This window comes from Tenrec ecaudatus, chromosome 7 (genome assembly GCF_050624435.1).
Source record: "Tenrec ecaudatus isolate mTenEca1 chromosome 7, mTenEca1.hap1, whole genome shotgun sequence".
NCBI classification, from domain to species: domain Eukaryota; kingdom Metazoa; phylum Chordata; class Mammalia; order Afrosoricida; family Tenrecidae; genus Tenrec; species Tenrec ecaudatus.
In genome coordinates this window covers 158,906,019-159,018,450 of record NC_134536.1, presented here as the reverse complement: position 1 = coordinate 159,018,450, position 112,432 = coordinate 158,906,019, and the positions used below count along the sequence as shown (strand labels likewise).

Genomic DNA, 112,432 nt, shown 5'->3' with positions numbered 1-112,432 from the left:
GCTCCGCTATGGATTGCAAGTTTAATACAACTATTCTACTTTTGATATAATAAACATAAATCACAATTATGCCAAGGCATCAGGTACATTTTTCACCACTGGTGGGCAGGGTTAGTTACTTAGATCGAGCACACATTGAGTAGAGCATCCCAAACTTATCTTTTACACGAAATCTATGAGACTTATTCATGTCGGACTTGAATACTTAGCCCCTATGATGAGGAAACTTTAATCACCAATCAACCCTAGAGCTGAAGCCGTGTGGTAAGAAAACAGTTCTCATTTATATCACATAATGGATATTACTAGAATAGTAATATGTACAGAATAATATGTAATAGAATAATATGTTAGCTTGGGGGTAACAATGAAAGCTACACTAAAACTAAAAAAAGGATGGATTTAAAAGTTTATCAGAATTCTCAACTACGGAGACTTGGTTTAAAAAATAACCTTTCACATAAAACAGAGACTAATAGAAATCTGATTAGAGGTTCATCTAATAAGAGAGACATTTTCATTTTTATCCGTTGTGAGAATTCCATTAGTTAAAAAATGTTACCACTGCTACGATATGGTCCCGATGAGGCACTGTCGGAAAGGATTGTGCCACCGTAGACTTATTTTCATCAAAGACTATTTCCTAATGTTTTGTTGGGGCATGGAAACGTGTTTCTTCAGATGGTAACATGAGGATAAGGGAGTGGAATTCCCTCGGCTGGTGGCATACTGATTATGGACTAGACGCCGGGACTGACAGTGGTCACCGGGCATCCCAGCCTATCAACTCAGCGATGGCCCTACGTACCCTCAACTATCGGCTCCGAGTCGGTACCATCAGTAGGTGCACTGATACCGCAAGACCAAAGTACCCTGAAGGGCACTTCCAACCAAGGTGGCTGTGTCTGGTTCACCGTACTCACTGCCACTGCACTCCTTCTTCCACTTAGTGTTCCAAGATTGGCTGCCAGGTGAACATGGTTCTTAAATCCAAATCCAGAACTAACAGTAGCTTCCTAGTTTCTCCAAATATGGACCCCAGACTTGATTCCTTGAACCGTGCCTTGAGTCTTGTCTTCTGTCTTCACAGAAATTGAACACCTGGTGAGCACAACACCTGTTCATGTCTCCTTTTGGACCTTGGCTACCCTACAATTCTAAAGAGTAGACCGTGTCTGGAATCAACTTTCTGCCTCTGAACCGTAGCCAGACCTGAAGATCAGGCACGTGCTATCTTCTGCTAGATACATGATCTACTTTTCTTCAGCACACATGATCCTTAAAAACCCTCGATTTTGCTATCCGGTTGCTGATAAGGTGCCCTGGTGGCACAGTGATTAAAATGCTAGGCTGCTAGTGGAAAGGGTGGCATTTCTAACCCCCACCACCACCCCCGGACACTCTGCCGGAGAAAAAGGTGGCTGGCTGATTCCAGAGTTACAGCTTTGAAAATCCTACGTGTGGTTATGTTTTACAGGGTCACTATCAGTTGAATTGACTTGATAGCTATGGGTTTTGGTTTGATGGTTGGTTGGACGGACTGTACTGGTCTCTTCCCATTTTTCTTACTAGCCTACCACAAACATCAGTCCCTTTGCAGCTCTAGGTTACGGTGACCCTTGGAGACTTGGCTGATTGTTTAGGATAAATGGAAACTACTTTGCCGGAACCAGTGCATTGGTATACTTGACTATTCTCAATGTGTCGCTCCCTGGCTGTATTCAGTGGCCCAGCCTGGGTTTTACATCCGCCTACTGTAAACCTTAGGGACCAACTTTTCTGGAATTAATTTATGTTAACCCAACTTACAAAATACCACCAGTTTTTCTGACTGAGAGACCAGGACACCCACTTATCTACAGTTAACAGCCTGCGAAGGAAAACCACATGGAATATTAGCATTAAGCCAAAATGTTGTTTCGGTGAATGCTGACTCTCCTCTGATCAGAAGGCGCTAGGTGGTTAATTTTAATTGATTAACGGCATCAATCTATGAAAGCCCGTCATACTGTCAAGACACTAGGATTCCTTTTATATTGGGGGGGTCCTGTCTGCACTAGACATGTTTCTGGGTTTTTTAAAAATCATTTTATTGGGGGCTCATACAGTTCTAATCACAATCTAGACATGTTTCTGTTAACCATTCCACTTCGGTTCACTCTTTCACTGGGACACATTTTCCACTGCACACTAGCTATGATGCAGTTGGGCTGTCTTCTCCTCTCTAAGTCATGTGATGGCGGGTGTTTTTGGTCTGTGTCATTCGTTGTCAAGGTTGCAGATCTTGGGGTCATGGTCAAATCCTGTTCTGGGAGGGTCTGCTTTTTCTCTCTTTATTTTTAGGTCACTTCTTGTACTTCTATTGTCTAGCTGTTTTACAAGTTTAATACGCATGTGCTTAATCTTGACCAGATAGCCAACTTTTAGAGAAAAGAGTCCTCATGGAATGAAAAAGGAAATTAGGATTTTAAAGAAACAGTGCCAACTCATTTCTGGGGGCCAAGACGTGAAAAAGAAGGCCTGAATCCTGGTTCTTTGTCCTAGCCCGTTGGGGCACTGGCAAACAGGCGATTACTTACACAGCAAGGAGTAAAACATAGAAATTGAGCAGGTAACGCAGTAAGAGAATAATGCTGAATTAAATGGACAAAAGTGAAACCCTGGAGAACCTTAAGTTATAGCAGTTTTAAAATCTCAAAACAAAGCCGCGAGTGGAATTGGTACAGATTAAATGAATAAATAAAAGGGCCTGCAGAATGAGCAGGCCGACACCCTAGAAGTTACAAGATCAACAGCTGAGTTAATAACGTGGCTCTGGTCCTGCTGGCTGCACCAGTAAGTGATCCAGGAAAACAGCTCAGCTACAGAGCTAAATACGTGGGTGGGTGTGGGTGTGAGAGCTTTGGTATGTTCAATGCATCCTCTCCAACTAGGGAAAGAGGAGATGTTCAGTAAGTGATATTGGAGCAGTTGCGTTTTTCAGGTGAAAAGCAAATGGGGTTAGATCCCTCACGGAGTCTACTAAAAAATAGAGCATCCCTAGAAATCTCTAAGATCAATAATGCGATAGAACAGTGGGCAACAGATCTGAACACTCGAGAATAATGCACATAACCCTTAAGTCTTGGTGCTCCACGCTGTAGAGGGGGAAAAGTCTACCGAGATCGACTGTTCGTCCGTCCATCAGCATGGCAAACCCTCAGTGTGAGATCTATGATGTGGACAGACAGGAAGGTAAGCTCAGGTGGGTGGATGAACGAGGAACCATGCAGGCAACCTGGCAGTCTCTCCACATGACAAGTGCAAATGGCATCCGACCCAACCATTCCATTTTTGCAGATTCATCATCCTACAGGGACATGTGAAACAACTTGTACACTGGTTAATGAGAGAGCAACACCCACACGATGGAATACTAAGCAGCCCTGAACCAAACGAGGAAGATTACCACGAAAGGTTAAGAGAAAGTGTGACGGATAGGATGTACACTATGCCGTTCTTTGGGTAAAATGAGAGAAACACCCAGACTTTATATATCTGTCTTAGCTTGTATAAAAGTGTTGGGTGGAAGTAAAAGGAACTATGAACAGTCACTCGATGGCAGTGGGTGGGTGGGAGTTGGTACTGAGCTAGGAGGGCAAAGATGAAGGAATACATATATATATATATTTAATAAATCATTTTATTGGGGGCTCTAACAGCTCTTATTTTTTTTAAAAATCACTTTATCATTTTATACGTCCATTGTGTCAAGCACATTTGTTGCCATCATCATTCTCAAAACATTTGCTTTCTACTTGAACTCTTAATATCAGCTCCTTGTTTTCCCCCTCCCTCATGAATCCTTGATAATTTATAAATTATTATTTTGTCACATCTTACACTGTCCGATGGTCTCCCTTCACCCACTTTTCTGTTGTCCATCCCCTGGGGAGGTTATATGTAGGTCCTTGTAATCAGTTCCCCCTTTCTACCTCACCTTCCCTCTACCTTCTAGGTATCGCCACTCTCACCACTGGTCCTGGAGGGATCATCTGTCCTGGATTCCCTGTGTTCCCAGTTCCCATCTGTACCAATGTGCATCCTCTGGTCTAGCCAGATTTGTAAGGTAGAATTGAGATCATGATAGTGGGGGGTGAAGAGGGGGAGGAAGCATTTAGGAACTAGAAGAAAGTTGTATGTTTGCTACCCTGCATCCTGACTGGCTTGTCTCCTCTTCCACGAACCTTCAGTAAGGGGGTGTCCATTTGCCTGCAGATGGGCTTTGGGTCTCCACTCTGCACTCACCCTCCTTTACAATGATATGTTTTGTTCTTTGATGCCTAATACCTGATCTCTCCGACACCTCGTGGTCACACAGGCTTGTGTGCTTCTTCCATGTGGGCTTTGATGCTTCTGAGCTAGATGGCTGCTTGTTTACCTGCAAGCCTTTAAGACCCCAGACACTACATCTTTTGATAGCCGGGCACCAACAGCTTTCTTCGCCACATTTGCTTATGCAAACATTTGTCTTCAGTGATCATATCAGGAAGGTGGGCACCCACTGATACGACTTTTTTTGTTCTTTGATGTCTGATACCTGATCCCTTGTATACCTTGTGGTCATACAGGCTGGTGTGCTTCTTCCATGTGGGCTTTGATGCTTCTGAGCTAGATGGCCGCTTGTTTACCTGCAAGCCTTTAAGACCCCAGACACTACCTTTTAATAGCCAGGCACTATCAGCTTTCTTCACCACATTTGCTTATGCACCCATTTGTCTTCAGCCACCATCCTATATAAATATATTTACATATGTACATGCCTGTATTTAGATCTCTATGAATACCCATTGTCTCCTAGTTCTTTCCTCTATTTGAAGGAATATATTTTGTTGTATCTCTTTTTCTTTTTCATTTTGAACCATATGGATGTACTACCTATTAAAAAATGAAATTAAAATAAGCATATTAAAAGCCTCCTGAGTCAATACGAATAAAGAGATGTTGAACAATCCAATTTTAATTCTGTTATACACAGGGTCCCTGAGTCAGAACTGACAACGACAGCATCTAACAACAAGCCATTTTTATGAAACCACACGAGTACACCAGCCTCGTTCTCAGCAGAGGTTTGGGAGTCAATTCTAACGTTGCAAACGTACAATTTGTGCCTGCGGACTAGTTTGGAGCTGCTCTTTTTCATATTTTTAAAATGAGGAAATTCTACCTAACTCCTACTAGTGCTATTTGAGAGAAAAATGAGGCTTTCTACTCCCGTCAAGCTTTAGTCTCAGAAACTCACAGGCAGTTCTGCTCCATCCTAGAGGGCCACTCTGGAGGCAGTGACTCTGTGGTAACGGGGTTGTGACCAGTGCTATTGAGAAGGTTAACCAGGAGAATGCACGGGGAAGCCCTCAGTATGGGGCCTGCAAATGCTGGCTAGTGGGGTGTCAGCCTCCTTCTACATTTATTTTTTCCCCTTCTCCACAATCTGTAATCAAATCCACAGAAAAGGAGCTCTTTCGAGAGGAGGCAAAAAAGACCACAAGAAAAGACTGTAGAAACATTTATTTTAATTCACGCTTTCTAGAATCTGGTGGGCACATTAGCAAGTAATTTGGACTTCTGTTTGGAATAAACATTCCTTAGAGTCCACATGAATTGGAATTTGCATTTTTGTCTCTAACAAATAATTTTCATGGTAGCACGCACCCAATCTGCTTAGTTGGGTAAGAAGCTAAGGTTTCTGCAGGCGTTGCCCTTTGTGAACAGAGGTTCATTTTCCTCGATTTCCAGCTGAAGGCAGTGCTGATGAAGATCGACCCGCTGTCCTTTCTTACATACAGTAACGCCTGGCAGAGCTGGAAGGCATGGCACAATGTCTCATATACATCACGACGTGACAAACACGGAATAAATTCACAATGACAAAATATTTTCACACGTGGCGAATGTCAAAAGTGAATTCTGTTACTCTTTGCCTCATCCTGTTCATCATCTAAGAAGGGAACCAGAAGACACGTTCATGGCTTTTCTGTTGCACGTTGTTGTTCGCGGTCAGGAGGTGCCCTCCAGCTGATTCTGACTCCTAGTGACTAAAAGAAGGCCGGTTTCCCTTGTGGTCATTTTCATTCTCACCAGCTGGGGTACAATCATTTTGGTCAGTTATATTGTTAGGTGCTGGGTGTTTAAACTAGGCGCCGGGGCAGTGACGCACATGCCGCGAGGCAGTCTGCCAGTCAAACGTTGTCACAGTGTAATCAGTACTGTCACTGGGAATTGGAAACACAGTTTATCACCAGGACCTTAAAATATCAGCAGCCACACAAAACAAAGATGCCTACAGTTTATACAATCATTAAAAAATACATACACAAAAATGCATGTAGTCCCCTACCCACATGACATTTGTGAGAAAAATGAATGAATTTCAGTTCAAAAACATTGACGAGGAATGAGATAATGTATCGGAACTTTGAAAATAATTTTTTACCTGATGTCGACCTTCTGCTTTCCAAAAACTGACTCTACTATACACAGTTTCCTACACTTGCAATAAACCACAGTTAAGACAAACAGCCACCAATGGAAATCCAAGGATTTTCTCAAGCAGAGTTTAGATAGTAAGTCTTTTACGTTCACTTAAGAAAGGTAATGTAACACTACCAGATGGTCTTTAAGCACACAGTAATGACAATAAGACAAATATTAATAAGTTTTAATTTAATTTAAAATAAGATAATAAGTGCAAAACCTTCACATTTCTTAAATGCTAATCACTACTTTAGGAATAAATCTTAATTAACCAGCAAGCTAATTTAGATATTTGCTCTCTAGAAACTAAATAGTCCTTAGGGACTCCTCCCCCGCCATACAACATTTGCATCCCTACAGAAAGAGCAGGAAAAATGGGAGGCCTCAGTGGAGTCGGCCATTTTATTCGCAAACAAAACACATTGCTATTAACAACAAATTATGAACATTAGAAAACTGGACAGAATTGGAAAATTAGAAAAGTATTAGTTGGAGTAGTCCAACTAATTACAATTTAAATGAACTTACTCCATTAAATCACCAATGCACGCATTTCAGACTTTGGCAAGACAAGGGTGTAAGAGCACTTGTTAGTTTGCAAAAGGAAGTAGAGTCTAATGTGAGAGACTCTCCCGGACCCGCAATACTTCCACACAGACGCACCCTTCCAACCCAGTTCCGACATATCCACTGACACCAGGAAAAGGAACCACTGTTGTCTGAGGATATCGAAGTCACGGGTTTAGAAAGCGACGAGGGCGTACTGAGAAGTCATCTGTTGGCAAGTCACACAAGGTTCCGTTTTCCTCTAGTGAACAGAAGTGAAAGGAAGGTGGAGCTGGGTGGACAGGAGGCCAGTCTGCTTGCTTGGCTGGCCTCCCGAGGGAAGTAAGAGCTAAAGGATTGCATAGCTTGTAGTCCACACGAAACCCTTCCAATGCTTGGTTTAAAATAGAAAAAGACACTCAACAGCAACGTTGTGTATCACATTCTAAATGCGTGTGTGAGGAATGCATGAAAACCCGTCCACATTCTACTGAGAGGTAATCTTAAATGTTTGCTGGCTGGTCTTTCGTCTGAAAAGAAACTGGGTTTATGGTTCGGGCAGAGAACCAAGATCAAACAGAGTCTACAGAAACTGCTGGGTGCGTTCTGGCCGGGCAGCGCAAAGACAAGCACTTATTCTGTGTTGCTATTATTTTCTCTTTTTAAGATGAAAACAAAACAGCAACAATAGCAGCAACTAAAAATCGTAACGATCGATGAAACTGATTGAAGTGTTGGGAAACTGTAAGGCGCATCTGGAACTATACCGTGAAAGGCCCGTTCATCACATGCGATACAAAGTGACGCAAACAGTGCTGGGAAGGGCTCTTAAAATATATTAAAAAGTTATCGATGTTTTCCTTACTGATAATCAGCCCCAAGCAACATTTGTTCCCTGGGTTTCCGTCTCCACCTCCGATGGTTAACGATGTAATCAGAAAGGAGACACGGCCATGTAAGGCTTGACAACTGGAAGTCAGAGATAATACAAGGCGAACAAACGAATCCAAAACAAATGGACCATTCAACGGGCAGAAACAAAAGCAAACACAGAATTGGTATAACTTACAAGTTTTAAAAGTAGATACTTCATTTGATAAATATTTCCAATCTGTAATAACCTATTCGGGATCATAAATATTCAAGTGAAAATCTGAATTTCTCTCATTGAAGAGTCCAACATTCTTGCAGTCTTAGGAGATTACTCTGCTGAAGGTGGAAGACAAAGGCTTCCCGTAGTCCCTTTAGGATTCTAAAGAGACGTGTGAAAGCCTTTATTACCTACTGTGCTGTAATAAGACTTTGAAGTTCTGTAATTCCCTTATGCTCGTGGAAAGCCTGCAAGAGAGGGGAGAAGAGCATGTCAGGACAGGAGCTGAGCTGACATGAGGGATGCACACCACCTCAGAGGAACAAAGGCCTAGCCAGTTGAGAAGGTGGTGTTTCTAACCCTCCCCCCACTCTCCCCAAGCAGTCCATGCTCCTGGATGTGCCAATGCACATGGCTACTGGCACCCCTCGAGTGACTCAAAACAGGCTCGTGGGAAAGGTCATCTTGAGTTTCCGGAGCAAGAACAAGCTGGAAGGGGCCGAGATCACAGCTGCAGGGGTGAGGCGCGCATGCCGACCTCATTGTCCTAGGAGGGCCCTGGCTGCGCTGGCGCCCAGAAGGAGCAGGGGCGCGGCTGGATGGCAAGGAATTCCTTGGTGCCAGTGCCCTGGGCCTCTTCTCACGGTGACCCTTTTCAGTTCTCATACACGTACGCATAACCAGCCGTGGTGCTCTGCCTATGTCCCTGGGGAAAACCAACCTATAATCTGGGGGTCCCATGAAAAGAGTTTCCCCCAGCCTAAGTTGACCTCTGCTTTGAAGTTCACTGGCCCGGTGGAACCCTTTGCTGTCGCTCTGCAGGCTGGACGTACACGGAAGGTGCCCTAAGAGACTGAGCTAAGTGTATTATCGAGGGAACTTGCCTGCAGCCACCTACCAAACCCGGACACATGCTTAAACACTTTCATTTGGAATGGCCCAGGCGTGTATGGATTGGGACCCTAGCAGAGGTAGTTTTTAAACTCACCCTCATACAGATAACCAGTTATCGATATTTTCACATAGACTATCATTTGAAAGCAAAATTTTAAAAAAAGTATCGCAACACATTTAAAATGAGGATCGCTGTCATTTCTCAATAAAGATCAGCCAAAATACAGAACACTGTGGTTTGGTTCTTTAGTTTTTGCATTGATAAGCTGCAAGGAAGTTATTCCCTACTATCAAAAGATTCTAGATGAATTATGCAAACAGTGTATGATTAATTCATAATAAGGAAAGCTAAATAATTTACAATTGGTCTTATAAATTCATTTTCCACACGCCTCTCTAAGTTCCTACTCTTTTCTTGCTCCCCAGATACATTGCTTTGTTTTATAACATTCCATTAATTCCATAGGGGTGACGGCTCTTCTTTCGCCTGTTTTCAAATCCCCGAGCCCAGAATCCACTGATTTCTTTATAGCATTTAGAAACTGTGTCTTACCTTCCGAAGGCATTTAAAAGAGCAACTATTTCCTGTCGAGTGAGTTGGAAGCCTTTAGACGGGCTGTTCTCCGGAAGCTTTTGAATTTCTTTTTCAGAGAATAGTATTTTCAAAGCAGTTCCTAAACCCTGAGTCTGAAGAAAATAAACTTACAATTAAATTTCTGTACCTATTATTATGGTTTAAAGGAATAATCAATACTGTGATGACAGCCAAGATATTAATATAAACCAAGCTTTTCATTAACGTGTCAAACTATTTAAAATATCATGTTTAAATAGTGAGTCTACTTTAAAAGTAGACAAAGGTTTAAGAGCTGGCTGTTACTGTCAGTTGCTGTCAAGTTCATTCCCACGAATGGACACCCCAGAAGCCTCGAGGATTTCCAGTGACCATGACCTTTAGGTAGCAGATCACCAGCCTTGTCTTGTGGGGCATCTTTGGGTGTGTTCAAACCATGGCTAGAGTCGTCATCACCCAGGGACTCTTCTTAAAAGCTTAACTAAGTAGCTTAACTCACTGCCATGGAGTCAACACGGGCTCATAGCGACCAAACAGGACAGGGTACAGCTGCCCCTTTGCATGCCCAAGACTAAATCTTTACAGGAGTAGAGAGCCCCAGTTTTTTCCCTTGGAGCTGCTGGTGGTTTCAAACTGCTGACCTCGCAGATTGCTGCCTAACTCGCAACCATTACGCCACCAGGGCTTCTCAAACAGTTCAAATTCATTTTAAAAATAAAAAGTATGAGGGGGAAATTGGGGAACTGACTAGAGTAATCAACGTATAACACACATACACACACACACGGGAAGGAACAATGGAAACGTGGGTGAAGAGAGACACAGACCTCAATAACAATGACGTTTTCCTTCAACACAATGGAAAGAGCACACTCTGGGCTCCCTCACTTCCAAACTCTAATTTAGAGAGTAATGAGGATTTTTACAATGAACAGAGTTTAACTCTGTCGTGACAAAGGTCAAGGTTCGTAGTGGTTTCAAAGCAGACAACAGGGCACGCACCTGTAACTTCCCCCATAACCTGCACTTGTCACAGCCGACGCAGTCCATGATGCGGGAGATGTTCTTGAAGTGCAGCCGGAATTCCTCCTAGTAGGCACAAAATCGTTTCATTCTAGTCAGACTTTTAAAATTAAACTACACTTGGAGAAACGATAAGAAATGAAAAAGATACATGTACTATTGAATTGTTTTTTATGTCACTTATGAAAAAGTACTTTGTCTCGTGTAACCAAGCACATGTAGGGTGTAACTGACATTGATGGAGATTTTTTCATTGAGATTTTGAATTGTTTATTGAGGAATTACTCTGCGAAGCGCTATGAGGCAGTCTGGTGGCGTGGTGAGGTACATGCTGGGCTGATAACCGCAAGGTCAACAGTTCGAAATCACCAGCTGCTCCAAGGAGAAAGATGAGGCTCTCTCTCTACTTCTGGAAAGAGTTACAGTCTCCCAAACCCACAGGGGCAGTTCTGCCCTTCCCTATAAGGTTGTGATAAGTTTTGGTTTTATGTTTTGCTTGTTTACTCGATGAAATCCACCAAGATATGAACTGTGGGAGGCCCCAAAGCAAATAGTACATGGTCTTTATATTTTAGGAACTTAATTGATGCTTCTATTTGACACCTGCAATATAACTAACGATGAATACATCTATTTTATGCTTTAAAAAACGTTTTGCCGTATGTGGGTCTAAACAAAACAGCTGGTTCTAAAAGAAAGCAAATCAAGTATTGGATCCATTCTCGGTCCCACACTTTGCTTGCAAAGGACCCTCCGTCCACCCTGATGACTGGCTGCTCTTGCAGCTGCAGCTTCTACCGGGTTGCTTACTGACTGGATTCCAGTAGACTGCCCGTGGGCATCTGTGCATGGTTTCCTATGCTCTCAGGTAAGTTTAATAGAGTCTTAAAATGAGTTTCCTGGAGGTTTGGTAGGGCGTGATCAAGAGCAATGTAACCGAGAGAAATTACTGAAACCCAAATGAAGGCTGAGCATGACAGTGGGACAAGATGAAAGTCAAAGGAAATAGAGGAAAGAACTAGGAGTACAGGGGCATTTATAGAGGTCTAAATACAGGCATGTACATATGTAAATGTATTTATATATGACGATGAGGAAATAGATCTATGTGCATATATTTATAGGTTTAGCATTAAGGTAGCAGATGGCCATTGGGCCGCCACTCAAGTACTCCCTCAATGCAAGAACACTTGGCTCTATTAAACTGGCATTCCATGATGCTCACCTTCCTGACACAATCGCTGAAGACAAAGCAGGTGCATAAGGAAATGTGAAGAAAGCTACCAAAAGATATAGCATCTGGGGGTCTTAAAGGCTTGAAAATAAACAAGCGGCCATCTAGATCAGAAGTAACAAAGCCCACATGGAAGAAGCACACCAACCTGTGTGATTGTGAGTTGTCGAAGGGATCAGGTATCAGGCATCAAAGAACAAAAAAAATCTTATTGTGAATGAGGGAGAGTGGGTACCCAAAGCACATCTGTAGGCAACTGGACACCCCCTTACAAAAGGGTTGTGGGGAGAAGATGAGCCAGTCAGGGAGCAATGTGGCAATGATGAAACATATAACTCCTCTAGTTCTTTAATGCTTCCTCCCCCACCCCACTATCATGATCTCAATTCTATCTTACAAATTCAGTTAGACCAGAGGATGTACACTCTTACAGATAAGAACTGGAAACACAGGGAATCCAGGACAGATGAACCCCTCGGGACCAGGAGGGTGGAGGGAAGGTGAGAGAGAAAGGGGGAACCGATCACAAGGATCTCCATATAACCCCCTCTGGGGGATGGACAACAGAAAAGCGGGTGAAGGGAGACATCGGACAGTGTAAGACATGACAAAGTAATAATAATTTATAAATTATCAAGGGTTCATGAGGGAGGGAGGGTGGGGAAGGGAAGGGGAAAATGAGAAACCGATACCAAGGGCTCAAGTAGAAGGGAAATGTTTTGAGAATGATGATGGCAACAAATGTACAAATGTGCTTGACAAAATGGATGGATTGTGATAAGAGTTGTAGGAGCCCTCAATAAAATCATTAAAAAAAAAAAGAGTTTCCTGGTCTTTTTTACATGATTGGAAAAAAAATTACTGTCCTGAGGTAAATATTCTATTGCATAAAGTTGGTGATAAGCACTCTGAATAATCTGGACACCGGAAGCCTCTCCCAGCTGCCTAGAGGGTTTAGAGGCTTCAACACGTTGGCCAAAAGGAATACATGTCCTGTGCTTTCCTCAATCTCCTGTGAGTCCCTCCCTTCGGAGCTCATGGGAAAATGCACTTAGGTTCTCCTTTATGCTCTCGAAAAACAGCAAACAGCACATCCAGCGTTGTGCAGCTGAAAGCGAACACGGAGACCCTTGGCCTTCCTTTCTCAGTCTCCCTTTCTTCAGTTTCCAAAACACACACACTTATGACACAAAGGAGTTGTGAAGATCAAAAATATAATACTTATGCAAGCGCTTATAAAAGAGAAGCGAACTAGAAGGCACCATCATGCTGTACTGCCGATGGCATACACATTAAACTCCAAGTAGTATAAGCCTCTAAACAACCAGAGGGCCAAACCGCCTCCTACAATGAAGTACGCTGGTGTGAGTTGCCATCGAGCCAATTCGTTCTCACTGTGACCCTATGGGTGTCGAGTCGAACTGCCCCACAGCGTGTCAGATGGATGCGAGTCCAACTGCCCCACAGCCTGGCAGAAGCATCCTGTCTTCCCGTGCACCCTGACGGGGTCAAACTGCCAACCTTTACAGGCTAGGAGTCGCACATGTAGCCATTTGCACCACTCAGGGACTCTAAAAACAACACATTTACTTGTCACAAGTAGGGACTATTCTGAAATCACGATTTTACATTTATGGCAATAGGGGGAAAAAATCGGATGCTTTTGCACAGTAATGAGGACCTGAGGTGAGACAGGGAGAAGTAGGAACACTGGGTTTGTGGAGGGGGGCTGTTTGGGGCACGAGTGCTTCATGTTTCTTGGGTGGGATGGAGGAGCTGGGCAGGCAATGGACAGGAAGTGGCTCACCAGGCTGTGAGCAGGCAGTGGAGCTGAAGCTATAAGAACCAGGGAGGAGCTGAGAACTCTCTTCTTCCAACAAGGCCTACTCTAGGCCCAAGGGTCTGGGTCTCACCTGTCCACAAGTCAGGGGGCCACCTGCCCTGGAGACCCTTCTCTGGGAAAAGTGGGAAGGAGCAGGGCTAGGGGCTAACCTCCACCTCCACCACCACCACCACCACCACCACCACCACGATCACCTCCAATTTCGGTGGCTCCCACCGCGGTGGTGAAGGCTTGGTGAAGGGGGGGGGAGGTGCTCAATGTGCCGAGGGTATCCCAAAGAGTGAGCAAATAAAGGGACATCAAAACTAGAGAGGGGTTGACCCTGACTCTTGTGTAACCCGATTTTCACATAATGACCTGGCCTTTGGAAACTAAGATGTCAGAGTAAGGATGGCTGTATGGTTGAACTAAATTACTATTTCATTTCATTGAGCTAAATTATATATTTCATTTCAGTGCCACCAAGAAACTCTCATCAATGGAGAATAACTCATTAACTAAGCAACTCTGTAGTACAGTCACATCGGCAACACCTTGCCAGGAGTGTTCGGAATACAGGTTTTTCCGATGTTTAGAACAGTAATACAGAACATACATTATGTGTTATAAAACACCTCAGGTGAGAGTGTGGCAATCCCTGAAATAAAACAGAATCGTGTTTCTGTACCACGATGGAAGAACAGTCATACAAATCAGCATTAAAAGACACACACACAAAAAAGACTATAAATAGTCTCATGTCACTTCAGGTCAGGTCTTGTGCCAAATTTCAGTTTTTCGAGCTTTTTGAACTTTCGAAGCTCAATATATAAGATTATGGACCTATACTAGAAGAACATCTGCCAAGTTCAAATACTTTCATGATTTTTTTCTATTATTCTGTCACTCTGCATATTTGCTTTGTAAATTTTGTGTCCTGAATTTTGTTGTTACTGCCCATGTTGGCGTGGCTGTTGCACTGTCCTGCTGACTCACGGAGAGCCCATGGGTGCCAGTAGAAAGCCAGAGGGTCTTCAAGAAGCAGATTGGTAGGTCTGTCTGCTTTCTGAGGTGTTTCTGGGAAGAGTCAAACCTTCGATCATCAGCGGAACACTTAATGGTTTACACTATCCAGAGACTCCTTAATTTGCTATAAGCAAGTACATAAAGTTTGTTACTATTCCTAAAACATACTCTCATATATCACAGGTTAATAGGTAGATTTTTTTACCTTGAGTCCATAAAGATGATTTATAATTTTTCAAAATTTGTAACATTCCATAAAATAAACTCTAGAGAAAGAAACTAGTCACTATCAAGGATGGCAGTGTTCAATATGGATGACAACTCAGTATAAAGAAGACCAAAATCCCTACAACTGGGCTGATAAGTGACCTCATGACAAATGGAGAAAAGGCTGAAGTTGTCGAGGATTTTTGCCTTGCTTGGATCCACAACCAATGCTCATGGAAGCAGTAGTCAAGAGCTCAAAAGACATATGCATTGTGTAAATCTGCTGCACAAAACTTCTTAAGAGTGCTGAGGAGCAAGGCTGGTACTTTGGGAGTCCCCAAAGTGCACCTGGTCCTAACCATGGCATTTTTCATGGCCGCATCTGCATGTGAAAGTTGTGCACTGAATAAGAAAGACCAAAGAAGAATCAGTGCGTTTGAAGTGTGGTGCTGGAGAAGAATGTTGAGAATGCCATGCACTGGACCTGTACTGGAGGAACTAAGGCCAGAGTGGTCTTTAGAGGCAAGGATGGCGAGACTTCATTCATCAAGAGACAACAGTAGCTCATCGTCAGGAGGGATCTGTCCCGGGTGAAGGACGTGGAGGGGGAGTGCGGGAGGGGAACGTCTTCAAGGAGATGGACTGACGCGGCGGCTGCCACCAAGGACTCAAGAATGAAGCTATTGTGTGGCTGATGCAGGACTGTGACAGGGTCACGGGACACTGGAACGGACTAGACGGCACCTGACAACAAGCACATCCTCAAAGGGGCTAACAGCTGATGATCTCGGGAAAACTGAGTTTCAACAGTAAGACACACTGGGATTTGTAAGGCAAGAACACTAAAACTGTACCCTAAACTATTACCTTTAAGGACATTTACCAAGGTGTCATACTCATGGTACAGAGTCATGATTGATGATTCACTAACCAATTGGTGACAAAAGAAAGGTCAATGGAATTAAGAAGGAATTTTAGAGAGGGCTTGCTTGTATCCTTTACAGTAAAATCCAATCGAACTAATTTCAACAAGTTGGAGAACTAAGAAGGAAGATGGTGTGGACAAACAGGATTAAAATAAAACCCATAAACTCCCCCGGTGGTAGCTTTTGTGATTTTGTGTCAACTAGACACACCTAGTCCTGGCTAGGGGTGGAGTCCCATCTGTCCATCCAGTCGCAGTCCAGGGACCTCTCCTCAATGTTCTGAGCCTTTTGGTAAGAGAGTGAGGCACTGGGAACTGGGTCTCTGCCCTGTGCCTGCCTCCTCTCTGGGACTTCATTGGGACTCTGCCTCCAGGTGTGGTCCCATGGGGGCCACCTGACCCTGAGAGCTATCAGTGCCCAGAAATGCTTCGACCAGCCTTGGGTCACGAGACTGCCAGTGATCCTCCTGCTCCCAGCTTCAGTGGTCCGTGTCACCGGCATGTGGCTATGCGAGTTTGAAGAGGGACTTAGGAACTAGTGCTGGATTTAGAGACTTGAGCTGTACTGGGCTAGGATGCTTCCTTCATGATAGAAAGCTCATATATATATAATATATATAATATATCTATAATATATTATATATATATAAATAATATGCCACTGGATTTGTTTCTTCAGAGAATTTAACTGAACACACCCCCTATCTTGTCCCCTAGTTAATTTTTTTTACCTTTAATGACTTGGCTCCCTTTTTTTCACCTGCAAACATGGATTTCTCATCAAAGTGCATGGGAAAGGACCTGATGAAATGACAACAAGCTAGACGTTAGAAATAAAAGTGATAAATTATAAGTCATAGATCATAGATGAAAATCTCCACGTTAAGCTGTCAGACTTTTCTATCCCTATAAATACTTAAAATTCATTATTTACTCATGTGTTTACTGATGTAGGGAAGTTTACATGCCAACAATTCAATCAAAGACTAAACAAAATCATAGATAACTTGCATTGATAGAATTGTAATACTTTAGTGAAAAATTACTTGTTTAAATTGGTAGCAGGAACACTGACAATGTCACTTGATGTTGATTCTGATAAACATTTTAATGTAAATTAAAAAATACCCTATTCCAGGCAAATGCACAGCCTCCGATGTTTGACTGGCGGCTGCCAGGAAGAAAGAGCGGGTGGAAAGGGAGCGGCACTGTCTGCACAGCAGTGCGTTTCTGTTGCTGGAAACACTGGCAATGGACGTGGCTGATGGCTGCACAACACGATGCTTGTGGCCGGTGTCCTTACATTGTGCATGTGAAAGGCATCCAACTGTTCTTCTATGTGCCTTTCAATAACAAAAATCCTTAATCTTCAGGAAAGCCTGATAGAAACTCTTTACGTCAGGATTTAAAAGCACTTGAGAATAGTGTTCAGATCTTTTTTCTTCTCAGTCCAATTTTTCCCTTTTCACAACTTTCGTCTGTTTACAACAGATCGTTATTGATGATCTGAATTAGCATAGAGTCGCATCACCCCTGTCAGTTTCTATTCTGTCTCAGAAAACCACAGGCGCAGTTCTGCTCTGTCCTCTAGGGCCCATGCGTCAGTTTGTGCGTTGCTGTGTGGACCGAGGCGACAGTAGTGGCATTTCAGATACCTGTAGGGCCACGCACGGTTGACTGATTGCAGAGAGGGGAGCTTGCAGAGGAAGTAAAAACTAGGAGGAGACACGACCTACTTCTGAAGACCAGTCAATGAAAACCTCATGGGTTCCAATAGAACTCATTTCCAACCACAGATTGAAGTTGACGGTGCCAGTCTCAGTCATGTTTTATTCTGCTATCTATAGGGGGCCACCATGGGCCGGTGCCGACTAACGAGAACCTGCAATAGCTGGATGGTGGAGTGGTGATCAGGTGGGTAGCTCATGCCGTGGTCGGCTGCCATCAGGTCGGTGCTGACTCAGAGACCCGGTGCCCAACAGAAGCAAACACTGCTGGGCCCTGCACCATCCTCACCACCACTCTCGTATCGGAGCTCACCGTTTCAGCCGCTGTGCCAACCCACCCTTTGAGGGCCTTCCTTTTGTTGGCTGCCCTGTGGTTTACCAAGCAGACAACAACAACAGTGCACAGTGGACACTGCAACTAGATTGGGGGGTGGGGTCTGGAAAGACACAGCGGAGACTTAGAAGTGCTTCTGCAGATCTGATTCTCCTCTCCTTCTTGGAAGATGACAGGTTCCAACACTGCGAGGCGAGGCCTGGCTGTGCCACAAAGCCCAGCCAATGATCTGTGGACAGAGCTAAAGCTTTTTAAAATTGGCGCATCGTCTCCAAATCGTTATTGCTTTGTTATGGTGATCTGGAAGCCCATGTTAAGATGGGAGACTCACAAAAGGATGGGCCTGTCAGTCACCGTTTCAGGGAGGAGCTATGCAGAGATGCCAAGCCTGCACTGGACTTGGAATAAGCGAGGAGGAAAACTGTTGGTGTACACCCCTGAAATGTGGGGGGTAAGTTGCTGCCTGATCATTGCCTACTTGCTTTTGATCGGGAAAAATGACAAGGGAGCCTCTGAACTGAGTTTTAAGGGACCAGGAACCACAACAGAGGGAAGTCTGTTTGTCCAGGGCTTCTCATTTCTTTCCCACCAAGGGAGAACCTGAGCCCCGAGCCAACCACAGGACCACACTTGAAGATAAAAACAACTTAAGCAGGTAAGAGAATGACTAAGTGAGCAACAACTATCGGCAACAAACAAACAAAAACCTATCCCTATGCGCAGGGACCCTGGAGAGCAGAAGAGAACTAGGTTTCCACAGCTGGAATAGATGGTTTGTAGTAGACCGTTTTATTGGGTCATAATCCACCTACCGTTCAATTCAATAGTTCGATGGTATCAAGAAGTGTGCAATCATTACCACAGTCAGTATCAGTCCCTACCTTGCAGGGATCAGCTTATGGCCTAGTTCGAGAGCCACCGCAGTCAAACACAGAAACAGAACACCCGAGAACGCCACTATTCAAGTCTTACTTTGTGTCTTGAAAGATATTCAGCAGAAGGCTTTTGGTGACCGCATCTTTGTCTACATTTCCAGTGTAAAGATCAACAACCGAGCGTTCGAAATACGGGGCCACCTTGGACAGAGCCCGGAGCTCAATCAGGTATAAAAAGTACAAATTCTTTAGTCGCCTTGGACCTTCCCCGTTGGTTTCCACAGGGTCAAAGCGGCGCTTAAACTCCTGGACATTAGGTCCCCAACCAGGTTTGCCCCAGGTTTCTAAAGAGAACAGAGAAACACTAGATTTACTCAGGATGGCATGTACATTTCCTCCAACAATTTTCACGCACATAGGGGGTAAATACTTGTATTTGAAAGTCTAATTACCTTCCAAAAGATAATGTGCACACAGATGTAAATTGATACTAGCATGAAGTCCGGAAATCAGCTTGTAGAAGACCCTTTTCTCCAGGCATAAACCTATTTGGAAAAATATTGAAAAAGAAATACCAAATCAAGGAGATCCAGTACCTAGGCTTTATTTTTGGAGATAAGATTAACTAGTAAAGACACATTTTAAAACAAGGTTTTCTCACTAGACTGTATCACTATGACCCTGGCTCCAGGAAGGAGTTAGGTGACTGGGCTAATGGAATGCAGAGTAAGACCAGAAGGTTTGGGTGCTGGATTTCCCATCAACATGCAAGGCATACCTGGCAGTAGGATGTATTCTTTAGTTTTTTGAATAGAGAAAAATTCGGAAAAGTAAATGTTAGGAATCACTGGATGCAGACTAATTCTTTTTTTTTTAATTCTCCCTCACCACTCAGCAGTTTTTGTTTGTTTCCCAAAGCAGGGACACAGTGTCTCATAGGACTCAAAAGAGCTCAAACTCCCTGTCAACGGGGTCACTGCTGACTCTTAGCGATCCCCCGGGACAGGGAGAGCTGCCCTTGTGGGTTTCCGAGCCTCTATCTCTTTATGGGAGTAGAAAGCCTTGTTTGTCTCCCACAGAGAAAGACACTCCCACAGCTTCTCCCTAAACTTGTGGTTTTGAACTGCTGGCCTTGTGTGTAGCGCCCCAATGTGTAACCGCTATGCTATCAGGGCTCCACCTCACAGTAGGAAATAAGAGATAATCTCATTTACATGCTGAGGGAAGGAAAACACTTTAAGAATTAAAAAAATTCTTTTTGCACCTTTTCAAGTTTCTTGTTTTAGATGTTTATTTTACTAAGTCCTGCCACAGATGTGAAGCAAGTGGCTGCTGACGGGCACACTAATTCCTCTGCAGTCTCATTTGAGAACGCCTGCCAGCATGTTCTGATTGTCACGGGAGGAGAACGGAGGACAGGATTTAAATTCTGTTTGTAGCTTCTTCCTCAAATCATGTCGCCAAACAATATGAATCAATTTAATAAGACATTAAGTACAACTTCTCCCCTAGAACAATTTCTAGTCAGATTTGCTATCAAGTAGCTAAGCAATGAGATTTGAAGTGTACTTTCTTTTGCTTCCAAACTACCGCTCTAAGTAGGAGCACCGATGTCATAGTGTTTTAGTACTGAGCTGTGGCTGACTCCACAAGTTCAGCAGTCCGAGACCACCAGCTACTCCCGGGAGAAAGGTAGGGCTTTGTGCTCCCAAAAAGAATTACAGTCCTAGAACTGCCCAGCGGGGCAGTTTCCCCCTGGACTATGGGGTCGCTATGAGTCAGCATCGACTCGATGGCAGTGAGTTCTTGTTGTTGTATGCAGTGCTTATATCCGGCAACATAGCGAACGGCTGGAGAAAGGGTAACAGTGGTGAAAGTTCTTATGCTTAAAAACCTAAACTTGAAAAATCAAGTAGCAATTCTAATTGGCAAAACCTACAAAGGCCCTTAAACAAAGCAGATAGGAGTGGTCAATGAGCGAAGGGCAGATATGCATCTCTAGAAACGGCATAATCTAGACAACTTCAAACAAAATCTAACAATGAGAGATGTGCTGAGTGTAACAAGACACACGCCCCTCTGAGCCGTCAATGGCTGGAGAGCTTCTCCTCCTAGCACCCAATGCGCTCAGTAGCTGACTCCTTTACCAGCTGCTGTGGAGTTAATTCTGACTTATGGTGCCCCATCTGTTTCAGAGAGGAACTGTAGTCCATGGGGTTTTCATAGTTTCATTTGGTTTTTCTTCTGGGGGGGCGGGGGTAGGGGTGGGACAGACGATATATTTCCAGCACTTTCTCTCAAGGCAACACTGAGTGGACCCCAACCTCCACCCTCTGCGTTAGCACCGAGTGTGTGGACCACGTGGACCACCCAGGGATCTCCTGGGGCCCCTCTGCAAACTGTTATCTCCAAAGGCAAAATCCCCTGATTTCTCCTTCCCACAATACAGAGCAAATTCAATCACCCAATTGATTAGGTGGTTCTTTCCTTCTTTTGGATTTACGTTCATTACATTCCTCCCAGATGTAATTTTCGGCTCTCATCTAAGGGCTAGCTAGATCTACTATAATGATCTTCTGATTGCTTAGGGATTTTCAGAGAAATTCTTTACGGTGTAGGCAGTTGTGATTTTCAGGTCCCAGATAAGGAAACTAAAATCTTGGAAAGGTTGAATGAAGTGCCTATAAATGAGAGGGACCTAGGGAACAATCTACCAATGTGCAGGGACACCCAAGAACAAGGTTATTGACGACTGTGGTATAAAACCAGTACTGATTAAGGTAGCACTCTATACTGACCTTGACCTTCATTCTCATCTTTGATGATCAATATTTAGAGACTCTAGCTCCTTTAAGCTAAAAGCGATTTTTCACAATTTGTAGTTTGAGTAAAGTTAACAAAGGCAACATCTGTCATACCCAACCCAACCCAACCCAACCCAACTGCTATTAAGTTGATTCCGACTTATATACAACCCGATCTATGGAATTTCTAAGACTGTAAAATCTTTATGGGAGCAGACGGCCTCATCTTTCTTCCATGGAGTGGCTGGTGGATTTGAACTGCTGACCTTGAGTTTAGCAGCCCTACACTTAAACCACAACGCCTCTGGGGCTCCTTGTTGTGGCTGCTGTTCGGTGCCATCGACTGAGTTCTAATTCACAGTGACCCTGTGTACAACAGAGCAAGACACAGCCCAGCCCTGGGCCACCCTCACAATTGTTCTGAAGTTTGAGCCCATTGTTGCAGCCACTGTGTCACTCCGTCTTGTCAAGAGCCCTCCACTCTTTCCCTAACCCTCCACTTACAAGAGACCAGGGCCCAGTTTCTCCTGATACCAAGTTCTAAGTAGATGAGGTGAAGTCTCGCCATCGTTGCCTCTAAGGAGCCTTCTGTCCATATTTATTTCAAGACCAATTTGTGAGTTCTTTTGGATCCACAGTACTGTCAATATTCTTTGCCAACACCATAGTCTAAATGCACAACTTTTCCTTCAACATCCAACTTTCACATCCATAGGAGGTCACGGAAATGATCACGGCTTAGGTCAGGTGTGCCCTAGTCTTCAAAGTACTATTTTTGGTTTTCAACCCTTTTAAGAGGTCTTGTGCCCCCAGTGCAATGTATCCCCTCATCCCGTGACTGCTGCTTTAATGAGCACTGATTGTAGACCCAAGCCTTCTCTGTTTACCATGATGTTGCTTACTGGTCCAACTGTGAAGATTTCTGTCTTTATCATACTGAGTTGTAATCCACACTGAAGGCTGCAGTACCAGATCTTCATCAGCAAGTGCTCCAAGTCCTCCTCACCTGTGAGAAGCACAGCTGTGTCATCTGTGTATCGCAGGTTGTTAACAAGCCTTCCTCTTATCTTGATACCACACTCTTCTTTATATAACCAAGCTTCTCTGGTTATCTGCTCAGCATACAGATTGAATTAGTATGGGGACAAGATCCAACCCTGACGCACACCTTCCCTGATGTTAAACCATGCAGTGTTCTGTTGGAAAGACTACCTCCAGATCCATGTGCAGCTTACATATGAGCACAATAACAGTGCTGTGGAATTACCATGTTTTCTCAAAGGTATCCATGGTTTATTATGATCCACACAGTTGAGGGCCTTTGCGGAGTCCATGTAAAACAAGTAAACACCTTTCCGGTATTTTCTGCGTTCAGCCAAGATCCACCTGACTTCGTTCTCTTCTGAATGTGGCCTGAACGTCTGACAGCTCCATGGTCAATGTACTGCTGTAAATGTCGTTGGATGATCTTCAGCAAAATTTTACTTGCAGGTGCATCAATGATATTGTTTTATAAGTTTCACATTCTATTGAGTCACCTTTCTTTGGAATGAGTACAAATATGAATCTCTTCCAGTCAGTTGGCCAAGTAGCTGTCTTCCAAAATCTCTTGGCATAGATGGGTGAATGCTTTCAGTGTTTCATCAGATTCTTCACACATTTCCATTGGTATTCCAGCAATTCCTGAAGCCTTAATTTTGGCTAATGCTTTCTTTCAGTGCAGCTTGGACTTCTTCCTTCAGCAGCATTGGTTCTTGCTCATATGCTACCTCTCGAAATGGTTAAATATAGACTAGTTCTTTTGGGTGCAGGGACTGCATATTTTTTCATCTCCTTTGATGCTTCCTCCATCGTTCAACATTTTGCCCATAGAATGCTTCTTTATTGCAATGCAAGGCTTGAGTAAAGGCCTGGTGGCACAGTGTTGAAGCATTGGGCTGCTAACTACAAGGTCAGTGCTTGAAACCCACCAGCTGCTCCGCAGAAAAGTCAAGCCTATTTTGGAGAAAGGCAGGCCTCTCTCTCTACAACTTTCTGCTCCTGTAACGAGTCTCACCCTCGGAAAGTCACAGGAGCAGTTCTACTTTGTCCTATAGGGTTGCGACCAGTCAGAATCGACTCGATGGCAGTTGAAGTTGGTTTGGTTTTTGTTTTCTTTCATAAAAGGCAATTATCAATACAACTCAAAAAAGGTTTAGGCACATAAAAAATGCACATCTTGTGGCCAATGTATAAACAAAGTTCATTAAAAATGAGAAGATTATGTTTATAAATAACATGATGGGTTAACAAACATGAAATAGGATGAATTACTTGCAGTTTAATTTGGTTGATTTGCTATTGTTACCTATCAATTTTACTGTGTCATTCAACTTGCTTGTCTCCACTGATATATTTAAAATTTTAATTTCATGAACTAATGGTAATTTGTGAAAATTAAAATTGAAAAAGTATATATCCAGTTACTAATCAAAGTTGTAAGATTCTAGAACATTTCAGCTTTCTATAATTATTATTTACATTTGTAGCATCGGAATAAATAAGTAAACAGAAGTATATACTTAATATATTAGGATTTCAGATAGCTTTGCCCTTTAGCTCAGCGGTTCTCAACCTATGAGTCGTGACCCCTTTGGGGGTTGAAGGAGCCTTTCACAGCGGTACCCAAGTCATAACAGTAGCAAAATTTCAGTGATGAAGTAGCAACGAAAATAGTTTTAAGGTGGGGGGGGTCACCACAACATGGGGAACTGTATTAAAGGGTGGTGGCATTACGAAGGTTGCGAACCATTGCTTTGGTTAAACAAATTTATATTGTTAGCATGTACAAACATGTTTAAACCTTCTGAAATTAAAATCACAGCGACACACCTGCTCATTCTTTGAGGGTAGCGAGGGCTGCCCTACAAGAATCTTGCTGGGAAGCCTTACGCCATCCGCCTGACCTCGCTCCTTCAGACTTCTTATTGTCCCCATTCAAAAGGAGAACGACTTAACTCCTCACAGGGTGCTAGAAATTGTGGTTGGCACGGTGTACATCAAAGAGTGCAGAGTTCTTTCGGGAAGGATTATAATGAACACACGGCCTTCATCAGTGTATAGCTGTAGATGGAGGTGGTTGAGAAACAATAGCTTCACATGGTGGCGGGTTTGTTTAATAGAGAGTTTTACTGTTTTACCCAAGTGGCTGTGCCTAATGGAGCAAGCATAGAAGATGGAGAGAATGTTTCATTCTGTGGTACCCAGTGTCGATATGAAATGTAACCATGGCATCGACCAACCACCACTTTATTTTATAGCGACACTTCCTGATCTACCCTGTTACAGAATGGAACGGAGGCTGGAAAGCAGGTGGGGAACACCTGAAGCCAGTACCTGGCCTGTGTAGTCTTATGCACTGGGTTTTGGCTAGTTAATATTCTCGAAATCTTCAAACAATGATCCCCTTAAGTATGACAACCTTAAATGTTATTTCCATCTAAACACTGCCCCAGCTAGCTAAGTACTGAAATTCTAGACTTTATAAGAATAATCTTGATAAATTATCACTTAAAAAAAAGAGAAAGAAACCAATATATTTAAAATGTTGATATTAAGCTTACCTTCTAGCCAGGTGTAAAATGACTCTCCTAAAACACAGAGAAAGAATTGGGTTAAAATATTTTAAATGTTCATCTACAAAATAAATTGTGACATATTAAAATATCTCTGGACATTTCTACTGGTTTATGTAAAGTGGAAAAATAGCATATGGTTTTAGAAAATGTTACCCACAATTAATTTAATATTGGAAGTTCTTATAAATGATATTCCACTACTAATATAGTTTTGAATATACTGCATTTCCATTAATAAATTAAGTAAACTTATCCATTAAAAGGATTAAGTATTTAAAAATATTACTCTTAATAATAATCACAACACTAAATTTTTTTTCTTAAAACAGATGATTTTTGAATTAAAAATCAATGCAAAATTCTTATTATTGATTTAATTATCTCATTTTCCCTGAGCAAAGTAAGCTGGGTATGTATCTTTCATTATCCAGCACTACTAAGTTTCTCATGATCGTAAGAAATCCCTTCATCGTCAAGACAATCCACTAGAAAAGGGAAAAAGGCGGGGTCAAAAGAATTATCGCTGGCCTGACACTGCCCGTGGAGTTGGGTTTGTTTTGAGGCGGCAATCAGTAAGAGTCACACTCTTCACGGCTTTCCTAACGTACGTAATCCTCTCTTAGCCACGCTTGTCTTAATGAAGGAAGCAGGGGAGAAAAGCCACGCCGATGAACTGAGTAGGCGTCTAGACCACAAATGACATGGCGAGGAATTTATTTCCCGCCGGGGAGTTTTCACACTTGAACATGATATCACCGTCTTCATTCATTCAACATGCTTACTAAAGGTTATGCCTCATCATTGAACGCATTTACTCCAAAAACCCCAAATGCCAAAAGGGTAAGTCTAACTCCCAAGGTCTCCAACAGTTTGCCTCTTTCCCTATTTTGAATTTTAATTATTTTCGGATAAAAGCGGAAGGTTCCTGGGTGGTAGAAACCACTTGCTCTCAGCTCCCAAGCTAAAGGGTGGCAGTTAGAAATCGCCCAGAAGTTAGAAATGGTGGCAGTTAGAAATCGCCGCAAAAGAAAGGCCGGGGACCTGCTTTCCAGGAGACCCCGAGACATTCCCCGAGCAACACATCCTTCTGTCATGAGTAGAAGCAGGCTGGGCAGAGACAGGTCCCCTCCCTCTTTCGTAAACAGGGAGGTCTTCTTCTTGTGAGCCCGTGCCCACTCACTGCGACCCCACAGGACGGCACAGAGCGGCTCCTGCGAGCTTCTCAGGAGGAAACTCTGTAGAACAGAAAGCAGCAGAGAGCCCTGCCTTGCTGGACTTTTCTGCCGAGCAGCTGGTGGTTTTGAAGCACTGACCTTGTAGTTAGCAGCTCAGTGCTTAACCACTGCGCCACCAGGGCTCCTTTACTCAACTACAGTGCTCGTTATTTCTGTAATATACGGTCAGCTCCTAGAAGGCAGGCATCATATTTTATATTTCTTCCCATCCTTCATAAATCCTATTACAGTGCTCTTAAATAAGAGGTAAATGAACACCCATTGGAAATAATCATTTTGACTGTTCTGGGGGGTGCCTTATAAACCATAGTCATTCAGTAAAATTGCCCAATTTTTCTAATTCCTTTTAAAATAGAAAAAAATCACATATACTAAAGTTTAAAGATTTTTTAAAATATCATTTTATTGGGAGCGCATAGAGTTCCTATCACAATCCATACATCCATCCATTGTGTCAAGCACATCTGTACATATGAATGCAAAAATTTTTATAACTAACATTTTATTTTAAAGAACAGACAGAAGGGATGATTCAACCAAGGTGCAGTATAGCTCCGAGGAAACACACATCATTCCTCTAGTTCCTGAATGCCCCCGCCCCCCTTCTGCCCCGCCTCTGCCCCCCACTACCACGACCCAGTTCTACCTTACAAATCTGGCTAGACAGGAGAGCACACACTGGTACAGTTAAGAGTTCTCGGCACATGGGATTCAGGACAGATAAACCCTCAGAAGCAGTAGGGGGAGTAGTGGTATCAGGAGGGTAGAGGGGTGGTTGGGGAAGGGGTAGGGGGAGAAAAAGAGAACCTATCACAAGGTTGGATTTATAGCCCCCCACCATCGAAGGAGATGAATCACAGAAATGTGGGTGAAGGGAGACAACGGACAGCATGAGATGCAAAATAACAACAACAACAATATATAATTGATCAAGGATTCACGGATATGGGAGGGTGCTGGAGGGAGGGGCTAAACGAGAAACTTACATCAAGGGCTCAAGTAGGAAATGTTTTGGAAATGATGGCAACATATGTACAAATATGCTTGATACAATTGATGTATGGAATGCTATAAGAGCTGTAAGAGCCCCCAATAAAACGATTAAAAAAATAGAGAGCCCATAACTTCATTTATGTGAAACACAGTATACATATAGAATAATAGTCACATATAACTAACATATAAAAGTTATAACTGAATGTATAAATTTCAAGCCAGTAAGAAAATGAGGAGGTCATAAGGTAAATTATCTGGTAAAACTATCGTTATTAATATATCTTCCTTTCCTCAGGATGGATCAAGTAGATTGTAAAAATCAGAAAAGAGAGAGCCTTGTATACAAACCTGGTTTATCGACTAATGACTTAGGAAAAAATGGAGTTTAATTTTTTTAAAACATCAAATGACTTCCTATTGTTAAAAGAAGTGTTCTTAACTTTCAAATTGTTACCAAAAATTAATAGCTATTATCTGGGGGTAAGAAATAGGAAAAACACTTTCCTTTGAGACAAATGGAAGAAAACTCAATTGTTGATCATAGAAACACTTTCTACACTTGAAGCAACAGAAACACAGTTTTAACTCACCATCATCTTCTCCTGAAAGAGAGAGTAATAGAAAGAGTTTAGAAAATGTCCCAAACAGTTCAGATTCCAACTCTACTCAATATGTGATTAAAATGTACTGCTTGGTAACCTATTAATTTTTACTATGGAAAGCCAATGTAGAGTCATGCTGAAAATGAGACTTCTTAATAAGAATATGGGTCAAAGAGCATCAGATTTCATTTTTCTACAATTAGTAAAAAAAATATATAAAAGCAATAAAAAATAGTCACAAAGACCACTGGGTTTTACTACATAATTACTACTCTTAACATTGTCTTGAACTGGTACGTTTCTTTTTTGAACGACTGCTTCTAAGTTCCTATCCATTGAGGATATTTGCCTCGTGAAAACTGATGACGCCTGGCCTGCGGTTCTTCCACATGGCCTGGACGGGAGGGAGAGGCTCGCGAGCCGGGATGTGGGGCATTAATACGAAAGTTCAGATATATGATTTCATTGTTAGAAAAAAGGTCTTGTTATTAAAAAAATTTGGGAGTGGGGTGGTGGTGGTGGTGGTGGTATGTGTGTGGCGAATAACTCTAGAAGCCTCGCTGATACAAAATCTCTAGAAGAAACACAGCTAAGAAGACTGCAGAGCTGTCACTTGACAACAATAATGCACTATTTAATTGATTCATGAAACATTCTGTCTCCATGATCTCATCTTGTCCCCTCGTTCGTTTCTTCTCTTCTTTCCCTCTTTTTCTATGCAAGCTCTCCTTCCTTCCTTCATCTCTCCGGCACTGACACCTCTAATTCACCTATGGCTCACGGCTTCCTAGCTTATTGGAGCGGACAATTGGTGTCTGCTTTAAAGCAAGTGACCCGAGTGGCAGGCCCACACTATGGAGAAGGAAGTCCGTGATTTTCCAGGGGCTGCTGCCCACGGAAGCTGCTTTCCTATTGGCATTGTTGTTCCAGAAGATGTTTTTGTTTTATTTTTTTGGGGGGGGGGCAGATTAAAACATCTAAGCTGAAATTAGAAAAAAATATTATCTAAGATGTAAACAACCTTTCTCTGATCTTTTATTAGAGAAGAGACTGCAGAACAACATAAGCCAATTTGTGTGAAACACAGAGTGCACACAGATTACAGAGACACACAAACAGTCCCCCTCTAAGTATCTGAAAGCACACGACGCAAATGTTCCCCATGGACGATTGACTGCCTACAGATTTCATTCTGTTTGACTTGATATAGCAGAAATGTACTCTTTTGAGAAGGAGACCTTAGTAAGATGAAGCTGAACATTAAGTTTCCTTTTGTACTTATTCCATTCCATTTTTCTCCTATGAGTTAATGGATCAGCATAAAAAATAATTTCCTAACCCCGATTTGTATAGAGGGGAAAAAAGCGTAAAAAAGAAGACTCATTGGAAGTATTTATATGAGTCAAGAGTGATGATGAAGATAGATGTGTGCAATAATAAAAACTACAGGCCTAATGTTCTCTACAATCTGAAACAGTTTCAATGTTTACCAATAGGCTCCTTCTTAAAGAAGTTAGGACACATCATGTGATGGAGAGAAAGGACATGCTGGAAAGAAGATCTGATGGCCTGGGAAATGGGTATGATATATAGATGTGTGTGTATAATTATATACATATTATATATAAATAATTACAGTATATATTTAAAGAAGTAATTATAAAAATTGTGTTTCTATTTTTATAAGAAGACTCTTCATATATTTATATGTAAAGATGTTTGTATATATTAGATACACAGACCCATTCCCAGAAAAAAGTGATGTAATTCCCGATAAACAAAAAGAACATAAATATTATAAAATTATTTCAGTACAATTAACTACTTAAGAAGGCATTGTGAGGCCAATGTCACAGAAAAGATATAAAATCATGTACACCTTTTCCATAACCCAATGCTCTTCTCCAAGTACTGTCAGCATGAGTTTGAATAATATTTGCCACACTGTGATACAGTCAGTATCAGAGTGTAGTCTACCCAAAATTTCTAAGTCTGTCTTAGAAAAGCCTCAAAAATATAACTCTTGACCAGAAAATTCAAATTTTAAAACTAATCTTGGCCCAAAGAAACCATAGGCAAGGCAGGTCAATTTGAGGCCTCACTGAGGAGAGATTGAGGATGTGCCCATATTAAATAACCTCCAATTGTTTGTAACAATGCTGTCCAATTGGAATTCAGTGGGAGTCTCAGATATCACTATGACTTCCTAATAGCCATAATTAGAAAAACAGAGTGCACATGGACAGTGTACCATAGGTGAGCAATACATGCATTAATACACATAACAATAAAAGTACAATACAACAATCAGATCTGAGGGACACAAGCATTCATTAATGAAAATAACTGCTTTAGTTTTTAAGCTTAAATCGACTAAAATAAAAGTTAAAATAAAAAGACAGTGTCACACGAACTGTATTTCAAGTGTCCCTTACGCTTGTTGCAACCCTGGGTGACCCCAGTGGATGGCAGGGCCTATGATATCGCTGCAGGTGATCTAAACTTCTCTATAACCTTAACCGGTTCAAAGGATGGTGCATGCATCAGCCTCCTAGGCGTACCTAAACCAATAAACCAAACTCACCGCCATCAATTCTGACTCAGAGTGACTCTAGGACAGAGCAGACCTAACCCGGGGTGTCCGAGACTGGCAATCTTGATGGGAGTAGAAAACCTCATCGTTCTCCCTCAGAGCAAATGAAGGTTTTGAATAGCTCACCTTGTGGTTAGCAGCTCGATGTATAACCCTCCATGCTACCAGGACTCCTAGCTAAAGGTTGTTAGAACCCTGGGCCCCACCCAAGACCTACAGAATCAGAATTGCTTTTAATCACCTTCAGTGATTTGTAGGCTAGCAGCCATTAATGCCCAAAATTAGGCACATACTGGAAAATAGTGACACCTGGGTCCTAGCCCTAGAGATTCTCCATAAACATGTATGGAGTAAGCCTTGCACCATCCAGATGGTAAGAGTTTCTCAGATATCTTTGGATAGCTATTTTAATTTATTTTATCTAGAGCTCTGAGTTTATCGTCTGGCACATAGAAGGCACTCATGACGGTGATCTGGAACATATAATGGCAGTAATTACATAAATCATCTACAGTTCTTAAGATCTATGGTATGAGATTTAATTTATGATCCTATGCTAAATTTAAGGCTGAGATTAAGCAAAATGAAAATAGCAATTGCTAAAAGATAAGAGTTTGTTATACATATATTTTGCAAACCATCTCGCAAAGTGTGAAAACGTATGGAAAACCCACCTCGGCTGGGTGCCAGAGGATTTAAAGGACGATAAACAGATCGAGGCCTAAAAATAAAGCACAAACGGTAACCCCAAACGTGAACGGTTGACTTTTATCATTTTTTTTTCCAACAGACAAAATATTCTCTCCCCCGCTCCCCCCTCCCCAGCGTCACTCCTCTCCCCCTTGGGCTGGGCAGTTACTTGAAGCAGTTTTCTTCGTAGATGCTGTTCCACACTCTCCACGCCGAGGGCCCTTTATAGCCCGTGTATCGCTCTGGGTTCAGCAAGAGGTCGACGTATTGAGCAGCTGGCGATCGCTCATCTGATGAGAAAGAGTTCATTAAGATCATCTACACCAACGCTCTCGAATTCAGCAGTATAAGCTTCAACGTTAGAGAAATGCTATGCTTTTAAAGTTGGCTTCAACAAAAAAGGGTGAAATACTCAGCCTATCTGTCACTGTATGTGGCAGTTACAGAATTTTATGTCAACTTGACAATGTAAAAGGGTGGAGTCTAGCCTGTCAGTCAGGTCACAGGCTGACAGTGCCTCTCTGTGGGGGCGGCCCTCGGAAGATCCCCTTTCTCTCTGCCCTCACCCCCTTGTTGATGAGCCACACGGAGACAAGCGCGAGCCCCCGCACACAACTCTGCACCCACTGACTGTGATCTTCCTGCAGGCTGCATCACTGTAGGTGGCTGCGTGGTCTGAAGAGGGACTGACGGACTAGTTTCGGACTGAAGGACTCGGGTTAAGATTGGGCTGGGATGTTTGACTGATGCACAATTACGTCTTGAAATAAAGTTCTTTCTTACCCAGATATGAGGGTCACTGGGTTTGTGTCTCTAGTCAACGAGGCCTAACACATTGTACTTGATTGACCTAGGATTCACAGTAATGTGGACAAACGATGTACAAGAGGGGAAAATAATTCCTGTTTCCTTTGACTCTGCGGCAGTCTGTTAAGTAATGCCAACATGCCTCCCCTGATGAGAGCACGTCATTTAACATTTCCTAAGTTTTAACTACCTGTGTTGAAAAGATCTAACATCATACCTTATGTTAATATGTTTATCTTACCTGAGAACATGCTTAGAAACATTTACTTTGTTAATATATGTTGTATTACAAATAGATATTTCCCTAGTACTCTCTTTAGAATTATGAAGCAAATTTAAAATGAACTGACTCAATGGTTTTGTGATTCAAATCTGACCCTTCCCAGAGTTACATATGCTCTATTAAAAAACCACATGTCAATTTAGGTCTATCTCTTAAAAACATGCTAAAATATTTCAAATTAAATAATCATTTTCTATATCAAAATGAAGTAAGAATCATATTTCTACTATCTGCACAGCATCATAACAGAGATCTCTGAAGAACGGATAACAAAATTAGTCTTCATTATGGAAGCTCCCATCTTGAGGCTTAATTATTGAAGGAAACACAAACGACAACGTTGCACATACATCTGACCATAATGTATGTAAGATCAGCCATCTGTGTGACAGTTGGCAGAGATACACTCCTTTTACATGTGCTCACTGCCTTTCGGTGTCATGAGAGTAAATACAGGCACCTGGTTAAAACAGGGGCCTAATACTCAACAGTCCTCTTCCCTTCATATCGGACAGGACATTTTCCTGCCCGTGAACAATGTTAATTGGACATTCAATGACATATCAGAAATGTCCATAATCATAAGGGTGAAACTATAGTGCTGATTTATGCCTTCCATGAATTATCTAGTATTTTCATGACATAAGAAGAGTCCAAAGAAATGCCTAATGATCATTATTCAATTTAGTTATAGATAACTTGTACATAATGGAAACATAATTTCTCAGACTATAGAATCACACTATTTCCAGCCTAGATAGTCTAAAGTTAAGTCACAGAAAACATTTATAGAGAGGAAGAAACTGTGTAAAGACAGACTAATTCAAGTAGTAACAATGAAAAGTATTTTAATTTAAAATGATAAAATTAACAAATTATAGCTTTGAGTAAAAACGGAGAAAATATTTTAAAGTTCAGTATTTAATTTTTTTGAGTTTTTCTTGACTAAATTGTCAATAATTATATGTATAGAAACATAAATATTATTAAATACAATATAAATATATACTTGTGCATATATATGTATGCACAGGAATAAAAAAATTTATGTGTGTGTACATGTTGGATCATCTATGACTGTTCAGACTGTACTAATATCAACTCTTTGTTGCAACACAATCAAGTAGCCAATCAAATAGACAAAAAACATTAAATATATTTACATGTTTTAATATATATTTCGGGGAAAATGATTTAAAATATATTTTAGGGGAGCTGAAAAAATCACAAGAGTAAAATCATTGTATTAGTTTTTATAACTACTTCCTTAATTTTAAGTATTCTCAGAGTTTTAATATTTATTTCCTTACTCGAATCCAAAGTTCTGTTTCAAACAAATGTTAAAAATCTTTTAATATCTTACCTTTTGAATGAGAATAGAGTGGGTTTGGGTTAACCTATACAAAAGGCTGGCAACCTAGGAGGCAAATCTGGCTCACCCATTTCTATGCAGTTACTGCAACCCAGGCAAGCTCAATCGCATATGTGCTGCTCTCCAGCTGCAGAATCAGAGTTGAATAGCTACATGGTCTAAAACGCCTAACAGCCTAACTATTTGTCCATTTACAGAAACCTCTGGCAAACCCTGACCTATACAAAGAAGGATTTCAGGGCCTCCTGAGTGAGGAGGTGAGGAGAAGGGGCGGGTGGGAGAGGAGGTATTGGTGAAAAAGCAAGCACAGGTTGAACTGTCGCTAGAAACAGCAGTGGTGGTGCCCATACTTAGCCACGTGGTTCTGTGACACTGGGCTAATTCATTTGCTCCTGAACTATCACCTCCTTTTATATAGCTACATCACTTATTCAGGTAAGTCTGGACCCTACTATGTCTCCCAACTCTCATTCTTCTGTAAAGTGTCCTTTCCTCTCTACAGTGCTCCGGAGTGGCTCTCTCTAGCTGACCAGACTAGCCATAATCTACGGAGTCAAATAATTCCCATTAGAGGAAAATCTCTAATTCCGCAAACTCTTCAAATGGAACTACTCTTGCCCTCAGGCTTTCCAAATGGAGTTTTCTTTTCAATTTCACAATTTAATATTAATGGTATGAGCTACACTGTATCCTCCAGATTGATGGAGACTCCTCCCAGCCTCCTACCCCATATGTGGATCCCGTTCATGCAGAGGCCAACTTAATGTACACAATTCCCGCTTATTGTCATAGGTAAAATGCTATACACTCAGTACTGATATCACAGACCTCCACATTCAACTCCCCCCACCCCCTCCATCTCCAACTTTATCTCAAATTGCTACTAATTCACTGGGGAAATGGGTTTAATGAGTATAAGGCCGGAGAATCTAGTTTTTAAAGTTCCGAAGTAAATTTGATATACTAGGTTTAAAAAAATGTTGCTTTCATATCTCACACCGATCGCTGTCTCGCTTTCCCCCATGTTTTCTGTTGTTCTTCCTCTCGGAGAGGGGTACATGGTTATGTGTCGATCCTTGTGATCTGTTCCCACTTACTCCCTTCCTCTCCCCCACTTCCCGCTACCCTTCTGGTATCGCTATTCCCACTCCTATTTCTGGATTCCGTGTGTCATGAGCTCCCATCTCTTATCTATAAATGTGTACATGCCCTGGGGCTACGAAGATGGGTTGTGGGGGAGCAAGGGGAAAAAAAAGAGGAGCTGATACCAAGGGTTCAGTAGAAAGTAACTGACTAGAAAAGAATGAAGGCAACACATGTATAAATTCGCCTGATGCAATTGATGTATGGATTGTGACAAGAGTTCTAAGACTGCCCAATAAAATGATCTTTTAACAACAATAGCAACAAAAATGAACAAGATTTAAGTTTAAAAAAGCTGCTTTATGAAATGCCTTTAGTTTTTAACAAAAACATTTTAAGGGGAAACCTAAAAGTAAAAAAAAATCTATCGTGCTATTTAGTAACTAATTACTTTATTCAGGAAACATTGATGGAATATTTGCCATGTCCAGATAGTGTTTAGTCACTAGGGATACAGGAGTGAACTAAGCAGTCAAAGTTCTTGACCTTGAGCAGCTCACAGAATTATAGTTGGAGAAGTAGACAAATGAAATAAGATGCCACACACTCACACACTATCAGGGCACTTAGTGCTCTGGTAAACCCCCTACCCCTACCCCAGCAATATAAAGGGAGAAGGCAGGCTTCTCAGACGAGGTGATACCTGAGTAGAATCTGAAGGGCAAAAGCAAGCTATGTGTAAAGACAGTAACAAGACACGCTGAGGCAGGGGAAGCAGAGCAACTGCAAGGATATTAAAGTCCTTTTAATGGTTTAAAATGCAAACAGCAGGAAGCAGGGGAGTGTAAGTATATTCCCTAATAACCTGAAGTGAATCATCTCTAGATTTTTTCCCCTTTAATCCTTTAATTCAGATAACAGAAAGAAGTAATCGATTACTCTAAAGCTCTCTTGGTAGCTTTACATTTAAAGTACCTTCGGGCATGTATGATCTTTAGTACTCAGAAGGACAGTGGTAGCCCAATTCGTCATGGCTACAAACCAAACTGAACCCACAGCCATTAGGTGTATTCCAACTCATGATGACCCTGGATGACACAGGAGAACTGCTCCCCAGGAGTTACAAGCCTGTAAGTCTTGATGTGACCAGATTGCCCCAGGAGCACCTGTTGAATTAGAACTGCTGACCTGCACTTGGCAGCCCAACGCGTGACCCACTACACTGCAGGTTATACATGTACAATTATGATGTAAAATATTACATGTATTAATCATGTCATTAGGCAAGTCTTACCACATTTTACACAAATTCCCGTAAGACAACTCTTCCACTTTGGCAATTTAAGAAGCTGATGTTAAAATAATTGTTACCGGTCTTTATATAAATGGCGAGCCCTTGACTTCAATTTATTTATAGCAAGGGATCCCTTGCAAGTGAGTAATATTTAGTATAAAATATCTATTTCCTAAAAGAGTAGTATGTTCAAAGAAACACTTTCTAATCTGAAAATTAAATAAGCACTACTTTAAAAAAATAAAATAAACTGTCAAAAAGTAACTGAAGGTTTTTTTTATATATGAGAATCTCATTGTTTTATAATGAGAATGACAGCCACTGATCCAATGACAGAATCTAAGAAGTAATGTGAATACTTAAAGGTTTATTTGGGAAAACCTCTGTCAGTTCTAAAATATCACAGTGGGATAGTTTATTAATTGTCCACTGTTTTATCTAGGTATCAGAGGACATTTTAAATGTCTCTTAAGTGGCCCACAGACGTATATAAACCACAAGTATATGAGCAGATTCTGGGCTTGCACTCCATTCTAGCCCCGGTCTAAGAACCATTAGTTCTCACGGCATGAGGCTACTCAGTATGCACCTTCATGAAGAGACAGATCACTGAAGACATGGGTGCTATAGCGAAGTGTGGCCAAGAAACCAGAGGCTGCCCGGCTAGCAGAAAGAACAGCGTCTGGGGTCTTAAAGGTTTTTCTTCAAACAAGGAGCCATCTAAGTGAGGTGTGATTCAGACCACATGAAAGAAGCACACCAGGGTCCAAGGATTTCAAGTAATAAAATCCACAGGAAAGACAGTCTCCGAGCTTAACTTGTGACCTGCTTTGCAGGAGGCTCTGGATGACAGAGGAAGCCCCAAACTCATGTGCAGGGTGCCCCCCTTGGATGAGGCCTCAGACTGGAGTCCCGGGGCAGTAACAGCCTTGCTGTCAGGCAGAGAGCACTGAAAAGTTTATTAGAATAAATGCAAACTCAAACCGCAATCAAGTTGATGCTGACTCACAGCAACCCTACAGGGTGAAATGGAACACCCTATCATGTGATCTCTGTTTTCACCCATTTTAAAGAGCTCTTTCAGTGCTTAACATTTTCTGCTTTTATTTTTTCCTGGTAGGGGTTTTTCTGTTTTGTAATTGTTGTCAGGTAGTTTGTTCTTGTTGTTAGCTGCCTGTTTTGTTTGCGGTGATTGTCTGTATGTGAAATCCAGCACAGGCAAATCTAAAGAGACAGCAAGTGGATTAACAATTTTCCAGGGCATGGCAGGCGCGCTGGTGACTTAGTGGTTACGCGTTGGGCTGCTAACCATCAGGGCAGCAGTTTGAAACCACTCCCCGATCCTGAGAGAAGATGGGGCTTGCTATTCCCATACACCCGCAGGGGCAGTTCTACCGTGTCCTATAGGGCCACTTTGAGTCGGCAGGTTGGTGGGGAATGGGGAGCTAACAATAAGCATGAGAAGAAAATGTTCTGAAATTGATAATGGTGATGATTTCACAATTCTACTTTCTACGATTCAACATTGAAATTGGATGATATGTGAATTATCTGCCAATAAAATTGTTTTTAAAAGACCTTTATAAAGCTTGTTTGCTGAAGCCATTCAAGCAAAGTAATATTTCCAATTCCTGCAGTCTTCGTCAATTTACCATATGTCAACGATCACTGTAACGTCCTCCGTTATAGCCTAAATTAAAGGCAGAGCTCTACGTAGGACTATTTTCTGAGCCGTTAAAAGGCACTCTGATCACTGTAGAGACACTAAGTGTCTGGAGAGGTTCCGCTATTTCCAACTATGCGTTCTTGAACCCACAACGCTTCCCACTCCCAAAGATGGAACTGCAGCACAGGAAGAGTCGAGGGCAGTTCAAGTAAGTGGTTTCAATCTAAGTGGCACAATTAGTTGGGATCATTCTCCTACAGATCAAGGTTTTGAGCCACTATCAGTGCCTCCAGCGAAGAGTAATAGTTACTCCGCTGAACAGTGTCTGCGGACCCTACCAGAAGACTCTTGGAAAACAGACGGTGGAGACATTTTGTTTTGATGAAATTAACTTAAAGGCAAAAACCAGCTTAGGAGATAAGGAAAGACATTGTAAAATCACTAAAAGGTCAATCAATTAAACAAGAACATATAGCTAGTGGGTCTCTAAGAAGCTTAAATCAGAGTTCTTCCCAATGCTGCCAGGCATCTTTAGGTTAATTAAGAGCCCCCAGCCAGCTGTCCAGTGAACACATTTTATAATATGGTCACAGGCTGATAACTAAGTGGCTTGAATTGAAGGCCCACAGGAAATAGTGTGTCACGGTGGAAAAGAATACAGATCCTTGATTTAGTTAGACCTGGAACTGAATCTTGGTTCTACTTCTTTCTACTGTGTGATCCTAGGCAAAGTACTGAGTCATTTTGACACATGGTTTTCTCAGATAGCAATTAATATCATAGTTAATATAAGTTATTATGCAACAGTAAAGTTTAGAAATAATATGGATGAGGCAGTTAGGAGTGTAGGGTCGAGAGCCTAAGCTCTCAATACATTATTGATAATGAGATCCACATAGCAAAATCTTGTCTGTAAAGCTATGAATGATTATATATACAGCGACTGAACTGTCTTATAAAAGGGTTATAAGTAATATAATTAGAATAGTTTGTTTTATTACCATCAAGTTCACAAAAGTGATCCTGTGAATCATCATATCTTGCCCAGTCAATGAAAGCTTCTTTGCTTTGATTACTATAGGAAGGAGGAACAAAAAAGAAAAATGATTAAATTTGGGGTTGAAATTTAACATTGTAATCTGGAGTAATTTTAAGAGATAACCTGAGAAAATTTATTAATTAGATATAGATAGTATCAAAAATTCAATAGTTGGTGGTTATATGAAATAATAAAATTAATATTCTCTTAATGCCAATTAATGCTGTTTAATGAAATTAAACATTAGTATCCCAATAATAATTATTATCCCAAGTACTTTGATTAGAAAATTAACTATAAATATATATAACATATGAGCAAAAATCAAACTTTGTCATTTGAATTCACTTAGAAATTATAGTAAATATTTGTACTTTTCCCTGAAATGGGACCAAAATTTATTTTCAGATTTTGATGAAAATTGCTTCAAATACTTTTAGGATCCCAAATGCAGAATCCCAGTTTTGTAACATCAAAGTCACTTTCATCATGGCACATAACATTATTTTACATACTGATATTTTATATTTAACACAATCTATGTTCAAAAGCACTAATTTGGAGAACTGGTAAGAAAGAACCTCAACGAGTCAAGTAACGTTGGCCTACAATCACTACAACTCCCAGGCAGTCTTTCTCTGTCGTAAGTATATGCTGGCAGCCTCTATCAAACATGGTCATTTTGCTTATGCACCATTCCTTTTCCACCACACAAAAGGAAATAAACCAAGCTGAAACACAAAGTTGTTTGCATACTAAGTATAAACCACATAACTTAAATAATAACTTATTTTGTACTTGAAGATCACTATGTAATATTTTCAAATTTATAAGGCTGACTACTGGATTTTATCAGTAAGTTTTTCTAATTCAATTTACTATAGAATTTTTTTCTCCTATGGGAACATATAATTAACTTAATAAAAGATAACTGGGAAAATATGGATAGCAGTTGGCTCAGCTAAAATATGTCATTAAACAAGAATTCCTAAGTTCTACTAGCAGTTAAAATTATTAGCTATAGTTATTCAATATAATCAGCTACGTCTATGTTGGAAAACACACCAATTTTGACATAAACTACAAGCTCATCACGTTACTAACAAAAGAGAAGCTAGAGAGACTTGGTGGACTTTTTAATAAAACATTCTAAAGCCATTGTAGCGAACAAGGTCTCAAATGCTAACATAGCTGCCTCAGTTTGTTTTTACTCATGAGGTAAAGGGACCTCAGAGGTCATCGAGTTCAGCTTTTCTAAAAGCCGGTTTGAAGATGGATATCACGTTACTTCCATGAGGATGTGTGGGGCTTATGTAGTATCTTCTTTCAAGATCGTGTTGTAAGCTAAAGCTATCAGCTCAAGCTCTGACATACACTTCAAGGAAGGTGTGCTATCTGTCCAGGTGCATTTAGGTACGCTAACACGCGATACCATCATTTACAGAGGATGACTTTCTTTAATCACACAGGAATTAAAAGCTCCCAGCCAATAACGATCTTGTCTTTTTTCCACTCTTGCATTCTGCACAGCATTCACAGAAAAACTGACACCAATTCTCCTTCAGCTTCTCCAGAATAGAGAAGCGCATGGAATACTTCTCAAATTATTCTATGAAGCAAGCACAACCTTCATACCAAACAGGCAAACACCAATAAGAAGGAAAATCAGAGGCCAATAGTTCTCAAAAAATAGAAACATTATCAAGAAAATCCTAACCAATAGATAGATGTCAACTGTGTATACAAAAATAACACTTCATGACTGAGTGGGATGGACACCATGTAGGCACAGAACGGTTCAACATGAAAACAGTCTGTGAGTAAAACGTCGTTCTTGTGGGTGCCACCCAGTCCGTGCTGACTCATAGCAACTCCATGTGCAGTGGAGTAACACACACACTGCGCAGTCCCGGGACACGCTTGCAGCTGTCATGGTGGAGCCGATTGTTGCAGCCCGAGTCAACCCATGGCCAAGGGTTTACCTCTTTTTGCTGACCTTCTATTTGACTAAGCATGATGTTCTCTTCCAGGACTGTCTTCTCTTAATTACGTGCCCAAAGTACATGAGACAAAGTCTTGCTATAGGATGCTTGCTTCTAAAAAGTACTCTGGGGGGTAGGGGCGGGGGAGGGAGGGTGAAAAAGAGGAGCTGATACTAAGGGCTCAAACAAAGAGTAAATGTTTAGAAAATAATGATGGCAGCATATGTACAGACATGCTTGATACAAATGATGGAATGGATTAATATAAGAGCTGTAAGAACCATCAATAAGATAATCTTTTAATAAAAATTTTAAAAAGCATTCGGCCTGTACCTTTTCCAAGACAGATTTGTTTATTCTTTTGACACTACTTTCAATCTTCGTCCCAGCATTATAGTTAAAATGCATTGATTCTTCTGAGATCTCCTGTATTTAATGTCCAACTTATACAAGTATATGAGGCAAATGAAAATGTCACAGTTTGGGTCAGGTGTAACTTAGGCCTCAAAGCAACATCCTTGCTCCTCAACACTTGAAAGAGATTTTAAGCAGCAGATATGCCCAATGTAATCCGTGGTTTGGTCTCTGGACTGCTGCTTCTATGAGCACTGATAGTGGATCCAAGGAAGATGAAATCCTTGTCAACTTTATTCTTCTCTGTTAATCATGATGTTACCTCCTGGTCCAGTTGTAAGGAGTTTGGCTTTCTTTACCCAGAGTTGCAATCCCTATGGAAGGCTGCGATCCTTGATCGTCATCAGCAAGTGCTTCACGTTCACGTGACTTTCATCTGCATTTTGGTAGGGTTGTTCATCAGCCTGCCTCTGGTCCAGATGCTGTGTTTTTATACATGCAGGCCATGTTCTCTGATTACTTGCTCAGCATACAGATTGAACAATTGTGCGCAAAGGACACTCCTGATGCACACCTTTCTTTACTTTAAACCAGGCAGTATTTCCTTGCTCTGTTTGAAATACTTGCCTCTTGATTCACGCATAGGTTCCATGTGAACCTAATAGTGCTATGGAATTCCCATTCTTCTCAACGCTATCCATAGTTGGTTATGACCGCATCGTTGACTGCCTTTGCATAATCAATAAAACACAGGTAGGCATTTTTCTGGTATTCCTTTATCTGAAGACAAGATCTGACAACTGCAATGACATCTCTTTAAAATATTTTTGAAAAATCATTTTATTGGGGGCTCATACAGCTCTTATCACCATCCATCCATGTGTCAAGCACATTTGGACATTTGTGGCCACCATCATTCTCAAAACATTTTCGTTCTACCTGTGCCCTTGGTGCAATGATCCCTTTCGGAATCCGGCTTAAATTTCTGGAAGCTCCCTATCAACATGCTGCTCTAACTATTGTTGAACGATTTCCAGGCAAATTTTACTTGCATGTGCTATCAATGGTATTGTTGAATAATTTCCACAGGTGGCAGAATGTGATATCACTGTGCAGTGATCTTTCTTTGGAATGTGTACCAGTCGGTTGGCATGGACTGGTGAATGATTCCATTGTTTTATCGGCATGTGGAAGCACTTCCGTCAGCATGCCGCTCATTGCCGGAGCCTTGCTTTTGCCGAATGCAGTCAGTGCACCTTGGACTCCTTCCTTCGGTACTACTGGTTCTTGATTGTATGCCGTCTCTTGAAATGGGTGAATGCTGACTAGTTCTTTTTAATATGGTGAGTCCATGTGCTCCTTCCATCTTCTTCTGATACTTCCTGCCTTGTGCAATATTTTTCCCACTGAATCTTTTAGGACTGCAATCTGAGGCTTGAATTATTATTTTTCTTTTAGTTTTTATTCCACTTGATAGATGCAGAGTGTGTCCTTCCATTTTGGTTTTCTAACTCCAAGTCTTTGTAATTAAAATACTTTTTATATTATATTTTTGTTTCATAATTTTATAATTTTAATTACAATACTTCATTCTTCTCTTTTAAGAAGATTTATTTATTTTCTTTAATAGGGCATTTATTAAAATACAGCTTGGTTTAGTTCCTCATCTATTTCTTCTTAATATTTCTTATGTTTTTCTCCATCTCTATAGCTGCAACCTTACTGAAACCCTTATTAGATTATTTGATATACCACTTTTAAAATAATTATTTTATTGGGAGCTTGTACAACTCTTAGTGGGTACATAAGCAAATGTGGTAAAAAAAAAAAAGCTGATGGTGCCCGGCTATCATCTGGGGTCCTATAGGCTTGAAGATAAACAAGCAGCCATCTAACTGAGAAACAACAAAGACCACATGGAAGAAGCACACCAGCCTGTGCGATCACGAGGTGTAGAAGGGATCAGGTTCCAGGCATTAAAGAACAAAAAATCATATCATTGTGTGCTCACCTCCTTGATACAATCGCTGAAGACAAATGGGTGCATAAACCAATGTGGTGAAGAAAGCTGATGGTGCCCAGCTATCAAAAGATATAGGGCCTAGGGTTTTAAAGGCTTGAAGGTTAACAAGCAGTCACCTAGCTCAGGAGCAATAAAGCCCACATGGAAGAAGCATACCAGCCTGTGCGATTACGAGGTGTCGAAGGGATCAGGTATCAGGCAACATCAGAACAAAAAAATCATATCATTGTGAATGAGGGGGAGTGTGGAGTGGAGACGCAAAGCCCACCTCTAGGGAATTGGACAATTCCTTAAGGAACGGCCGCGGAGAGGAGATGAGCCAGTCAGGGTGCATTGTAGGAACGATGAAACATCAAACTTTCCTCTAGTTCCTAAATGCTTCCACCACCCCACCCCCCCCCCACTATCATGATCCCAATTCTACCCTACAAATCTGGGTAGACCAGAGAATGTACACTGGTAGAGATAGGAACTGGAAACACAGGTTGTCCAGGACAGATGATCCCTTCAGGACCAGTGGTGAGAGTAGAGATACCAGGAGGGTGGAGGAAGGGTGGATTGGAAAGGGGTAACTGATTACAAGCATGTACATATAACCTCCTCCCTGGTGGACAGACAACAGAAAAGTGGGCGAAGGGAGACATCAGACAGTACAAGATATGACAAAATAATAATTTATAAATTATCAAGTGTTCATGAGGAAAAGGGTAGCGGGGAGGGAGGTAAAAAATGAGGAACTGATGCCAGAGGCTTAAGTGGAGAGCAAATGTTCTGAGAATGATGAAGGCAATGAAGGTACAAATGTGTATAGATTATGATAAGAGTTGTATGAGCCCCTAATAAAATGATTAAAAATACCCCCAAAAAAACCCACTTAGCAAAATAGGAATAGAAGGGAAATCCTCAATATTATTAAAGGCTAATAAAAAAACAACAACAGCCAACATTCTTCTCAACAGTATGATACTGAAAATATTCCTCGGGCTATCAGGATCCAGATAAGGCTGCACTTGATCACCACTACTATTCAGTATTGTACTGGAAGTCCTTAAACTCAAAAAGTCACTGCCATCAAACCAACATCAACTTACTGTCCCTAACGGACAGAGTAGAACTGCCCCTTTAGGCTTCCAGGACTTTAAGTCTTTACAGTAGTAGACAGTCTCCACTTCCTCCCATGGAGCTATTAGTGGGGCTGCACCATTGACCTTGTGGTTAGCAGCTGAATTCGTAGTCCACTGAGACACTGGGGTTCCTTCACAGACAGTCCTAGCCAGAGCAATAGGCAAGAAGGGGAAATTAAAAGCATTCCAAGTGCACAAAAGAAAAAAGTAAGACTATCTAACTTTGCAAATCATGTGTCGCATACATAGATAATCCCGAGACTCAACAAGAAAACTTTTGGAACTAAAGGATTCAGGAAAGTAGCAAGTACAAGATCAACATTCACAAATCAGTCAAAGTCCTCTACATGAACCAAGAGAACCCTGGAAACAAATCAGGAAGACAATACCATTTACAAAAGCCACCCCAAAGATACCAGAGACACAAAATACCCATACAAAGGAAATGACAAACGACGATTCCAAGAAAACAACATAAATGGCAGAGGGTACCATGTTCATGGATAGGAAGACTTAACATTGAGAAATGGCAATGCTAACCAAAGTAATCATCAGATCTACTTCAATCTTGATCTAAAGCCCAACATCATTCTTTCAAGAGCTAGGAAAAGAAATCACCTAGTTCATATGGAAAGGAAATCGACCCAAGATAAACCAAACAAATACCACAAAAGATGGGGGGGGGGGGGAATAGCAAGTCTTGAACTCCTGGGTCTCAAAACCTATTACATAACCACAGAAATCAAAACCGCTTGTATTGGTACAGTGCCAGACACGTAGACCTAAGGAACCGAATTGAGCACTCAGAAGTAAATCCACTCTCCTAAGGGAACAAATGACTACTCCATGGGTCAAAACTGGGTATCTACGTGCAGAATTACTCAAAAGAATGTATGCCTCTGACCACATACTAAACCAAACTCAATACGGATCAAAGACCTAAGTGCAATATCAAACACTAGAGAAATCATTGAAGGGAAAATAGAAGCAACTACTGGGCCCTAGCATGTAAACTCCATGTCTGATAATGTCCTATTTTGAATTACACATTTTGGTGACACATTGGACAGGGGGGTAATCTTTATTTTTAATAAACAAAACTTCACTCCCTCAACAATAAAGACAAGCAATCCAATTTTTAAATGTGTGGGCAAATGACACAAAAAGAAGCAAAGATCCATGTAGAATCCACTCTGGCCTAGATGAAATAAAGGGGACTAGGATTTATTCCAATATCTGAACCAACCGAAAACTGTGCAGAACATGTGAAACCCTGGTTTACAAGATACTACATTTAGATAATGAAGGACAGTGATCCCTGAGAGACGGGAGGGAAAAGTGAGCCAGGGGCAGTGTTCCAGCGTACTGCCTTGAGAGAATTCACGGGCCATAGCACAGGGAGGAAGGCCCAGGCAGTCCCTAACCTCAGCAGACAGAGCTGTGAATACCAGGGTGGAGGTGTGGCAAAACAGGTGAAGTTTAAAATGAAGACGACCAGAGAGTACAGGGTTTCACAGGAAAGTACTCTAGAGGCCGGCAGAAGGTTCCTCTAACGCAGTAGGAGAGTGCTTATGGGCAGTGGTGGACTGCTAAGGCTGAGAAAACCACAGACAAGGACAAGAACTGTTTCAGAGCTAAGAGCTACTTAGCCTTAGCACTGCTCCAGGCTATCTAAAACTTCTTAAAATGAGGACTCAGAAGGACCGCACTGTTCAGAAGTACGTTAACGTCATCTTGAAACAGAGCTTTATAGCATAATGCCACTACCTCAAAAGGTCAAATTCCTATCTGGCATCCAATGAAACGTTACCAAGAAGGCCGAAAAGCCTGAAAACATGACCCCTAATGAAGTAACAACAACGAAAAGGAACATAGAGTTAGCAGAGCTAGGACATTATGCTTACAGAGTACTAATCAGCAGATGTGTGCATGTACTTCAAATCTGAACATCGCCCATATCTTAAATCAAGTAGAGACATAAAAATAGTAAAAAATAAAAAGATAAAAAAGGAAAATACTGGGTTTAAGAGATTAAATATTTTAAAAAGATTAATGAACTCAAAGACAGAGCAAAAGAAACTTTACAAAATGAAAGAAAGAAAATACAATTAATAAACCATCAGTAAGCTATGGATCAAAGTCAAGTAGCCTAATGTGAAGGGGTTTTACAAAGACAATGGAAAAACTCCATTATCTTTTCATCCCATTTTCCACCCATTTTTTGAAGTCCCCTTTGTATATGGCCTGGAGTTCTTGAAAAGAAGGAAACAGACAAAAATATTTGAAGGAATAATGGCCAGAAATGTCCACATTTGATAACTAGATTTCCACAGATTTAAGAAATTCAAGAATCTCCAAGCAGGAAATAAATAAAATAAAATGAAGGGGGAAAAAACTACACCACAACGTATCAAAATCAAATTGTATAAAACCATTGATAAAGAGAAAAATCTTTAAATTATCCAGAAGGTGGGAAATATATAAAGTACATAACAAATGTGCTTTACACAGTGGATGGATGTATGGCTTGTGATGAGAGCTGTAAGAGCCCCAATAAAACGATCTTAAGTACACAGAAAAATGAAGATAAGGATGGCAACACATTTCTCACTAGAAAAATGTAAGCAGTAAGTGAGTGCCATCAATGAAAAAATAGGGACACACTCAATGACCCTAATACAAGCTACAAACACACTACAGAGCATCAGGGAAATATCCACATTATAGAAGACAAAATAAAGAACTACGACCTACTAAAATGATTACATTTATGCACATCAAGAGGCTTCATCAAAAGAGTTTACACAGAACCCTCAAATTGGGGAAAATATTCAGTAATAATATATCAGGTAAAGGGCCGATATCCAAATCTATAGAAAACTACAACCTCTTCACAAGAAAAACACTAATAACCCAATTAGAAAAGAGACAATTGATCAAAGAGGACACCCAGATGGCCAGCCACCAATTAGCAGTAGGAGAAATACAACTTAAAACGAGGTATCACCTCCTACTGACACTTTTACCAAAATTCAATGAATGAGAAAATGATGAAAGCTGGAGAAGATGCTGAGAGATCAGAATGTTTTCCCCAGCTGGTGAGACTGCAGAATTGTACAACCGCTATGGAAATCAGCGTGGCACCTTCCTTAAGCAATAAATATAAGTACAAGTACCTTATGGCTCAGCAATTTCCCTACTGGGTATCATACCCTAAACAAATAACTATAGCATGAACAGACATGTACACACCTATGTTCATAGTAGCAATTTCCATGACAGAAAACAAATCCCATTACAAGGGATGAATAACAGAACTCTGGTACATCCATACAATGGAGCACTTAGGCATCAATGGAAAACAGTGAGAACTCTCTTAAGCACTGCAAGAAACGGACAAAACCAGAGAAAATGATGCTTAGCAAACTCAGGCAGTCTTACAAAGATAGATATTTTCTAACACTTTATAAGGGAAAACAAGAAAGAAAAAGGACCGCGGTTTATATACCAAGACGAGACTTTGATGACTACCAGGAGGCCAGGAACGGGCAGGAACAGGGAAAGAGGCGGTGGGGAGGAAGGTAAGGTAGTGGGGTGGAGAGAGAGAGCCACATACACGGTGCATTTAAAGGGATTTGTTGTTGTTATTTTATTGTTAAATTTATTGTTATGTAGTAGGGTTTATTGTTGTTGATTTCGTTTCTTGAAATGGGCTGTGTAAATATATACGGTGTCTTTCTTTCAAAATAAAAACAAATATCCCTATTCCGTATCCCGCTAACCTAAATCTCGGTCTGAGTAGCTAAAAAGAAGGAGAAATAGTAAAACTGAAAGAGTCTTTAGTGGCAAGTAAGTTCATTCCAAACAAACGAAAAAAAAAACAATATAAGCAAGAAGATAGTGAAACAAGCCTGTCTACAATAGCTGTCACATGATATACACATTATCTAAATATGAAGGGGTACCCCACCCCCAAAAATGGGAATTTCCACCCCCAAAGCTATTTATTTACTTTTTTTAAAACAAATACCCCTATCACCTTCAAAGGTGATACACTTAACACAGGTGTCAAATCTACGATTCCATTCCTACAGACATTTTTCAAACTCATCTGTTTGGATGGCTGACAAGCACCTCCCTCATTTTTCTCTTCACCTCTTCTATGTCATCAAATCGTTATCCTTTCATGTGCCTCTTCATTTACGAAAACAAAAAGATGTCGCATGGAGTGAGGTCAGGTGAGTAAGGTGTATGGGGCAAACGCGGCATGCTGTTTTATTTTTTGCCCCAAAATGGTGCACGGGGAGGGCTGCGTGGGCAGACGCATTTGCCGAGGCAGTAAAACCAGCCCCCCTCGGCCTTAATACAAAAGGGCTCAAGCAATATAAAGCAGTTTTTCCTCACAACAACGAAATTAAAGTAGAATTCAATGGGAGCACTTATGAACATTTTCAATATTCTGAAACAACACAGTTCCAAATAATGCATGGGTTAAAGAAAAAAACTAAAGAAAAAGTGGGTGAAGGGAGATGTTGGACAGTGTCAGACGTGACAAGATAATAATAATTTATAAATTATCAAGGGTTTGTGAGGGATGGGGAACAGGGAGGGGGGAAAGGAGGAGCTGATACCAAGGGCTGAAGTAGAAAGCAAATATTTTGAGAATGATGATGGCAACAAATGCACAAATGTGCCTGACACAATGGATCGATGGGTGGATTGTGATAAGAGTTGTATGAGCCCCCAGTAAAATGCTTTTTTCAAAAAAGAAAAAGATTTAAATTATTTTGAAATGTTTTAGATTTAAACTATTTCTTCAGTTAAATAATACATGACTACTGTGATAAGTAGGTTTATTGTGCCAACCTGGCCAATAGGAACATGTGGGATTAATTAGGTTGCAGTTTGATTGGAGGGAAAAGAGATAAATGGCTCAGCAAGCCCCGCCTATCTCTCTCTTGCTCTCTGGTGATTGGATCAGTGGGCGGCTGCTTTAGCGAGTTCTTTGCCTCAACTTGTGAGCTACACTACCTGTGGGACACCCAACCTGTGGATCATGTCACTAGAGCTTGAGGTTCCTTCGAGACCTGTTTCCCCACGCTGCTGCTGTGTACATCGCCTGAGGTTGGGACTGCTGGATTCTGTCCTCTGGCTGACTGTTGGTGACCAGCCCTGCTGTTTGCTGCCTCTGGCCAGACTGCCTGCATTTCTCTATAGGAGACTCAGCTGTCTGCTTCCTTGACCTTGGACCAAGCAGCCCTCGTGAGTTGAAGGACTTTACCAGTATATTAACTGTTTCACAGAAGTGTGTTAAACTGAGCCCTTTGTACCGCTGTGTGGGCCGAATAGCTGTTATACTCCTTCGTGATATACATATCTAAGAAATCATAAGTGTCCTGGTTCTGTTTTTCTAGAGAACCCTATGTAACATAAGTACTAACTTTAATAACTGAAGACATTAACACTTATAATAACATGAATGTGAATCTAAAGAAACAGGGAAATTTGAAAAGAATCTTTGCATTTGAAATTTCAAGTTCAACATCCTAGAATGTGTGGGATCCGAAACAAAACAGAATCCTTAGGATTCTGTGTTCATACTACTGGTCTCCTAAACTGTGAGTTAATAAATTTGTTCGTTAAATGCTATCTACTTGTGGTATTTCTGAGACAACTATATATCAATGAAAAAAGAATTAAATGATAAATAAAGTGACTCTCACAGACATAATACTGGAATAAAATGAAGCCAGATATAAAAAAGTACCTTCTCTATTATTCTATTTAAGTAAATAAGTGCCTTTTATTTTTCTGTCAATGTCACTTAGAATCATAGTCTTCTGGGTTACAGGTACATTTTCCAGGATGGTGGTAATCCGGGGGGGTGGGGGGATTCATTTTGGTTGGCATTTCCTAATTACATGTATGCTATACTTACATTTAATCATAATAATAACTCCAGGTCAAGAAAAGAAGGTATAAACAAAATTCAGTTTTAACCTCTAACAACCATGTGCTGCCCTGGTGGTACAGTGGGTTGTGCATTGGGCTGCTAACCATAAAGTTAGCAGTTCAAAACCACCAGCGAACTCTGTGGGATAAAAAGGAGGTTTTTCTATTCCCGTAAAGATTTCCAGCCTTAGAAACCACAGAAGCAGCTCTACTCTGTCCTACAGTCACTGGGAGTCGGAATTGAGTCCATCGCAACGAGGAACAACCCATATCGCAAATAGGAACTTGTATAAATATTGCTTAAAATCAGTAATTAGAATTTAAAAAGCAACCCTTCAATAAAGAAACAATGGCAAATGGTATGAACAGGTAACTTCAAACCAACTCTTGTAATGACTATTATAGGGACTATTTATACACTTTCCTGGTTTATGATTTTACATACTGTCTATTCATTGAATGACTTCCATATGTTATCTCCAGTCCGTATCTCTCCCCTGAACTTCTGACTTATACAGTAAGACTTATGGAAGGTGGTACTTGTTTAATGTGGAAACTTGTGAAAGAAATTTTTTTTCTTTTCCCACTAAAAGAAATTGTTAAGACTGCATCCCGTCAAAGGTAGAAAACTTGCAGGACCTAGAAAAGCAAAGCACTTTCATTGAGTTCCAGCTCCCACGGGGTTCACTGTCCATCCCAATGCCTACTCATTGTTTCCGACTGGATCTCATAAACCAAAACCCCGAACTTTGCCACTGAGTTGGCAGGACTGCTCTAAGGTTCTAAGACTGTATCTCATGGGAGCTGACTGAGTCTGTTTGCCTCGGAGTGGCTTGTATTTTCGAACTGCCAGCATTTCATTCGCCGCACCTCAGGGTTCCTTGGATCTTATATGGTTAGGTGCCACCAAGTTGGTTCCAGCTCCTAGTGACAATATAATGAAACACAGCCTAGTCCGGCACCACCTTCACAACTCTTGTTTGAGTCCACAGTTACAGCCACTGTGTCAATCTGTCTCACTGAGATGTCTCCTCTTTTCCTCTGACCTTCCAATTTACCAAGCACAACGTCTCACGGGAAGCTCAAATTTAGTAAGTTCGAATGTCCCTTCTGCAATTGTCCCTAGTTCATCAAATGGCAATTCCATTATTCAGCTTTCAGGTACAAATCTTGTCGTAACCCCATAGTGAGCCACTTTAGATCTACTCTTTCAGCCCTCCTGCCACATCGGACCACTTCTCATTGCTTTCACTCCTGGCATCCTGATCTAAACCACCTCGTGTCCTACCTGGATTACTATAATTACATGAGCAAACTTTCACAACATACCCTATTCTTCTACTCAAAATCCCCCAACAACTTTTAATCTCACTCAGGTTACAAGCAACATGCATTCTAATTGCTTTCAAGATTCTACAAGACTTCTATTCCGCCTCCTTCGCTAGCATGTTCTAAGTTGCTGACCCAAATCACTGCACCCCAGCCACAATGGCCTTCTGATGGCTCCTCGAACTGTCTAGGCGTGCTTCGGCCTCAGGGGCTTTTCGCTAATAATTACCTGTATCCCCCGAACAGTCACATAACTCACGTCTTCATCCTCAATACTTGTCCAAATGTGTAATTATTGTGTAGGCCTTCCCTGGCCACACTCTTTATGATACTGCCACACAGATCATTCTTGCTCTCTCTCTATCCTATTTTTTTTCTGCCTTACTTGTCTCCTAAATACAGTCTGGTAAGATTTATATAAAAGAAAAAGAAAACCAGATCAACAAAATAAAACTACATGCTATTTATAGATCTACGTATGAGTATGTAGTATTTAAAAATGGAGCCCTGGCGGTGCAGTGGTTAAGTAGTTCAGCATGTGTCTGCTAGCCCAACGATCACAACTTTAAGTCCACCTGCTCCTCTGCAGTAAAGTAGCAGCCTACTTCCATTAAGATGGCAGCCGTGGAAACCCTGTCTGCCTGTAGGGTTTCTATTAGTTCGAAATTACTTGAAGGCAATGCATTTGGTTAGTATAAGAGAAAACAAACAAAAAACAGACTGGGGAAGAAGAGATGAAAATGCAGGAATAGGTCATAGGAGACTGCAGGTTTATTTCATATTTCTCATTTCTTAGAAAGCTGGTAGACCATGTTATTGTTCATTTTGAATAGAGGGTATGTGAGTGCATATTACATTATTCATTGTACTTTTGTGTTAAAATATTTCTTCAATTAAATAATACATGACTACTAACTTTAACAACTGAAGATTTTAACACTTAGAATACACCAATATAAATCTAAAGGAACAGTGAAATTTTAAAAGAATGTTAGCATTATTATATTCCGAGCTATAGACATGTTAAGCTATTTTATACTGTATGATCTAAGACCATTTACAAATTATTTATGCTGAGCTTCAAAAGCAAGTTTTTGCTTAGTACTAAAGAGAAGAAGCTAATAGGAAACAAATGCTATGCAACATCATGGTACATTACGCTATGCAACTTAATGCTACATTAACAAATGCTATGCAACTTAATGCTATATTAAGAGTTAACTTTTATCATTCAAAATGTAACATATAGATGGAATTAAAAGTTATAAAAGACATTGAGGTCCAAGCCTGATATCCCATAATATCTTGGGAAAGATGTCAGTAAGACCAATTAATGGCACAATTCCTACAATTTTATCTTACTTTTTTTCACAAACCATATGACATTATTATACAAAGCGACTACAAACACTTACTGGATGCAAATCACTGTTATTACCGTGATTGAAAGTCAAGCTATTCCCATTTAGGTATACCACAGCTTAAAAGTCCGTGAATTAGCCCTTCCTGCCAAGCTGAATTCTAGTCATCACAGGCGTGTCTGATCCAAAGAGGACAGTTACAAAATTCAAAAAGAGTGAAGAGAAGGCATCAGAGCTAAAACTCTGAACACCCAGTTTGGAGAAGGCCATAGAGGACAGTGGGTGCCCCAACCCCATCTGCAGAGTCTCTAGTCAGACGGAGCCGCTGGCAGATCCATTCTAGCCACAGGCAAAAGTCTGAAACAGAGACCACTGTGATCTTGATGATGCTGGATCGAACTCGATCCTTGGCCAGTTGGCCTCCCTGGAGACACAACCTGAGTTTGTTCTGGGTGCAAGTATCTCTTACTTGTTCCATGACAGAAATTTCCTCCCTGGCCTTTTCAGTGTTGACGGGGATCTTTTCCTCTTTAGGTTTTTTTTTTTTTTTTTGGTAATTCTGTCTTTATCCTGCTATGGTTTTATCCTTACCACCTTCGTGTGATTTTGTGTTTTTTTAAATATCATTTTCTGTTGGGTTTCGAAGCTGTGAAGCACAGGAGTGGATGCATAATGAAAATAACTGATACAAGGAGTTATAGGGAATGAATGCAGGGGTGGGAGGGAAAGGGGATTTGGGAGTCAATAATGAAGGTGGGGGGGGAGGGGACACTAGAACTGATTGTGATTGCACAACTCATTTTAAGGGAGATTTAACCATGGGGGGGGGTGTGATACTCTAAGACGGATGTGATGGTGATTGTACTGAAGTGATATGACTGAATGGTTGAATTATACGATATGTAAATTATATGCCAACGAAACTGTTGGGGGGGCGGGGCGGCTACTGTGGGCACTAGAAAAATCCATAAAACTGATTTGAGTCTATGAATAGGAAAGATTTGCCTGTGATAAACTTTTATTATTTTAATAGATTTGCTACATTCTAGAAATTCAAGGACAAGAAGGAACAATGGTATTATACCAACAAAACAAGCAAACTCACTGCCACTGAGTCAGTTCCGACTCATGGAGACCCTGTGGAGCAGGGTAGAACTGCCCCTGTAAGTGTCCAAGACGGAAACTTTTCAGGGGAGTAGAAAGCCCAGTCTTGCTCCCCGAGAGCTGGCTAGTAGTTTTGAACTATTGACCTTGTGGTTAGCAGCTCAATGTGTAACCACTATGCCACCAGGGCTCCTCAAAGTTATTATGGATTTTGAATAAAGAATGACTTTTTCTTTTCGTTTAACTGTTTTTTTTAGCCCGTGAATTGGTTCAAGGTTAACAGAGCACATCAGTTTTCTGTTCAATAATCCACATACCGTACTTTTTGTTTCATGTTATTGACTGAACCCCCCACAACAAAACTTCACTCTCGCCCCGTGTTTCTTGTTTCTACTCCTTCTTCTTTAGCTCTGCTGAACTTGGTCCTTGGGGAAAGGCTGTCCTTTTGATCTCAAATGGTTGCTTATTCTACAGTGGGCATGTTCTTTTCAGGAGTTCCACCAATCTCTGTCTGACCAGAAAGCCTGGTAGTATTATTTTTTTAATTGTTTTTATGATTTTGAGTTTTGTTTCATCCATTTTTCTCCCACTCTATCCAGGATCTTCTAATGTAATCTCTTTCAGGGCAGTTAGTAGCTGTAGCTGGGCACTATGTAGTTCTAGTTTCAGGGACATGCAGACTAATATTCCTGAGGCCCATGAGCCCACTGGGCAAAGTGAAACTATATACTGAAGGTCTTACATTTTCATAATTTTTTTTTTTGCTCCTCTGGATTGGGAGAAACCTTGGATGGCTGTCCATGATGGCATTTAAGATCCCAGTCACTACTCACCAAAGTAGGATTTAAAAATGTTTTCATGTCAATTGACCTCGGTCCTTGGTCCTTAGCCCCCAGGCCCAGTGACTCATTCCTTCAAAGTGTTTGGTTATGTCTAAGTGTGAAAAGTATGAATACCATACTTTTGTCCCTCCATGCTCCACCACATACTGAGTACACATGGACAAATATCCAGTCAAATCTATATATTCGTGGGTACATTCCCCTTCGCTCTCCCACACCTGTTCAGCCTGCATGCCTATCCATGCATCAGAAGAGAAATGTTTTCCTCCTTTCAAAAATTAGTTGAAAATTCAATGGTTAGAAAACGTTTTAACAGAATCATTAGAAAAGTTTCAAAATAAATTATAAGAAAATAAGATTTTTGATATAAATGCACAAAAGATTATTTTCTTAATATGATGAAAATAAAAATTACCTAAGTGTGCTGTTAATTGCTCCCAGTTTATTAGCTTGCTCACAATCTTCTAATTCTTTGGTATCATTCACCATTTTCAAGTACTGCAAGAACATTAATAAGTAAGCTTAAAATAATTATTACTATTTTCATCTTTGTCTCATGTTCCACTGTCAGGATAATCAATCTGTCAGTGATGATATATATTAAATACAGATACATCCTATTATCAAAATCCTTTATATATGTAAGAAATACAAACTGAAATGTGGCACAAAGTTTTACCCAATAAATAAAGACATTAACTTTATAACAAGTAGTTACCAGTGTGCTGGTAATGCTGAAAAGAGATAAAAGTCTCTTGGGAAAGTAATTTGAATATATATATATATATATATGTAGAGTTACAAAATTCCTAAACCTTTGAACCAACAATTCCCCTAGAGAGACCATACCTCAATACAGCAATTAAAAAGCAAAAAAAGGCATACCTACATCATTAAGTTATTTGGTATGATCTTACCATATTGAGATACTTAAATGAGCCTGTGATCCAGCAATTCTAGACACACACCTAAAGAAACTCTTACAGGTCACTGTGCACAAGACCCATGGGACAAAGCTGCTGGTGCAGCATGGTCTGGACTAGCGGACACTGGAGATTGCGAGTCCACTGGTAGAGGAATTGCTGAGCTGTGATATGGTCCTACAGTTAAATGCTATGTAGCTGTTAAGAGGGACAAACAAGATCTATCTGTGTTCACAGATTTAACAATCTCCAAGCATAATGTTGAGTGAAAATTCAAACTTTAAAAAAAACCAAAGCACTTTAAACTGAAGAATGAAAAGATACAATGTCATTTTTTTAAATGTTAAGATTTCACAGGAAACCATTTATTTCTATGTTGCTGTGGATACCACACACAACAAATTCAGAAAAGTGGTTGGCTCTGGCGGGAGAAAGTACAAAAGAATTAGGCAGAGACTCAGAGGAAGGTGCCAGCTGCCGTCATGCTATTGCCCTCCTTTACGGAAGAGCTGAAGCAAAAGCAGAAGGCCACAGGCAAGAGAGCAAGGAGGTGGCGAGAGGACGCACAGAACGGCAGAGACGGTGCAGTGCTCTTTACGAAACAGGAACAATCGTGAAATACTAGGACCAAACTGTTCTCTAAAAATACATTAAAGGCAAAGTAAATCAGACCACATTCAGAAGAGGAAGGAGTAGTCTCGAATAAAGACATAAAGTCTTAGTTTGAACGAGTAGCTTGAATGTCATCTGAAATGACTCTGCTGAAAATATCCTGATAATTATTTACGTGCTATAAATTATGCTCATGAAAATGACGGGTTGCCTCGTCGAAACAGAAAACTAAAAGTGCCCGGGTGATAAAACACCTGCTGGTCTGACACTATGATTACACTTTCTACTTCTCTTAGAGGCTCCAAAAGCAGAGTGAAAATAATTTTAAAGGAATTATGTAATTTTAATGTAAAAAGCAAAAATGTATAGCTTCTCCACCTGCTTCAAGAATTAGGGATTTGAGACTGTCAGTCAACCTGAACTTAGAGTTCTCTACTACAACAACAACTGTTAAGTAGTTACAGTCGTACTGCAATATAAGATAAAGCAGAGTACAGATTTAAGATACAAAGCAATATAAAACAGAAATGAATATTCAAGAAAGAAAAAGCCACTCACCTTATTAGAATGCCCAGCTTTAATTCCAACTGGAATTTCACTCTTAAAAGAAAAACAATGCAAAAGTTTATAAAATTGAGTTTTTAAAATATTTCTTCCCAAATTAGTAATGCCGTTGTCATAACTCCCAGGGTATTTTAGTCCATGGGGAACAAATGGCCCTTCATCCCATTTCTATTTTTACATCATCTCTTGAGGTAAAGAGAAATCATTATCCCGTTGGAAATCACAGTAGGAAATACAATTATGCATACAAAATCACAGAGTAAAAATCAGGTCAAGTAATTCCCAATGCAATGTTTTTTAAAGTTGATATCACTTTTAGTTTAAAAAAGGTTAATTTTTTTCCCCATGAATCTTCTTAGCACAGAGGAGGAGGCTTTTTACAAATGCAAAACAATTTATGTTAAAGTTAAGGAATCCTGGTACAGCAGTGGTGGAGGGCTTAGAACCTTACCAGAAGGTTGACAGTTCAAATCCACCAGTGGCTCTGAAGAAGAGCCATGTGGCAGTCTGCTACCGTAAAGTTCCTAGCCCGTAAGCTCTATGAGGCAATTCTATTTTATGCAACAGGGTTGGTATGAATTAGAAATGGCTCGGAGTCAGTGGGCCTGGTTTTTCGTTTATATTTAATTTTTGCTCTAAGGTGAGATTTAAAGTTCAGGCATGTGGTAGAAAGCAACAGTTTTTTGACACATATAATTAATCTGAAAACTATCCACTTTACTAGGAGAAGAACTGCATGTAGGCCCAAGTTTATTTTCCACAAAGTCATTTAGGGCTAAGCTTCAAAAAGCACAATATGAAGTATGACAAGTGGCTAATCAAATAGGCCTGCTGGACTCGTGACTACTCGCTGGGCAGCTACTTGCAAGGCCAGCAAGTTGAAGCCGCCAGCAGCTCCTTGGGAGAGAGATGGGGAGTTCTACTCCCACACAGAGTTACAGTCTCAGAATCTCCCAGCATTCTCTCCGTCCTACGGTCACTATGCATCAGAGTCGACTTGATGGCAGTGAGACTGAGACTCAAACACCATTTTAAACAAAGGTCATACCGAACGCAGACAATCACAGGTTGGTCCTCGAACCAAACGCAGGAAGTGATTTCCAATATTTGAATTTGTGAACTCTAAAACAAGCATACAAACAGAACATACACATAAACTAACTGCCACTGAGTTGATTCTGAGTCTTAGCAACCTTATGTGCCAGAGTCGAACTACCTCTTCATGGGGGCAAGATACCCCATTTTGTCCTCTCAAAGCATGTGGTGGCTTTGAACTGTTCACATTCTGGTTAACAGCCCACCATGTCACCAGGGCTATAAGATTAATAGCAGGGTTAAGATGCAACTATTGATCTTTTCTAAAGGCCTAGAGTGAAGAAGAGCGAAAAAAAAAATCAAAGGAGCATGGAATCAACTGGTGCAAAGGACTACAGAACCATGTGAAGCTCTGCCTCCACCACCTTGAGATCAGAGGAACTAGATGGTTCTACAGCCAACACCACTGACCTCTCTGACCAGGATCACAATCAAGACAAATTAGGAAAAGAATGTATAAAATGATAAAGTTCCGAATTATAAAAAAAGACTAGACGTATGGATCTGATCCTTACACCCTTCAAGCCTGGAACCGAACCCATCACTGGGCACCGCCTGTCAATCAAACAGGCAGGCCTAAAACCATGAGGTGCGTGATTCTCAAAATAATTAACCCTATCAGACCCACAGGGAAGCATGTACTCAAACACACAGAGAAGTACGAAAGCCACGCATACACTGCTGTTGCTGCGTGCCATGAAGGGGGTTCCAACCCACAGTAACCACGGTACAAAACATTGCCCGGCCCGGAGTCATCCGCACACTCGTCATGTGTTAGGCCACTTTGTAGCCACCGGGTCAATCCCGGTCATTGGGGGAGGGAGGTTCCTCTTTTTTGCTGACCCTCTACTTTACCAAGTACGATACCCTCTCCCAGGAACTAGAGGCAGCATTCTAGAAGCACTCTTCCCGAGGCAGACTAGTCTGTCATCTGGGGTGCTTTCAGTATTCTTCACCAGCATCTTCAGCCAAATGCATTCATGCTTCGCTGGCTCTCCTTATCCGTTGTACCGTTTTCACGTGTACCGGAAGCAGCTGGAAATGACCCTGGCTGGGGTCAGGTGAACCCGAGTCTGAAAAGCAATATTTTGCTGTTTACCAGTTGAAGAGGGCTTGTATAGAAGACTGGCCCAATGCAGGGCGTCGTTTGATTCCTTGGCTGCTGCTTCCAAGAGCCTGACCATGAAGCCAGCCACTATGAAATCCTTGACAACTTCAGTTTATTTTCTTTGCTTAACATAATGTTGTCGTTGGTGTAGTTGGAATATTTTGGTTTGCTTTACATTGGGCTGTAGTCCATTCTAGTTACATGATCTGTTAGCAATTAGCGACTGAAGAGTGAAGGGGTGGAGTTCAGCCTGTCAGTCAGGTAGCAGCTTGAAGACTTCATGTGGAGGCGCTAAGGAGATAAACAGCTTGCTTCAGGTAGGACACACATTCACTCCCTGCGAGACATGCTTGCTGACAAGACACATGGAGCTACGCTAGAGCCCTGGAGCTGGAAGAGCCACGTGGAAATCCTTGCCAGCCCTGAGTTGCCTCTACTGCCACTGGATCCAGATGACTTGCCACCCACTGGCCTGTGATCTTCCTGTATTTGGCATCATTGCATGTGTTTCGTGAGTCTGCAGAGGAATTTATAGATTGGTATCAGACATATGGGCTAATATCGTACTTATGGACTTGATCTGGACTGAGCGGGGATGTTTTCTCAACATTCAATTGCTCTTGTATATAAAGCTCTTTCTTGTTCACATATGAGTGTCCCTGGATTTGTTTCTCTAGTTGACCCAGACTAATACAGCTGCCGTCTTGGATTTTCATTAACAAGTATTTCAAAAGTCTTCTTTGGTTCCAACCGACAAGGTTGTGTATATTATAGGTTGTTAATAAGCCTTCCTCCAATCCTGATGCCAAGTTCTTTTTCATATCGTCTAGCTACTTGGATAATCTGTACACAGGCTGAATAAGCATGATGATAGGATATAACTCTGATACACACCTTTTGGAGATTTTAAATCACTCAGTATTCTCTGGTTCTATTTAAATAACTCTGTAGATCTTGGTCCACGGACAGGTTCTTCATGAGCACAATTAAGTGTTCTGGAATTACTATTTTTCTTCAATGTTATCCACAGTTTCTTATGGCTGACATAGGTGAATGACTTTAAACACAATCAAACATCTGATATTCTCTGGTTTCAACTAAGATCCAACCAATGTCAGTAATGATATATCTTGCGCCACATCATCTTTGGAATCCAGCCTGAATTTCTGGCAGTTCACTGTCAATGTGTTGCTTCAACTGGTTTTTTTTGTGTTTGTTTGTTTTCAAATTTTTACTTGCATATGACATTGTGTAATATTGATGATACAGTAGAACCTTGGACCTTGACACTAATCCATTCTAGGAGTGCCGAGATGTGACGCAGTCGAGTTTTGAATCCATTTTTCCCATAAGAAATAACAGAAAACGGATTAATCCGTTCTTGACCACCAAGATTTTACCCTAACCTTGCCTGTTTATACAAAGCATCACACAGAATTTTCAAAGTAAATAAGTTCGGAGTTAACTATTATCATTTAAATAAGAAACACAACATTTAAAAAGTTTTTAACAACTACAGTATGACCCACACCTTGAGACTGATGAGGATCTATATCTGTGGACATGGATGTGGGGTGGAGGTATGGATATATATATATATATATATATATATATAGAAAGAGAGAGAGAGAGAGATTGGAAGGGGCATAAAATCAACTGGTAGCTAGCTGCTTTTCAGGAGTTTTTCCCTTCTTTGCCTTATTTTCTAGTAGGACCTGGCTGGCTTTCTCTAATGTGGTCTGCTAGTGGTGTTTCCTTACTGTTTCCTAAAAGGGTTTATTAAATTATTTTCAACAGTATCAATAACACAGTTAACAAGTTCCTTATCATGATGATTCTTTAAAAAAAAAACTTTCTCAGGACTCACGTTTTTTATCAAAAACAGTACAAAACGCCACAAAAAAAACTAAGAAAATTATAGCAAAACGCCTGCAACACAGCTGCAAAAGGTTTAAACAACATGTACCAACAACACCAACTGAGGCAGAGTGACCAAAATACGGACTGCTTTTGTTTACAAAAATCATGTGTGTCGGGTCAGATTCTGATGTTTTGTTTGAGCTCTGATGCAAACTTTTCTCAGCGTTTTGTGTCGAAATCCAATTATGCTGAGTACTGGTGCGGCCCGGGTACCGGGGTTCTACCGCGGTGTTCAGTAAGTTCTGCATTTGGTTCCTTTCTTTGGAAACTGGGACACAGATCTCTTCCAAGTGGTTGACCAAGTAGCTGTCTTCCAAATTTCTTGGCACAGATTAGTGAGTGCTCCCAGTGCTTCCTCATCTTGAAACATTTCCACTGTCCTCCACCAGCTCCTGGAGCCTTGTTTTCGGTTACTGAATCCAGCACAGCGTGGACTCCGCCCTTGAGTACCATCACTTCTTGACCACAGGCGGCTTCTTGCTATGGCTGGATGTGCATCGATTCCTTTCGGTACAGTGATGGTTTCTTTCTTTCTTTTTTGATTGTTGATTTCTTACATCTTCTTTGGACACTTCCTGTCTAATATTTTACCAAATAATCCTTCGATAAGATCTGGCATCACGATAGTATAAAGCTAAATGTACTGAATGAAATTCTGTCCCTTCGAGCCAGTCAAAGTGTGATGAAGCAATGATGAAAAATACAACTTTCCTCTAGTTTCTAAATGCTTCCTATTCCCCCATAATCCCGACCCCGAATTCATGATCCGAATTCTACCTTGAAAGTCTGGCTAGACCAGAGGATGCACACTGGTACAGATAGGAATTGGAAACACAGGGAATCCAGGACAGATGATCCCTCCAGGACCAGTGGTGAGAGTGGCGATACTGGGAGAGTAGAGGGAGAGTAGGTTGGAAAGAGGGAACCGATTACAAGGATCTACATATAACCTCCTCCCTTGGGAACGGACAACAGAAATGGGGATGAAGGGAGACGTCGGACAGGGCAAGATATGACAAAAGAATAATTTATAAATTATCAAGGGCTCATGAGGGAGGGGAGAGTAGGAAGGGAGGGGAAAAATGAGGACCTGATGCCAGGGGCTTAAGTGGAGAGCAGATGTTTTGAGAATGATGAGGGCAATGAATGTACAAATGTGCTTTACACAATTGATGTATGTATGGATTGTGATAACAGTTGTATGAGTCCCTAATAAAATGATTTTTAAAAAAAGAAAATATTTTGAAATTGACTGTGGTAGCAATTGTACAATACTGCTTGATGTGATTAAACTATGTTATGATTAAAAATAAGAATGAAGAAAATGTTCTAAAATTGATGGTGGTAATAATTGTACAACTCTTCTTAATATGACTAAACTTAAATTGCAGTTTGTAGACTATATGCCAATAAAATTGTTTTTAAAAAATTCTGTCTCTTACCTGGAAAACCACAGGTCTGACAACATGTAGGTAATTACTCCAAATAAGCAGATACGAATAAAAGCACTTTATTTTTTTAAGTAAGCACAAAAAGTATGCTTTTAAATGATTCCATATTGGATAATTTGTTTAGAATGTATACAAGTTTGTTTCCCAATGGAAAACTAGTTACTAGTAAGGTAAGTGAATGCTAAAAATTTGTATCATTTTCAGTAATTCAAATTTCACTATATAAAACCTTAGAGAGACTAGTAATACCCAACAGCTACAAAAGATAAGCTAAAGATCCTTTGAAGTAAGTAACATCGCCAATGTGTGTCCATGTCTGTTTAATAGACACAAGGGAAATTACACTTGCTCTATAATGTCTTATAAAATAACAGTAAGAAGAGATGTAGAAGGGGAAAGAGAATTCAAAAAGTCTCTTCAGTGACTTTTACTTTGGAATCATCGAAAAGCAACCACTTCCCTTCAAATCTTTCATGCTTCGCACTACCTAGGACATTTTATTCCAGCACCCACTACCACTAGTGCCGGTTTGGTCACTGGATTGCTTGCTGTCAGATCCATGGGTCCCATGTGTAGTAGCAGTCTCAGAATTTCTACTTTCAGTAGATGCTGTCTCAGGATTGGCTGCTTTGTTATGTAATTCATAATCTGCTTTGTTCTGTTGTCCTCCAGAAGTCCAACAGCTGCTACATCTTTGTGTTTAAAAATCAATTTGGCTGCTTGGCTGTGTTTCCCGTGACTCCTTCATTGTCATAATTTTCAACCACACCTCTTGCTTATTCCACATTTACTGGCTATGGCTTACCTATCTCACACAGTTGGTCTACCATCAGATTTCCCTTATCTAGCGCTTCATAGCTAAGGTCAGTGACTCTAACAGACTCATTACAATACCCAGTACTAATTGTAAGGCCACTGTCACAACTACGAATAATCCACAGCTACCATCGGTTGGCTTTGGGCTCCGTTCTGGGAGTGACAATTTAATAAGTATGAACAGAGGAGTGGTGATCTTGGGGAGTCTACCATCACAGCAAACAAGCGCTGAGCACTGGCTGCAAAGCCCTTCCACGGCCTAGTTACAACTTCAGGCATTTTGTCCTTACCAGCCTTACATTGTCCATCTCTCTGTTGTTACTACCATCTGTTTCCTCTCTCGAATGAGAGTTCTCTCCTGCCTTAGCAGGTGGTTCTGCCACATTTCTCACACCTTCTCTTTGTAAGAGTTGGCATGCACACGGTCATACTTCCTGTGCACGCTGTAAATATCCTTCATACATAGGGTATCGTTCCCTGAGCAGGTTAAGCAGTCGCCTTGGCTGCGTAGCAAGCTCATCAGTATATTTCTCTGGAGTTAAGAGAAAAGTAGCTTGAAGCTATTTAACGGAAATGATTCAGGACAGACTGTAAACTAGATAACTTGTGAAGAATCTTCTTTGCAATTTCCCTTATCTTTTTTTAAAAAACATTTTATTGAGGGCTCTTACAAGTCCCGTAACAATCCGTACATCAATCGTGTCCAGCACATTTGTACATATGCTGCCATCATTCTTTTCCAACATTTATTTTCTATTGAGCCCTTGGGGTCAGCTCCTCTTCCCCCATTTCCCTCCCCCACACCCTCATGGCCCCTTGATAAATTATACAGTATTATTATTTTCATATCGTACACCAACCACTGTCTCCCTCCCCTTATCTTTTTGCCTGGCTTCATCTAATAGGGCTTCTTTCTTCCTTGCAATAATATTAAGTGCTGGTGGCACAGTGGTTACAAGCTGGCCTGCCATCTGCAGGGTCCCCAGTTTGAACACACCAGCTGCTCTGGGGAGAAAGAAGGGGCGTTCTATTCAGAAATCCTCAGGGCAGTTCTACTCTCCCACAGGGTCCCTATGAGTCAGCATCGACTTGATGGCGCTGTCGGACGTTTTGTCTTGTTGCTGGTCTCCCTTGAGATTTAAAAGCAGGACAGAAATAGAAGCCTTGAAGTACCTGGTTTAGATAACGAGTATTGCCAGGGGGGTTCAGTGCCACGAACGGCAGCACGCTTTCTCGCTCCTCACGGTCCACAGGTGAAGACTTAGCTGCAGGAACAATTTGGTCAAATTCAGATCCACTGTATTCTCAAACTTTCTCCGTTTTCTTGAGACTCCCTGGAATCCAAGGCTCTCTTAGTTCCCTTATTTTGAAGATCCTTCAAAGACAGTCTGCTTGATGGACTCCTTCTCGCGAGCCCATTATTTCCACTAGGCATGGCACCAAGCTTTTTCTCTTCAATTCCAAGGAGCTCTAAGAAGCAAACTGGAATCACCAAGGATATATTTCACCAGGTGCCACATGATGCTGTACCACTGGTGCGGTACGGTCCTGTCGTTGAGTCAGGACCAACTTGACAGCACATGGTCACAGCCCAAGCACGGTCCACTGTGATGATGCCGAGAGGCCATCCAGGATGTGTGTGGGTGCACCAGGTGAGCCTCTTCTCTGAGGCGGAGTCCCTGAGCCAGGACAAAGAGGCCCGGTGGCCTTCCCTACAGGAGAGTGACCACCCGACCTCAAGAGCTGGAACCCGGCTGCCACTTGGTTCTGCTTCATGCAGCCACCAACGGCACCGCCACGCGAAAACCACGGGCACCTGCACCAGGAAAGGGGTCCCTCTCGCGACAAGGCTGGACGGCTCAGGGCTCGTCACTCCAGCACCGAGGAGAACTTGGTGTGTTTTCCTCCGTGTCTCGAGGATTAAAAGGTGACTTCAGATTATCGAATGCAAACTCTAATTCTGCATCAGCAAAACGTGCATTACAACATAAAGTGTCCGATAATGTCCTCCTCAAAGACCAAATAGTGTAAAACTCTTCACGTTCCTTAAGGAATCAACATGAAAGGATAGTTTTTATCTCTGGGCGAAAAGAAAAGGGGGTGGGATTAGAAATCAATAAATAACGGGTATACCGTTTGAGTCATTATGTAAATTGTTCCTGAAATTGGGTAAAGAGTTAGAGGGTTCATATTAATCTTTATATTTTTATATACCATTTAAAAAGTTCAACAAATAAGAATTCTTATCAGAAATTTAAGATGAAAGACTAATCCACTGTAAATACATATTTTTTAATTTTAATAAATCATTTTACTGGGGACTCTTATCACAATCCATACATCCATTGTGTCAAGTGCAATTGGACATATGTTGCCATCATCCTTTTCACAGTATTTTCTTTCTACTTGAGCCCTTGATATCAGGTCCTCATTTGTTTTCCTCCCTCAACCACCCTCCCACTCTCATGAGTGCTTGATAAATTATAATTATTTTCATATCTTACATCATCTGGTGTCTCCCTTCACCCATGTTTCTGTTGTTCGTCACCCTGGGGGATGGGGTAGGGTAGTTAATATGCCGATCATTGCGATCAGTTCCCTCTTTCTCCCCCAATCCACTATAAACATTAAATAACATTTTAACATTAAGGGGAAAAAAGCAATTCAGAAAGCTATACATCATCGAACTCATTAATGAACTCTTACAAGTCAACAATTAAAAAGGAAATTAAAATAGGGACAAGTATGTGATTAGACATTTCTCTGAAGAAGATCTGAAAAATGCCTTTTAAAAGTTTTGGGGTTGCAAGAATACCTTGTTCTAACAACCTGGCATTCTGTGATGCCCACCCTCCCTGCACAACCGCTGAAGACAAACGGGTGCACAAGCAAATGTGGTGAAGAAAGCTGATGGTGCCCAGCTACCAAAAGATACAGTGTCTGGGGTCTTAAATACTTGATGTTAAACAAGTCATCTAGCAGAGAAGCAACTAGCCCACATGGAAGAAGCACACCAGCCTGTGTGATCATGAGGTGCCCAAGGGATCAGGTAACAGACATCAGAAGGCTCAAAACAACCAAACAAGAAAACATATTGTTGAGTACAAGGTGGGGCTGGAGCAGACCCCAAACCAACTGTAGATAATGGGACATCCCTTCATAGAAGGGTCACAGGAAGGGATGAGTCAACCAGGGCGCAGTATAGCTCCAATGAACCACACAATATTCTTCTGGTTCCTTGAGGCTTCCTCACACCCCACTACCATGACCCCAGTTCTGCCTTTCGGTTCTAGTTAGACTGGATCTTGTACACTGGTACAGACAGAGCTCACGACACACAGAATTCAGGTCAGATAAACCCCTGAGACACAGAAATGGGAGTAGCGATACCAGGAGGGAAGGGAGAAGGTGGGGAGGAAAGGAGGGGGGAACCAATCACAATGTTCAACACATAACCATACACCCGCGCACACACACCCCTCACATGCCTTAGGGGGATGACTCAGAGTGACTCCCTTGTGGGTTTCCGAGACTGTAACTGTTTACTGGAGTAGAAAACCCCACCTTTCTCCCTTGGAGTGGCTGGTGGTTTTGAACTGCTGACCATGAGGATTGTAGCCCAACGCTTAACAACCGCACCACCAGGGCTCCTTACTAGGATACTAGAGTGGCTAAATAAAAAGACAGACAACATGTGTTGGCAAAGATCTCTAGAAATTCCCGGTGGGTATGTAAACTGTTTGTCATTACAGTGGTCTAGTCATGTCGCAGAGAAACCGAGTTAGCATATGATCAATCACCAATTCCATTTTGGAATTCAACACACAGGTTCATAAAAAAAAAAAACCTAGTACTCCAATGTTCACAGTAATATCATTCATAATAGCCCCAAAGCAGAAAGAATCCAAATGTCTATCAAGCGTTGAATGAGTAAAGGAATGTAGCATATTCCTACTATCAGACAGCATTCAGCCCAAAATAGAAATGACGTAACCTCACAATGCAACGGACTCTGAAAACATAATGTCGAGTAAATAAAGCAAGTAACAAGAGGCCACATATTTACCTCATGAAGTGTCGACATTGGGCAAGAACATGCAGGCAGGAAGTAGGTGAGTGGGTTTGGGGTTTAAGGGGGAGCAGTAACTGCTAATGGAAAATGCAGACTTTCTGTGGGTGGGGGAGGGGGAGGCCAGCGACAAAAAGGTCCTAACATTAGACAGTGGTTTCAGTGACACAACTCTTTGACTCCACATGGAATCACTGAACTGTATTCTTTAGAAAGGATTAATTTTTTAATGTTATTCAATGATAGTAACATAATAAAAAGAAACCACTAAGTAAAATAACTGAAGTTCATATTGATGTAAGTGCATAATGAAATAACTGAATTAGTGCGAAGCCAAAGTAAAGCTCTTGCTTCCAGGAGATTGTAGTAGAACACCAACTACTAGATGCAGCAGCAATGAAATGAGAAAATCACGCCAGGTACTCCCCAAATTATGACGTACTCAAGTAAGAACCAATCACAGCTGTGACCTGTCCATTTTCCTGCTTGGGATTTTGTAAATCTTTAGTAGAACGCACTACACACAAAGCTGCAGCACATAATTGGCTGATGTTCTCATCCACCGGGATGTTCACTTTCAATGTTTAATGTTAAGATCTACGGATCAAAGCACAGGCAGATGGCTGATTACGCCCTGGGTCATGGTGAAATCTGTGTTGGTACTGGTACAGGGAGTTGGAAAGGATAAAAAGTTTAAAAAAAAAGAAATCACTTTATTGGGGGCTCGTACAACTCTTTATCACAATCCTTACATCTATCGTGTTGAGCACATTTGTACATTTGTTGCCATCATCATTTTCAAAACATTTTTTTTCTACTTGAAACCTTGGTATCAGCTCCTCATTTTTTTCCTCCCTCCCCCATGAACCCTTGATAATTTATAAATCATTATTTTTTCATACCTTCACTGACCGATATTTCCCTTTACCCACTCTGTGGTCCATCCCCCTGGGAGGCGGTTATAGGTAGATCATTCTTCCCCCACCTTCTTCCCCCACCTTCCCCTTTCTTCCCCCACCTTCCCCTCACCCTCCTAGTAATGGCCACTCTCCATATTGGTCCCAAGGGGTTTATCTGTCCTGGATTCCCTGTGTTTCCAGCTCTCATCTGTACACGTGTACATGCTCTGGTCTAGCTAGATTTGTGAGGCAGAACTGGGGTGATGATAGTGGGGGTGGGGAAGCATTAAAGAACTAGAAGAAAGCTGTATATGTCATTGGTGCTACACTGCACCCTGGCTGGCCCTTCTCCTCCTGTAAGGGGATATCCAATTGCCCACAGATGGGCTTTGGGTCTCCACTCCGCACTCCCCACCCCTCCAATTCACAATGACATGAATTTTTGTTCTGGGTCTTTGATGCCTGATACCCGATCCCATCGACACTTCATGATCACTCAGGTTGGTGTGCTTCTTCCAAGTGGGCTTTTTACTTCTCAACTAGATGGCTGTTTGTTTATCTTCAAGCCTTTAAGACCCCAGACGCTATATCTTATGATAGCCAAGCATCATTAACTTTCTTCACCACATTTGCTTACGTACCCATTTTGTCTTCAGCGATCATGTCGGGAAGGTGAGCATCTCAGAATGCTGGATTATTAAAACAAAGTGTTCTTGTGTTGAGGGAGTACTTTAGTAGAGGCCCAATGTCCATCTGCTTCCTTAATAGTAAACCAATAAATATATGCACATAGATCTATTTCTCCATCATCATACATAAATATATTTACATATGTACAAGCCTGTATTTAGACCTCTATAAATAGCTTTTGCCTCCTAGTTATTTCCTCTATTTCCTTTGTCTTTTCTTTTGTCCCACTATCATGTTCAGCCTTCATTTGGGTTTCAGTAACTCCCCTCGGCTACATTGCCCTTGACCAAGCCCCACCAGGCCTCCTACATCCTCCTCACCATCAATTTTAGGTTACTTGTAGTTCCTTTGTCCCTAGGTTTGCTAACACCCACTTCCTTTCCCCCATTTCCCCCTTCCATGACCCCTTGGAAACATCGGACCTATTGTTTCCTTCTCCGGATTGTATATCCAGCCTATCTTATCTAGATAGAACTGCAGAGATAATAATATGCACAAAAACAAGACAGAGCTCTACCTTACAAATCTGGCATTACATGTGACCTCCTCCCTGGGGGACAGACAACAGAAAAGTAGGTGAAGGGAGACATCAGAGAGGGCAAGAAATGACAAAATAATAATTTATAAATTATCAAGGGTTCATGAGGGAGAAGGAAGTTGGGAAGGAGGGGGAAAATGAGGAGCTGATGCCAGGGGCTTAAGTGGAGAGCAAATGTTTTGAGAATGATGAGGGCAATGAATATACAAAAGTAGTTTACACAACTGATGTATGTATGGATTGTGAAAAGAGTTGTATGAGCCCCTAATAAAATGATTAAAAAAACAAACTAAAAAAAAAACAAGACAGAGCAAAACAAAGCAACAAAAGAAAATAAAACAATAAAAACAGTAACAAAAAAAACCCAACAACTAAAAAAAAAAGCCTATTGAGTTAATTTACTGTGCCAACCTGGCCGATAAACACTGTGGGAATAATTGAAGGGCAGAGTGATAAATGGCTCTGTGAGCCTCATCTTTCTAGTTCTCGGGTCTCTTGCTCTCTGATGGCCGGACCAGGGTGCAGCTGCCTTAGCAGTTCCCTGCTTCAGCTTGCAAGGCTCACTTCTTGCAAGAATCCCTGAAGAGAAGCCACATGGACCCACCCCGATGCAGCCCTGGATGCTGGAGCAGCCGTGTGGAGACCCTGGCCAGCGCCGAGATGCTTACACGTTCACTGACTCGGCTTTCCTCCTGCAGTCGGCATCATAGTGTGTGTTTTGTGAGACGGAGGAGGACTTTGTGGATTGGTGTTGGGCATACAGGTTAATGGGCTAACGGACTTGTGGACTTGGCAGCACTGGGTTGGGATGTTTTCTTGATTTGCACTTACCCTTTATATAAAATTCTCTCTTAAACATGAGTTTCTGTGGATTTGTTTTTCTAAAGTACCCAGACTACTACACCTAAATAAATAGTTCAAGGTCTGTTTGTTGACCTTTATGAGAGTTTTCCAGTGGATTCCGATGGGGTGCCATGCCCTGGCCTACAGTCCATTTTTGATGTTACCTGGGGACTTCCTTGCTCTGCTCCCTTTGCTGTTCTGTTGCATGCCCTTAGTATTTCGTCTCAGTGTGATGGGGTCAGATCGGACACAATTCCCGCACTGTGTCACCAGTGTTGAAGTTGAACAATTTTTATGACTCGGTTTTTATTGTTACTACACTGACACCACTGGATTTTTTTTTAATTTGCTAATAAAAGGTAATAATATTAAAAGAAAAAGAAACAAAACCTGGAAACCAAGAGATACTCTACTTATGTCAAAATCAACTTGAAGGTGGAATCATCTAAGTGAAGCCCTATGATAAATTGGAGACTACCTATGTCTGGCAACTATCATATAAATAACTGACTAATGCAAGAATCATCAATGAGTTTTAAAACTAATAATGAAAATAAGATCATTTTCATAGTCTCAAACAGCTTCTCATTTTACAGTGAAGAAAATTCGCAGAAAGCACCATAATTAAGCGATCAAACTTAACATCATTAGGAATGACATCACACACCTCCTGAGACATGACGCAGTGAGAACACACACTATCCCTTCTATGGCATGACGGCCCAAATGCTGATAACCTGAATCTAATCATTAGAAAACAACGGGAAAAAACTACAGGAGAGATAATCTACAAAATAATCAGCCTGTGTCGCTTTAATTAAAAAGTCAAAACAACGAAAGAAAGAGAAACCCTGAGGAACTGTTCCATAGACGAAGACATGACAACCACATGCAATGCCCATTGCAAACCCACTCCGGGAAGAGGCACTGATTTTCCATTTACCAACTCCAATGGGTATGAGAGGATTTTAAAACCCATTCTGGTGCCAAGAACAGAATACATCTTCAATGAGCTGGGTGAAAAGGTGCTCACAGCATGTGAATTTGTTGATAAATCCACAATCTATAAATATTAGCCAAAAATAGAGGAGAGATTGTGCTAATCTAAAAGTCCAAGAACAAGTACTTCTCACATAGACCAACCCTTTAAAAATTTTTTTTTACCTCTGGACAGGGTTCCACATGACAGTCTTTAATTGAACAATGGCCATCTTCAGCCCAGAAAGGACATGGTCTCTTTAGGTTAACCTGAAGAGAGAGGATGGAAGAATTCACGTTAGTAAGCATGTATTGTAGTGATGGAATGGCCTCTGAAGTGCTACTGTGCCAGGCACTCGTAATAGAGTGGTGAGGAAACAAGAAAAGCTTCCTCTTCCTTGTCATGACTATAGTTTGGGAACATCCAAAATTTTCCAAAGCAGGAAAAAAGAACACTAGGAAGTATTTTAGGGCTACTTTAATGTATTCCAGTTTTCTAATGTTACCTAGCTTACCAAGGTCCTTTTAAGTATCTATTCATTTAATAAATACTTACCTGTACTGAACAACTACTACATGGCAGCCACTTGGCTAGGCATTACAGGAAAACAGCCAGGAAAAAGTACATCTGACCACTGGAACTGAAGTCTACTGAAGACACAATAGGTTTACATGTCTATTTATTGGAAGATATTTCAAGTACTAGAGAGAAAAATCTACACTTAAAACAGACAATAATGGAATGGTGGGATGGAGACCTCTGAGGAGGTAACATGCATTGCTTTAGTTAATGTCCTATACTTTCTTTCTCTGTTTTTTTATTTTAATAAATTATTCTATTGGGGGCTTGTACAAGTCTTATCACAAATTTCTCTGTGGTTTCTAATACCCACTTCAGCCATTGTATAGAAAGTCATAGACAAATGTCCCAATTAAAGGGTTTATTAAGAAAGGTTACATGTTGTAATGTTAGTGACAAGTACTAGGGTAGTTGTTTACCAAGACATGTTACAAAGTTTCAGGTCTGTTAATAAATGTCCAAATTAGCTAATGAGAGGGTATCCCCCTAAAAAAAAACCACACTGGAAATGTTTTAATTTTCCAAAGCTATGTATTTAAATATTTTTTAAAAACAACCTTATCACCTTCAAAGTAGCCATCTCAGTGTGCCAGTTTTGGGGGGCAGCTTTGTTTCCATTGCTAAGGCCACTGTGTTAAGCCTGGTTGTCTAAAGAACCAAATCCAGTGACACTCATCTATGTATAAGAAATCATTTCCTATCAAGAAGAAGCCCCCGTCCAGTCCGTACGTCCAATGCTAGTTGGGTCCTCTTCAGACTCATGTAACTGCAGGTGCAATGACTTGAAGGGTGAAGCAGATAACAAGATGACTGGTGGGTGAGTGCAGTCACATAGTTCCAAGCTTGGTGGAAACAAGGTAGGGGGCCCGTAGGTCTCAGAGTCTCTGGTGGCAGACAGAGTCCCAGTGAAGTCCCAGCAGGAGAAAGGTGAAGTGGTGGTGTGTCAGGCCAGGTTGACTAGGAGAAACAAATCCAGTGACACTCACAGATATGTAAGAAAGAGCTTTATATCGGGGAGTAACTATATAGGAAGAAAGCATTCCAGTATAGTCTGTCTCAAGTCCGTAAGTCTGACACTAGTCCATAAGTCCCTCTTCATACTCACCGAGTCACAAGAAAAGATGCAGAATGCAGGAAGATCACAGACTAGTGGGTACAGAATTGTGTGAATCCAAGGTTGGTGGAAACGTGGCAGGGCTCTGGAAGCTCTCAGGGTGATCAGCACGCAGGAAAGTGATGGGTGAGAGAGAGAGGGTGGGCCCATGGTTTCTGCTTATAAGAAGGTCATTCTCCCAAGGACACAGTATCAGGGTGACTCCACCCCTACACGGAAGCATCTTGTTAACATTAAAATCATTCAACTATCACAGTCGCATTGTCTAATTCCTGATCCTTGTTTCCAATTTTCACATTCCAGTCATCCAATTATCTCAATCGTGTCTGATCTATTTCAGACTGAATAAGTTGGCAAAATTCTTCAATTTCTTTATCACTAGCTTTCGTGACGGGTTTGTAAATTTAAGTCATAGTTGTACTAACTCATCTTCCTTGGAGTCATTTAGATATTATCCCACGATAGTATTGACCTTCAAGATGGGTCTTGAAGTATTTTTTGGACAATGAATGCCAACCATTGCTCCTGAATCTGTCTTTCTCAGCACAGGAAACCAAGTGATTGTAGCTCTTCTCATTTTGAGTTGTACCCTACCAGCAGGTCCTGGAAGTTTTGCTTCATCCAATTATTAATATCAACTCCACGTTTTTAGAAGGCAGCGTTTCTCCAACTCAGTTGGAGTGGCTTTCAACCTACATGTCTCGTCATCTCCAGGCATTATGTAAGACAATCTCTCAGTGCTAGTCATAAAGTTTTCAGGGGCTAATTCCTCAGAACTGGATGCCCATTCCTCCTGGACGGTGTGTACTCTGGATGTTTTGTTGAAGCATGTTCATCATGAGTGACCCTGCTACCATTTGAAAGACGAGTGGCATAGCTTTGAGTGTCACAGCAACAAACAAGCCACCACCTGTTGCAACAAACGAACAGACGAGTGGTAGCTTTAGCATTTAGCACTATCTAACAGAGTACATACTTACGTATCTTGTCATTGTTTATGTCCACTAGAATGCAAGTTACGCAAGGCAAGTAAGTTCCAGCTCACATATGGGAATGGACCAAAAATATAAAGATCATCATGCCACACGCTAACATCCACCCAAAAGAGGCAGTACTCAACTAGGAAGGCAACATTACCTACATAGTTGGCCTCCGTCGGGTGCTGGGAAGACTGGCGTACAAAAGGAGTAGCCACAGTAACGTAGGTGAAGCTTCTGTGTGAGATTAACACGCAAGGGTCCCACGCACCAAGACGGATCTTGCTAGCTATTCTGGCTGCAGAAATGTCCAACCTACTAGCAACTGAGATCAATGTTGTATGTCCCAAAAGGTTCCAGCCCTTTTGACTAAACACCCTCTTGGGGACAAATTAGCCACATTAGATGTCCTCCCTGTAAAAGGTCCAGTGATTCATTGTGACGGAAATGATGAGGAACTCTGCGAGGAATCTTGAAAGCCAATCCTCTAGCCCTTGCAGCTCCAGTTACACCACAACTGTCATCTAGAGACCCTGAGTTAGAACCACCGGATTAAGTCACTCCTAATTCCTGACCGACGAAAAATGGGGAATGAATGAAGGCGCTCGATCTTGAAGCGTTTACAAACTATAAACTAACTTGTCATACGGCAGCAACAGATAGCATACGCAAGACACGGAACAGACCGTGGCAAACATTGGAATGATAAACCTTAAGGAATAAAGGGCTTATTATACTCTGAAACACTGTCGGAAAGCAAACTCAGGAAAGAGCTCTCTCTTGCCCAAGGCTGTAGCCCCTCTTCTTATAGCAGCCTCCATCCAATGACCGACTGAGGGAAGGATACCAAGGCCTGGACCTCTCGCCTCAAAAGGGTCCTCTGAAGGATCATTGGATCACTGCATCTTAAAAAGTCCCCCAGTGTTTCCTGACATGCTCACTGACGTTATCAGCCTTTTCCCACCCCCCTTCTCGCCCTTCGTTTTCTGTCCCTCATCCATTGATGCCAAGGGAAGTCACCACTTGGGCTCTGGCACACTGTTCCTGTAGCTGTTTCCCAGGGGTCCTATAGCTCTCTCGGGAGCTACAACAGACCGCAAGGGGGTACTTTTAGCAAACATAAATCGATTCCCTCACATTTTACGATACTGGAAGTGCAAATGCAGGGCATCAGCTCTAGGGGAAAGCTTCTCTGGGACAAGTGCCTACCAGTGACTTAAATATTTGAAATGAGTGACCATCACTGAATCTTTACATGAGATCCCGTTAGGTCAGAATTATCCACAGCTTACAAATGAAAAATAACAATACACACATCCTAGTTGATTAACCAACAAAGGTCTTATTAGAAAAGATTGAGATGGAATAGCTCACAAATCTTAAAGACAAACTGGGAAGTTAAAGACAAGAAATGCTGCTGCTTTTAAACTAACACTGGCTATTTTGTAAAGTTCTGGAATTTTTTTTCCCCTTAATCGGCATTCCTATGGGCAGTGGGCTGCTTGCAGCTTTTGCCTGGGTTGCTAGCCTTCTCAGTGGGTTGGGTAGTATGTGGCTTCTGCTGTGGAACTTCGCATCCCTAACAACGCTAGCATCTGACACTGCCGTGAGCATAACTCAAAGTCTGGGTGTGTTTGGCTACGTAATAGAACCTAAGTGAAGTCCCTGGAATTGGAAGTAGTCTCCGCCTCCAAACCAAAAATGACGGGTGAAGAATTCCCTAACTTGGAAAAGAGTTCAGACTCTTGCTCACAAAAAGCCTGACAGATTTTTCCTATAACACTGAAGACATTCAAATGACAAAGGAAATAATCAAAACAGGCTTTCAAATAAGTCATTGAAGTCACATCTACAGACAACTCTGCAGACACCTCTCTCCCTATTGTTACCGATGTTACTAAACTGTGCTATAGAATCTGGTACATTGGTGTGTATTTTGCTATGTCCATGCGCCAAGTGAATACAAATTTATAATCGATTAGCTATCATGGAAATGCCACACGGATTAAGGGTAGAGATGCACGGCTGATTGCTGCCAGGAAGTCGTATACCTGAAGAGAGTTGAACAGGCGAAACTTCTGTGATAAGCCTATTTACAACAACAAAAGGAGCAGCAGCTGTTCACACTGCTTATGCACAACCAAAAATACCCCCGGAAGGCTTCTTAGAATTAGACAATAGTCCAGCTTAATTATTAAAAACTGCCTGCCTGGAGCACTGTGATATTTTAAAAATTACCCACACAAGGTCAAATTGACAAGACAAGCTAGGGATCTCAGGGAGCAGTGAACTGATATTATCAAGGGAGGAATAACTCAAAGCAGGAGGCTGAGAGTAGATGTCCAGCTCAAGGCCTGCACTCACTGTTACCAAATCACACTGGTAAAATCTGTTGGATTGGTGCATGTTTCGCTGTGTGCAGTCTCGAAAACATCAAATAATAAAATAAAATAAAATAAATACTCAGTCAATGCCACAACAGAAAAATTATAACCTTACCTTGTAATAACGAAAATAGTCTCGCTCTTGCAATTTTTTTATTTTGGGGAAGATTTTGTAGGTGTTGAAGTTATCGATGCTGTCGATGTCACACAAGCAGTCATCCAGGACTCCAGTGACCTACAAAAAAACACCTTTTATGCAAATCGCTGATAGGGCAGCCTCAACAAACACCCATTAAGACACAAAGGGGCTTCAAAAAGTTTGTGGAAAATGGGTTGTACCGATAATGGGATTTGGAAAAATTTTCTCTCACCTTCTGGGATGTGTCTTTCTTATAGCCGGAGGAAGGGCAAAATTGACCAATACCCTCTGTGGTGGTTACATAATTTCATGTCAACTTGATGAATAGAACGAAGGGGTGGAGTCTAGCCTGTCAATTAGGTCACAGCCTCTCTTCCTCCCTGGCGGCAGGACACACTCTTGCTCTGCGTCACCTTCCTGTTGACAAGCCGTATGGAGCCAGAGCCTTGCAGCTGCTTCCACTGCCAGTGAGTCCACAAGACTTCTCACCCACCGCCCTGTGATCTCCCTACAGTCGGCATCCTGGCATTTGCTATGTGAGTCTAACGAGGAATTTATGGACTAGTATTGGACATATGGACTAAGATCAGACTTACGGACTTGAGCTGGACTGGGCTGGGATGTTTCCTCAGTAGACAATTGCTCTTTTATATAAACTTCTCTTTTACACACGTGTTTTATCTGAATTTGTTTCTGCAGTCAACCAGACTAACACACCCCCTATAACGATCACTCACCCTACTTGCATAATTCCAACCAATCAAATTGATGGGAGTTACAGAGATATGAACAGAAGTGCTGTATTATGAATTTCACGTCATCATACTTAATATTAATTAAATTGTTAAAAATTGAAGGATGGGATGTGTACAATTTTTCCTTACTAGTTTAAAAAAAGATATTGAATTTTCTCTTCCCTGCCGAATATATCTATATCTATATATTCCAAGTATAATTAGAATGCTAGAGCAATCTCTTCCCATACCGAACTATAAGTCACAGTGTATCATAATCGTATATAATGCTTCATATCTTTATTTTATATGGACATTTATTGAGCATATGTGATAGGCACTTTACCAAGACAGTTAATATATTATCTGATTTGTTCTTTAAATGCACTTTGTGAAATAGGCATTATTATCTTCACTATACATTAGAATTACCAAGGATGAAAACTTGGGGGAAATCAGATAAAGAATACATTTTTTGTATTCTTTTTCATACCTAAAGGTAAGCCTACAACTTATTGAAATTAAAAATCTCTATTTTCTAAAATGAGACAGCCTACTAATAGGTTATTCACGTTGTTCATAAGAAGAATACAGTCTCCATTCGAGTATAAAAATGTACCCAAACTCCTTTTTTAAATTATTATTATTAAATACCTTTATTGGGTGCTCTTTAATCAAACACCTTACAATAGAGTTAGAACGGTAAAATAGAGTCTTATTGTGCTTTGTTTTTGCAAAAGTGATTTCTTTTAGAAAAATGAGGACTTGTCATAACTCCATAGGACAGAGTAGAACTGCCCCTGTGGGTTTCCTGAACGCTAACTCTTTAAGGAAGTAGACAGCTTCATCTTTCTCCCACAGACCAGTTGGTGGTTTTGAACTGTTGGCCTTGAGGTTAGCAGCCCGATACATAACCTACTATGCCACAGGGCTCCTCTTCAGTACAGTGACAGAGACTCAAAACATTCAAAAGTGAAAGAAGATCTCACTGTCTTAGCCCAGGCCAAGGAGTACAATGGGACGTCCATCAAGATGGCTAACTTGGGTCCTGGGGCAGCAGTCTGCTGGGTGCTCATCAATGAGGACTCAGCATTAGTCTTCTGCACACACTGAATCAAGAAGAGAGGTCACAAAGAAGGCATCTTGCCTGCATCTGGGGTTCTGATGGAGGTGCAGCTCTTGTCTTCACAATGTCAAAAGGTTAAGTAGAGGACGTGTTGAACACGTCTGGGCATCTTCGGGGCACCAGGTCAACTGGTCTGCCTGTTATGGAAAGAGCTTAAGCCTGAAGGGGCTCTGGGGGCAGAGTGAGTGCTACACACAGCAGTTCAAACCCTTACTGCTCGATTCTGTACAGAGTTCTGGTCTAAGGGACTGGCAGGGCCGGGTCTACCCTGTCATAAAGGGTGGCGCTGAGTCAGAATCAGCTCGATGGCAGTGAGTTCGGTTTAGATTAACACCCTAAACTCGAAGTTAGTTCATGCTTGAACATTGCCTCTAACTACAGGGATCAAGACCTTATAAAACGTCACCAAGGAGGGCTATGTTTCGAAGGGGCAGACCCAGTAATTAATCACATTATAGTTTTCCTATTGTATGCTCGAGAAAAACGGTGGCTTGCCATCAATCAGGAGTCATCTCCTCGATGGGGTGACACTTTGGCAGAGAGCTCAAGGACCAACATGAATGTACGAGGGAAATGGACAAACACCTTACACAAGAAAGAGAGGATAAAGAACCTGGGGGCAGAACCACGTTTGTGTGTTTGGGGAGCAGGGAAGGCAGTAAGGCAAGAGCGTGTGCGTGATGGAGTTTGGGGGATTGAGGGGGTGGGAGTTCAGGCATTTGGTTCTTGATATATTAAGTTGGAGATACCTACTACTCAGCCTAGTAGAGATAGTGAAAGGCAGAGGTACAGGCAGGTATAGACCAGAGAATTCTAGGGACTTTTAGTTTAAGAACTAAATAGATGGTATTGAAGGCTACGATTTTAGTTAAGATGATCAGGATGAAGAGAGGAAGTAGTTTTCAACCAGATTCAACAATCGCTGTTGCTTTGGGGTGACCTTACCACTCTGTTGTATGTTGTATGGCAACAACTGATTGCGTTTCTCCCTTTCGTCTCATCGGGAGAACTGCCCCCAGCTGAGGTGCGGCCTTCTCTGTTGAAGTGGATTTTAAGATGTACAAATAAAGGGGGTGGCATTTGGGTTCATGGGTACTAGGCAGGCTAACTACCGCGTTGCTTGGGAGAGCAGATTAGATGGTTACATGACCTGAGGGCAGAAGCCTGTCTCTGCTTGGTGTTAATACTTGTGGTAGTGGACTTGACAGGCAGGAAGATTAGGGAAAAGGGGGTTGTAAGATATGAAAAAAAATTATCAAGGGTTCGTGAGGGAGGGAGGGGTAAAAATAAGGAGCTGGTACCAAGGGCTCAAGAAAAAAAATGTTTTGAGAATGATGATGGCAACAGATGTACAAATATGCTTGACACAACGGATGGATGTATAGATTGTGGTAAGAGTTGTATGAGCCCCCAATAAAATAATTTTTTAAAAAGATGATCCTTTAGCTAAGGAAAATTTGAAGATCCAGGAGTGAAAGATTACAAGAGGCATGTCCTTGAGTGGGAAACAATAAGTGCTAATAGCAAACTGGTCGAAAGATTGACCTTTGCACCAAGAGTTCTTCTATGATAATGGATAAGAAGTCAGACTACATGGGTGCAGAGACCAACTAGATCGATATATGGAGTCCTCTGTGGAAATTCTATTCTCATTGCTTTAATTTTGTTAGTCAAGTATAAAACTGGGAGTGAGTTTATTCAAAAAGGAGGTATTAGCTATTCAAGTAGAAAAACATCAGGGTGAGTCTTTTAGTCAACAATCTTGTCTTCAGTTGGGTTTGTTGTTAGGCGCCATCTGTTCATGAACCACCAAGACCCTGTGCACAACAGAAAGAAACACTGAATGGTCCTTTCCCATCCTCGCAATTGTCTCCATGCCTGAGCCCATTGTTGCACCCCTGTGTCAATCCATCTCTTCCCCTTTTTCACTGCCCCTCCATTTTACCAAGCATGATGTCCTTCTCCAGGGACTGGTCTCTCCTGACAACATCATCAAAGAACGTAAAACAGAGTCTTGCCATACTTGCCCCCAAGGAGTACTCTAACCGGATTTCTTCCAAGATAGATATGATTGTCCTTTTAGCAGTGCATGGAACTTTCGATATTGTTCTCCAGCACCACAATTCAAAGGCATTGGTTATTCTTCGGTCTTCCTTATTCCATGTCTAATTTTCACATGCATATAAAGCAACTGAAAATACCATGGCATGTCAAGGGCATCTTAGTCCTGAAAGTAACGTCCCTGTCCTTCAATACTCCAAAGAGGTCTTGTGCAGCAGATTTACCTAGTCCAACACCTCTTTTGATCTCCAAATGCTGTTTCCATGAGCACTGATTGTGGATCCAGGCAAGATAAAATCTTTGATAACTTCAACCTTTCCTCCATTTACCATGAGGCTGTCTACTGGACCAGTTGGGAAGATTTGGGCCTTCTTTTCCGTGAGTCACATCCACACTGAAGACTTCAATCCTGGATCTTCATCAGTAAGGGCTTCAAGCCCTCCTCTCTCTCAGCAAGCAAGGTTGTGTCATCTGCATATTGAAGATTGTCGATAAGCCTTCCTCCAATCCTGACGGCACAGTCTTCTTCATATAAGCCAGCTTTGCTGACGATTTCTTCAGCAAACAGACTGAATCAGTATGGTGACAGGAGATAACCCCGCTATACACCTTTCCCTGGCTTTAAATAATGTTTTATTCCCTTTTTCTGTTTGTACAACTGCCTCTTGATCATGTACAAGATCCTCACAAGAACAATGATGTGCTCTGAAATTCCATTCTTCTCAAGGGTCTCTGTAGCTTACCCTGGTCCACACAGTCCAACGCCTTTGCATCGTCAATGAAATACCAGCAAACACCTTTCTGCTGCTCTCTGCTTTCAGCCAAGATCCATCTGTCCACAGCTGTGCTCAACTTGATTTCTGTTGACTCCATGGAGAAGTCCGTGTGTACAGTTAACATTAGTGTTGTTGAGAAAAGGTATTTGCTTTGACCAAGTTGTTGGTTTTGCAAAATTCTATCATGTGATCTCCAGCTTTATCGATCACCTTGACCATATTTTCCAACTACTATTCCTTCGTGTTTCCAACTTTTACATTCCAATCGCCAATAATTATCAATGCATCTTGATTGCATGTTTGATCAACTTCAGATGAACCCTTGGGTAGAATTCTTCAATTCCTTCTTCATTAGCTTTAGTGGCTGGTGCATACATTTTGTTTTCGCTTTATTTAAGTAATTGAATAATTATACATTACATTCTGCCCTTTAAATGTAGCAGATGACTTTTTGAAAACATCAAAAATAACCTCAATTATTTTATTTTGAGTTATTTCCTATTGTTAAGATGGGACATTCCTATTTTGTACTACTAACCAAACTCTGTCATCTTTCGCATTTTGCCAATTTACAGTCATATCAAAATTATTACCTTAAACCAGCAGTTCTCAACCTGTGAGTCGAGACCCCTTTTGGGGTCAAACCACCCTTTCACAGGAATGGCCTAAGACCATCTGAAAACACCTATTTCCGATGGTCTTAGGAACGGAGACACCGCTCCTCTATCAGTCTCCAGGTGGGTCCGCCCACATGCAGACCCGCCCACAGGTAGCACGTGACCCATGCTACATCATACTTCAGGACAAAATTTCATTTATTTGGTGCATGAACTTTTATACCGGTATAATAGTTATTTCATCCATGCCACTGAATTTCATTTATTATATAACCATAGCTAGAAGCTCTATTTTGTTATTTTTAAATCTGTTTCATCAACTTTGAAGTTATCTTGTTCTCTTTCCGTGCTTTCAAACTTTTCTGTTCAACAAATTATAGTGTGAAAAGGACACAAGAGACTTGACAGAATGCACTCACAAAGCCAAACTTGCTGCCCTCGGGTTGGGTTCCGACTCGTAGCAGCCCCACAGGAGGGACTAGACGTACCCGGTGTTTCCAGGGCTGGGACTCTTGGCAGCTTGTCTTTAATCTGGGGAGCGGCTGGTGCTGTCAGACGGCTGACCTTATGGTCAGCAGCCCAATGTGTAACCACTACGCCACCTAGCCTCCTAAGTCACTTTAAAGAACAGTGATGTTTAAATCACCTTTCGGATCATCTCAAAATCGAAGTGTGTTGTCTGTAATTTTATGCTTGTTTCCTTATATGTCTGTGATTTTTTTCCCTTACTGTTATCTGCTTATTCTTTTGGGCATGTTATCGGTGAGAATCCTAGTCAATTATATGCATTAAACTGCATGTAATTTAATGACCGATTTCTGTAGGTGTTGCTGTTGTGTGCTGTCAATGCTGCCCTGACTCACAGCAAGTCTAGAACACAAAGCAGAAGTTCTCATAGGCTTCCCCATCACTACAGGAGCACAGGGCCAGGTCTTTTGTCCTCAGCATGACTGGTAGCTTCAAACGGAAGCCCTTTGGGTTAGAAATCTAGGTCTTAGCTGTTTTGCTACCAGAGCACCTGGATTTCTTGTTAATAGAGGGATTTAAAAAAATCTAATTCTACCCTGTATATTGTACCATTGTTTTTAATTTTTTCCTCCTACCAATTTATTATATGGTAGAGAAGTAAAATAATTGGCTTAATTCCATTTTCTGAGTTTCTTTTCTGTTTTATTCCTCATAAATAAAATAATACAGAGAATAATACATCAACAATACAGAGAAATACGTATTCTGAGCTAGACTGTGTGGGTTATCATTAGGACTCCAGCTTACTCCACTCTCTTGATTGGTCCTTTAAGCTCCTTCAACTTCATTTAGCTTAATCACTGCTCAAACACGTATAAAAAACAAAACAAGCTCTTTCCAGCCAGCGCCGAGCGATGGGCATCTCTCAGGACAACTGGCACTAGCGCCGCAAGACCAGGGGCAAGAGGAAGCCCTACCACAAGAAGCGGAAGTATGAGCTGGGGCGCCCGGCTGCCAACACTAAGATCGGCCCTCGCCGCATCCACACGGTTCGTGTGAGAGGAGGCAACAAGAAGTACAGGGCCCTGAGGCTGGACGTGGGGAACTTCTCCGGGGGCTCCGAGTGTTGTACCCGCAAAACCAGAATCATTGATGCTGTCTACAACGCATCCAACAATGAGCTGGTCCGGACCAAGACGCTGGTGAAGAACTGCATCGTGCTCGTTGACAGCACACCGTACCGACAGTGGTACGAGTCCCACTCTGCACTGCCCCTGGGCCGGAAAAAGGGGGCTAAGCTGACTCCTGAAGAGGAAGAGATACTAAATAAGAAGCGGTCAAAGAAAATTCAGAAGAAATACGATGAACGGAAAAAGAATGCAAAAATCAGCAGTCTTCTGGAGGAGCAGTTCCAGCAGGGCAAGCTTCTCGCCTGTATTGCTTCAAGGCCAGGCCAGTGTGGCCGAGCAGACGGCTACGTGCTAGAGGGGAAGGAACTGGAGTTTTATCTGAGGAAAATCAAAGCTCGAAAAGGGAAATAAATCTTCCCATCGTAGCACATGTATTAAAGGTGTTTATTCTAAAAAAAACCCAAACCAAACCAAACAAAACCGTACTATCATCAAGTTGATGTCAGCTCATAGCAACCTAACAGGACAGGGCAGGACTGCCCCTCTGCGTTTGTTTCCGAGCCTGGAACTGTGAACACAGTAGAAAGCCTGTCTTTCTCAGAATGGCTGATGGTCTCACACTGCTGGCCCAAAGCATAACCACTCCGCTACCAGGGCTCAGCAAATGAACTAAGGTAAGGCATATTGAAGCATGTTACTGTGGTGAAGTGAAATGTCTGAATAGGGCTCTTCTGTCTATATTTCTGTAACTCCTACCAAATTACTGGGTGGAACTATGTGAACAGAGTATTGGAAACACTCATAAAGGGGCTGGGTCAGTTCTGGTTGCCATTCCCCTGGCCAGAAGAGAACTGTCTCAGAAGTTGGAAGAGAGAACCGTCAAGGCAGAGCCACCAACAGAGTGAAAACGCATGTAGATCTTTGATGGAAAGATTAAAAGTACCCAGAAGAAAAAAAGGTAAATGTTTTGGCTGTTTTCCTTTTCAGAAAGCAGTTTGCCTACAGATGCGCCTAGGCTGGAAAATTCTATCCCCGCCAGGGAACACCCTCTTCTAGGGCTGAAAGTTAAAGGGAGTCTGTGAGCGACCTAGATGCTAGACAGGTGACCACCTGGATTCATATGTTCAACGGGAAAGAAACAATGAAGAACTAGGCTGCATTTCGGCAAATGTTGACCTGGTCTACAGAGACTGCAGAGGAAAGAACAGGCAAGGCAGACTGGTCTGATATTAAGCCTATGGCATGAACTAGCTCCAGGGGAGTAGGGGTGATAAGAGTATGGGAAAGGGCAAGATGGTCCAAAGTACAGAGATGTGTGGGTCAACTGCCAAGCTTGCCACTGGCACCCATTTGTCCCAGATTGGATGATGGCCACAGCAAGCTGACCAGAAGCCAATGACATGAAGAAAGATGTTGACTCTGAGCTGCAGCAGTCTGAAATTCCAACTGGAATGAAGAGTCTTCAGATCAAAGAACATGTTGGGCACCTCAGAGTGCTGGGTTGACAGATACAGGCAATTTAGAAATGGGATAGTAACAGGGTCCAAAAAATATTGCCAAATATTATATTAGAAAGTAACGCTGGAAATAAAAACCAAAGGATTCACTTTTCAAGATTATCTTGCACCATGCTACTTAGAATATATCTCTATTGAATTATACATGTATATTTATTTGTAGAAAGCATGTAATTATACGTATAATTACACGTATGTATTGGTAACTGAAGAAATGTCAAACAAAATTACTAGGAGAAACAAAACCCGGAAGGGAGTGGACAAACTCAACATTCATTCATTAAGGAGTCTGGGAGGCCAAAGCTCCCAGAGAGGGAACCTTCACGTCCGTAAGTTGGACATGCGTCCCACTCACATTCTCCTATGTAAAAGTTATTTCCCACAATGCGCCCCACCCCCAAATAATGCCTAATTTAAGGGGCTGCTTGCAAACATATGGTCGCTTATTGCGATCTTGACTCTAGAACCCTCCCATCTTGTTACAGGAATGCTTCCAGTACCACCCCTCCCTATTGCGTGTACACTCCTAGTTCATCGCCCCTCCTGTGTGCCTCTTGTACAACCCCTTCTTGTTGCATGTGTGGTTACTGTGGCCTGCAAGCCAGCTCAAGAGATTACATTACTGTGCTCTCCCTCTCTCTCTCTTTCTCTCTCTGCTTGGACCTGGTCCTGAAGTCATGAGCACTTGCATGCTTTATCGCTTTAATTTACCCTTCAATTACACAACCGACCCTTGGACCCATTCGATTGTGCGGAGGCTGGTCCGCCGCAAATTACTACATCGGTGACTGTGATACAGAGGATGACTTGAATGGTCCTCATTGTACAGCCTCCAGAACTCCCACCAAGTGACTGGGTAGGGCCATGCAAATGTCAGGTGCTCGTGGTCCATCAAGGGGATTGGATAGCTTGTGAATAATGTGAATAAAACTCACTGCCATCAAGCCGATGCTCACTCCTAGTGGCCTGTTGTGGGTTTGCAAGAATGAAAACTGTTTACTGGAGTAGAAAGTCCAGCCTTTCTCCCGTGGAGTCGCAGGTGGTTTCTAACTGCCAACCATGCAGCCAACTCGTAACCCCTACAACACCAGGGCTCTATAATAATGTAAATAAAGTGTGCAAAACTATAAAATGGGGACTGTTCAGTTTTGCCAATTCACTAAATTTAACTAGCCATCCCAGAGGTATACATGGAAATCTTTTGATCAGGAAGATGGCAGGAGTGGACAAAGATGTTACACTAGAGCAGCGGTTCTCAACCTGTGGGTTGCGACCCCTTTGGGAGTCGAACGACCCTTTCACAGGGGTTGCCTGATTCATAACAGTAGCAAAATTATAGTTATGAAGTAGCAATGAAAATAATTTTATGGTTGGGGGTCAGCACCACATGAGGAACTGTATGAAAGGGTCACGGCATTAGGACGGTTGAGAACCACTGCCCTAGAGAAATGGTGAGAAGCAGGGACAGTGTTGGCAGGAGAAGACACCTGGGGGCTTTCAGCCCATGGCACAAGAAAATCTAGTGCCTTCAGGTGAGAGGCTTGTGGTGTATTCCTGACACTTGGTGGAACCTTAAGAACTTTGCTGGAACAGGAAAGAGGCCACAGGGTGTGGGGCTGAGGTGCAGAGAGACAGGCATGCCGCCGTTGGGCTATCCTGATCCAACAACTGTTTCTCATCCAGAATTATAACCTGTTACTTCCCTAATAAACCCTATAGATTGGAAGGTGGAGGCATGTGTGACCGGCTTCATAGGAATCAACCTTGGCCTCTTGATCCTCCTCTCCCCTTGTTAGGTTGGAAATCATGAGATGCTCCACTAAAGCATTAATACAGTGGCAAAGGATAAGGTGCCATTGAGTCAGTTCTGACTGATAGCGTGTACAGCAGAACAAAAACTAGTGTAAAATATTAAAATGGAAACATCAATACTTAGATCTAACTTTCACTTAAAAACAACCACCTAAAATTTAAGTAGAAAATTTGAAAATCATACTTTCCATACCTCTACATTTGCCCTCAATGCCCACCATTTCAATGTTTCTTCAAACATGGTTCAAAGCCATACAACTATATTGCCATTATTTTCAGGCATATTAAAATGCTGATTTCTGAAATACAGGCCAGTCCCACTGAATCAAAAAGTCTGGATGTAAGGCTAGAACTGCTGTATTTTTTAACATGCTCCTTAGGAGAAAAACAAAACTCTGTTCTTATTTTTCATGGGCAAATATTGGTAAAGTATATATAACAAAACATAACAATTCAACACTTTTTACATGTATAATTTAGTGACAACATGTTATACATGATCACTATTATTCACCTCCAAATTGTCCCTTTTGATAACTCTTTCATTTAAAACCTAATCAACATGGACGCAAATTAAACAGGTAGTCTGGTATTTAATGCAAAACATCGTAAAACCATGAAAAAAAAAGTCAGATAAACACGTTTACATGTTCCACTCACAGTTACTTTTCTTTTTTTTTCATAGCAGGGAGCATTAACTGCTTCCAATGACATCACCCCTTCTTATCTAGCCCCCCCCCCCCAGATCCTTTCCCTGTCCTTCTTCTAAACAGTTTTACCACTTTGTAGCAGGTGCAGACAAGACAGGGCAGTACCAGGTTGCCTATTGGAAGCCGACTGAGTTAAAACAAACCCCTCTCTCTTACAGTGGATCTGAAACCACGAAGGATCTGGTCAACTCACCCTACAATTTCCAGCACACTGAGGACAGCCCGAGCCTCCCAATGGCCAAGGCACCTGAGCCACAAGGTCTCCTACTCACCTGGGGATGCCACTAGACTTAGCAGACCTGACACATGTTCGGTCCAACTAAAGCATGCTTGAGTAACGGAGGGTGCTCAAAGGAGGGTAAAACACCTGGGGGATCTCCGGCTCAATGGTTCCAGGAAGTCCAGTCACACCCATTCTCAAGGCGCTCCGCTTTTGCAAAGAAAGCCCTGGAGGTCTACCACCTCCTCCACCTCTCCCTCCTACCCCCTAACTTGCAAAAGCGAGAGTGTCACCATTGGATGCGCTCTCTTCGCAACACAGCCCACGTTTGCCCCTCCCGTCCTGGCTCCTGTCACACTCCTAGACACGCAAAACCGTCCGGAGGTGCCCGTCAGCACCTTCCTTCCCCATTTTACTTCCCCGGAGGGTCGCCATCCTTGCACCTTGCAAGCGGTGAGCAGGTGTTTCCTGAGTCTCGCTGCCAGCTCGCCGCCCCCCCTCCGCCACCTGCGGCTTTTCCACTCCCGGGGGAAAGGGGGAGGGCAGCCCGGGTCCCCTGCCCTCGACGCCGCCGCACAAGCGTGCGGGACGCCCAGCTGCGCGGGCACCGGGCCCCCGAGATCCCCAATCCGCCCCGCTGCTCCGGCCATCCCTCGGGGTTACCTGGGCCTCGACGACGCCCAGGAGGAAGCGCAAGGCGAGCAGCAACTGCACGGAGGCCGCCGTCGTCCCCTGCCCTGCCCCGGCCGCACGGACCCCCTGCCTCATGCTGACCGAACCCGTCGCCGAGGCCAGCCACGTCCCTCGCGGCGGGCGGCCGGCAGGCGGCACGCGCGACCCTAGAGGGGATCCCGGTCCCCAGGCAGGGAGCGACTCCGAGGCGAGAAGACTCGACGTCCGTCAGCCGGCGGCCAGCGACGCCCTCCGAGGCCCTGGGCCGCTCCAGTGAGGCTCGGCGAGCCGAGCGCCCCTCTTCTGGGCCGACGGACCCGCCCCCAGGGTCCTCCGCTCCTGGCCACGCCCACGCCGGCGCGCGCGGCCTTGTGGGAGTTGTAGTCCCGTGGGCGCGCGAAGGCGCCTGGGCCAGAAGGCAGAGAGGCCGCGAGAGCAAACTCCCAGAACTACAGCTGCGGCGGTTGCTTTGCCTCCGGCAGGGCCTCGGGCTCCTCGGCGGCCAATGAGATTGGACCACGCGGGCCTCCAAAACAAGGGGAGGTGCTGGGTGGGGGCTGGGGTGGGGCACAGGCATCGTAAGCCTTCGAGATTCGCCCGCTACCACGTTAGGTACCAATCCGTAGTGTGGAATCCTCGCATTTGCCACGGGGACCACTTGCTCTTCTATTTCCTAGATCCCAGATGTGACTTTATCCCTGGCTTCCCTGGAGAGTGCATCACCCTCTGTTGTTCAAAATAAGTGCAAGCAGTTACTGCAGATTGTAAATAAGCACAATTTAGTTCCCGCTTAATAGAACTCGAAGAGGTTGTGCTTCTGTAGGAAGGTGTGGTGGAACTGGAAGAGAGACAGATGCTACCAGCACCTAAAGAGCACAATCTTTGATGTGGAAACACTTGGAAGTTGCTCACTATAGGTTTGCAAATAAGCGCAAGTTCACATATGTAATTATAATGCACGTTAAAGAATTAGGACAAATCCTAATGTTGACTGCAACAGTGATGTGACACAGACAAACCCTAATGTTGACTACAACAGTGATGTGACACAGACTAGGTTTGGAACGTACCTCCAACATAGTTACTTTTGTGAGCTTACCCAAGTTACAGAGCTTCTCTGAACCTCAGTTTGTTCATCAATAAACGGGATGCAATAATACTCAATATTGTTCTAAAAGTACACAAATAAGTGATCAACATATAGGAAGTGCTCAATAAATGACAGCTACTCATTTTATTAATAATACTTTGATTTCTACAAAATTGACAATTGTTTGAGTGTACATTTCCTATGATTGCTATAACATTTAACACATATTTAGTGACAACGTTTATTTTTTTACATTTCTGGATGTCAGAAGTCCAAACTGAGTCAATAGGGCTGCGCTCCTTTGGGAAGCTATTTCTTTGTCTTTTCCAGCGTCTAGAGGCCACCTCAATGAATTTAGAGGACATTCCAAGACCAGATTTGATATATTGTGCACAAATGATTGAAGACCAGATGAGTCATGGGACGACATCAAAGACATGCTACATGAAGAAAGCAAAAAAGGTCCTTAAAAAGACAGGAAAGAAACAAAAACAAAGTGGACATCAGAAGAGATTGCAACTTGCTCTTGAACACAGGTAACTAAAGCAAATGAAGTAAAAGTGTTGAATAGAAACTTTCAAAAGGTAGCTCAAGATGACAAAGTAAAGCTTTATAATGAAATGTGTGAAGACCTGAGGTTAGGAATCTAAAAGGGAAGAACACACTCAGTTTAAGAAAATAGTCAAGATAAAATACCGAAGAAAAAAGTCAACCTTCAAGTTTCAGTGTTGAAAGATTCTTTGATCACAATATCGGATGATGATGCAGGAAACATTAAAAGAAGATGGATGGAATACACAGTCACTACCACAAAAGACTGATTGTTTTTTAAGAGAAACCATATGATCAAGAACTGATGGTACTGAAGGAAGAAGTTCAAACGGCACTAAAGGCAATAGGCAAAAACAAGGCTCCAGAAATTAATGGAATTGTTTGTTTCAACAAACTGATGCAGCACTAGAAGCACTAACCAGTCTATGCCAAGAAATTTGGGATGGGATGTGATAGGCTAGGCTGGATAGGATAGGGTAGAAGGGCAAATGCAAACAGGAAGCATAAGGAGAAAGAGTACTGTGCTATTAGGGGGGGTTGCAATCAATGTCATGAAGCAAATTGTACACGAATGATTGAATGGAAATTAATTTGCTCTGTAAACTGCACACCAAATTCGCAGTAAAAACCCAACACAAAATAAAACACAGTGTCGTTGGGATTTCTTTCCAATGGACACTAGCTAAATTTGAAAAAGAATAGCAAATGCAAATCCTATGTAGAATAGGAAGATTCCTGATTGAGGCCTCTGGGAAGGACAGTCCAACAGGATCACGTCAGGGAATGGGTGGAGTAGGAACCAATGGGCAATCTTTTCCAGGGCACTCCATTGTAGCAATTCAACCCCCACTGCTTTTAGTCCTGGGTCCCTCCTACTAAAATGAAAACTTCTTCTAGAATGTAGTTTGCCGGAAAAGGACTAATACCTTCTCTGATGATGTCACAAGATTTCACATCAACTAAGCTAGAGATAGTTGCACAAATAACTGGATTCTCAGAACTCACGGCCATCGAGTCAATTATGACTCACAGTGGCCCCAGAGGACAGGGTAGAATTGCCCCAGTCGTTTTCTGATGCTCTTTATGGGAGTAGAAAGCTTCGTCAGTCTCCTGAGGAACATCTGGTAGTTTTCAACTGCTGACCCTATAGCTAGTAGCCCAAGATAAACCTAATTAACTGGAACTAAGGGGAAGAAGAACTATTTTTGGATAAAATTTCCATGCCTCCCCGATCTATCGCTCTTAGAAGAGTTGGAAGCAGCTGTTTATTTGGTTGAGATAGATTATGGAAAGAATCCTAGTATTGACATTACTCTCAATTCTGCCAGCCAGGACTCTCTTTCCTCTGATGCTAAATGGAGCCAGACAGGATCAACGTTGGATGACCTCTGTGCACATCAGGAAGTTTTCCAAATGGAGCGTGTCTTATGTGCTTCAATCAAAATTAACGTCATTAATGCTTGAAATGTAATTACACCGATGCTGTGCCCAAAAGCAAATTTCTTGCTGATTCGCTATGTTCTCAAATATGAACGATTCCCCCTCACTTCATCATTCTTAACACTTTGTTTTCCTTCCCATCTTTTCTGCTCCATATCTACCTCCGACAGGGTGGTCCAGTGATCTCATCCCTTTGTCCACAGTAGGTCATCCAGACTCCTATGGCGGTTCTTATCCACATGGTTCATTTAGCACCAGCAATCTTGCTGTGAATTATATGAATTATAATTACATATATATATACACAGTCTTATAACTCCTCAAGATGGTAAAGTTTTAGAAGACCCTGCTTGGACTATTTTCTTTAGTTTTTCAAATGCATTGTTGATAGGTGCTGTTGAGTTTATTTGTGTCTCATGGTGACTTCGTGTGATAAAGTAGCATTGGCCATAAGGTTTTCTTTAGCCTATCAATTCAATGGCTCTGAGTTTTTTTAGCATAACCTTTATAGGAGCAGTTGTCACTTACTATATGTTGATTAGTTACTATTATTTAAAAATCTCCATTTATCTTGGAAGATATCTATCCTGGTTGTGTTAATCCTGTACTTCTTCCTTCAAATACTGGGAAATAACTTTGGGGGGAAGATCAACCCTGCTAGCGTAGTGGATTATACTTTGGGCTGCTAACCTTAAGATCTGTACCCTGATGCCACCTGCCCTGGTTGCATAGTGGTTACCAAGTGAGCTGCTAGCCACAAGGTCAACAGTTCAAAACCACCAGCTACACGTCAGGAGAAAGATAGTGCTTTCTAGTGCCATAAACAGTTCTGAAAACCCATAGGAGCAGTTCTACCCTGTCCAACAAGGTCCCTGTGAGTCAGAACGGAATTGATGGCAGTGAGCTTGTTTTGTTCTCCCTCCCCGAGGGAGAAGGGCTAGGCTTTCTGCTCCCACGAAGGATTCACAGCCTCGGAAATACAAATGGGCAATTCTATTCTGTGCTAACGGGTGGCTACGGGTCAGAATTGGTTCGACTTAGGCGAGTTTGGTTTTTGGTATTCTTAGAGAAGAGAGTAAACTGAAACAGGAAGCCCTTCATTTAACACAAGACATTTGGTTCCTCAAACAAGCCAGAAAGACTGGTCAGACTGGTGTGGGTCCACGTATGGAAAACATAACTTCAAGGGTTTATCTCAAGCATTATCTGAAACAGGTCTACCTGTTCTTGTCCAGTCAATTCCAGCCCGTCGTGCCTCTACAGACAGAGCAGACCTGCTCCATCTTGTTCCCAAGACTAAGTCTTTACGAAAGCAGGTTGCCACTCTTGAGAAGTGGCTGGTAGGTAGGCTCCAACCACTGGCTTTCTCGTTGACCGTGAGTGTGCCAATGTGCCATCAGCACTTCTTGAAGTAGCTATAGCTAATGTTTGGTTGGTTTGTTTGTTTGTAGCAAAGTTTTGGGAATGGTCTTGAGGAGTAATTCTTAAGAGGCTCTGTGATCCTGGTGAATTAAACAATCAATCATAATTCCAAGATACCTGGAAGTGTCTTGTTTTTCTTTGACTTTATGATTCAGGTAACCGGTGATTTCTAATGAAGGAGAAAATTGTTGATGAATGGTTCCAAATAGGAGTCAAGGTAATGGAGTGAAAATTTAAGAAACACCCAGTTTTTATTCCTGATGGCCCACTAAATTGTGATTGATGAACCTGCTGAGTAATGGCAATCTGTTATGTTTAAACAACTGGGTTTACAGACAGCACCGGTGTATTAACAACTGACAGCTATGATGTTTTTTAACTGGACTTTTACCTGTGACTTAACGATAAAGTTTGGTTTGGTAATAGAATTTTTCAATTTTACCGAAGCCATTTCTTCCCCTTTTCTTGTGACAAGTCGTAGGGATTAAAAGTCATCAAAATGGAAGTGCTCAGCTGCCTCGTGGTTTGCTGTTATATCAGTTTTTCCACCTAAAGTATTTGCTGTTTTCCTTCAATATTTACTCAGCTGGGATTCTCTCGAGTGCTTAACTAAACAGCACCAGCGCTGATACACTTGGAGAGGGTAGGTTGTTTCCATTGCTAAAGGAATTTACATGGGGACAGATGGGTAGTTTGGATAGACCCCTCTCTAATATAACAAAAGTAATATTGTCCTGGGCGATGGTGCAATTACAGGGAAACATCAAGTTCAAATCATTTGGACAATCAGAGCTACAACTCTGTCCATTTTCTTTGTTCACTAACCTCTGAAATGCAAAAGACCACACTTAATCTAGAAGTGAGGGAGAACGCTGAGGCTTTCTGCTCCTGTAATTTATAGCCTCGGAACCCGCCGGGACTGCTCGGTCCTATAGAGTCACTGTGAATTCAGAATAGACTCGGGGCTGGTCATTTTGTGTTTTCAGTTCTTTTTTTTTGGTTAATCCTGGGACGTGCTACGTGGCTACTGCCCAACAGATAATTTGACTTTAAGCTGGCACCTCGAACGTACTCGCGTTGTGAAAATAGGCATCGGGACCAGAGGCTAGGGGACAGGGTTCTGAGAGCTAGTGACTGCAGATAGGTGCAGGCACTGTGTTCATAGGTGATTGGTGGAGGTAGTTCTCTGTTGGCACTGGTTGAATTTTGCTCTTCTATCAATCTATCCCCCAAATTGACTAGCTGCTGATTCGGGCTAATGGTAGCCCCCTATGTGTCAGAGTAGAATTGTGCTCCATGAAGTTTCCAGTGACTGATTTTTCAGAAGTAGATCAGTAATGCTTTTTCCTGAGATGCCATTGGATCAACTTGAAACTCCAGTTTTTTCAGCTCACAATTGAACATTTGCACTACGCGGGGGCTCCAGATGTTTGGTTTCTCCAAATGCAGTGGCTTCCTCCTGAGCTCAGTTGCCTGTAGAGGTTGATTCCACTCAGTTGCTTCATCCTTGCTTGGGACTACTGCGTTTTCTCTTTTGCCATCCTTCGATTGCCCCAACCCCATACTTCCCATATCCTTACCTATGAACCCGCATCCCTGCCCCTAGCTGCTGAGTATCTGGTTTTGAGTCGCAGGTTCTGCTGAACAGGAGCCTCACCTCTTTCCCACGTGCCCACACTGCGACTGATTGCGATTCCATTTGTCCTAATACTCACATGCTTATTGGCTTGCATTTTATTCTAATTCCTTTGTTCTGTTTAAGTACTTCTGAAGGATCTCTCATAGATACCCTGTCTTCTAAGATTTTTTTTCTTTCTGCTGGACAAAGATGGCCCTCGTACCTTAAAATCCCTTCCTCTTTTCAGCACGGCACCTATTCTTTAAGGCTCTGCAAGTTCCTTATAGCTCATACCTCTGAGAGTTGGGATCCCCGTGGAATTCTTGTTCTTCGTGAGCGTCCATAGTCACTCACAGGAACATGATGAGTCATCACAGCAAACTAGATTCTTGTCATTCGTCTTCCTGCTGCTTCCTGACTAGAGCATGGTTGTGATGGCCAGAGCCAAGCAGCTGTTTGTGTGAGCGTGAACGTGAAATGGCAGAATAGAGATTCAGAAAGAACCCAGAATCCCAGTGACTCTGGAGGACTGTCCCATCAGCTGGACTGCCTCTCACCTTGGAGAGTCTAATCCTCAAATGTATGCCTGCAAGAAGGAAGCAGGCAATCACGCCACTCCTTTTGACGCAACTATTAGGAGCTCCTGGCAGCATTGTGAGTTGCACACAATGAGCTATCAATTGTAACATCAGCATTTCAATCCATCAGCCGCCCTGCAGCAGAAAGATGAGGCTTTCTCTTCTTGTGCAAATGTACAGTCTTGAAAACACAAAGGGCAGATCTCCTTCAGGGTCTCTCAGATGCAGAATCAACTGATGGCAGTTGATGGGCTTTCTTGCGTGCTTATCAGAATCCATTTTCTATTCTGCCAGCAACATAATCAACTCTTTCTTACAAATTGTCACTGGTTTTCACCATTCTAATTCCTGCCAGGTTTAAAATAATAAGAAAACACCTAATAATAGGAAAACACCAGGATTAAAATAATAGGAAAACACCAAGTATTTCAGAGATGACAATTTTACTTGAGAATATGTTTTCCTCTGATTTCTTGGGACTGTTGAAAGATAAGTTTTCAATCTGATGCCCTGGTCTGGGGGGGGGGGGGGTTTCTTTCTTTTTTTTTTCAAGCACCCATAGATTTATCATACAACTGAGTGTGATCTTGCCGTTTATAGCATAATTTACCAAACAAATTCTCTTCTCAAACATGTTCATCGTTCTTCTTAATTACCATTTATAAAAATTTACCAAGATCCCTCTGAGACTTTTAATGACAACAAAAAGAAAACATTAGAAATTTAAAATTTCAAAGAGGACCTGATGCCAAGGACTTAAGTGGAAAGCAAATGCTTTGAAAATGATTAGGGCAAAGAATGTACGGATGTGCTTTATACAATTGATGTATGTATATGTATGGATTGTGATAAGAGTTGTATGAGCCCCTAATAAAATGTAAAAAAATTTTTAATTTATGTGTCTTTAAAGCTTTATAATGACAGCAATACCCCTTTTGTCTAAATGACTCCAAGCTCAAACTATCCACTACTCAAACAGCAAAGATCGTAAGATAAAATGCTTATAGCTCTCCTCGATTGTTGATGCGGCATCCAACCTGACACAACCTGTGTGGGCTGAGAGGGAGTCAAGTGTTGCCTCTCGTCCCAGGACACCAGGGCTGACGCTTCGTCTCAGCGCCGCTGCTCTCGCTGAAACAACATATAATGCTGTGTTAGTCCATTAAAACGGTGTTTGTTTGTTTGTGTTGCATTTTCCTTGTATAAAATACCGTAGCCAGGGCTCCAAAGAAAGTGAGGGATGGCAGCAGTGGAAAAGGAAAACCGAGAACCGCAACAGAGGGAAAGAAAGACATCCCCCTGAAATGTGAATCACGTCGCTGCTGCTTGGCTGATTTGACAACTGAATCCAAGCTGGCTAAGCAACATGGCTAAGTTGACATGATCCGTTTGGGGAGGGGAAAATGTGATTAAAGCAGCTAATGTAGCAAACAGGGTGAAATCGCTCACCATGAAATAAAGAATCCAGACCGTCAAGGTACTGTCAATTTGGACAAGTCAGAAACAGCTCAAATGTGATAGTGTTCTCTGAGACAGTGAGACGTGAGAAGGCTGAAAGCCTCCAGACTTAAGGAACGATGCTGCGGGAATGAGCGCGGAGCAACCAGAAGTGTTTAACGTCGGTCCTGGCTGGTTTGCAAAATCCAGAAAGAGATCAGGCAAACACAGTGTAGTGGGGTGGGGGGGAGAGACCAGTGCAAATAAAGACGAAGCCGACATGGTTGTGGCTGAATTTGCTGAAGATGTGGAGGCTGAGGGTTTCGTTCCCAGCCAGTGCTCAGGTTCAACTATATTTGGAAGAAAAAAAATACCCAATAGGACCTTCATTACTACAGAAGAAAAGGCATTATCAGGCCACAAGCCTAGGAAAGATAGGTTCACTCACTGTTGCATGGAGGAAGCTAGTGGGGATTTTAAAATAAAGCTTACATTAGTGTCCCTTTACAAAAACCCATGGGTCTTCTGAACAGAAAACTATCATGACACATAGTTGCTTTTATTTACTGTATTGTGCTTTGATATTTGTTGTATTTATATGTTTTAGGGGGCATTTCCACAACCTAGCACTGTTAACGTTGTGTGAAACTCCTGGAAAAATTAATTTATAAGAATAATTTTGGGGCCTCAGAATCAATTATTTGGTTTTTCATTGTTTCTTAAGGAAAAATAGGTTAGTTCTCAAATTTTTCGGGGTTTGAACATGATTGTTGAACAATGGAGTTCAACAATGCAGGTATCACTGTATACCTTAAAGACTAGTGAAACCGTTTCAAAATGCTTTCCTATTCGGAAGTTTATGATTTTTCACAAATGGAAAAGTCTGTGTCAATTGAATTAGTCCTAACCATGTAGATTAAAACAAAGCAGAAAAAAACATTAAATTCATTAACCTTAAATAGTTTCTCTTTTTATATCTGGTTGGCTGGTAAGAGGGGGGGAAAACTTCCAACTCAATCTACTGACCAAAAGTATAAACCTAGTAGGTGGGATTTTAAATGTTTCAATTAGTCCAGATATGAGGGCAAGTCAAAAAGTACTACTACAAAATCATGGAACCCTTATATTAAACATAAACCTTCTAAACCTGAAATTATTTCCCCCACATATCGTCCATCTAGATCTTTGTGACATCAATGTTGCCACCGCTCTAGCATCTTCCCTAAAGAATGTCCCAGCGGTAGCTTTGGCATCCTCAAGGGGTTAAAACTGTATTCCTTTTAAATATTTTTTTGACTTTTGAAACAAAAAGACATCTGAATGGGTGTGTCCCGTGGGTTTCTAACTTGACCAAAATAGAAAGCCTCCTCTTTCCCTCAAAGCACAGCTGGTGGTTTCAAACTGCTAATCTTACCGTTCGCAGCACATGTAATCACTATACCACCTGGTTCAGCATGGACTACCAATCAAAATGTTGCCTCAAACAGAGCCACCTCAGAAGACCAGCCTGGCAATTTGGTTTTAAAAGGTCATAACCTTTAAAATCGAGTGGTTCTACTCTGCAATCATGGAGTTGTGATGGGTTCAGAATTGACTCAATGGTAACAACACGGGGCAGCAAATTATTTCTATAGATTTTTAGATATGATCTGGCACCCGATAAAAAACAATAGTTGTTAGGATCATATGATTAAAAACAGAACAAAACAGGCAACTGAGACCGATTCACAGGAAATCCAGCAAAGAGTGCTGTTGTTAGGCGCCACTGAGTCAGGTCTCACCCACAGAGCACAGGGGGAGCAAAATACTGCCCGGTCCTACGCCATCCTCACACTTGTTCCTATGTTTGAGCCCATTTTTACAGCCACTTTTTCAATCCGTCTTGTTGGGGGCCTTTCTCTTTTTCTCTGCCCTGATATGTTACCAAGCATGGTGTTCTTCTCCAGGGATTGGTCTTGCCTGAAAACATGTCCTAAGTGTGTAAGATGACATCTCACCAACCTTGCCTCCAAGGCACACTCTGATTATACTTCTTCCAAGACAGACCTGTTTTTCCTTTTGGTGAACCATGGTCTTTCAATGGTCTTCTCCAGCACCAAAGGCAGCAATTCTTCTACAGTCTTCTTTATTCAATGCCCAACTTTCGCATGCATACGAGGCCATGGAAAATACCATGGCTTGGGTCAGGCCAATCTTAGTCCTCAAAGTAACAACGTTGCCTTTCAACACTAGAGAGAGGTTTTTGGCAATAAATTTGCCCGATGCAACACAGCTTTTGATCTCGTGACTGCTCCTTCCATGAGCATTGATTGTGCATTCAAGCAAGATGAAATCCTTGACAACTTCAATCTTTTCTCCATTTATCGTGATGTTACCTACTGATTCAGTTGTGAGGATCTGGCTCTTCTTTATATTAATTATATTAATCTGTAATCCATACTGACAGCTGCATGCCTTGATTTTCATAAGTAAGGGCTTCAAAATAGTGCTACTAGTAACATATTTTAAAATACTTGCTTACCGTGTTGCAGGAAATAAAAACAAGGTTATGAATGTTAACAGAGTAAAGACTGGAAAATCTTTGATCAAAAAGAGAATTATAGAATAAAACAATACATTAACAAAATTAATAACTAAGTGCATGTTAAAACTGTACAATAAATAAGGGTGACCAAAGAATTAATGCCTTTGAATTATGATGGTGGCAAGAATATTGAATCTATTCTGGATGACCAGGAGAAGGAATGTATCTTAGAATGTATCTTTAATTCTCCTTAGAAGGTGAAAATGGTTAAGACTATATTTCAAATGCCCACTATTGCTACAAATGTCAGAACCACAGATGATAATATTTTATACCTAGAAAATTAAAAATACTGATAGAAGGGTAAGTCAAAATTATTGCTACGAAATTAAATAATAGTATCAAATAGTTTTGATTCTCAGCAGATCATCCATCCATCTATATTTATACTTTCTGAAGGCAGTTGTATTAGTCTGGGTACTTTAGAGAAACAACTTCACAGAAACTCAGGTATAAGAGAGAGTTTTATATAAAGGTTAAGTGTGCATCAAGAAAACATCCCAACCCAGTGCCGCCCAAGTTGTTTTAGTCTGGGTACTTTAGAGAAACAAATCCACAGAAACTCAGGCATAAGAGAGAGTTTTATATAAAGGTTAAGTGTGCATCAAGAAAACATCCCAACCCAGTGCTGCCCAAGCACACAAGTCCAACATTAACCCATATGTCCAACACCAATCCACAAAGTCCTCCTCCATCTCACAAAACAGAAGCAATGATGCCGACTGCAGGAGGAAAGCTGAGTCAGCGTGTAAGCATCTCAGCGCTGACAGGGGTCTTCACATGGCTGCTCTAGCACCCAGAGCTGCATCGGGGTAGGTCCATGTGGCTTCTCCTTGGGGATGTCTTGCTGGCAGTGAGCCTTGCCAGCTGAAGCAGGGAACTGGCTAAGGCAACTGCACGCTGGACCAACCATCACAAAGCAAGAGATCCGAGAACTCAAAAGGCGAGGGTCACTGAGCCATTTATCCCTCCGCCCTTCAACTAACCCCATATATGTTTATCAGCCAGGTTGGCCCAATAAACTAACTACCTCAATCCACCTCTTGTCAACCTGGCACCTATACATAATTCTTTAGCTTCACGATTGAAATTAAGTAACACCTACACCTCAATCCTACAATCCTGTGAATATGTTCCCCACCTATGAAAGTTTGTAAGCCAACCACTTCATGCCTTTATCCCCCCAATTTTGAGTATCCAATTTATAGACTGCCCACTTACATCAACCTAGTTCTCTGAGAAGACAATCATATTTTTTGACATGAAGCATCTTCATTCCAGGTGGAACCTTGTGAAGTCTGCATCCATAAGCAAAGTCAAATCTGGACAGGCCATCTATGAAGCCAGCAACAATATGCACCAGTTTACAGGTTCAAAAATCTCCATCTGGTCGGGTTCTGGTTAACTCAATGTGGGCTGCCTCACTTAGCCTCCACAGAGTGCCCATCAGTCAACTTGCCTTTAGACCATGGGCTATCAACAATACAATACTCAACAAGTCTAATCCCCTAGTGCTAGGTTATGAACTTTAGACCAGTCAACCCACTCTCGTCTTCTCCTCTTTTTCCTGTAAATCAAGTCCACAGGTGTCAGTGACCAAAGTCAACCAGTCTCTTTATTGCTGCATTTCTCCCACTTCCACTCAACAAGTAGATCCAGGTGGTCACCTAGCAAGCATTTCAGCCTGCCCACAAGCTCCTTTTAACTTTCAGTCCTAGAGAGGAGTTTTCTTTATGGTTGCAGATTTTTTCCAGCTTCTGACAAAGACCATGGGTCCCTGAGTACTCCAAAGCACCAGGTGAGGCATATCTTTCTTTGCATATCTTTCTTTGCAGGCGTGGCCTAATCCCATCTAAAGATCAAATTTTAATGGCTCAAGGCAAGTGGCTTACAAACTTTCTATTTTCATACTTGCCATATTTTCCCCATCAAACAACTGAGTAAATAGTGTTTCTTTATCAGACCTCTGGCTAGACAAGAAAAACTACCACAAGGGAGAAGTCAAATAAGCATCTACTCCCCATCTTATGATTTTGTTTCTCTAGTACCCCATTCCTGGTACCATATGTATTAGTCTGGGTACTTTAGAGAAACAAATCCACAGAAACTCATATGTATAAGAAAGATTTTATCCAAAGGTTAAGTGTGCATCAAGAAAACATCCCAACCCAGTGTTGCCCAAGCCCACAAGTCCAACATTAACCCGTTAACCAATATGTCCAACACCAATCCACAAAGTCCTCCTCCATCTCACAAAACAGATACAATGATGCTGACTGTGGGAGGAAAGCCGAATCAGTGAATGTGTAAACATCTCCGCGCTGGCAGGGGTCTCCACATGGCTGCTCCAGCACCCAGGGTTGCATCAGGCTAGGTCCATGTGGCTTCTCCTCGGGATGTCTTGCAGGAAGTGAGCCTTGGCAGCTAAAGCAGGGAACTGGCTAAGACAGCTGCACCCTGGTCCAGCTGTCAGAAAGCAAGAGACCCGAGAACTCGAAAGGCAAGGCTCACTGAGCCATTTATCCCTTTACCCTTCAATTAACCCCACATGTGTTTATTGGCCAGGTTGGTACAATAAACTAACTACCTCACTGGCTATCAAATAAAATAGTATCTGGGGTCTTAAAGGCTTGTCTCCAAATTAGCAGCCATCTATGTGCAATGTCAACTAAGTCCACATGAAAGAAGCACATCATCATCCGTCACCAAAGGACTGGAATCATATTATCCAATGTCAAGGAGGGATCAGTATCAGAGCTTAAATTTAAATTGTGAGAATCGGTGTGCAGAAGGCGATGGATGGCAGTGGGAGCCCAAGATTCATTTGTGGAACTACACAGGGAATAAACCTCCAGAGAACTCCCCCTGGCTAAAATTGAGGGATGTGAGGAACGTGGTCCCTAAACAGAGTACTTTGGAGAGAGGAGTATAAAAGATCAAAGGCATAAATCTGACCTGAACAGTTAAAACTTTGTCAGTAGATCCCCAGTCTCTATGATGCACAGGCTGGACATGATCCAGTTTCCACATTTTTTTCTGTATTTTTGGCGTATATTGTTTTGTTTGCTCCTATTAGAGTGTATCTCAGAGATGTATGTCAGTGAAGGCCACCCTCTTGAAGCTGTGTTCTATGCTCTTCTATTTTGTGTTCTATGAACCCAAGATTGAGGGACAGCAAGTAGAATAAGGTGTTCGGAGGTACAGTGGGGGGAGAGGTAAAAAGGAATAACTATGGAATGTTATGATATATGTATTAAATCCCAACTTAAGAAAAGTATTTGGAAGCAGGCCAAAAAAAGAAGACAACATCAAATATAAGGAAATGTGCAGATATACAGGTAGAAAAAAATTTGTTTTAAGAACATGCTCAGTATATTTTAAACTGAAAAAAATCAAGAAAAATTTCAAGCCTTGAATTGAAAGAGCCTATGGGCAAAATATCGAATGGTGCAGAATCATTAAAAGAAGGTGGAAAAAATACAGTCACTGCACCCCAAAAAAGCTAGTTGGCATTCACCATTTTAGGGGGAGTCAACGGTGCTTATGGAAGGAGTTCACACTGCAATGAAAGCATTAGCTAAAACCAAGTCTCCAGGAACAGATAGAATACCAATTGAAATCTTCCCACAAGCAGAGAAAACACTGGAAGCATTCACACATCTATGGCAGGAAATTTGGAAGACAGCTACTAGGCCATCTGACTGGGGGGAAAAAAAGCATATTTGTACCCATTCTAAAGATACGATGTAGCACCGATGAAGAATACAGCTTTCCCCCAGATCCTGGAGGCTTCCTCCCTGCCAACTACCATGATCCGAATTCTACCTTGCAAGTCTGGATAGAGCAGAGGTTGTACACTGGTACAGATAGGAGCTGGAGGCACAGGGAATCCAGGGCGGATGCTACCTTCAGGACCAAGGGTATGAGGGGCGATACTGGGAGAGTAGAGGGTGAGTGGGTTGGAAAGGGGAACCGATTACAAGGATCTACATGTGACCTCCTCCCTGGAGGACAACAGAGAAGGGGGTGAAGGGAGACGCCGGATAGGGCAAGATATGACAAAATAACAATCTATAAATGATCAAGGGCTCATGAGGAAGGGGGAAGCGGGGAGGGAGGGGAAAAAAGAGAACCTGATGCAAAGGGCTTAAGTGCAGAGCAAATGCTTTGAAAATGATGAGGGCAAAGAATGTACAGATGTGCTTTATACAATTGATGTATGTATATGAATGGATTATGATAAGAGTTGTATGAGCCCCTAATAAAGTGTTTAAAAAAAAAACGAAGGTAACCCAACGGAATGCTCAAACTATAGAGCGTCATTGATATTACACGCAAGCATATTTTGACTGAAGATCATCCAGCAACAATTGTAGCAGCACATTGACACGGAGCTGCCAGAGGCTCAGGCTGGATTCAGAAGAGGACGTGGAACAAGGAATGTTATTGCTGATGACAGATGGATCTTGGCTGAAGGCAGAGAAAGATATTTGCTGTGTTTTATTGACTGCAAAGGCGCTGGATTGTGTGGAATGTAATAAGCTACAGATAACATTGAGAAGCATGGGAAATCCAGAACACTACATTGTGCGTATGTGGAACCTGTGCATGGTTCAAGAGGCAGTTGTGTGAACAGACCATGGGCACAGTTTAAAATCAGGAAACGTGTGTGTCAGAGTCACACCCTTTTGCCATCCTTTTTCAAACGGTATGCTGAGCAGATCACTAGAGAAGCTGGATTATATGGAGAAGAATGTGGCTTCAGAATTGGAGGCGGGCCTTATAAATAACCATGCTTTCTGGTACCTAATGGACCCGTTTTGAGGATTTGAGTATTCTTTACATTGAGTCACAATCCATATTGATCTTTATCAGTAAGGGCTTCAAGTTCTCCTCACTGATAAAGATCGATATGGATTGTGACTCAATGTAAAGAATATCCAAATCCTCACAACTGGTCCATTAGGTACCATCATGATGAATGCAGAAAAGGCTGAAGTTGTCAACGATTCTGTCGTACTTGAATCCATAATCAATGCTCATGGAAGTAGCAGTCAAGAGATCAAAGGGCATACTGCATTAGGTAAATCTGAGGCACACGATCTCTTTAAGTATTGAAAAGCCAGAATGTTACTTTGAGGACTGAGGGGTGTCTGACCCAAGTCATGGTATTTTCCATGGCCTCCTGTGCATGTGAAAGTTGGACATTGAATAAGGAAGACTGAAGAAGAATCGGTACATTTGAAGTGTGGTGCTGGTCAAGACTATTGAAACAACCACAGCCTACTCAAAGGACAAATCTGTTTGTCGTGGAAAGATTGGTGGCACAGCCGCTGCGCCTTGGGCTGCGAACCATCAGTCAGCATTTGGAAGCCACCAGCAGTTCTGCTGGCGAACGATAGGACGTTCGACTCTGATCAGCAGTTAACAATCCTGAAAACTCACCGAGGCAGGTCTATCTCGCCCAATGGGGTCTCTTTGAGTTGACATTGACTTGATTGCAGTGATTTCGGTTTGGTTTGGACCTGTCTTGGAAGAAGTGCTGGCAGAGTGCTCCTCAGAGGCCAGGATGGCAATACGTCCTCTTGCATACTTGGGCCGTCTTACCAGATAAACCAGTCTCTGGAGAAGGACATTACGTGAGATAAAGTACAGGGGCAAGGAAAAAGAGAAAATCCCTCAGTGAGATGGATTGACACGGTAGCTACAAGAATGGGCTCAGGCACATGGGCAGTTATGCCGATGGTGCGGGATCACACAGTGTCTTGTCTGTTGGGCCAGAACCTCCTCAATGGCATCTAGCAATACCCACCCCCCTAAAGAATTCTGTGCTGTTCAAGTTACACTGTGTCAAAATGGCCGTTTTGACATCCTCCGGGAACTAAAATGGTGTTACTTTAAATATTTCTTTGAGTTTTGTAAACAGTGACAGTAATGACGAAAAGGGACATAAGGTGAACAGTAAGACGGAGTGTGGTAGTTACATAATTTCATGTCGTCTTGAGGATACATGAAGGTGTAGGGATGGCATGCAACTTGTCCATCAGGCTACAGCCTAATGATGCCTCGGTGTGGGCATGGTCTTCTCATAAAAAAGGGCATCGGAACCTCCCCTTCTCCCTCTCTGCCTTCACCTTCCTGCTGGCAAGCCACTCGGATATGCCAGAGCCCTGGAGGTGTGTCCACCACCATTGATACCCAAGACTTTTCACCCACTGGACTGTGATCTTCCTGTGCGTTCTGCATCATTGTATGTGCCTGCGTGAGTCCGAAGAGGGACTGATGGGCTAGTATCAGACTTATGGACTTGAGTTGGACTGGGTTGGGACATTTTTGCGACATGTATTTACTCCTTGATGTAAAGCTCTGTCTTACACATATATGAGTTTCGGTGGTCAACCTGGCCTAACACACAGCGTTTGTTGGACCTCCTGAGACTTTGGCCCCTTGTCACCTTTCAGGTCTTATACCATGGCTCAATTTTCATCTATAGCAATAGAGTGATAATCACCTTTAGAAAGCAAGAGGGGAGCACTTACCCAGGAACAAAATCCAGGGGGATTAGGCGAGCAGGGAGAAAGTTTGATAGATGAAGTTACCTACCCTGTGGGGATTGCAATGAATGAGAGGGAACCCAATGGGGTGTGAGGGGCAATACTGGGAGAGTAGAGGGTGAGTGGGTTGGAAAGGGGGAGCTGATTACAAGGATCTATATGTGACCTCCTTCCTGGGGGACGGACAACAGAAAAGGGGTTGAAGGGAGACTCCAGAAAGGACAAGATATGACAAAATAATCTATAAATTATCAAGGGCTCATGAGGGAGGGGGGAGCGGGGAGGGAGGGGAAAAAAGAGGAACTGATGCAAAGGGCTTAAGTGGACAGCAAATGCTTTGAAAATGATGAGGGCAAAGAATGTATGGATGTGCTTTATACAATTGATGTATGGATATGTATGGATTGTGATAAGAGTTGCATGAGCCCCTAATAAAATGTTTTTTTTAAAAAAAGCCCTTGAATGGAAAATTGGTATGTGCTGTAAGTATTCTTCATACTCACAATAAAAACTTAAATAAATGAAATTGTTGATTCGTTTTCCTCTTCTTTTAATGAGAAAGTTCATTATTTTTTCTTTGAGAAAGTTCAGTAGATAATTTCCCCTCAAGTTTTAAACAGTATGTTCTATCTTGAAATAGAATTAGCTCCCTCTTTTGTAGGGAGCTCTAAGGGGTTTTGAATCAGAAAAGGCTTGCCTCAGGGTTGTATCCATTCACTATGCTTAATTCAATCTCTACCTAAATAGCACAATCTTGCGTGCTACAAATGAAGACTCGAAGCATTGGCTAATGAAAACGAAAGACTGCCACCTTCAGTATAGATTGAAACTCGATGTAGAAAAAACCCCAAATCCTTCCTCCCAGCTGGACCACAGACATCATGATAAACAGAGAAAAGATTGACGTCCTCAAGGATTTCCTTTTGCTTAGATCCGTAATCAATGCTCCTGGACACAGCAGTCAAGAAGTCAAATGACATTGCCTTGGGTGTATCTCATGCACCATACTCCTTTAAAGTGTTGAATAGTGAGGAGTCAGGCGACACCTGGTTTAGTCAGGGACAAATTCCCAATGGGTATGCCACTCCGCCATAAATCTCTGCCCTAACCCAACCCTTCCTTGGGTTAGCAAACCTAGCCTCCCAATTAAATGCCCGGAGGCACTACCCTTTGTAAGTAATTCTTCTACTCCACTTCTGCTCTTTGTGCTGATGAAATCTACCTCTCTGTTCCTGTGTTGGCTCTGCTGCTGCTTCAACTCCTGTAGTGTCATAGCTTTGCCTCTGGAACGCTGTACAAGGTTCACTGGGCTAAAATGATGTTCTCCACTCCTGGCTCTTCTTTTTTTGATGGCGGTAGGAGCCTCCCTTCCTATGTCTGACAGTTTTCCTTTCATGCCGGCAAGATGCCAAACTGAACAACCCTCTTGTTAGAATTCCGAGCATTCACAATCACAGTTAACTCTACCGACAATCACTCAGCATCTTCAAGAAAGTCATTTGGTAGGAGTTGCAAGGACCATGGCTACAAGAGTCATGTCAAGTAAATCATTGTACCACAGAAATCTGGATATATAATTAAAATTGAAATATAGTTCAGTGACATGTATAGTTCATATAATTTATTTAGCACTTATTATTAGATGTCCATATATGTATATATAATCATTTTATTGGAGGCTCATACAGCTCTTATCACAATCCATCCATCCATCGTGTCAAGTGCATTTGTACATTTGTTGCCATCATCATTCTCAAAACATTTTCTTTGTACTTGAGCCCTTGGTATCAGCTCCTCCCTCGTGAACCCTTGATAATTTATAAATTATTATTATTTTTCTTGTTGTACACTGACCAATATCTCCCTTCACCCACTTTTCTGTTGTCTGTCCTCCTGTTAGGGGATTATATGGAGATCATTGTGATTGGTTCCCCTTTTCTCCCCCTGCCTTTCCCTTCCCCTCCTGGTATCACTGCTCTCATTACTGGCCCTGAGGGCTTTATCTGTCCTAGATTTCCTGTGCTTCCAGTTCTTATCTGTATCAGTGTACATGCTCTGGTCTAGCCGGATTTGTAAGGTAGAATTGGGATCATGATAGTGGGTGGGTGGACATTAAAGAAATAGAGGAATTTTGTATGTTTCATTGGTGCTATGCTGCATTCTGACTGGCTTGTCTCTTCCTTGTGACCCTTCTGTAAGCTGTTCCACTATATTTTATATGTTTGGGGATCATAGCTTGGAGAATCTCTAACTTAACCCTATTTGTCATAATACCTATGCACAGTTACCAGTGAACACTGGCCAACTGAATAATTTATATTATTTTAAATTTCCATTTGACCCCAGAGAATAGCTCAGATGACCACCCTAGAATTGGTACATCTTATGGGTAGAGAAAATCATAAAACCCTAATATTTTGACTTCTCAAAAAACTCCAAACTCACTGCCACAGAGTCTATTCTGACTCATGGAAACTGTAGGACAGGATAGAATTGCCTCTGTGGGTTTTCAAAAATGTATACCTTTATGAGAGTAGATTAGCAGCCCAGCACTGTGCCTTCAGGACTTCACAATACTTTGACTTAGTCCATATTAAATTTGAATCCATAAGTAACATGTCAGTCAGTACAGGTAGGCTCTGACATCTGATATATTTGAGCTTCAGCTACTCTTATGACCATCCTTTTTTTAATCTGTGTACTTTTTAGTGTATGCATGTATTAAAATATATCTATAAATGTATTTGGAACTTTTCAATCCCTCAAAGATAAAGATCATATTGATAAAGTTATTTATATTAAAAAAGGTAACAAAAGTGAAAAAAGGTTTAAAGGAGGTCTTCAACTTGCTTCAGAACCAATTTAGAATTGAGTTGTTGGAATGGAATGCTAGTATAATCCAGGGGTTACCTGTGTGGGTATTTCCTTGAAAAGATAAGATCCGTGACACAAGGACTTTTGAGAAGGCAACACTGTATTTGTCCTTGACCTTGGACAAAGACAAAGGAGTAGAGTGGAAAATATTTACTTACCACTCCTCTTGTTGACAAAAGAGTGAAGCAAAGCGTGTTAGCCAAATGGGGCAAAGGCCTATCTGGCCCTAAGTAGCATCAAGTTGAATTTTTTTGTATTTTTTTCCGTAAGGGCAAAATATTTTCCTATAATAACATGCTTTTTAAGTGAAAAATGTTTTGCATTCTCCTATGGAATTTAATTTATAACTTTGAATTTCTGGAGTTTAAATTTTCCATTAAAAATGTCATATGAAATGCTGCATTCAGTTATGTATTTATTATAGAGAAATATGATTTTTCAAGGTTTCATTTGTTGTAGAAGTTAGCTTATTGAAGTTTTAAGATATGCACTTTCAATATGATGACTAGTTCAACCTTTTTCTTTAACTTCACCAATATATAGGATACATAAATTAACTTCCTAGGCAGAAAATCATAACCTGCCTTGATATTCTTTCTCAAGACTATTTGAGATATTCATTAATAATAAAAATTCATTAACAGATTTATTTATAAGAAAACAGGAATCTTATTTCTTTAATTATCTGTTTCTTTTAATATGACTCCAACATGGCATTGTTGGAAAAGACAGTAAAATGACTCCTTTTTATTAAAAAAAAAGTTTATAACCTCTTCTAAATAGATCATCAGAGAGTCAAATTGTCTAAATGGTTCCTATACATATTTCAGGGACAGTGAATTATTTAAAATAGATGTCCTAGCCAAAGTCTCTGTAACTGTCTCCAAAAACCCCTTTCCTTCACGGGTCTGGGAAAAGACACTGACAGGATTCACCTGTGAGTCATTGTTACAAGATGCATTCCGAGGGCAATCCTGCTGGGTATCAAATGAGTCATCTGAGGTGCAAGAGACAGACTCTCACTCCCAGTAGGAGCCAGAAGTGGAGCACCCGCACTGGACCCTGAAATCCCTGGGCAGTGAACCTTCTTGATCGAGTAGCCAGTGGCTAGCACCGAGAAGAGCCACAGGAGGAGTGCCGGCATCAAAACCAGGAGCCAGAGCTTGAGATAGAGCCGGGGACTTCCCAACCCGCAGAGCACTTAAGCTGAGTTCCTTTGCGCAGCAGGCTGGCGAGTGGGGTGTGATGCTTCTGTACATCTGTTTCAGGAGCTGGGTGCTTTGGGGCTGAGACTTGGAGTGGCATACCCTTTGGGCATTTATTGGCATCCCCCAAAGAACTTTGTAACACACCTGGACTGAACAACTACATCCTGGGCATTTCTCACCAGCATTGTAACCTGCTAATTCCTTAACTCAGGAATTTTGTCTGTGAGTTCTATGAGGCCATGGCAAATAATCAAACTCAGGAGCCGGAAAAGCAGAACGTGTCGTTTGAGAGAGAGCACGTGTCAAACTCATTGCCATCGTCAGTTCTGACTCAAAGGACCAGGAATCAGCTGAATACTAAGGTGTATAAGTCCTATAACCGTGTATTAAAGAGAAAACTGGTGATTTGTTAGCTGGATTTGTATCTGTGAATATAAGCTGTAGCTTGATATTTCCTAGCCCTTTCGAAGGAAACTGCTCATTCTTTGGGAAGGTGAATTGAATTGTGTCCCTCCCGAAAATATATGTTGAGGTTCTAACCACTGTGAACATGAACTTGTGTGGATACAAGGGCATTGAAAATGTTATCAGTCAAGTTATCCTGAGGCTGTTGTTAGGTGCAGTTGGGTCCATCCCAATTTACAGCCACACCACATATGCAGAGCAGAACTGTCGGCCAGGGTTTTCCGATCTTTCCAAAGCAGACTGCCAGACCTGTCTTCAGAGGTATCTCTGGGTATATTTGAGGTGCCAATCTTCTAGCTGGGGGGCAAGCACTTCACTACTTGCACCACTCATTGTGGATTCTAATCCAAGATTAAAACAAAAGCAGAGACACAGAGAAGCATGGAAAGGGTCCTCTTTCATGTGACACTACAACTGTAAGGTCTGGAGCTAAAAGATGTTAAAAAAAATCAAGGTTAAAAAATGAAGTAGCGACATTAATAGAAATGATCAAATATCATAAAAGAGAAAAAAATAAATGCTGTTTGGTTGGCATCTTCACTCTGCCCACGAGCCTTGCGGCTGTAAGCTTGGGAAGAGGCGCGGGGTGTGTACTGGTGGAGAATGGGAGTGGGGTTCCATGAGGCCCATGGACCCAGGCCTGGCAGAGCTAGCAAGCATGAATTGTGTGTGTGTGTGTGTGTGTGTGTGTGTGTGTCCATGCAGCAGCAGACACAGCAACTGTGACCTGCAGGGGTGGTGTGTCAGGAGCAGCACCCACTCCATGTTGGGGGTGTCATGGGAGAGCACCGGGGCAGCAGCTTAAAGGCACTATGGGGTGTTAGGGAGCATTATTCCCCCTCTTGTGTTCTGTGTCTCTCCACTGGTTGTTTATCAAAATATCAGAAGACGGTCATAAGAAAATATATATATATATACAGAGAAAAGTGGTTTCTCTTTTTACCCCAGACCCATCCCACAACTGACTTGTACGGACATCATGAGCTCCAATGGGCACCTTTATTTTGTCGATGACAAGCAGTTCATTAATAAATTAGCATAGCACCTGAAGTAATCAATTGTAGTGGTAGTAGTAATTGTTGTTCTTGCTAAATCCTAAGGTTCCTCCCCCCACCCTATAGGTTCCCCCAGCTCTTTTCTCTTTCTACATTACTTTAGTGCAGGCTTCAAGCACCTTCCGATCAGAGCATGAAAAATGTCCCCTATGTTTACTGTGTCCTCTATAGATGTTCTATACCTAGCAAAATTGATCATCGGCATGGAGTGACTACATAAAAGAGCTTCATCATCTTCAAATATAATTTTAATCATTTAAACTCAATATAAAGCTTTACCTTTAATTTTAAAAAATTGAATGAAGTAGATTGCTGGGACTTTCTCTGAAGCTCTGCTACCACCCTTGAATATTTTTTGTTTATTAATTTTTAAATCTTTATCTGACTGTTTCACCTTTTTCTTTTTTTTCACCTCTTTCTAAAATTTAAAAAAAGTTTTATTGACATACAAATCACATATCATACAATTCAATGGCTTAATCATATTGGAAAAGTTGTCCAATCACTACAATTTTAGAACATTTTCTTCTTTCTAGTACTCATTTTCTACCAACCTCCCTTGCCATGACCTTCAGAAACTTTTCATCTAGTTACTGTTTCTAGAGCTTTACCGCTCCTGGACTCCATGTGCAGAAAAACTTTAAATACAGCAACAATGATTATAAAATCCGAGAAAACCCTCAACCTTCAAAAGAAAGTCAAAAATATTAAAACCAAGAACAAACTTTAAAATAGGCCCAAAGGGAGAACAAATGATAAGGTGTTAAATTTTAACCCAACTACCTGTGCTCTCATCTGCTTTCCAAAGCACCCTGCCCGATAGCAACGCTACCCACATCCTTGTTCGTGGTCACAGGTAATTCCTGGAGGCTTAAACCAGGTGGGGACCCTGTACATGGATTGGGGGCTCTTTCATCTCTTTCTGCTGCAAAATAGTCCCTCTTCCTTTGGGTCATTTTCAAGAACTCGCATTGTCAGTTGTCCGTTGGCCCCCTCTACTGGGCACTTTATTTATAGACAACCTTGTTGCTATGCGTCTGAATCAACTTGGTAGGTCACGTTTAAACCAA

At 41.8% G+C, this 112,432-nt stretch overlaps 1 protein-coding gene and 3 pseudogenes across 1 annotated transcript; 1 reads left to right on the top strand and 3 right to left on the bottom strand.

Moving 5' to 3' along the window:
- Positions 1-5,522: 5,522 nt before the first annotated feature.
- Positions 5,523-88,811, bottom strand: ERO1B (endoplasmic reticulum oxidoreductase 1 beta). Its single transcript, XM_075555289.1, has 16 exons — positions 88,477-88,811; positions 76,619-76,738; positions 71,635-71,718; positions 57,036-57,077; positions 55,358-55,440; positions 38,834-38,907; positions 31,497-31,617; positions 31,312-31,358; positions 28,033-28,044; positions 25,197-25,223; positions 19,243-19,335; positions 18,888-19,134; positions 16,586-16,655; positions 10,620-10,706; positions 9,597-9,730; positions 5,523-8,397 (listed from the first exon to the last, which is right to left on the bottom strand). The coding sequence occupies exons 1-16, from the start codon at positions 88,579-88,581 to the stop codon at positions 8,337-8,339; spliced, it is 1,407 nt and encodes a 468-aa protein (XP_075411404.1). The 5' UTR covers positions 88,582-88,811; the 3' UTR covers positions 5,523-8,336.
- Positions 62,976-63,860, bottom strand: LOC142453121 (ubiquitin carboxyl-terminal hydrolase 1 pseudogene; annotated as a pseudogene).
- LOC142453120 (ubiquitin carboxyl-terminal hydrolase 1 pseudogene) lies at positions 63,857-64,866 on the bottom strand (annotated as a pseudogene).
- On the top strand, positions 83,334-84,000 carry LOC142453012 (small ribosomal subunit protein eS8 pseudogene; annotated as a pseudogene).
- Positions 88,812-112,432: the final 23,621 nt, after the last annotated feature.

Bases quoted from the DNA above. Each gene is read 5' to 3' on its own strand.
- ERO1B (XM_075555289.1), bottom strand. From the start codon at position 88,581: ATGAGGCAGGGGGTCCGTGCGGCCGGGGCAGGGCAGGGGACGACGGCG. The intron at 76,739-88,476 runs GTAACCCCGAGG...GTTTTTTTGTAG, and splicing joins TGGGCGTCGTCGAGGCCCAG to GTCACTGGAGTCCTGGATGA. The intron at 57,078-71,634 runs GTAAAAAAAAAT...TTTTCTTTTAAG, and splicing joins ATGTGGAACCCTGTCCAGAG to AGTGAAATTCCAGTTGGAAT.